The sequence below is a fragment of the Aquarana catesbeiana genome, linkage group LG07, assembly GCF_042186555.1.
Source record: "Aquarana catesbeiana isolate 2022-GZ linkage group LG07, ASM4218655v1, whole genome shotgun sequence".
In the NCBI taxonomy this organism is placed as follows: Eukaryota; Metazoa; Chordata; class Amphibia; order Anura; family Ranidae; genus Aquarana; species Aquarana catesbeiana.
In genome coordinates, this window is record NC_133330.1 from 291,780,380 (window position 1) to 291,919,757 (window position 139,378).

The 139,378-nt window shown below is 43.8% G+C and overlaps 2 protein-coding genes across 4 annotated transcripts; one reads left to right on the forward strand and one right to left on the reverse strand.

Annotated features, from left to right (window-relative positions):
• Positions 1-22,977: 22,977 nt before the first annotated feature.
• PRPF38A (pre-mRNA processing factor 38A) lies at positions 22,978-47,734 on the reverse strand. Its single transcript, XM_073593530.1, has 10 exons — positions 47,544-47,734; positions 43,420-43,579; positions 38,029-38,150; positions 32,278-32,363; positions 29,200-29,310; positions 28,940-29,049; positions 27,789-27,815; positions 26,711-26,811; positions 26,100-26,148; positions 22,978-23,162 (listed from the first exon to the last, which is right to left on the reverse strand). The coding sequence occupies exons 1-10, from the start codon at positions 47,671-47,673 to the stop codon at positions 23,120-23,122; spliced, it is 939 nt and encodes a 312-aa protein (XP_073449631.1). The 5' UTR covers positions 47,674-47,734; the 3' UTR covers positions 22,978-23,119.
• Positions 47,713-94,016, forward strand: ORC1 (origin recognition complex subunit 1). 3 transcript variants are annotated; one of them, XM_073593528.1, is made up of 18 exons: positions 47,713-47,871; positions 52,475-52,577; positions 52,706-52,827; positions 54,959-55,137; positions 59,863-60,238; positions 61,233-61,488; positions 61,581-61,700; positions 64,081-64,176; positions 68,605-68,827; positions 69,535-69,629; positions 72,944-73,045; positions 80,000-80,171; positions 80,303-80,410; positions 82,062-82,211; positions 85,318-85,437; positions 87,697-87,863; positions 91,201-91,288; positions 93,276-94,016. In XM_073593528.1, exons 2-18 carry the CDS (start codon positions 52,480-52,482, stop codon positions 93,468-93,470), a joined length of 2,667 nt encoding a protein of 888 aa, XP_073449629.1. In that variant the 5' UTR covers positions 47,713-47,871; positions 52,475-52,479; the 3' UTR covers positions 93,471-94,016. The 3 variants fall into 3 exon arrangements, with proteins under 3 accessions (XP_073449629.1, XP_073449628.1, XP_073449630.1); XM_073593527.1 differs by having other exon boundaries at positions 61,566-61,700; positions 93,276-94,015; XM_073593529.1 differs by lacking the exons at positions 47,713-47,871; positions 54,959-55,137 and having other exon boundaries at positions 52,552-52,577; positions 61,566-61,700.
• The last annotated feature ends 45,362 nt before the right edge of the window (positions 94,017-139,378 follow it).

Consider the following 139,378-nt stretch of genomic DNA (forward strand, 5'->3'; position numbering starts at 1 on the left):
CACATCGAACATTTGTTGTCGGAAATTCCGACCGTGTGTATGCGGCATTGTACTCCCTTAGGAATAAAGTTCACCAGATAGTGTTGCCATTTACTCTCGTGTCCTGCCAGTCTCGCTTTTTGATATTTTTTTTTTCTTTTTTTTCTTTTTTGTCACATCAGCGAGAAGGTTTGCCGTGGGAATACGTCTTTTCAAATAAATATTCAAAAACACTTCCCATTAATCATCACATCATTATGGCTTTAGATCTGTTTTCTTAATTAGGATATTTCATATCACAAAAAGAGAGAAAATAATAAGCCCCCCATCTATTTTTACTTTTTATTATACTTTTTCTTGCTCCCTATCCCTCCCACCCCCCCCCCCCCCCGAGACTGTACCTCCTCCCTCCCTGCGATTTTCTTTTAACTTCCCATCTAATTTTTCGTTTTCTCCCCTGGATCGGGATCCGCCTTCTCTGTTACTTAGGTTGTCCACATCTCAGCTGCTCTCATAGATTTTTTAAATTTTTCCCATACTCCCCATTTTCTCCTGTACGCCTCCATATTTACCCCTTCGCTGAACCTCAAGTACTCCAAATCCTGTATCTCATTTATTTTATTCATCCATTCCCTCATGGTTGGTCTTTCTTTTCTTTTCCAGTTTTTAGAAATTAGGCTTTTAGCTGCATCTATAAAATGGGGGAGAAGTGTTCCGAGGTAAGCTTTCGTAGGCATCTCGCTCAAATTAAATAGAAGAACCCTGGGATCCTTTGGGAGATCAAATGTTGTGATCTCTTTGGTATATTTTTTAATCTCCTCCCAGAAATCTCCCATCTCAGGACACGACCACCACATATGAGCCATCGTCCCTATTTCATTGCATCCCCTCCAACAAAGCCGCGATTTCTCCCCATCGATTTTGTGCATCCTATCCGGGGTCATGTACATTCTCGTCAAACATTTATAGTTTAACTCTAGTAATTTATAATTAATTGACGTGGTCAGGAGTCGTTTCAGTATCATATCTTTCTCTGTGTCTGTCAATGTTAGTCCTAGCTCCTTCTCCCATCTATCTATAAAAACCAAGCTGTCTGTCCTCCTCAACTCTACCAATATTTTGTATATACGGGAGAATCCACCTTTCTTGTCTGTTTCCATGCAGATTTTCTCTGAAGGGAGTAAGTTTTTTATTGTCCTAATTGGTTGCGGTAGGGATTCCACAAAATGTTTTAATTGACCATATCGCCATATTCTGTCTCCTCTATTTTTAAGCTCTTGAAATGAACAAATTTTACCCCTATCAACTACATCCTTCAATTGCACATTCTCACCATATTATTTTTTGTAATTTTACATTATTAATTTTGTTTTCAATTTCTACCCACTGTTTTCCTTTATTTTTAACCCAGTCTACCACTCTCGCAAGTGCAATGGCCTCGTAATTTTTACCAATGTCAGGTGCTCCCCACCCCCCCTTACTTTTAATATTTATTAATTGAGTATATTTTAAACGTGGTGTTTTCCCTTTCCAAATAAACCTTACTATCATTGAATGTAATCTTTTGAGATATGCGGGTGGGAGCGTGATTGGGAGCATTTGCATTTTGTATGTTATTTTTGGTAATAGAACCATTTTAAAAATATTGATTCTTCCCGCCCACGATACTTGCCCCTGCTGTATTCTATTTAATTCTGTTTTTACCTAATTTATGAGCGGCATATAATTCACTTGGTATAGTATTTCTACAGATGATGTGATTTTGATTCCTAGGTAGTTTAAAGCTTCCTTCTCCCACCTAAACGGGAAATGCTCTTGATATGATTGGTCTCTTGTCTTGTTGGGGTTTATGTCTAGTACTTCTGATTTGGTAGTATTTACTTTGAAGTTAGAGAGATTCCCATATTCTTCCATTGTGGCCAGGACATTCGGTAGGGAGAGTCTTGGATTTGTTATATAGAGGAGGATATCATCTGCATAGGCTGCAAGCTTATATTCAGTTCCACCTATATTTACCCCACTAATATTCGGGTTCTGTCTTAACCTGGTAAGGAGGGGCTCCAATGCCAACAAAAAGAGCATTGGGGACATTGGACACCCCTGTCTCGTTCCATTGTGCATATAAAAGGGATCGGACAAGGTCCCATTTATTTTGACTCTCGCTGATGGTTTTGTATAGAACGCCCTAATCCAACTACAGATCTTATCTCCATAACCCACTTCTTTGAGTGTCTCCATCATGAAGTCCCAGTCTACTCTGTCATACGCTTTTTCAGCGTCTAATGACAGTAGTAGTCCTGGGACTCCGCTGTTTTTGATTTCTTGCGTTATCAAGAGAGTTTTGATGCTATTGTCCTTTCCCTGTCTACCTGGTATCAATCCCACCTGATCGGGGTGGATAATATTATTAATTGTTTGCTTTAATCTCCCCGCTACTACTTTTGCGAATAATTTTGTGTCATTGTTTAAAAGGGATATGGGCCTAAAACTGGAGCATAATGTGTTGTCCTTTCCTTCCTTATGGATAATCGCTATATTGGCTGCCAACGCGTCTCTGCTCATTTCCCCTCTCTCTCCTATCCCATTCATGTACATACATAGTTTTGGTACTAAAATATCTTGATATTTCTTATAATATAATGCTGTCAGACCATCTGGGCCTGGGCTCTTTCCTGACTGGGTCTCCTTGATAGCCCTCCTTACCTCGGACTCTGTAATGGGGGCCTCTAAAGATGTTTTCTCTTCTTTTGAAATTTTAGCCATCTCAGTTTCCTTTAAGTATTTTCTAATTATTTCTAATTCTTGCTTTCTATCTTTATCCTTCTTTTTATTTATAGAATAAAGTTCCCCATAATATTCTTGAAAAATTTTTGCTATCTCGGCATCTTTATATCTGATTTCTCCTGATTTCGCCTTTATTTTCTCGATATATCTATTGCTCTTCTTTTTACTTAGTACCCTTGCCAGGAGTCGCCCAGGTCTGTTCCCAGTGATATATCTCTCTTTTTTAACAAAGTTGTACTTTCTGCGATTTTCTACCTCTATCTGCTGTCTCAAGGCCTCTCTGGCTCCATATAGTTTCCCCAGAATCCCTCCTTCCCCTGTTTCTTTGTGATTCCTTTCTAATTTTTTAACTGCCTCCTGTAGCTCCCGAATATTTTTTGTCTGGTTTCTTTCTTTCTCTACTCCCGCCTTTATTATTATCCCCCTAATATAGGCCTTATGGGCCTCCCAAACTATTGATTCCGCTGTTTCCTTTGAAGTGTTTACTCTAAAGTAGAATTCCAATTCGTCTTTAATTAACTTATCAATTTCCCTATCCTGTAGGAGGTCCTCATTTAATCTCCAATTATTTTGAAGGGGTCTTTGACTATTTTGTTTTATTTGTAATATCACCGGGGCATGATCTGAAAATGTTATAGGTCCTATGTTTATGTCTTTTACCTCCTCTATGTTCCTATGATCAAGAAAGAAATAGTCAAGTCTTGAATACGTCGCGTGAACGGGGGAGTAGTAGGTGTAGTCTTTTGTTTTTTGATGTTGCATCCTCCAGACATCAACTAGCTGGCAACCGTGTAACTTTTTCTTAAGCTTATTCAGCCACACTCCTCCAGTCCCCCGAGGACGCGACATACTATCCCTGCCCGGCTCTAGGCATAGGTTCATATCTCCTGCCACAATAACCTTCCCTCTCCTGAAACTCTCCAATTTCGACAGGACTCCAATTAGATATTTCCCTGGGTTGGTGTTTGGGCTGTAAATATTAACTAAGGTGTATTCCTCACCATTTAGTTTGCCCCTCAGAAACAAAAATCGGCCTTCGGGATCGGTTATTCCCTCCTCGATTTGGTAGCGCATTTCCCTTGCAAAACCAATCGCTACCCCTTTTGCACCCCTTATCGGGGAGTCACTGTAAATCCAGAATGGGAAATCCCTAGACATTATCTTCCTATTTCTCCCCAGGCATAGGTGTGTCTCCTGCAGGAAGACCACCTCCGCTTTATTGTATCTCAACTCGCTCATAATGTTAGCGCATTTTATGGGGGAGCTGAGACCCCTCACATTGTATGTTACTAGGTTTATTCCGGCCATTTGTTCTTCCTATCCCGATCCAACAACAAAAGACAGTGAGATTTGTACTGATCTCGCCCCTCCCTTTGCCCCCCACCCCATCCCCCCCCTGCCCCTCCCCCCCATCCTCCCCATCCCCATCCCTCCTTGGTTGTGGGGGTGTCAGGCCACCCAGTGGCCCTTTTTACCGTGGCCACACCATCTCCACCCAGCCCTACGGTTGTCCCCCCGAGGGTTGAGCTCAGCGTGGGCATCCTTGAATCCCCCAGCCCGCCCCAGGATCTACCAGACCCCCCCCCCCCCACCACTCCCTCCTGGGATCCACCCTCCCCAACGCCTCCCGCCCCCCCTCACCCCCCCCAGCCCGCGCCCCCCCCCGGCCCCCCAATCACGGTTTGAGCGGCTCCTTCATCCCTTCTAATTATTCTAGCACTTATTTAGGGCCTTCTCTTGTTATACACAGGTTTCCAGATTTGTGCTTCTTTTACAGTGTTCTGCCCTCCTACTTTCTCCCACCACCCCGGTATTTCTACAGGTGGAATGTCCAGCTTGCGGCAGAAATTATGGGTCTCTTCTGGGAACCTCAACGTCGCTGAACGCCCATCTTTTCGCCCAATCAGGCACGCTGGGTAACCCCAGGAATAATGCACCTCTCTAGCTTTGAGTTGTTCTAATAAAGGTCGGAGAATTATTTTCCTTGCCCGTGTCTCAGCTGCCAGGTCTGGGTATATTTGTAAATTAGAATCGCCATATTTGACTATTTGATTGTTTCTTAGGCTTGCCCTGATTTTCTCTTTATCTTGATAGTTGTGGAACCTCACTATCACATCTCGAGGTGCTTCCTTATTTATCTCAGCTGGTTTCCTAATTCTATGGACTCTGTCCAATTTAACCCTCTTATCAATTGGGTTGACAATATCTCCAAAGATTTGGTCCACTTTTTCCTGTAAATTTTCCCCCTCTCCCTGTGCCTCTGGGAGTCCTCTGATCCTCAGGTTTTTCCTTCGATTTCGATTTTCCTGATCTTCTAATCTGTATCTTAAGTCCCTCTGCTCACGTTGCAGCCCTTCCATCTGACTTCTCAGGTTCCCCATCTCAGTCCTCTGTCTTTCAGCTACTATCTCCACCTCTTCAACTCTTCTCAGTATGTGGCTCATATCTCCCCTTATTGCTTCTGTTTCAGCTTTAATAAAGGTTTCTAGTCTAGCAAACATCTCCGCTATTTCATTTTTTGTTGGCATTACTCCTTCCCGTTGGCTCTCCATTAGGGCCTCTTCTCTTGCTGCTAGGTTTAAACTGAGCGGTTCTGCTTCAGCCATCTGTCTCCTTGTATTGATTTTTGATGGGCGTTCAGGGGTTTTATTTTTTGAACCGGTTACCTTTCCTGGGCTGACATGAGTGTTATCCTGCACCATGTACTTCTTTATGGTGCCTGGGCTGGAACTAGTCCTGGCGGAGGCTCCTGTTGGGTTTGTTGTTATTCCCCCCCTACCTGCCTTTCCTCTCATTCTTTGCTATCTTTTACCTCCTATACTGTGTTCTTTTATTCTATATAGCCACAGTACCTGAGACCCTTTAGTACAGTCCCACTTTTAAGAGAGTTTCATCCTCCACCTTGAAGAAGGTCCAGGTAGTAGCATGTTAATCTATTGACGGCTGATTTGAACTGACTGCGTATCACTGGTTCAAATTTTAAGGACCATCTGCAGGTCTTATACCATTTATCTTAGGGTATTCCAACTTACTAAGGAGTCCTAAGTTTTAGGCCTCTTTTACCACTCCCTTTAATGATCTCTGGTAGCACCCTCAGTATCAGCGTTGGGTACAGGGGACTTCAAAAAGTACAATATAGACATCACCTTTATTTACCTTTTGGCTGATCCCATCTCTTGTATACCCTGAATCTTGTATATCCATGTATCTCAGATCCCCATATAGGCGCCCTCAGGCCAACAAGATAGAGCGACGTTGATGTTGATCATGCAGACAGTACAAGAAATGATACGTCCTCCGCTATATGGTTGTATCCCCTTCAACCAGGGGTCCAATTTCAAAGGCTTTATACTCCTACATAAAGTTTTATGCCGTATAGATTATGTGTTCTGAGTAAACCATTTAGAGAAAGGACTGGCGGGTTTGCACAGCTTCCTATCCGTGGATGGCCTACTTACAATTTATCTCCACCTCATATAAAGTGACCGTTAATGCATGGAGAGTTCAGAGGGCTCAGTACCCACACCACATTCACCTGCTAAATTGGATGGACCCGTCCCTTGCCCGTCAGATCCCAGAAACTATAACAAACCCGTCTTGAAGGGGAGAGAGCAAAATAATCTCCTCAGAGAGCTCCGCAGTTCCTCTCTATTTAAATTCACTTACTTTGGTATCATTTTAGTATCAGACAGTTCCCATATCTTCAGAAAGAGAGATTCACACTTTTAAAGATAGTTTTATGTACCTTGAAATGTCCTTGGGATATCCTGAGGTCCCCGGTAAGCTGAGTATGTTACTGTCTACACATAGTTGACCTTTTACTTTAAATTTTGTTTAGCCTTCACATTACAAGTTACAAGTTATGCTACAGCAGTGTTATGCCATATAAAGCACCTACCCTCTCATTGCCTTACAATCTAATGCACTTATCTGAGGGTTGGCAATCCCAGCTTCTCCAACGGTGTTTGTGGCTTCCAAGGGACCTGTTGATAGTATCCCTCCACACCCCTCGGCTGGCCGGCTCTCTCTTCAGGTGCCTTGACAGATCATGAGCTGATGCTGGGATTTCCCGGAGCTCCCTTTGTCAGCTGTTTCTCTCCACGGCTCCTCAGTTCATTTCTCCACCTGTCAGCCTGCTGTCCAGTGAAGGAGAGGCAACGAAGACGGACTGGAGGGGGGAGAGGGGGGGGGGGAACAGGGGAAGGGGAGGACGACAGCCGCGATCGTACCGGGACCCGAGTCCCGCGGCGTGTTCCCGGCGCGGGGAGCTAGTGGGCGGCCGCCCGGATCCAGGTGAAAGGCGCTGCTATCAGCGTCCCCGCATCTCCGCTAGCCACGAGGAGGGAGGAGGGAGGAGGGAGGGAGGAGAAGGTCCGGCATCCCGGCGCGATCTCTGAGGTCAGCCAAGCACCCACATCCGACTCCTCCCCTCTGTGTTCGTTTTTTGATATTGTTTTATCCAAGAGCCGATAGACACCTCCACACTGAAACCAGATTGTATCAATCTCCACATGTAAGGATAAAAACAGACATGGGCCTCCAATAGTTTTAAACACCTTAAGGTACACCAGTTTTAGACTGCTTGCATTGTCAGGGGATCTGATTTTGAACCTAGTTTAAATTTCTATTAATGGAGGGAAATTGCAAAATGTGTTTTCACTTATTATGGGGTACTTGGGATAATCAGGTGATACACACACATAATTTTTTTGTGCAACTTGTAGGCTAAATCAAAATAATATGACGGTTTTCCCCATTCATACTATACAGTGCAGACTGAGGAATCTCCTGCCGTAGCAATTGTATTCTGACAGCTGAAGCCACGCCCATCAGAATACCTGAACAGCAGCTGCATTTGATCAGATGCAGACACAGTTTGGCTGACACTTTTCTGCTCAGGTCCTGATGTCGGACAGTATGTGGCCAGCAGGGCCACCTCTGTAGCGTATTTCACCGGTTCTTCATTAACCAGCTTAAATCTATAAATTAAGGTTACTTGATAAGCCGTTGATGGTGCCTAAAACTAGAGTGTTGATGTTTTATGACTTATTACTTGTCATTGTGCATCTTATTATTGAAGTTAAACTTTTTTTTTATTTTGGTATACTAAGGGTTCAGGTTAGAAAGTGTGTTCAAAAAGACAGGAAGAGATGGAAAATCTCCCTGGTGGGGGGCGGGGACAGACAAATACCTGACAGATATTTTGACCCTTGCTTACTCTTTCTGAAACTAAAAAAAATTTTTTTTTCTAGAGTTGGGTTTTAATCTGACTAACAAGAAATGTGTTGGGGGAAAATAACCATCCACGGAATTAATAGTGTGTGTGTGTTTGTTTCCTTTTCATTTTTAGCAGGATGGAGATGGACAAGAGGTTCTAAAAATGCCAACAGAAGAGATTATCCGGAGGACACGGCTCCTGGACAGTGAAATAAAGGTAGGAGTCACACTTGCATAGGTTTTTTTTATTTTTTTTTTATTTTATGCTCATATTTTTCACCTTATAGGCATTTCGGTGGCCACCCCTCAGGTATCTCTCTCCCACACTGGTTTTTCCACTCTTATCCTTGGGTTATACCGCCTCAGCTGTAAGTTGTCTATGGGTTACGTATCCACAGCATCGTTGTTACTGATAATACTCCTGCTCTTTCTGCCTCTCAAGCCCCTCTATGTTCCAATTCCCCTTTTGTTAATTGGCCAGTTCCATCAATTTACCTCATGGTATGTTTATAGATTATTGCATCTGCTCCTGAAGATTGGAGGTATCCATGAAACGCGTCGAGCTATAGAGATGCCTAGAATACCAATTTTATCCAAGAGTGATATTCTACATGTTTATTATTCTGTTGTTTTTTTACTGGCCTTTACCAAGTTAATTTTATGAACTTATTAAAATACGTGAACATAGAATTTGGTGTCTGGTGGTCCCCCTCTCTTCTGACATCATGTTGTTAATGTCATGTACCATTCATGTTACCTACGTTACTTTTATTACTATATGATTGTTGTGTTTAATAAACCTTATAATCATGATACTGGTTCATGTGATGTTACTTTGTACATGCCATAACACTATGTGATTGGGTCATTTATCTTTGTATACCCACCAGCCATTCTCTGTTTTATGCTGTTCTATTCGGCCGCATGCTTCATATAAAGTCCCAAATTCCTTTTTCTTTATCAATCCATTAGGGATGGAGGCATTCTACGGCGTATGCCCTGGCCTCATATAAAGTCCCACATTTCCCCCCTCTTTTTTATAGGTTATTGTAGTCATTTAATACTTTTTATTACATTTATTTTTGTAAAAATACAAGCAGTATAAGTACCAGCATTCAACCTGCTTTCAGCCTCTGGCACTCCCTATTCTGCAGACCTCAGTTGTCAGCTAAAAGGTTCCTGTGTCTGTGTTTTCATCTGTGTATTTAAAACCTTCCCGCCCAGCCTATAACAGATTGATGGCCAGGCAGGACATTCCTCCTTTTGAGTGGAGGTTATATTTTGCTTTTGGGTTTAGCTATCCTTTGTCACTAGTAATATATTGAGGACACAATGTTGACATAGGTTTGGCGATCAGTAAAATTGCAACATCCATGTCTATGGTATGTAAAGGATACTTTAATAATCTCTTCTAGTCCACTGCCTCAGATTGGAAAATGGTTGTAGAATTCCCTTTTTTTTTTTTTTTTTAGCCACTTCAGTTACCTTGATCCAGAGACATCTTTCAGATTGATGGTCATATTTGTCTCTTGCCGAGTCACATCATTGTGGCCTTTCAGACTTTTCTCTTGATTTATGCATTCAGTATGTGTGTAATTGCAGTTATACAGAAGTGTATCATAAGGAAAAAAACAAAACAAAAAAAAACACCCACTATATACGTCCCGGCCAGCCGGCCACACAATCTCTTACTATTTAAATACATGGCTGTATTTTGTTGCTTTTTTAATCTAGTAATCCCCCCCCCCCCCCACCTCCCAGTGACCCACCCTACTTATTCCGATGCACACCTTATATCAAGCTATTGTTTTTTTTCCTTACTCTCTCTTGACTCCAGATCTCTAGGCTGTAGTACAGCATCTCTGCCCTGGTAAAAAGACAATTGCCCTCGGCACTAAAGTAACACTGGTAAGGGGCATGGCATTGCTTGGACCCATGGGTTCCATAGTTTCACGAACGTGTTGTGGTTACCCAACCGTGTGTAGAATGTCCTTTCACTCCATATTGAGGAGTTGACCGTTCCGACCCAAGCTTCCGGTTTTGGAGGTGTGCTTGATTGCCATGCTTGTGCTATTAGTTTTCTAGCTTGAAACAAGCATCTTGCTATTGCTACGGCTGTGCTCCTATCCCTCAGTCCACTACTGACGTAGCCCAGCACACAGATTTTAGGATCGGGCTCTAAGTCCACTCTAAACGTAGCATTTATTTTCTTTATAATCTCAGTCCAGTACCTGACTAATTTTGGGCATCTCCAGACCATGTGAATTAGGTCACCTGTTCCTCTACATCTAGGGCACTCATCGTTGGTTCTACGGCCGAACATAAACAGCTTTTTTGGTGTGTAGTAAGATCTGTGCAACAACATCAAGTGGGAGGCTTTTTGTGAGGGAGAGACCGACACCTCTGATCCCAACTCAAGAATCCTCTCCCACTGCTCGTCCGTTATCTCCCCCACATCGGCCGCCCATCTGCCCCTTCCCCCTGATAGACCTGCCTTCGTGTTTCCTCTCTTTGTTAGTTGGGTATATATCTCTGTAATTAAGCCCTTGGTGGTCTCTGATTTAGTTATTGTTTGTAGTAATGGGGTCCTACACCCTGTTGGGGTTTGTCTACTAAACTGCTTGCTCAGAGCGTGCCTGATCTGCAAGTGACTGTAGAATACCTGGTTTGGTATCCAGTACTGTAGAATTCCCTTTTTAATTATAATCTGGTCTCTGTTTCTCCAGGGTGTTAATAAGGAACCCTATCTTATTTTGGAGACCTTCCTACAGAATATGACTTGTGCTAAAGCAATGGAGGTGGTGAAAGGCCTACTGAGCAAAATAGAGATATTGGAGGACTGGATAAGCAGATTCAGGAAGTACGCTGGACCTTGTCTGCATTTCTTCAGCATTCATTGTTTCATTACTGCCTTAATTATCAACATATAACTTTTTCTTGCAGCTGGTAGTCTATTTGAAAACCTGGGCATCCAGCCCTAAAGGGATTCTCGTTTATGACCCTGCTGGCACAGGGAATACCCTGCAAGCAAGAGCATGTGCAGCACAAACCAAGGTAGGTGGTGGTTGAGTAGCACTAGAACACAGTAAGTTTGAGAGGCACAGGTTGTTGTGACACATTCCTTTGTCTTGTAGGCTTACATTCCCGAAGATTGCCGGGCCTCAGTTAGCTTAGATGTTTAAGCACCTTTGCTTTAGCCAAGGAGAAGGCATCGTCCACTATTTTCATTGATTTGTTGGATGCTTGTGGAACAAAAAGGTTAGTTTCTTGTTTAGCATGGATTCAAATAACAGACTGCTTTTCGAAGATGCACCACATAAATTAGGTAAGCTGGTGGGCTGCTAGGGTTAGGGGGATCCTGTGTGTGACCATGCTTGATATTATGCCATTAATATGGGTGTAACATGTAATGTGTTGTAAAATGTGAACCAGGCAATTGGAGATTTAGAAACTCAGTTTAGCAGTGGTTCTCAACCGGGGTTCCGCAGAACACGATGGATCCCGCAGTGATCTGACTGTCAGTCAGGCAGCTGACAGGAGGATCGCACAGACACAGGCAGGGAAGCGGCTGGCATCCTATTGGCTGTAGCGTGCTGTTCCCTGCAGGCCCCTCCTCCCCTCTTGCCCTTCCTGAGTACGTGACATCATCTGGGGTGGACAGGATAGGAGGAGGAGGGGCAGAGGGGGAACAGCGCGCCATTGGAGAAGATATGAAATGAGTTCTGAAGCCAGAAGAAGAGAGCCGGTACTGTGCCCAGCAACACACACACACACACTCTGTGCCCAACAGTCTGTCCCCTGTCATGCCCCCCACCCCATGTAATGTGCTCTGCCCCATGCCATGTTCCCTGTCCCATGTCATGTGCTCTGCCCCTTGTGATGTCCCCTGCCCCATGTAATGTCCCCTGAATGGATCAGCTCTGCAGGAAAAGAAAGCACAAGTTTCACATTAATTAGGGATGTTTTAATATTTATTCTTTTATTTAATGCTATTTCTACAACTAATTTTTGTTAACAGTTTGCTGATCATACCAATGTTCCGTGAGCTGTAGATGTGAACATTATTTTGGGGGGTTCCTCGAGATCTCAAACTTGTTGCCAGGGGTTCCTCTAAGGTAAAACAATTGAGAAACACTGCTCTAGAACTTTGTTTGGGTTTATACTGTGTTAGTCAGTGGAAAGTGCCTATAGTGCTGACAAATACAATTACCGCTTACATCGGAAGTGACTGTGCTGTGTATCTGTGCCTCCATGGTTGAAACTACGTGCCTTACTGCTGTAAATACTCTTTCTACTACCGTCTCTCCGGTAATAAACGTTGCCTGGTTTAGAATGTCAGTACGTGTGATTCCCTCTGTGAAAACGTTACTCTACCCCCGCTTACAGCCGGCCCATTAAGAAGGCGCAGGGCGATTCACACATGCGCAGTAAGAAACCTGCTGTGAAGCTGCAAGGCTTCACTGTTGGTTTACCTTACCCAAGATGGCGGCTCCAGCACTTGAGAGCCGATTCAAGAATTGAATATAAGGTGTAGTACTAAAGCTGGCCATACAGTAATTGAACTTCATAAAAATGTTTCACTCGTTTGATCTAACAGTTGGTGGGGTCAAACCGGCATTTGATTTTGACCTCGGTGATAGGAAAATTCGAAGCAACAGAATGAAAGATTTTTCTTGAAAAAAGTGGATTTTGAACAGCATATGGGGTTTTCATTCGGTAAAGTCCATTCATTCCAAAATGCAATCCTAAAAGCAAACAAAATTTTGACGTACTTTTGATTCAAGTACAGTCATCAAGTCCTAAGAATTTTCACAAGAATAATCATACAAATATTCATTAAAATTATCTATCAGTGTATGGTCAGCTTTACCTTATCCCTCGGTCTGGCAATCTCTAGCACCTGTTTTATTCTGCCTGAAGCAAGGGTAGATTCACATTTCTCTCCACACTTCACTAAATCGAGTATTACCAATTGCTTAATATCTTCTTCCTGTTCTAGGCTGTTCCCGACAATGGCTTTACCAAGGAGAAGATCAGAATCTTGGAGGGTTTCGGCTTACTGAAACACAACAGCTGCTACAGGAAGAACAGTCAGAGACTGGCAGTGTCACACTGCCACCAAGCCCCGAAGTCTCTATATCTTCCTTGAGAATCTGGCTTCCTTACCCTTGGACAAAAGTGGATGTTTCAAAGGTTGCTGCTCATTTACGCTCAGTTGGGCTCTCTGGGGTTTTTTTTTTTGTTTTTTTTTTTGGTACAGGTCCTGCTGTGTGTGTCACCATTTAGCTGCTGTTGTCATCTCATGGAGCAGAGAGAAGTGTGCCCCTTTTGGGAAAAAAAAAAAAAAAAAAACCCATAAGCTGACCTTGTTCACGTATTGGTGGTATACTATGCTCCTCAGCTACATACATTTTCTAGGTACGGGCTAAGAACATTCAGTGTTCAGCACACAAGCATTGATACCAAATGATTTACAAGCGCCAATGGAACTGCCTTGTGTTACCGATGTGGATGTTCACATTTGGAGTGGATACATAATGACTGATGTATACCAGCCTTCAGTATCTGTGCCAAGACATCAAAGAATAATAAGTAACTTAAAGCTCACACTCCTCTCATGCTACCCTATCGATGACTGTAGCCCTGCAGGCCCTGGATGGGTTCAGCACCGATTCCTAAGGCGTTTTAAAAAAAAAAAAATTCTAATTTCTATACTAAGCCGGAGCAAAAAAAAAAAAAAAAAATGTCCATAGCAAGTTGTTTTATTTTGTAATTTTTTTTTTAACAAGGATTTCTGGATATGTTGTTTTTTTTCTATTTTATTTAACCAATGCATTTTAGATTTGTTGTGATAACTTAATATAAAAATAGATTTTCGTATTTGGTCTCATTTTTCTTTGAAATTGGAGAAATGAATGCGGTCTCTGCTTTTACATACATATTTGGGTTATTTATCTATAATGCAAGTCTGATGCCGCAAAAACATTTAAAGCCAAACTCCTTCATACTGTCACTTTAAAATGGTTTGTTTGGACCAAGCTAGTCCAAATGAACGATTATCTACATGAACAGGTGCATCGGCTGTAAGCGCTGTATTGAGTGTATGTAGCCTCACCTATGTTATGTATACAGCACTGTGTTCTGGCAGCTGGACAGGGACTTCATATCCTGCTCTTAGAGAAAAATAGGGTTGGGATAAGCGCTGCTTAGCAGTTAACAGGGAGCTGTGTATTGTCTGCATGAGTAGGCTTCCTCTGATTGGCTGGAGTTGGAGTGCTGGGTGGATAAATCCTAAACGCCACCTCAGCCAATCAGAAAAACCCTTGACCCTTGTACTCTCTCATAAAAATACAATTCTTGATTTTTTTTTTTTTCTGGGAGTGGGAGCTGATGTTACGTAGGTTTAACACACATGGGTACATTGTATGGCATATGGCTTTACAGCCAAAAAATATGTTTATATCCGCAGAGCACGGGAGCCACATCTATCCTGTCAATCTGCATATAGAAATGTATTGCAGAATAGGCTGTACATGGGTATACGCACATAAATGCCGCTACTTGCGCTTACATGCATATGGATAGATTTTCGCAAGTGCAGCACAATGTAATACATTTCTATGGGAAGAATTACGTAGTAGATGTGGTTCCTGGGCGCTGAAAATACAGGCATAATTTACACTGTACACAGCCATATGTCTTACAATATGCCCATGTGCTGGAGCCCTAAGAAGAAAAGTGTTTCACTGGTATGCAGAATCTGATTTGTTTCTTTCCTACGGTGACAACTCTGTTTAGTATCTAGGGAGAAGCAGCATTGTCATCATAGGCTCCATTACTGATTTGGGCAACAATCACATCATCCTCTCCTCTACATTATGTAATGAGGAGGTCGATTGCAGGTGAAAAGGGAACCAAGAAATGTGACATTTTATGGAGTTTCAATTCAGCTTACAGTAAAGGTGTCTGAAGCATGCGTGACATTTTAAGAACATCTGATTTTTTTTTTTTTTTTAATATCGAACAATGTCCATTTCTTACCATAGTAAAAATTAAATTCAAAGGAGCAGGATGGAATTTTTTTTCTCAAATTAACAAATCACTAACAGTGTATGTGGTTTTCACTCGGCAAAGAGCATCCACCCCAAAATCAAATGCTAAAAGCAAACAAAATTTTGAAGTACTATTGAATGTACCGATCATTTTTGTACAAATATTTGTTAGAAAATCTACTAGGGAATACCCAGCTAAATTTACAAACTAGATATCTATCAGGATCAATAGGTATTTATCTGTATTCAGAAAAAAGAAAGCTAATACACCCACCACATCTTAAGCTGGATACACACTATAAAAAAGGGGGAGGAGAGAAAATAGGATTTTTTAAAACAGCTTACCTGTAAAATCCTTTTCTTTCGAAGGACATCACGGGACACAGAGCCACAGTAATTACTGATGGGTTATATAGGTATCACTGGTGATTGGACACTGGCACACCCTATCAGGAAGTTCAACCCCCTATATTATTAGATTGTAAGCTCTTCTGAGCAGGGCCCTCTTAATCCTATTGTATTGTATTATAACTGTATTGTCTCCCTTTTATATTGTAAAGCGCTGCGTAAACTGTTGGCGCTATATAAATCCTGAATAATAATAATAATATATAATCCCTCCCCCTTGCAGGGATACCTCAGTTTTGTAGCCAAGCAATATAGTGTATTAGAAGAGGGGCGGGACCTCTGTGTCCCGTGATGTCCTTCGAAAGAAAAGGATTTTACAGGTAAGCTGTTTTAAAAAATCCTATTATCTTTCTCGAACATCACGGGACACAGAGCCACAGTAATTACTGATGGGATGTCCCAGAGCAATGCTACCTGAGGGGGGGGGAACCACGACCAAGTAGGGTGAAATCAGACCTGAGGACCCTGTACCGCTGCCTGCAGCACACTACGCCCAAAGGCGATATCCTCATGCCTTCTCACATCCACCTGATAGAATCTGGTGAATGTATGAACTGAAGACCAGGTTGCGGCCTTGCAGATTTGAGCCATAGAGGCCCGGTGATGCACTGCCCAAGAAGCACCAATAGCCCTTGTGGAATGTGCCCTGATCTGAAACGGAGGAATCTTCTGTTTCAAACCGTAAGCTTGAATGATCAACTGTCGAATCCATTTAGAAATGGTAGCTTTTGACGCTGCCTGTCCTCTATTGGGACCCTCTGGCAGCACAAACAAAACATCCGTCTTGCGGATCTGAGTAGTTGCCCCTAGATAGGCCTTAACTGCTCTTACTACATCCAACGAATGTAGAGATCTCTCTTCCGGAGAACAGGGATCTGGAAAAAAGGAAGGTAGAACAAGGTCTTGGTTTAAATGAAAATCAGAAACCACCTTCGATAAAAAACTAGGATGAGGGCGTAGTACCACTCTATCCTTGTGTATAATCAAAGAAGGCTCCTTACAGGAAAGAGCTGCTAATTCTGATACTCTTCTAGCAGAAGAGATGGCCACCAGAAAAATTAATTTCCTTGTCAACAAGACCAAAGGAATCTGACTTATTGGTTCAAAAGGCCGTTTCTGTAACACAGCCAGGACCAAATTCAAGTCCCAGGGGTTTAGGGGCGATTTAACCGGAGGATTAAAACGCATCACCCCCTGCATAAAGTTTTGGACCAAAGAATGCGAAGCAAGTGGCCGCTGAAATAATACTGATAAAGCAGAAACCTGGCCCTTGATGGTACTCAAGGCCAGCTTCATCTCTAATCCCATCTGTAGAAAATCAAGGATTCTACCTATGACATATTTCCTGGGATGCCAACCTCTGGATTCACACCAGGTTATATAAGCCTTCCAGACTCTATGATAAATCATCCTGGAAGCTGGCTTCCTTGCATTAATCAAGGTAGATATGACAGGACCTGAGAGCCCACGACTCTTCAGAACGTGGGTCTCAATAGCCAAACCGTCAAATTTAGCGTTTGTAAGGCAGGATGGAACACTGGACCCTGAGATAACAGGTCTGGGCGTACCGGTAGGGTCCACGGGGAACCCACCGTCATCCTTACTATTTCTGCATACCAAGTCCTTCTGGGCCAAGCGGGGGCCACCAGAAGTACCGACTTCCTTTCCTGCCTGATCCTGCGAAGGAGTCGTGGTAGTAGCAGAATAGGCGGGAATGCGTAAATCAGTGAGAACCGATGCCACGGAATCACCAACGCATCCGTCCCACATGCAAGAGGATCTTTTGTCCTTGCAACAAATCTGTCTATCTTTTTGTTGAATCGGGATGCAAAGAGATCTACATCTGGAACCCCCCATCTTTGGCATATGGCCCAAAAGACGTCGAGATGCAGAGACCATTCCCCTGGAAGTAACTGCTGGCGACTTAGATAGTCCGCCTGCCAATTCTCTATTCCCGGGATGAAAACTGCCGATATGCATGGCACATGCATCTCTGCCCAGACTAAGATCTGGTTCACCTCTTTTTGAGCAGCTCGGCTCCGGGTGCCTCCCTGATGATTGACATAAGCCACTGCTGTGGCATTGTCGGACTGGATCCTGACCGGACAACCCTGTAGCCTGATAGTCCAGGCTTTTAGAGCTAGATGTATCGCCCGGATCGCCAGAATGTTGATGGGTAAGGTCCTCTCTGTCTTGGACCATACCCCTTGGACCGCAGCCTGTTCCAGAACTGCTCCCCAACCTGACAGACTGGCATCTGTTGTTACCACCGTCCAGGTAACCGGTAGAAAGGATTTCCCCTTCTGCAGGTTTTCGGGTATGAGCCACCAATTGAGGCTCTGACGCACCGCATGCGACAGGTGCATCGGAAAGTCTAATGCCTGAACCTTCTTGTTCCAGGTTGACAGAATACTGTGTTGCAGCATTCTTGAGTGAAACTGAGCATAGGGAACTGCTTCGAATGAAGACACCATCGTCCCTAGTAGCCTCATACAAAGGCGGACTGAGGGACCCTTCTTGGTCCTTACTGTCAGAATCAGCTCTCTCAAAGCAGTGATCTTTGCCTGGGGTAGAAATATTTTCTCCTGGCTTGCATCTATAATCAGACCTAAATACTCCAGTCTTCTTACTGGTTTTAGGAAAGACTTTTCTAAGTTGAGGATCCAACCCAGGTGTTCTAGATACCTGACCGTGGTCCTCAAGTTTCCATTCAAAGAGGCTACCAACCGGTCTATCAAGAGCAGGTCGTCTAGGTATGCTATGACAGCTATACCCTGAGCCCTTAATCTGGCCAGAGGAGGAGCCAAGATCTTTGTGAACACTCGAGGTGCAGTGGCTATCCCAAAAGGCAGAGCCACAAACTGGAAATGGCGCCCTCCTACCTCGAAGCGCAGAAACTTCTGATGAGCAGGAAAAATGGGCACATGCAGATATGCATCTCTGATGTCTATTGATGCCAGAAATTCTCCTCCCTGCAGGGTGGGAACTACTGTTCGAATTGATTCCATGCGGAAGGATTGAATCCTTAGGAATCGGTTCAGATCCCTTAAGTCCAAAATGGGCCTGACATCCCCATTTGGCTTTTGGACCGTAAAAAGGTTGGAATAGAAGCCCAATCCCTGGTCCTTTGCGGGAACTATCATGACCTCCTGCGACAAAAGTCACTCTAACGCTAGAAGGAGCGACTGCTTCTTCTCTGGGTCTCTGGGAACATTTGATCTGAGGAACCGAGGAGAAGGGAATTCCTGAAACTCCAGCTTGTACCCTATGGTTACCGTGGAGACTACCCATCTGTCCTGGAAGTCCTCATGCCAGAGCTCTGAGAACTGTCGCAGTCTTCCCCCCACTCGAGTGAGCGGGGGCGCCCCCTCATGCAGAGGTCTTAGTGTTTTGCCTAGTAGGCTTCTTTCCCCAGGACTTCTTTTGTCCCTGGGGTTGACTCTTGTCTCTGGACCCCGATGGAGGCGGCCGTCGAGACTGCCTGGAGGCTGAAGCCCCCGGCGCTGGGGAAAGAGTCCGTTTGAAAGAGGGACGCTTACTCTTCTTCTTGACAGGTAAGAGAGTGCTTTTCCCACAAGAGATTCTCTTGATATAGTTATCCAAGTCCTCTCCAAACAACCTTGCACCACGAAATGGAAACCCAGCCAGTAGCTTCTTATATGGTGCTTCGGCTGACCAATTTTTCAACCATAGGATTCTACGTACATGCACCAACCCCAGTGAAAGACGGGAGGTTTGCACGATAGAATCTCTAATGGCATCAACCACAAAGCATAAGGCCGCTGGAAGGTTAGCAAACCCCTGGGCCTGCTGTTCAGGTAATACTTTGATGACCTGCTTAACATGGTCTCTTAAGTATTGACAGACTCCAATCGCTGCTACTGCAGGTTGGGCCACTGATCCTGCTAAGGAGAAAACATCCTTCAATAGGGATTCCATCCTTTTATCTACAAGATCCCTGAGCATCTGAGCATTGTCTACAGGACAAGTCAGGCTATTATTTATGGAGGAAATGGCGGCATCAATAGCCGGTATTCCCAACATTTTAATAAACTTTTCTTCCATCGGATAAAGTGTTGAAAACTTTCCCGGCGGAAAAAAACGTTTGTCTGGGTGATCCCACTCAGAATAAATAAGCTTTTCAAGTAAAGTATGAACAGGAAAAGCATGTGCTGCTTGGAAAGGTTTCAGTGACCCCAAAGCAGAAGAGGATTCTTTAGCAGTTTCAGGTATGGGCAACTTAAATGTGGAGCGGACCAATCCAGTGAGGATCTGCACTAAGACTTTCTCCTCTTGGGAAGTCGCAGAGGGTCCCTCTCCACCTGAATCCTCCGAAGAGGAATCATCCATCCCATCCCGATCCTCTGAAAGGGATTCATCTCCTTTATCCCAGAGCTCCTCTGTCTGAGGGTCTTGGGGAACAGAGGAAAGCCTAGTGCGTTTTCTTCCACTGAGTGAAGACGTAATCACGGCCATTAATCTTTCCTCTAGACCATTAATGGTTGAGGAAAAAACCTCTTGTGTAATATATACAGGGGCTGAAGTGCCAGAAGCAGGTGTAGCCCCTGACCCCGATGGCTCTCCCTGGCCCATCTTTAGGGGGGGGAGGATGCTGCCGACAGGGGGCCCTCAGAACCTGAACGAGATCCCCTAGTGTTTCTGGTTCCTGGGGTGCTTGAACCTCTTCTACCCATAGTGCAAAGCAACAAGGTGTGAGGTATACAAATGAACACTGCCCGCTGAGCGATGTAGTCTGGCTAAAAGCCTTGCTACCCAATGCTCAGTCTGGTGTTACTTCAGTAAATGCTGCCTAGGAGAATGCCTGTGTCCCACCTTACATGCGACCGTCAGCTCTGTGTCTCTCAGAAGGCTGAGTGCACCTGTACAGAGTGCCTTTAATAGCCTGCAGCTGGCCTGAGTGGGAGTCTAAACACTCTGTGCTGACGTCCCGCCCCCCCCCCCCCTTCGAGTTTTGAAAAAAACGAGCGCTTCCCGCACTGCCGACTCTCCTGTCATGCTTCTGGAGAAAAGGCTGGGGATGGGGGGGGGGGGAGGAGGGAGACTGGTAACAAGATCTGCCTGAACGGCTATCTTCAGAGATGGTGGCCATTAGGCCGCAGAGCCCGGGTGGTATAACCACTTTCTAGACCCCTGTGGCCCCTCTCTAGCCTGGGGGGAACATTCAAACATGAGAAATCCCCCTTTCCACCTTACCTGCTTGCAGCCTGCTTTGAGATGCTGGGACATAATCAGCACTGAACACCTGAGACAGTCAGTCAGCATGTGTAGGTTTGTGCTCTTGGCAGCCCCCGGTGGTCACAATAGGCATAGCATGCATTTACCTTAAAGGAGAAAAGCCACTAGAACTCAAAAATTCTGTGGAATCTCCTCTTACCTTATCCAGACGCAGGGTGCTGTTTGCACAGACCCAATCTTCACCTCTCACGGTGGGCTCCGTTTGAAAAAACCGTCAGAGACTGGGGCCCCCATCAGTAGGGGGATCCAACAGTTCTGGGACCGTAAAGCACCTCGCCAGAAATTAGGAAGTTTAAAGCCATTTTCTGATCTGCGGGGTCCAGCTCTCTAAAAAGAGAAGCATTACGGGTAAAACCTCGTTTCTTCGGACACGAGGCCCAGGTACCATTCAATTTGGCCATGAAAAGACACTTTGAATGGATCCGGTTCGCCTGGCTTGCCCCAGTATAGGATCTTAGGGTACTCCCTTTGGAGCTCAGCACAGGACATCTTTACACGTCCATCACCTAAGACACTGGCGTAAAAACTGAGGTATCCCTGCAAGGGGGAGGGATTATATAGGGGGTTGAACTTCCTGATAGGGTGTGCCAGTGTCCAATCACCAGTGATACCTATATAACCCATCAGTAATTACTGTGGCTCTGTGTCCCGTGATGTTCGAGAAAGAAAGGAAATTGTATAGTGTGTATCCAGTTTAAGGACTGCCAAGCAAGCTGCAATATCTTACGTTACCTTACCTTTTTTTCTTAACTTTTTACTTCTTAAATTATTTTTTTATTCATTTTTAGCAAAAGACAAACCTATTACATAACAATCTAAAATCTCAACATACAAAAATACAAAACATTCACAAATCACAACAAACATGGTACACATCATTCCTAAGGTATAGAAATCACACAGTATTGCCATCTCCTATAAACAAACTTACAGTTCTAAAGTTCCCCCTTCCATATACTCAAACTTCTAAGAGGGGATGGGGGGAACAAAAAAAAACACACCCTCCCACTTATTCCAATCCTTTTAACCATGTCAGATTTGGGGGTGGATCAAGAGATGGTCACACAAAAGGCCCCCTCAACAGTTCCATCCTAATTCAGTGTACCTTCCCCCCGCTTCCTTCCTCAATTCTTTTTATCCCCCTCTTTAAACTCCACTCCCCCACCTACCATAACCCAATCCTTTTACCCCTGTGAGCCTAAAAAGTTAGTAATTCAATTTAATTATGGGGTGGGTCTAGGGAGGATTGCGCACAGGCCTCCACCATGATTCTGTGCACCCCCTCCCTCCCAAATCTGCCTGTCCCCTCTCTCTAAACTCCATTCCCCCCGTGCAGTGAAAAAGAGAAAAAAAAATAAAAATAAAGGGGGGGTGGGGGCCCCTCTACCAATACTTTAATCCATTATATAGCTTGAGTAAATCCCAGATTGTTTAAAACTCAAACCAACCGCCCCAAGTTCTATAGAATCTGTCTGGAGTCCTTTTGCAAAGATATTAGTTCTTCCATCAATCTAGTTTTATCCATTTCCCTGAACTAATCCTTTCTTTAACAGGATTTTCTTTCGTTTCCATTGTCTCGGAATTAGGGCTTTTGCTGCATTCAACAGAAACAGAACCACTGTTGCTCTATATTTTTTCTATGTCTCCCCCGTGGCGTGAAACAAAACACTGCCATGGGTCCTGCCTGATCTCAACACCACTAATCTTCTAAATCATTTTCAACACTTCTTTCCAAAATGGTTGAATCAGGGGACAATGCCACCATATATGGGCATGTGTTCCCTCAAGCTGGCACTCCCTCCAACACAACGTTGATACCTCTGTGTTGATCTTATGAAGTTTTGCTGGAACAAAATACCATTTAATTTATAATTCATTCATTTTATCCTCGCATCTATTGACATAGAGTGTATATAATCTATAACTTTACATTTCGTTTGCTCTGATATTGTTTGATTTAATTCAAGTTCCCAACTCTCCAAAAGGCATGGTGGCCCAGGGGGGAAATCAACATTCCATATATACTGGATATCCCATGTCCATTTATTCCCCCCTGGTCCATGAGTCTTTCCCATGGGCTAAACTCCCTGATAGAATGAAGGGGTTTTGGGAGGGCATGCACAAAGTGTTGGAGTTGCCTATATCTCCAAACATCCCAGGGTAAGACGCCATATCTCTCTCGTAATTCAGATATTGAACAGAGGGTATTCCTTGACTTTAGATACACTTTGTTCACCCAAAGAAATATTCCATTACTGCAATGATATTCCCACAACACAAGTAGTTTATTAGCTTTATTAAAAAATATCTTCTTCGGAAGCTGATGACTAAAGGAGGATGTCATGCGGTGCTTCAAGTAAATGAAAGGATTGTATGATTCTGTACAAAAATCCTGAATACCTAAACAAAACAACGGTCTCTGCTCATTCATTGCCACGTCTACTCTTTTTATGACTCTTCTTTGACCTAGAAAAAAAAAAAATAAAAAAATAAAAAAAATAAAAATATATGTCTTACACACAGCTGCTTTCTTATCAATCCTTTTGCTGCCAGAGCAGCAGTCACACAATATTATTAATTTTAGAGCACATATAGTGCCTTTCAAAAGTATTCATACCCCTTGAAAATTTTCCACATGTCATGTTACAATCAAAAAACAAATGTATTTTATTGGGATTTTTTTGTGATAGACCAACACAAAGTGGCACAGAATTGTGAAGTGGAAGGAAAATGATAAAATGGGTTTTCAAATTTTTTTACAAATAAATATGTGAAAAGTGTGGAGTGCGTTTGTATTCAGCCCCCCTGAGCCAATACTTTGTAGAACCACCTGTCACTGCAATTACAGCTGTAAAGGCCCCTTTCACACGGGGCTGTCTGTTTTGACAGACTCAGTTTCCTTAGCAGGGATCGCTCAGCCCGCTGAGCCGGCGGATGACAGGTCTGTCTCTGCACACTGTGCAGAGACAGACCTGTCAGATCTCCACTATGGGTGAATTGGATGAAAACGGATCCGCCTGTCCGTTTTCATCCGATACGATCGACAGATGGAAAATAGGGTTTCCATCCGCCTGAATTTAGCAGAGCGGATGTCAGCGAACATGTCACCGCTGACATGCATCGCTCCATAGAACTGTATGGAGCGTCCGTTCAGGTCCACCTAAAAAAAAAAACTGACAGGCGGAGCTCAACAGTCCACCAGTGTGAAAGGGGCCCAAGTCTTTTTAGGGATGTCTCTACAAGCTTTGCACATCTAGAGTGGCATTTTTGCCCATTCTTCTTTTCAAATTAGCTCAAGCTCTTTCAGATTGGATAGAGTGTCTGATAACAGAAATTTTCAAGTCTTGCCACAGAGTCTCAATTGGATTTAGGTCTGGACTTTGACTGGGCCATTCTAACACATGAATATGCTTTGATTTAAACCATTCCATTGTAGCTTTGGCTGTATGTTTAGGGTCGTTGTCCAGCTGGAAGGTGAATCTCCACCGCAGTCTCAAGTCTTTTGCAGACTCCAACAGGTTTTCTTCTAAGATTGCCTTGTATTTGGCTCCATCCATCTTCCCATCAACTCTGACCAGTTTCCCTGTCCCTGCTGAAAAAAAGCATCCCCGCAACATGATGTTACCACCACCATGTTTCACGGTGGGGATGGTGTGTTCAGGGTGATGTGCAGTGTTAGTTTTCCACCAAACAAAGCATTTTGCTTTTAGGCCAAAAAGTTCAATTTTGGTCTCATCTGACCAGAGCACCTTCTTCCACGTTTGCCGTGTCCCCCACATGACTTCTTGTAAACTGCAAATGGGACTTCTTACGGCTTTCTTCTAGCCACTCTTCCATAAAGGCCAGATTTGTGGAGTGCATGACTAATAGTTGTCCTGTGGACAGATTTTCCCACCTGAGCTGTGGATTTCTGCAGCTCCTCCAGAGTTACCATGGGCCTCTTGACAGCTTTTCTGATTAATGCTCTCCTTGCCTGGCCTGTTGGTTTAGGTGGACGGCCATGTCTTGGTAGGTTTACAGTTGTGCCATACTTTTTCCATTTGCGGATGATGGATTGAACAGTGCTCCATGAGATGTTCAAAGCTTGGGATTTTTAAATTTTTTTTTTTTTTTAATAGCCTAACCTTGCTTTAAACGTCTTCATAACTTTATCCCTGACCTGTCTGGTGTGTTCCTTAGCCTTCATGCTGTTTGTTCACTAATGTTTTCTAACAAACCTCTGAGGGCTTCAGAAAAGCTGAATTTATACTGATTACCATATTTATCGGCGTATAACACGCACTTTTTTCCCCTTAAAATCAGGGGAAAATTGTGCGTGCGTTATACGCCGATCCCCCGCTGATTATGAGCCTTTTGGCGGCTCTCGGCGGCTTTCACAGTCCCGCCGAGAGAGGCGGCGCCATTTTTAAATGCCAGATGTCTGCAAACGACACAGGGCAAGGCTGCAGAATACTGATGGACACGGACAAGGCTGCAATGGGGGACAACGCTACAGATGGACACTGATGAGGTTGCATTCCCTCCTAAACTTGGGGTGCGTGTTATACACCGATAAATACGGTAAATTACACACAGGTAGACTCTATTTACTAATTAGGTGATTTCTGAAGGCAATTGGTTCCACTAGATTTTAGTTAGGGGTATCAGGGGGCTGAATACAAATACATGCTACTCTTTTCAAATATTTAAAAAAAAAAAAAATTTTAAAGGATTTATCATTTTCCTTCAACTTCACAATAATGTGCCACTTTGTGTTGGCCTATCACATAAAATACATTTACGTTTTTGGTGTAACATGACAAAATGTGGAAAATTTCAAGGGGTATGAATACTTTTTCAAGGCACTGTAAATGCAATAAATTACCCAATTTCTTGGTATAATATACAAGGTGAGGTAGCACCGAGTGAATAGATACCCAACATGCCAAAGCTTAAATTTGCATGCGCCTGTGAAATGGCGACAAACTTCAGTACCCTATAAATTTTCATAAGCGAATCTTAAAAGCCCCCTATAGGTCATCAGTTTTGAGTTACGGAGGTGGTCTGGTGCCCGAATTATTGCTCACTCCGACAATGTGTATCGCAATTAATGTTTTCATATGTAGGCGCCCCCAAAACGTGTTTGTGGGGGGAGGCCACACAAGTTTTTTTTGGGTGGGGGTTTTATGTGTTTGTGTGTAAATTTGTTTTTTTTTTGTACAAATTTAAATTCTTCTTCTTCTTCAGTTACGGGGGGTGTGTGCAAGTAATCCGGCACCTGCAAAGGCGTTGGACTGCTTCCATCTGACAGCCAGAAGTCAGCTATACACACACTGCTGTCAGGTCAGTATGACATACGGACCTGGCAGTGACAGGATTAAACAATATTGATGAGATATAGCGGTTAACATCAAGAGCAATCACCTCTCTGGCGACTTAGAATGGCTCCTGTGTCGGTGACTTCTGTGGTGACCTGTTGATATAAATGTTAATTAGCAGTATATATTATCAAATACAATGAAGCAATGCAGAACCCAACAAGAATGTGTCAAGTGATGGCATGCACAACAGCCAACTATAAACCAACTCGGACATCAGTACACTGAAATCGGATTGATTGCTATAGGTTTCTACACCACCCCACTGATCTTTGCAAGCTTATGGAGTTACTATACTACAATAGAGAGCTATGCTGTCACTAATGTTTTCCAATTGTTCCTAAGCTGCAAGGTAAAAGTGTACGGTAAATCAACAAATGAGCATCAAACATTTATTTTCTGTGAACTTTAATAACTGCTGTGTTTATCTGATTGCATTACAGATAAGTTTCTTAGCACTACCATCACATTATATAATCAAGGTCTTCTTTTTAAGACTATATTACTGGTTCTTTTTAGGTCACTGTAAAGACAATAAAAAAAAGTAGCTAAGGTGCTCTCTCTCCATTGCTCAGTTTCTTTCCCCTTACCCTCCTCCTGCAATAAGTGTGGGCTTGACTGAAGTCTTTTATTGTGCCATAGAGAAAAAAAATTTACCTGGAGATTTCGATTTGGATCTGTGACGTCGTTCTCTTGATCTGCTCCGGTGTCTCCTGGGACTTTTGCTCCTATGTCTTTCCCGGCGTGGAGGAGATGGACTGTGGGTAGAAAGCAAAAAAGTCTATAGAAATTCCTATCAGAAGAATAAATAAAATTGGACCACCTTGTAGCCGTTTTTGCCATCGGATTTTTCTTTAAAATGACATAGTGGTGCTTTGGCCAAATATTAATAGAACCCTTAACTCAGTTGTTTTGAGTTTTGTTTTAGCCCAACAATGAACATGCTACAGGATGAAAGAGATGGGGAGGCTCCCTGGAAAATACATAAAAATAAGCTTTACCAGAAGGAGAAAGGACTTCTGGGTAACATGTATAGGCAGTCCCGGGGTTACAAGTTCTGTAGGTGTGTTCTCAAGTTGAATTTGTATGCAAGTTGGAACAGGTACATTTTTTAGGTGGAACTCCAGCCCAAAAAATAATTTTTCCTTTTTTTTTTGGATGGCATAGGGAAGGGTTAACACCCCTGTAAAATTGGTTTTGCTGCCTGTCACTTTCTGTCCCTGTGACAATTGGATTTAGAAAAATTTTAGGGTTGTTGTGGAAACAAGGATTGTTGATAAAGCATCAGTGGAGACACCTCCCCCCCCCCCCCCATGATAATTCTTACAGGAACGAATTTCCCTTCTTGGGGTAGATTTCCTCTCACTCCCTGTGTCGCCCTCCATTTGTAAGTATGATTCGTATGTAAATTGGATGTATGTAATTCGGGGACTGCATGTACATGCTACTGGCTTACCTTTCCCTGGGAGCACTGGCTGAAGTCTCATATGTGTACTCCAGTGAAATCACTCCTAAGAACTGCACATTAGAGGTCAAAAAACATGACTGTCTACTTGTAGGCACTGTGCTTCAGCAGAGAATATGTGATGCTTTGAATATTCATTAAGCAAGTCTTACCTGCCAAACACCCCAACCCAAATGCCCTATTTCTGGAAACATCTCCTATAATTTACAAATGTGTCACCTTGCTTTCGAATGAGCTAGAGAACATAGTACATTTTTTTCAGATACTCACCTCCTTCTCTTGGGTGAGCGGCTACGCCTGAAACAAAAAAAATAAAAATAAATAGTTCAGTGAGGAACCTCACCAAAACATTAAATGTGAATATGGGTGCATTGGACAAGCACTTATTGCAATATTTAAAATTGCTAAGGGAAGTTCAACGAACATTGCATGCAACACAGTCCACAACATTTCACAGTGTTACAATATAGGCAAAATTCTGTGAATGACTGAAGCAGATTTTCAATAAACTAAAACTAAACCAGAATTTGTATATAAAGAATTCCAGGTATGCAACTTTTTTTCTTACATCATTACACTGGTCCACCTGGATATGCATATACCATACCTATGAGATCCCTCTAGAAGCCAGAAATCACTATAGTAGACATTGCTACTCAAGTGATAATTTGCAGTGCACATCCTGGGATCTCTGATGTAACACAGGTCAGTGACCAGACCTGAACCCAGTAGCTCTCCCCCAACTTGTGCCTGTATGCCCCATGTTGGCATGGTGTCCACTGTAACATTTGCAGTGGCAGAGCAGTGAAGGACTGGCTGTAAGAGGGATTACTTTGACGCAGTTGGCCAGCTTAAACATGCATTGCAATTTATGTGAACTAAAAATCCCTGTGTTTTTCATTGCATAGTTTGCTGAAAAGGGTGTATAGCAGTGTGCAGAGGGTCCATCCGGAATTTGTAGTGTTAATATGTGGTCACACCCCTTTAGCACCCGATAGTTTAAATACACGTACAAGCTATTGGGATTTGAGCACAGGTATATCTGGTCTCCTGGTATGCAAGGGTGCCTGGGAACTCCTGCGTCTACAGCCTCATTGATGTGTATACATAGTGTGAGATCACAGGCACTGCTGCCTCTAACTGCTAGGATCAGGAGATTCTGTGATGTCACTATTGTGCAGCTCACTGCTCTCCTGGCTCACAAGAGTAAAGCCAAGCCCTGCCTCCACCAAGATGGCCGCTTTTACACAGAAACAGTGCAGATCAAAGCATGGCAAGTTAGTAATGGGTAAATAATCAGCGCCAGAGAGACTACAGACAAACCTGGTGACTATTCCTTTGCCCTCGGTCTGCTCTTTTTTTGGCATAGCTTTCAGAGTACCGTTCCTCTTTAAACGCCCCCTCTGCTATGGTTATCCTACCTTCTAGGTGAGCGGCTGCGGCTCCTCCGGTAGCGAGGTGAAGGGGATCTACGTGGTCGGTCCAGATCCCGGTAACTTCGTCTGTGATGATCTGGAGAGGGAGCTCTGCCCTGTGGCACATAATAAATACATGTCAATACAAGCTGGTAGAATTTATACCTGGAGAATGATATGCACAAAAAGAATGGATGGATTCTAACACTGCAGATATATTATATGATGTATGTAAAATGTATTGCTGTATTAGACCACAAATTAACCTTATCATCATCGTCATCATCTTCTTCACTAGATTCCACATCATCCATGTCTTCTTCCAAAGCGCTGACACGAGGGTCTAACTGTTCAGTCTCTTCAAGCACATAGCGTTTCTGGCATTCATAAAATAACAAAAAGTATAAATTAGGGAGGAGGTTTGCAGACAGTTCTCACTTAAAAGGTACACCAATTACATAAAATTAAAGAAACCAGTTTTTGTTAGTCAAGCCAGCACTCACTAGAATGCATGCAAACAAATCGCTACAAGCATCCCAAAGGCTTCAGTCACAACCAATTAAGTGAATTTTTTCTTTGCAGGTAGGTATCTTCGACATACGTTACTATTCATCCCCATGGAAGGAATACTTTGATGGAAACTGTACCAAAGATGCAGCAAACAGGTTTTATTCTAAAAGGAAATCTCCAGGAAAGTGTAAAAAAAAAAAAAAAAAAAAAAAAAAAATTCTCCTCGCAGTGGGGCTCCCCCTTATGCAGGGGGTTAATTATATGTTTTGTCTGGCCATACAGGAATCAGTTTCTTTTTGTTCAACCAGCAGGAAAAAAACCACCACACACACACACACACACACACACACACACACACACAAATGTAAGGTGGACGGGGGAATCCTTCCTGCTATGTCTTTGTATTTTGACAGCAGGGATACTTCCCCACCATCAAAAGTACAATGATCAGCCCTGCGGCACTGATCGATCAGAAAAATACCAGCAGTGGTCACACATAGATCAAAATGCAGCCAGTTCCTGTTGAAATGGCCAAATTTTGATCCATGAATGGCCAGCTTTAGTCTAAGGGCAGAGGATTAAGGTAAATACTTACCTTCATCAACATTTGCGTTTGCCACACTTGGAATCCCTGTGCCAGGAATCAACTGATTACTGCTACTGGGATTGACAGCTACAGGCAGATAGCAATCGAAGCATAAGAAAATTTTTCACCACTCAGGTAGGTCTGAACTCAGGTGTACAATTAGTGTAGGTCCTTCAGAGGTGGAGAGTCCCAGGTGCTGGCTAAATGCAAGGTAGAGCAGAAATTTGGACGAGAAGATCTGGATGCCGCACACCGGATTGAATTACAAAAACGCCTTTATTGTAAAAGCTGGATCATAAAAAGTACAGGACAATCTGGCAGGATGTACAGGCTCAGCTGACGCGTTTTGCACTCATGAGTGCTATGAGTAAGCACTCATCATGAGTGCGAAACGCGTCAGCTGAGCCTGTACATCCTGCCAGATTGTCCTGTACTTTTTATGATCCAGCTTTTACAATAAAGGCGTTTTTGTAATTCAATCCGGTGTGCGGCATCCAGATCTTCTCGTCCAAATTTCTGCTCTACAGGCAGATAGCAGCAGCCAAGCCCGTACAAAGAAATGACAGGCTGTCAGCGTCCACAGCTATGCGTGCCTGTTTGCAAAGCCAGCAATTACCTGTGGAGATGGCTGATGGACGCACATATATTACGTCCAGCCATCGTCACTGCACGTATCCGCTGGCTATGTGAACAGGCATGGATAGATGTGGTTACCAACAGCCTATCATTGCAGTGTACAGGTCCTGTCCCTGTATTGCACGCAAAGACACCGAGGCTCTGCCCAAAGATGGGAGCTTCCGGAGGAGTATACTGGAGCGAGGAAACATAAGTGAAAGAGCCACTTGTGAAACACCCTAGACGAGACAAGCAATTAACCCCCTACCCCCCCCTGAAAAAGAGAGGGGCTTATTGCAAGGGTGGAATTCTTAAGTTTCCTGGAGCTGGGCTTTAATGCACCACACCAAAGAGGTATGAATGTACTCCGCGGCATGAGGCAAATTATATTTTATCCCTTTTTTGATTGGGCTCTTGTATGTAATACGACAGAGGCGTCATTTTTAACTTGTAAAAATGTTTGACTTTGGATAGTAAAACACTTTTTTTTCTGTCAGTAAATACCTTATACAGCCCACTTCCTGTTTCTTATCTGGTCATTAGCCTAGGCTTATGACATCATGCACAGCTCTCTCCAACTCTTGTGAGTTTGCCAGGAAGGGAGGGAGTGAGTCATAAAAGGGCCAATGAGAGCTGTAGAACTGGAGGTGTGTCTGTGTAAATCCGGGAAGTGAACAGGCAGCAGCTTAAGCCGCCCACAGTTAAAATAGCTGCAGCCAGACTTAGTGGAGGGAGATTTCTGCAGCACGTTTGGCAAGTACAGAATCACAGTATATAAAAAATATGCAAAGCGATTGGAGGAAAGTTTCAGAATGGCAAAGAGGTTTTTAATACAAATTATGTGAGCAGACTGTAGTTCCTCTTTAAGTCAGTCCTCCCTGCAACCATTTATCAGTGCAAAACCAAGAGCTGGCAGTGACAACTCGGTCTTCACACTGGGAATGCATTCCCAGCACAAATGTCAGAATAAGGCCCACCTCTGTGATGCTGCATATATGTGCGATACAAGCATCAACGGATTCATTTTTATAGATCTGATTCTTATGAAGTGAGAAATTATTACATGTGATTCAATACAGTACTCAGTTATGATAGAAATGTAACTCAAACAGTTTGTTGTTAAAAGCAGAACTCCAGGCAAACCGCTTTATATAGAGGTGAAATCACTCTGCTCTCTCCTTCGCAATACTTCACAAGTATTAGGTTTTTGGAAAATTACCCAGAATACTGTTCTTCTGGTCTGGCAGTGTTTTCAGGACAGTCCCTGCGCACATGTCCGACAGTTTTTTTTGGATAGTATAGGGAAGGGTTAACACCCCTGTAACATTCGTTTTCCTGTCTGTATTCCTGTTCAGAAGATTTCGTCTCACTTTCTGTCCCAATTGGATTTTTAAAATTTTGGGTTGTTGGTGATAAAGCTTCAGTGGAGACACCTTTTTCCCCATGATAACTCTTACAGGAGTGAATTTCCCTTCCAAGGGATAGTTTTCCTCTCACTTCCTGTTGTCTCCTTCCGTTTGCAAGTAGGAGTCGTATGTAAGTTGGATGTGTGCAACTCAGGGACTGCCTGTACACGGTTTCATCCAAAGAGACAGCTGGGGCTCATGACAGATGCGAAAAAGCAAAATCTTACCTGTAACCGAGGTAATATGACGTCACACACTCGTTCAGTATGGAGAAGCTGGTCTATGAATTCATCTACATGCATCAATTCAAATTCTAAACAGAGACAAAGATTACATTAATTTATGAATTATTAAAAAAAAAAAAAAGTTTCACAAGGCAGTGCTCAGATTACATGCACAGGGCTCTATATACAGTTGTGCTCATAAGTTTACATACCCTGGCAGAATTTATGATTTCTTGGCCATTTTTCAGAGAATATGAATGACAACAAACTTTTTTCACTCATGGTTAGTGTTTGGTTGAAGCCATTTATTATCAACTGTGTTTACTCTTTTTAAAATCATAATGGCAACAGAAACTACCCAAATGATCCTGATCAAAAGTTTACATACCCCAGTTCTTAATACATTGTAATGCCCCCTTTAACATCAATGACAGCTTGAAGTCTTTTGTGGTATTTGTGGATGAGGCTCTTTATCTTCTCAGATGGTAAAGCTGCCCATTCCTCTTGGCAAAAAGCCTCCAGTTCCTGTAAATCCTTGGGCTGTCTTGCATGAACTGCACGTTTGAGATCTCCCCAGAGTGGCTCAATGATATTGAGGTCAGGAGACTGAGATGGCCACTCCAGAACCTTCACTTTATTCTGCTGTAGCCAATGACAGGTCAACTTGGCCTTGTGTTTTGGATCATTGTCATGTTTGAATGTCCAAGTACCTCCCATGCGCAGCTTCCTGGCTGATGAATTTAAATGTTCCTCCAGTATTTTTTGATAACATACTGCATTCATCTTGCCATCAATTTTGACCAAATTTCCTGTGCCTTTGTAGCTCACACATCCCCAAAACATCAGCGATCCACCTCCATGTTTAACAGTAGGAATGGTGTACCTTTCATCATAGGCCTTGATGACTCCTCTCCAAATGTAGCGTTTATGGTTGTGGCCAAAAAGCTCAATATTGGTCTCATCACTCCAAATGACTTTGTGCCAGAAGGTTTGAGGCTTGTCTCTGTGCTGTTTGGTGTATTGTAAGCAGGATACTTTGTGGCATTTGCGTAGTAATGGCTTTCTTCTGGTGACTCGACCATGCAGCCCATCTTTCTTCAAGTGCCTCCTTATTGTGCATCTTGAAACAGCCACACCACATGTTTTCAGAGTCCTGTATTTCACCTGAAGTTATTTGTGGGCTTTTCTTTGCATGCTGAACAATTTTCCTGCCAGTTGTGGCAGAAATTTTCGTTGGTCTAACGTACTGTGGTTTGGTTTCAACAGAACCCCTCATTTCCCACTTCTTGATTAGAGTTTGAACACTGCTAATTGGCATTCTCAATTCTTTGGATATATTTTTATATCCCTTTCCTGTTTTACACAGTTCAACTACCTTTTCCCACAGATCCTTTGACAATTCTTTTGCTTTCCCCACGACTCAGAATCCAGAAACGTCAGAGCAGCACTGGATGAAAGATGCAAGGGTCTGTCAGGAGTCCAGAAATTCATTGACTTTTTATACACATACACACACACTAATTGCAAGCAAACAGATAACAGGCGAGGATGGTTACCTTTAATAGCCATTCAAACTGCTTTGTGTCAGCTTGTGTGCAAATTATCAGGCCAAAATCACCAGGGTATGTAAACTTTTGATCAGGGTCATTTGGATAGTTTGTTGCCATTATGATTTTAAAAGAGTAAGCACAGTTGATTGATAATAAATGGATTCAGCTAAACACTAACCATGAAAAGAAAATGTTTGTGTTATCATTCAGATTCTCTGAAAAATGGCCAAGAAATCATAAATTCTGCCAGGGTACGTTTACCCTTTGAGCACAACTGTAGACACTGGTCTTAATGCAGTAGTCAAGGTACCAGAATGAAACAAATTAGGGCAACTGCTTTAATCGTTTTAACACTAGCAAAGTGTAAGCAAAGAGTTAATTCGATCTGGTGAGTGCAGTATATGTTGATTGGCACATGACGGAGTGAAGCATATTGTATATTGTTACAATTTAGTTATGCATGTGGAAGATATGGAACATAGTTTTGTTGTGGGACTTTAGTGGACATTTATGTTGATTTTGCATAAGTGTGAGCGCTTTTCTTTTGTTTTTTTTACTACCTTCAACCTCTACCTGCCACTGTGATGCATATATGCTGCAGAGCAGGTGAACATTCATGTTTGTGGAGGTCCAGGGTTGTGTGATGAGAGCACGCACACTGTGTGCTCCCACCACACTGACCAGTCTGCCAGCGCAAACATTGTCTGTTTGCGATTGTAAGCCAGCAGGATGGGCTAGCAATCTTAGAGCCACATGATTGGGAGGGAAAGAGTTAAGGAGGATGAGGCTGACTCTAGACGAGCCTGCTCTGTGCATTGCTATACATGTCCTATAGTTGACTACTCCGTTTAGAATCACACTTATTGGAGGTGCGATGACTCAGCAGAGTCGTTTCGACATGTACAGTGCATCCGGAAAGTATTCACATCACTTCTTCCACATTTTGTTATGTTAGAGCCATATTCTAAAATGGATTCAATTCATTATTTTCCTCGAAATCCTACAAAAAAAACCCCATAACGACAATGTGAAAGAAGCTTGTTTGAAATCTTTGCAAATGTATTAAATATAAAACAATCCCATGTACATAAGTATTCACAGCCTTTGTCATGACACTTAAAATTGAGCTCAGGTGCGTCCTGTTTCCACCGATCATCCATGAGATCTCTCTACATTTGGAAAAGGCACACACCTGAATATATAAGGTCCCACAGTTAACAGTGCATGTCAAAGCACAAACCAAGCCATGAAGTCCAAGGAATTGTCTGTAGACCTTCGAGGCAGGATTGTATCGAGGCACAGAAAAACATCTGCAACATTGAAGGTCCCAATGAGCACAGTGGCTTTTATCATCTGTAAATAGAAGAAGTTTGGAACTACTAGGAATCTTCCTAGAGGGGGCCTCCCAGCCAAACTATGCGATCGTGGGAGAAGGGCCTTAGCCAGGGAGGTGACCAAGAACCCGATGGTCACTCTGATAGAGCTCCAGCATTTCTCTGTGGAGAGAGGAGAACCTTCCAGAAGAACAACCATCTCTGCAGCACTTCACCAATCAGGCCTGTATGGTAGAGTGGCCAAATGCCAAAAAGAGTATGTACACCGCTCAGACGAATGAATGATCAGCAATCCAGTGTGGGTGCCGGCCCCAACTCGCCATCGTAGAGTCACAGATATAGGAGAAGATTCATCCGCACACCACCATGGAGCTTGGATGAAGCAAGATCCTTTATTTACACGTCAAGCATCAAACCTGATGCAATTGTTCACTACACGCTGTGTTCTTGTGAAACGCGTCTACCAGTTGTATCTTGTTTGATGTTTGTCATGTAAATAAAGGATCTTGCTTCGTTCAAGCTCCGTGGTGGTGTGCGGATGATTCTTCTATATGGTAGAGTGACCAGGAAAAGCACCTGAAAGACAAAATTATCTGGTCTGATGAAACAAAGATTGAACTCTTTGACCTGACTGGCAAGCTTCATGTCTGGAGGAAACCAGGCACCGCTCATCACCTGGCCAATACCATCCCTACAGTGAAGCATGATAGTGGCAACATCATGCTGTGGGGATGTTTTTCAGCGGCAGGAACTGAGAGACTAGTCAGGATCGAGGGAAAGATGAATGCAGCAATGTACAGAGACATCTTTAAAGAAAACCTGCTCTAGAGCGCAAAGGTTAATCTTCAAACAGTAGAACGTCCCTAAGCACACAGCCAAGATAACAAAGGAGTGGCTACAGGACAACTCTGTGAATGTCCTTGAGTAGCCCAGCCAGAGTCCAGACTTGAACCAGATTGAACATCTCTGGAGCGATCTGAAAATGGCTGTGCACTGACATTCCGACACTCCCCCTCCAACCTGATGGAGATTGAGAGGTCCTACAAAGAAGAATGGGAGAAACTGCCCAAAAATAGGTGTGCCAAGCTTGTAGCATCATACTCAAAAAAAAAAATTTGAGGTTGTAATTGGTGCCAAAAGGTGTTTCCACAAAGTATTGAGCAAAGGCTGAGAATACTTATGTACAATTTTTTTTTTTTTGTTTTTTTTTTTTTTAATGAATTTGCAAATATCTCAAACAAAACTTATTTCACATTGTCATTATGGGGTACTGTTTGTAGAATTTCGAGAAAAATACTGAATTTAATCAATTTTGGACTAAGGCTGTAACATAACAAAATGTGGAAAAAGCGAAGTGCTGTGAATACTTTCTGGATCCTTTGTATTTGCAAATAAAAGACGCAGGCTGAGGAGGAAGAATCACTACAGAGGCTCTAGATGGTAAGGTGTGATATAGGCATGACAATGGAAAACCCTCTGCCCTGCAACCCACTCAGTGGTGGCACTGGAAGTGGCAGAATCACCCCAATTTTACTTTGGAGCCACTAATACAGCCCATCTATATCTCAGTCTCTGTTACCCAGAGGGGGACTAAGAGTTTGCAATGGATATCAAGAATGGAGGATGCAGTGCATTGGTGTAAATATAAGGCAGGCTGAGGATGGGTTAGATGGTTGAAGATTAAATAAAACATTTTTGCCTTCTCTGAAAACCTACTCTTTGCACTAAACTGAGTGAAGGCACCCAGTGCTGCTCTCTCAGTGGGTGGGTCTATGACACCCTGCACTTTATGTATGTCCCCTATCTTCCTGGTTAAATGACGCTGGGTAAAAAAGAATGTCTGTGGAGAAAACTGCCAGAGATGCAGTGAGCATTGCAAGGAGAGCTGCAAATTTCACCTATGCCCTGAGGATTTTGTGAATAAAGGAAAAAAATAAAAATAAAATAACCCAGATTTAGGCTTTAAAGACATAATCATAGTGGGTGCAAAAATGTATCAAAAACAAAACAAACATTTATTAAATGTTTGCATTGGAACCTGTAGAGCAACCATGATCAGTATGTTGCGGCTGCAATGCATGGTTCCTGCAGACTCTTCCACCAGTTCCAAGTTTGTACAGAGTTATGTACCTACCATTATGGATTTGTAGAAAGTTAATGGACTACAAGTGCAGTGACACCACTGCACTTGTGCAGTATTGAAATCTATGATTTCCTGTTACAGTGACTTATGAGACTTGTAGTCTTTTGCATTCACAGATCCATCTGAATGGATCTGTGAATGGAGAATACAGCTGGGTGTGGCTAATTTAAATTCAAATGAAGAATACAGGGAAAAAACCCGGAGGTTCAGGTGAGGAGTAGGAGGGTGGGAGTTTGGGAATATGACCACCCTAAATAAAAGGGGAAAAAAAAGTTATCTAAGCCTCTCTTTGTACATCTCCCTTTAAGAGTGAGACTTCTACACTGGAAGCAGTCTAAAAGTCTACACATCATTTTAAGGCCTGCCTACTAACAGATGCCCATATCAGTCTGCAGCAGCAGGGAGCTTACATGAAACTATAAAAAAATGCCTTTAGTTTTTGCCTAAACTCACCGAGAAGTCCCATTTGTCATAAGAAGTTATGTTAGAAGTTTCATAAAGGCTTTCCTTGCTACAGCCAATCATTACTGCTGTACAAGACTGCAGACACGCTCCGTGCTTCTGCTCCAAAAGAAAAAAAAAACATGCAAATTTGCCCAGAGAAAAATTTGCACGCTTGCATTAAGATTTTTTTTGGATCCGCTCATCAACTTCTTGATGCTGTGAAGAAATTTGCAGCAACTGCTGCAGGTGTGAACATACTCGGAGTCCATCCTACACAAATTACCTCCATCCCTGTTTTGAACTTTGATTTTCCGATAATCGTTATAGAGGGGCTCAAGATATTTGTAGCAGTCAGTCGCAGTCCCCGTCAGTCGCATGTACAGAGCACCCAGTGCACGGACATACCTGCCAAGAAGAATGGAAAGAGTACATAAAATGTATGAATGTAGGCTTAATCAATAAGGCAATGTAAAGCTCAGCAACCGGTCAGTGTACTGTGTCCACACAGTAAACAAGGACCGTTTTTTCACTAGGGATTTCTTCACATTGTCTATTTTCTTTTCAATAAAATTATATGTACATATAACACGATGAGCCAATTTTGTTTTAGACTTTCCATATAACACTTCAGTACACCAGTTTATTTTTACATTTTTTATGTTAAAAAGGTGTGCAACAGATACAATAAAATGCTAACTTCACATAACATTAAGGCTCGGTCCACATCTATGTAGTTTGCGATTGGTGCATTTTGTGTTTTTTTGTACTTGCGATTTTACCGTGATTTGCATTTTTTATGTTATTTTTTTTTTTTTGGCCAATTTGTTGTTGGCCAGAAAAAAAGGATTAGGATCTCCTAAAATCCTTAACCCTTTCTAGATAAGAGAGCAGGCATCTCCTTACATCCAAGCAATGGAATCTCTTTTCCCCCTCATTTTTAGGGTTGTGTGAGGAGGACCAGACGGCAGCTTTAGAAATTTCTTCCCATGAAGCCCCGGCTCTGTCTGCCCATGACGTGGCCATGGATCGCGTTGAATGAGCCCCAATTCTAGAAGGAGGGGTGCGACCTGACGCTTTGTATGCCTCACAAATAGCTCCCCTAATCCACCTAGCAATAGAACTTTTCGATGCTTTGGAACCCTTCTTGGGGCCACTGAACAATACCAACAGTTGGGAGGAACTACTAAAACTACTGGACTTTTCTAGATAAAAGCAGAAGACATCTCTTCGCATCTGAAAGACTAAACCTTTCCTCCTCCGCATTCTTGGGAGAGGTGCAGAAACTAGGAAGGACTACCTCCTGGGACCTATGAAAGTTGGAAGAAACTTTGGGTAAATAGAAAGGATCAGGCCTAATCACTACCCTGTCCTCTAGAATCCTCAGGAAGGGGTCTTTACAGGAAAGAGACTCTAGATCAGAAATCCTTCTCCCTGACGTAATAGCTAAAAGGAAGGAAATCTTCAAATAAATTTCAGGGAAGCCTCATGCAAAGGCTCCAACGGAGCCCTTGTTAGCGCATTTAACACTAACGACAGATCCCAGGGATGAATAAGTTTGATGACCTTGGGAGCATATCTAGATATGGCTGAAATGAACCTCCTGACTAAAGGATCCTCCGCTATTCTTCACTCAGTAAACAAAGATAGGGCAGCAATCTGAACCCTAAGGGTGCTGACAGAGAGTCCCTTTTCCACTCCCCCCTGCAAAAAAAACAATATATAGGGAGTGGAAAAAAAAAATCTAAACCGGTATTCCTTTGCCAGGAAATAAACTTTTTCCAAACTTTCCCATAGATTCTTCTCGTGACTAACTTACAGCTGTCCAGGATAGTTTGAATAACCTTCTCTGAATGCCCCCTCAACTGTAGGATGCACCGCTCAGCCTCCAGGCTGTCAAATGGAAGGTCTGAGGGTTTGGATGCAACACTAAGTAGCCAGGGAGGATACACAGAGAGGGCCTTCAGAGAGGAAAACCAACTTCTCCTGGGCCACCGGGGGGGGGGGGCAATCAGAACAACTTCTGCACGGTCCTGAATAATTTTCTGAACTACTAGCAGGTAGGAGGGGAAAAGGAGGGAAGGCGTAGGCCAGAGTGAAATCCCACGGGTAGGAGAGCATGCGTCCACAAGGACCCCGTCTCTCTCTCCAGTGAGAACGCCATCAGTTTTCTGTTGAGACTGGAGGCGAAAAGGTCCACTGTGGGACCCCATCTTAGCACAATTTCCCGGAACGTGCCTTGATGTAGTTCCCAACTGCTGGAACTGGTGCTCACCCTGCTCAAATAGTCTTCCAGCACATTCTCTGACCCCCTGATGTGGACCGCCCTGACTGAAGTGACATTAGTCTCTGCCCAGTACAGAATCTGCTGTGTTAGAAGCGACTTTGAACGAGAGCCCCCTTGCTTGTTTAGGTACGCCACAGTTGTGGCATGGTCTGAGAAAATGAATAGGTCTCTTGAATAGACCCTCCTTTCCAGAGACACAAGGGCTTTACCCACAGCTAGAAGTTCTCTGAAATTTGAGGAGCGGCCTGCCTTCCCTGGCAACCAGGCTCCCTGGGCCTGCCAGTCCTGTGAGTGAGCACCCCAGCCCCACAGACTAGTGCCCGTGATAATTTTTACCAGGTAATGTTGTGCCCAATCCTTCCCTCCCTGCAGATGTTCTCGCTGCTCCCACCAGGAGAGATCGAGAAAATCCTCTCTTGGCAGTTGCACCAGCCGATCTAGAGAATTCTTCCTGCGATCCCAATGGAGTAAAAGAAATGCCTGAAGGGGTCTGGAGTGTAATTGGGACCAAGGCACCCCTGGAATAGCTGCAGTCATCAGCCCTAGGAACTGCATGATCCGCCGAAGGGAGGTCTGAGGGAGCAACTTGAAGGCCTGCACGGACAGAATAAATTTTCAAAATCTTCTCCTCGGGAAGAAAAATCTTTTGGACAACAGAGTCTATTAGATAACCCAGGAAAAGTATGTTCTGGGAGGACACCCAGGTGGATGCTACCGCCAGACCTAAAGAAAAATCTGAAGCATCCCAGGCCTTACGTAACAATGAGTCGTCCTTTCTATCCATTTGATCCTTGAGGACCCCAGAGTCTTCAAAAGAAAGATCTGACCTCTTGGACACCTGCGACATAGGGGCATCTAATCTAGGGCACTTAAAAAAACCTCCTCGAACTCAGACTGAGAAGGAAACCTTTTTTTCAGGTTCTCTCCACTCAGAAAGAATCAGGTCTTTAAGTGACTGGTGTACTGGAAAGGCTCTCGATTTCCGCCCCTGTACACATTTTATCCTGTACAGATTGGGTTTGCTGTGGCATCTCAATCTGCTCCGAGGTATATATTGACTTTAGTAGTTCGTCAATATCTTCAACTGAAAAAATATACTTAGATGAGCTACCCATATCCTCCTCTGATGCAGATTCCTCATCAGATGAAGAAACTGGATTCTCACCTTCTTCCAGATCGGAAGTATTGCGAGAACGGGACACTAACAGAGGAAGGGACCTAGCCGAGGCTGAAGGCTCTTGAGCTATGGGCCTAGACGAGGAAAACCCTAGACCAGTCACCCTGTCATTAAGGGACCGAAAGGAGTCCACTACCTCCTACATAGAAGACATTAACTGCCTAAAAGAGGAAGTCTCTGAACTAGCTTTGGATGGGATACAATCCTCACAAAATAGTCTTTTATAACTATCAGAAAGCCTGGCCCTACAGTTCCCAAATTTCTTCTTCACCGGTTTGGCCTATAAAAAAGCAGAAACAAGAACTATAAAAGAAAAAGCTCCATACAAAAAAAACCCTGCAGTAGAAGTAACTATCCACAGACAAGGGTTTACCTTGGGGGCAGTATGGGACCCGGATGCTGCCGCTGGTTCAATCCGAGCAGGCGCTCCATCCTCAGACCTGTCCTCAAGCTCCATGAAGCAAGTGGAGATCGGCCATAGAGACAAACTACTGCTGTACCGCTAAATGCGCCTGTCCGGTGTTCAGCAAACTGTTCCCCAAGCAGCATTTTCTCAGTGTATCCACGCCGTGCTCCTGAAGAAAAAAACGGCGCCCGGAAGTGCGTCATGTGACTTCTGGCGCCATCTTGCCTCATCACCGGAAGTCCTCTGACGCCATCTTGGTACACCGCGGTGAAGCACGAGGAGGACACAGATCCACACAGCCAGAGCTGGGGAAAAAAATGGAAGGGGGTTGCCACCACTTACACCACCAGGTAGGCAAGAAACCCTCAAAAAAAAAGGGAACCCTTCTGGTAGAAGTACAGACTATCACCCAGGACTTGGCCACAACTAGTCCTGGATGATATACAAGGGAAGGGCGGTCCACCAACCACAGTTACAAGACCTAAGAAAACAAAAAACGTGTCGGCGCTCCTGGAGGGTCTGGAAACACAAAACAACTGAGGGTCAGAGGAAAGGGAGGGGCCTTTTGAATTGCATCTGATTTGTGTTTCCTGTGGAGGGCGGAGCCAATCATCTCAAGTAGCTGTCCTGGAAGATGAGGGGGGAAAATAATATATTGCAGTATTCCAGTCCTTAGATGTAGTGGCTGCATAGTTTTCTCTTTTCATTATTTTTCCCTTTATTTTCACCTTGTGATTCTGCAAACACGCTTACGGTCTTTTTGTGGCTACAGTCTTTCCTGAGTTGGAGGCAGCCACGGATGTCAGACAAGTTGTATCTTCAAATAGTTGTGCCTTTGTTCATCTACATTACATGGAAAATTTACTAGATCATTTTTGCTTTCCTTTCAGCTGACAGTAAGTGACAAGGAAACGTCACTACTGGCCAGATCAAGAGGTATATTCTTGTACTTGCTGAAAATGTTCTTAGCATCAATAAAAGGAAAAGCAATGCAGCCACCACATCTTATGTGTAAGCTGCAATGTTACATTTTTGTTTTGGGTTTAGATATCCTTTAACCACTTGCCGACCGCCCCACAGCATATTTGCTACTACAGGGCAGGCGCGCTGTGCAGAAACACACACACACACACACACACACACACACACACACGATTCTGCACAACCAGGTAGGGGGGGGTCACTAGTTCCCACAAAGTGTCAAAACTATTCGTTAGTTTCTGATTGTCCACTGCAAAAATCACAGCCCTGCTAGAAGTGGTTAATCGCCGCCATTACTAGCATAAAAAAAAAAAAAAATTTACATAATTTTAGTATATATGCCATAGTTGTAGACACTTTTGCGCAAACCAATCAAGCGGGCACTTTTTAACAAACAAACAAAAAAAAAAGTAAAAAAAGTTCAACGCTTTCAAAGCGCTTTTCAGGTAATGGGCAGGGCGTTTTGGAAGCACTAAATACAGCGCTCCCAACCTGCCCCAAAGATGCTGCTTGCAGGACTTTTCGAAATGTCCCGCAAGCGCACTGCCCCAGTGTGAAAAGTCACACTGCAATGAATGGGAGGCGATTTTCAGAGGTTATTTCTAGCGTTAAAACGACTGAAAATGGTCTCAGTGTGAAAGTAGTCTTACTAACCACCTAAAATGAAGTCCCGCCATGACACAAATCAATGTTTTAGGAAACCAATGTGCGAGAATAATCCCTGCAGTGATGTGCTTATCTATGTATTTTGCTTGCCAAATGCAGACTATGATGCATAATTTTCAGGTAAAACAAATTTGCAAGGTTTAGGAAAAAAACAACTCACTTGAAATCTTCGTTCTTTATAAACTCCACAATGATATCTTTCTCTGGCTGAATCTGCAGCATTTTCAGTGTCAGACACAGAAATGGAGTGGGTTTGATGTTGCCTCCAAAAACTCCTCCAATAAACTTCAACTCCATGGCCTTATCGACCACCAGCTCCGCTGCAAGGAAATAACATGAAAGTCAAATCTGCATTCTTAAAGCAGAACGTCACTTTCCACCCTCCCCCACAGCTTTTTTTTGCTTTCTATATCCCCTTTACCCTTTATGTTGGGTTGTACTGAATTCAGGAAATCACCTAACCAGCAGATCCAGCTACAGCAGTGGTTCTCAACTCCTATTCTCAGGACCCACTAACAGGCCAGATTTTAAGTATTACCTTGGAGAGATGCAGACTAGAATACTGCAATCACTGAGCAGCAAATTATATCACCTGTGATGTATTTCAGTTATTTTGCAAACCTGGCCTGTTAGTGGGTCCTGAGGACAGGAGTTGAGAACCACTGTCCTACAGTGAACCGCTGCTCAGGTGCAACAACTCAGGTCCTGCGCTGTGATGTCAAGAGCCTGGCTGCCTCATCCGGATCAGGCTGCAAGCCCCAGGCTACTCTATCTCATGCAGCCTCCTGGGATATGAGATGGGGATAACAAAGGAGGCTTTAAAAGGGGAGTCTCGGCAAGAATGGAGGCTGGCGGATGGGACGTTCAAAAATTATTTTAAAAAAAAGGGTAAACAATAAAAAGGTTTTTAGGATTTCAATTGTGAAGGAGGAGGTGGGGGTGGAATTTGAATGTGCAACTAGAACTCCAGGTTAAACCTAAGTAATCTTAAAAATGCTCCCTCCCAACATCTATGACGACTAACCTGTGTAAGAAAAATGTATATGCTGACTTATTCTCAGCCTGCTCTGGTCCGAGGACGTGATTCTCTGCGTCAACCAGTGGTTGCAGGGGAGAGTAGAAGGCACTCCCTACTCTCCTCGGCAGTTGCGCCTGGCTGACATAGGGGATCCAGGCTGAAAATAGGTATGTATATACATCGTTCTTACACAGGTTAGTCGTCATAGGTGTAAGGAAGGGGAGGGAACATTTTTAGGATTAACTAGGTTTATCCCAGAATTCTACTTTAAGAGTGACTAATGAAGGGGCTGTCCCGTTTCCCATCATTCCTACATGGGGGTTATTTACAAAAGGCAAATCCACTTTGTGCATTAGGAAGTGCAGTCGCTGTAGATCTGAAGGGGACATGCAAGGAAAATAAAAAACTGCATTTTAGCTTGTACATGATTGGATGATAAAATCATCAGAGCTTCCCCTCATTTCAGATATACCCCTCAGATTTACAGTGACTGCACTTTCAAGTGCACTTTCAGTGCACAGTGAATTTGTCTTTCGTAAATAACCTCCATTGTTTCAAGCTGTGATCCAGTTTGGAGGCTATACAACAGACAGCTTCAGCGTCTCCTTTCAGTAGCAGTGTTCCCTTTTTCTGCAGCAAGTCAGCTGGGCTTGCGGATCCCTTCATTCATTCATCCATGGCTAGGACTTTTCTCCCACTATGACATGCTTCTAACTCTCCTTCACTTGTGTGTTCATATATTTATGTTTTTATTAGTCTATAGAATAAAGTGACATTCTGCACTATGTGGGCTGCTCTGCACCCCTCTCTCCTTTCATTTCTTTCTACTTTGAAAGTGAAGGTCTTCTTAAATGCCATTCGTATTTACATAGTATTACTTAGAGTAGGGTTGCACTGATATCGATACTAGTATCGGTGCTGATACCAACATTTTCACCAGTATCGGTACTCGTGAAAATGATCCGAAGCCTAATCCGACACCTGTTATATTGGACCAGGCATCCTCAGCGTAGCGGGGGGGGCAGCCTCACAGGTGATTGGTGCAGCAGTGGGGGGGGGGTAGTTACAAGCATCAATTCTTCCCGTATAGCCTTTCAATAAAGCAGCTGACAGCCGATTCTCCCCCCCCCCCCCCACAGCTGTCAAATGCTTTACTGAAAGGCTATATGGGGGGGGGGGGGTCTGTGCTTGTAAATTCCCCCCACCGCCGCACAGATTACCCCTGACTGTCCCCCTGCACCCCCCCCCCCACGGGTCCTCCTCACCAAAGCAGACCCCCCCCCTTAACACAGCTAAATAAATAAAATAGGTTAAAGTGTGTGTGTGTGTGTGTGTGTGTGTGTGTGTGTGTGTGTGTGTGTGTGTGTGTGTATATATATATATATATACACACACACATACATACATATACACACACACACACACACACACACACACACACACACACACACACACTCCATTCAAAAGTGCGGCAACCAGATTGCATGGTACCATGTGATCTGGTGCAGGCAAACGCACTGTGTTAGCGACATGCATTTGGGGCATCAATAAATTTAAGGTTGGTGGTGTAGCTGGGGGCGATGTTGTGGATGGCCTTGTTTGATTTTTATACGGTGGGGTAGGGGAAGCCAGTGGAGGGATTGGCAGAGAGGGGCAGCAATCACGGATCAGTTAGTGAGGTGTATAAGATGTTTTAATATTTTGCCTGAATCTAGAAAACATTGTCTCCCCTCCCTATTTTTTCAGGCTTTCCATTTTCTAAAATGGATGCAAAGCATTCCCTGGCTGCACAAGGTGGAAAGTGTGATGTCCCCACCCTCACCTCTCCACCTCATCCAATCAGGGGAACATTCTGCAAAGCAGAACGGCCTCCTGTGTTCAGTATGCAACAGGCTGGCCGCTCAGCCTAGTTAGCAGGAGATCATTGGAGTAGTGAAGTCTACTGTAATGATTTCCAACTTCCAGGGGCATAGGCCTGGTATGGTATATACATAGTTCCAAGCTGGACCAATGTACTATGTATAAAATATCCATACCTGGAGGAGTTCTCCTTTAACCACTTGCCGACCTGCCACTGTATATATACGGCGGCAGGTCGGCTCGATTGGCGCAAAGCGCCGTACCCGTACGATGGTCCATGCATGTGGCACCATGGGCGTGAGCGTCCGCTACGGCAACCTGCTATCGAGTTACACAGCGGCAAAGTGGAGATCTGCCTATGTAAACAAGGCGATCCCCGTTCTGACAAGAGACAGCATGGAGATCTGCCGTCCATAGTGATCAGGAACAGCGATCTCTGTGGTGTTCCAGTCAGCTCATCCCCCACACAGATAGAACACACATAGGGAACAGTTAACCCCTTGCTCACCCCCCTAGTGTTAACCCCTTCCCTGCCAGTGTCATTCATACAGTAATCAGTGCATTTTATTTAGCACCGATCACTGCAATAATGTCACTAGTCCCCAAAAAGTGTCACTTGGGGACAGATTTGTCCGCCTCAATGTCGCAGATCACCGCCATTACCAGTAAAAACATTTTAGGTGCGATAATTTTTGCACAAACCAATCAAAACCAATGTGCTTATTGCAATATTTTTTAACAAAAATATGTAGAAGATTATATATTGGCCAAAACTGATGAATAAAATTATATATATATATATATAATATTTTTATTATTTTTTTTTGGATACGTATTATAGCAGAAAGTAAAAAAAAAAAAAAAAAGTGTCGGTCTATTTTTGTTTATAGCGCAAAAAATAGAAACCACGGAGTTGATCAAATACCACCAAAATAAAGCTCTATTTTTTGGGGGGGTTGGGAGGACATTAACTTTGTTTGTGTGCAACATCGCACGACCGCGCAATTGTTAGCTAAAGCGACGCAGTGCCAAATCGCAAAAAATGGCCTGGTCATTAAGGGGGGAAAACCTTCCGGGGCTGAAGTGGTTAATAGACAATACAACACATGACGGAGGCCCAAAAAGAAAACCACAAAGAGGAAAAAGTAAAAATCACCATAGAGAATAAAGGATCTGCATTTCCTGGCTGTATTGTAATCCATGGAGTCACCGAGCGGGAACAACATGCAGACCTGGAGACTCTGCTTGCCTACAACCCTCTTCCAGGTCAGGGACTCCGAGCATAGCACAGCCGCTGGATCACTATACCGGCCAGGCAAGTTCTATGTTCAGCACAGGACCAGCAATGGCTGCTTCCCCCCATATGGCCCCCTCTACAGATATGATGATGTGTCCCTTCTACTCACCAGTGAGGCCGAAGCACTCCTCCTTCCAGTACTTGGACTCATAGATCCGGGTCCTAATGATTTTCTCCACCAGGTACTGCGGGTTTGTGCCATGGACACTGTGAGCGTCTTTCACCGTCCGGTTCGCCATCTTCTACGGAGCCAGCTTCCGGCGCCGGGCGCGTGACGTCATCGAGCGGCGCCGGCGCAGGCGCCTAACGTCATCGAGCAGCGTTGACGTCGCTTCCGCACGTGACGTTCGCTTTAGTGGCGGGAAAATCCATCATGCAGTGAAGCTGACCTGGCAGAGGAGGCGGAGAAGGAGATCGCTGGGGGAAGAGCGGATCAGGTGAGATTGGCAGGGCCTGTATATGGAGAGACGTGCTGTGTATTAAGGAACACAAGTCCCAGCATGCATTGGGTTCAGAGTTTGGGCTCTGCTCCATTAAGGAAGAGGTTTGCTGGAGCCATACTTGCCCAGGGTCCCTGATTTGCACAATACCAAGTCAATATTTGTTTCGAACAATTGCAAATATGTACACACACACACACTCTACAGGGGCGGACTGATAACTCATGGGGCCCCAGGCAATCAGAGATTATGGGGCCCCCAGGCAATCAGAGATTATGGGGCCCCCAGGCAATCAGAGATTATGGGGCCACCCAGTATACAATCACACAGTATACACAGACAGATGTAAAAAAAACACAGATTTATACATACTGTCCCTGGTTATCCTGAGGCTGGCAACCCTGATGGGGCCCCCTAGTGGCCCGGGGCAGTTTCCCGAGTAGCTCGATGGTCAGTCCGCCTGTGTGTGTGTGTGTGTGTGTGTGTGTGTGTGTGTGTGTGTGTGTATATATATATATCTATCTTTCATGCAAACCTGTAAAGTCTCACCCCCTGTCCTACATGTGTTTTCCGAAACCCAGCCTCACAATGTGGTGGTGACATTGGACCAGCATGACAGCCAGGCAGGTAGCATTGTCAGGGGAGGACAACAATGGCTGCCCTCATATGCCCTCCCATCTTTAGATGGTGTACTCCTTCTACTTACCACTGAGGCTGGGACACCCTGGTACTTGGAAATGTGTGTGTGCGCAGTGGCGGCTGGTGCTGGATCATTTTGGGGGGATGCAGGGGGCCCCCTCCAGGTCCACACTCGCCCTACTGCGGGGCTCCCCTGGACTGTCCCACGCTGCAGCTTTTGTCTTCACCCGGTCTTTTTTCTGGGTTCTGAATGGCCAAGAAGCCGGAAGCAGATTCGATGGCATCACAGGATGGAAGGACTCGGGGGGAGGGGGGGTGCAGTGCCCTGCTCCCAGAGGACAATATAAAACTGGTCAATTGGGGCCTCAGGATGTGGTCATGTGACGGACCTAGTAGAAACTAGGGGGTCGACCAACATCATTGTTTTTCAGGGCCGATAGCAATTTTTTTTTTTTTTCAGCTGCCTTTCAGGCCGATAGCAGGTTCCGTTATTCTGTACATGTAAAATTGTATTTTCATACTGCCCCTTTAAAAAAAAAAAAAAAAAGTATCACTTTTATTGCTGTCACAAGGAATGTAAACATCCATTGTGACAGTAATAGGCAGTGACGGGTACTCTTTATGGAGGGCTGTAAAAGAATGAAGAGAGGGCGCAACAACCTTGCGCATTACCCAAGTGATATTTATTAAAATCAAAAAGAAGGAAACATCCTCACAAACAGGTGGATAGTAAAAGCATATCAAAGTCCACAGTGTGACCTATTCGCTATTAAGGATGAGCTCCAGCGTGTTCGCACACTCCACACGCAGAGCCCGGCGGGAAGTCGGCGCTGCGCTAATCACAGGCAGTGAGACATTTCCCGATCTCTGCAGCCGCACATCGGAAAAATGTCTCACTGCCTGTGATTAGCGCAGCGCCGTGTCAACTTCCTGGCGGGCTCTGCGTGTGGAGTGTGCGAACACGCCGGAGCTCATCCTTATTCGCTATACTAATGTGGCAATGCAGTATCACAGATGGGCTCCGAGGAAGAGGGGACCCCCCCCCCTCGAAACACATTAGCCACCTGGAAGGTCTTCTGGTGTGTCGAATGCACTCCTGGTGACCTTGTTGCTTTTTGTCCATTGTGGACTCTGATATGCTTTTACTATCCACTTGTTTGTGAGTGTATTTCCTTTTTGATTTGAATAAATATCACTTGGGTAATGCACAAGGTTGGTGCGCCCTCTCTTCATTCTTTTACAGTGTTCCCATTGGTTATCCCCTGACCCTTGGAGGGCAGCAAGGCCTTTGCATGTACTGGGAGCCATAGGAATTCCAGGCTTCTTCCACCGCCATCGCACTACTGTTGAGCGAAGGAGATTTTGTTTGACTGTGACTCTAAATGGAGGGATCAGGGGTCTTTAAGACCCCAAACTCCTCCTCTGCACTTGAGAATTTTCAAAGCTCCAAGATCTGCGTTTTTGAATACTTTGCTTGTGGACAGGCCTTTACTGGTTGTGTGTGTGTATATTTTTTATTTTTGCATATTAGTACTGAATGCAAAACTTTTTTCCAGTTTGGATAGTCAGGGTTATAATCCCTGTTAGTTTTTGCCATCTGTTTCCCATTGGGGAGATTTCTCTTCACTTCCTGTCCCATAGCCACAACAGGATGTGGGAGGAAATCCCTCTCAAGTAAGGGATTCCCTGATTGTCTCCAGAACTAATGTGCCCGTTGGAAGACATGTGTCAGTTTGTCCCTCTAATTGCACTTGTTCAGAATAGCTTGCAGTCTTCCTAAATCTGCGCCAAAGAGGGCAAGAGATGTTTTTTAAAATTAATTTTAGGTATGTTGGGTGAATAGGAACCTATAACATGGTGGGTTCCCAAATCTCACTGCTAAAGTGGAAATACACCTTTTAAAAGAACCTCTTACCTTTGCCTAACCTGATTAGTCTGGATCAACCTTTCTTAACCTTTTTTACCACAGACGAACCCCTAAAATAATTTTGAGGTCTTGGGGAACCCATGCAAAAACCAACTTATTGTAGTCCAATGGAAAAACATTACATTGGTGGTCAATAGGAATGCTCCATCCCTTACAGTGGTGGCCAGGGTGCCACCCTTACAGGCAGCTTAAAGTGGTTGTAAACCCTTACAGATCACTTTTACCTACAGGTAAGCCTAGATTAAGGCTTACCTGTAGGTGCAAGAAATATCTTTCTAAACCTACACGGTTTAGGACATATTTGCAAAAGACAGGCACTGATGTCTACGGCTCATGCGCTGTAGACAACGGTGCACTGAGCGTGCCGTTTCTAACAGCAATCATGCCCTTAGTGGCTCGCGGGAGTGCCATCATCGCGGCTCTGGCCAATCACAGCGCCAGAGCCGCGATACCCGCAAGGAAGATGGATGCTTCGTGGAAGAGGGGACAGCGGTGACATCACAGGCTCCTGTGTCAGGTAAGTGACACCTAATGGGCTATTATGCAATGCATAGTGGCTTTGCCAGTTGGCATTGACCCTTGAACTATGCAGGCACCATCAAAAGAGAGGTCAATTGACCACAACCCACGGAAAGTGGGCACCATCAAATTAGAGGTCAATCTGGTTTGGCCGCATCTGGAGTATTCCGTCCAGTTCTTGTCGCCAATCCTCAGAAGGGGTATGCTGGAGAAAGTCCAAAGAAAGGCAACTAAATTAATATGGGGACTGTAGGACCTCAATTATGAGGAAGGACTACAAGCGCTATATTTATTCCCCCTGGAGAAGAGACGCTTGAGAGAAAATATGATAGTGATATACAAATATCTCAATGGGGATCCCAGCATAAGTATGAAACTTTTAATCCTAGGGAGTGTAAGAGAGCACGGGGCCACACAATGAGACTGGAACAGAAGCATTTTAACCTTAAAGGGGTTGTAAAGGTATACATTTTTTCACCTTAATGCATTCTATGCATTAAGGTGAAAAAACTTTTGACAATACCGCCGCCCCCAGCTCCCCTGTTTTACGAAACTCAGCCGCTCGCTCCCGATCTCCATTTAGCCACTCAGCCTGGTCGCTGATTGGCTATAGTGGATGGATTGAAAGCAGCGCAGCCATTGGCTCGCGCTGCTGTCAATCACATCCAATGACGCGGCGCACCGGGGGGCGGGGCCAAGTGATACAGCGAGCGGCTATAGCCGCCGGCTGTATCACGGGAGCGCGCCCGCAATAACTAACCACCATGCGAGGGAGCTCTCATTAAGGTGGTTAGTGCTTGCGGGGAGGAGCTGAAACAGCCACCGAGGGACCCCAGAAGACCAGGTTCGGGGCCACTCTGTGCAGAACGAGCTGCACAGTGAAGGTAAGTATAACATGTTTGTTATTTAAAAAAAAAAAAAATTACCTTTACAACCCCCTGCATTGGGGGTTTTCACTGTCAGGGTGGTAAGGATGTGGAACTCTCTTCCACAATTAGTGGTGTCAGCAGGAAGAATGGATATTTTTTAAAAGACTCTTGGATGTGCATCTTAACGTAAACAATTTAAGGGGCAATGGGGAATGCCTTTTCTACCCACACACCTACACAGGTTGAATTGGATGGACTGTTGTCTTTATTCAACCTTGCCAACTATGTTACTTTGTAATCAGCCAGAACCCCTGGTAACCTCTGGAGGAACGCTGTTTGAGAATGGATGGTGGTGATTTCTAGCAGGCCACTATGGGGCTGCTCTTCAGACTTTAAGATTTTTATGTCCTAAAACAGCTGAGTGTGTCCATTTTAAGGTGGTGTGTAGTTGTTGTTTCTGTTGAGATGGTAGATGCTTTTTCACAAAACATAAACAAAAAAAACATTGAACCCTTTTTAGTTACAGCCACTTAGCATTAAAATGTAGGTAGCGGCCTGATCCACTGACAAGGCCAGTAGCTAGCTGGATAAAATGTGTTTAATACGCTTCTACTCTTTTGTATAACTCTGATTTTCATCGGTACAGAAATCATGACAAAGTACTTTACCAGAGTTAAAAGGCGACGTGTGTACAGCTGGCATGGGAGACCGGTGATAAAGGACAGGAAACAGTTACACTTGCAATATGGGTAAATGTTTTTCATTTTTATTACATAATTTCTCTCCATGTATGGTGCATTTTTAGTGAAGTTCTGTGACTAAATACACGGTCTTAAGTTTAGCCAAGTGACACCCTAAACCTGACATTTCATTTTAGGGGACTTGTTATGAAATCGAATGAAAGTGAAGCTACTATTGTACCCGGGGACTTTGTACTGATTGAGGGTGATGATGAAGAGAGACCATTTGTAGCAATGTTAAAAGAACTTTATGACGACGGTAAGGAAATCTGCTTACAAGCTGTTGCCACACTCACTCTGGGCATGACTTCTGTCTTTCAGGGGGTTCTGAAAAGCCTAAAGGAAAGGTGTTAGCAGAAGGTTATCTTTAGTTTTTGGATGAGGGGTATTGATGAGACCCTGTCAGATTTTTAATGTTGTCTGTGATTTCATTAAGTCCTATATGGTCATTGGGACAAGAGACTGAATAGCATATCATGAATCGTACGATTGCTTAAAAAGGGGAACTTTTTTTGGTTAAGTTTAGACATGCGGAAACCCTTGCTGCCCTTTTGAAGAGCAACCCACAGTGGACCGCTTTTCAGAGGCATTTGACAGACAGCAAGTAATTTGTTGCCTTTTAAATAACTGTTTTTACCACGGTAAAGGCTGCTATTGGTGCATTTTAAAAAGACTGAGCAGATGTAACCTGCATTAAAAATTACAGCTGGAATTCTACTTGACTACTATTGGTTTAGCACATACAGTGTATATCAGTGCCCCCCCCCCCCCCCCCCCCCCCCCCCCCATTTGGAGAGTGATTATTGCTAGCAGCTATGCCACTAGCAATAATTGCATGTAAAATCTGACAGGCAAGTTAATCTATCAACTTAAGTACATTCAGCCTGCCCATGCATGGTTCTATGTCCGACTTTTGTCTTTGTTCCAGCTGAGAACTAGACTGCTCTTAGTTCTGACACTGCAATATCACTGACATCTACAGGCTCCAAATACTTGGGAACCATTCAGCATGGTTCCTTATGAGATTATCATTACAGCCAGTCAGGGTAATTGCATGATAACCACATGAAGGCTGGCAATGTTTACATAACCTCTGTAGCCTGTAGATGACACTGCAGTCTTCTCTGTGCACAGCAAGTACATTTTTGAGAATCATTATAGTGAGCTTAAAATAAGAGTATAAGACCTAATTTTGTGTATAACGACCAAAAATTAATTTCATTTTTTGTCTATTTTCGACTGATTAGAATTTTTTAAATATTGTATATAAATCCAAAATCAAATGTAATATATTCCAGCTTACCAGTCTTTTTAGATGTACAATAAAACTCCAATGTATTGAAACCTCTTACTCCAGTGCTCAACCGCAGGTTTATTGTACAGCACATGTTCACTTTAAAATCACAACTGTTGTTGCTTAAAGCAGATCTAAGCCTAGAAACAAACATTACGTATATTACACCCTATCAATCTTTAGGTGTGGTGGTTGCATTTGTTTCCCTCTTCCCTTAAATTGTACCTTGTGATCCTGCCAGTAACACACTTTGTCATAGGGTGCCATCTTATATCTCTATGGAGGAGAAGCATTGTCACTCTAGGCAGATTTCAGCTTAGTGCACAGGTAGTTACATGAGCTTAAGATTTCTGGCAGGATCAGTGGATGTTTTTTGTATGTGCAGGAAAATATACTGTAGTACCCTATGTTGCTGCATTCCTTTTCTTTTTTCATTCTAAGGCCTGCTTGCTAAGTTGCACTATATTACAGTTTAACTCTTGAGTGTATATGTACTTTAAAGAGTGTTCCAAATGAATGTCTTTTTATGTCTTTGTAAAAATTAGATGGGCTGAATAACTGTAGAGCTATTGTCAAGTTGCATACTGAAGCTGCTTAATTTGAACTTATGCATCTTAGTCTGGGTATCTTGGCTTCAATATTCTCCTCATAAAAGGGTTAAGGTGAGCGTGCCAAAGTGACTATAGAGTGGAGGAGAGGGCTATATGCAGAGCCAAGCTTGCACTAAAGCAGTGCAAAATAAAAGCATGCTCGTTGCTATTGGGGAATTTCAGACTCAGATAAATGAAGAATATTTTGGCCTTGTAGCATCAACATCTATATAATAATAATAAATAATAATATTATTATTAAAAACATAAGACTCGAGTTGAGGATCTTCGCTTTTGATAGGATCCTAGGTATCAACATGCCATTTACCTCTTACCTGTAAATATACGGTATGCATTTGGAGAGTGTGATGTATTAACTATGCAAAAGTTATTTGACCCATTTGATAAAGGCCCGCTTAGGTGTTAATGCACTTTTCTCCCCCCCCCCCCCCCACAAAGCATCACACTTTTTTTACCTGCAGCTGTTTTTCTTTTTCCCACCGCAGGTACAGAAAAACATGCCAGCAAACATGCCACTGTACAGTGGTTTTTACGCTATGAAGAGGTGCCCTATAAGAAGAGGAAATTGCTAGGCAGGGAGCCCCACCCTCAGGAAATTTTTCTCTATGACTCCAGTACATGTGACAATGACATTGACGCAGAGACCATAATTGGAACTGTTTTGGTAAGTACAGGGAGTGGAAAATCAGAAGCCTTAATGCCCAACTCCGGACACTGAGATTTTCCAGTTATTAGATGTGTAATCTTTACCTTTTACCACCTTCTTACACATTGTCCAATTGGTTTACACTACTGTTAAAGAATTTTTCTCTTGCGTTCATTGATGGACGCAGCTGCTGCTTCTTTATCCATGACCAAACAGGACCTGCTCCTTCAACGAGTGATTGTTCCCGTGCCCAAGTCAGATAAGTCCAGGTGATTTTACTCCAACCTGTTCACAGTTCCCAAGACAGATGGTGTTTGCCCGATTCTGGACCTCAAGGACTGAATGCCTTTGTGTGGTTTCAAAATTGAGTCCATTCTCTCAGTGGTGGCCTCCCTTCACCAGGGGGACTTTCTGATATCTATAGACCTCAAGGATGCTTACCTGCACATTTCAACCTGTGAATAACATCAGCGTTTCCTACGCTTTTCTATCGAGGATGCGCATTACCAATTTGGAGCGCTACCTTTCGGCCTGGTTTCCGCTCCCCGGGTGTTTCCCAAGGTCCTGGGCCCCAGTCCTGGCCTTGCTGAGACGAGGTATCGCTGTGATCGACTATCTATCTGGACAACTTGCTTCTGCGTGCGGAGACCCGCTTGTCCTTGCGCAACATAGTGTAGATCGCCATGCGTTCCCTACAGGAATTTGGGTGGATCCAGAACCTCAGGAGGTTCCATGTTTACTAGGGATAGACAGATTATTGCGTGCCGATAGCATTTTTTCGAAACATCTGTATCGGTCACAAACTAGACCGATATTTGGTCTCTGCAGGCCACGGCCATCTTTTTGGGACCCAGAAACCTGCATACAGTGCGCATGGGCACGCGGGACACGCACACCACATCACCTCTGCGCACTGGGCCTAAGCCTTCCTCTCCTTCTCCTCGACACTCGGGCGGACATGCCAGCCACCCACCCACAGTAAGGTGCCAGGCCACTGAGGCCAGCCAGCAGCCACCCACCGCAAGGTGACTGCCGGGTGCCAGCCAGCCCACCCACATCAGGGTGCCAGCCAGCCACAGCAGGGTGCCAGGCCAGCAAGCCCACCCACAGAAGGGTGCCTGCCATTTTTAACCTTACTCTTTCAAATTCCAATGCAGATGGATGCAGAGAGCAAAAAATAAAGGTGTGGTCTCCAGGAAAAGTATGTGAGCATGGGATCAACAACTGCAAAAAACTAAAATACGTCAAATCTTTGGGCCCATCTAAGAGTTCATCATGTTGAATTATATAATGAAGCACAGAGAAAACAAACTGAATCGCAAAGTGAAATGCCAAAATCCCACCAAACAACAGTAAAAGATATGTTTGTTTCAGAAAAAAGCTAAGTGGCTAAATTCAAATGGAAGGTCCCAACAGCTGGACAAAGCAATCACAGAGATGATGGTTACGAATAACCAGCCATTTACAATGGTGTCTGACTGGATTTCAGTGGTTGATGTCCATAGCTGAGCCAAGGTACCCACTGAAGAGTGAAAATTATTATCGAACCAAAATGCTGGGAAAGATTCACCAAAAGGTAGTTGAGAAAGTAAAGGCTATGCTGCAAGCAGAGCATGCTGGCAACTCACTCTCATTCACGACTGACTGCTGGTCAGGAACAACAGAGTCACTAATGAGTCTTACATGCCACTTCATTGACAGTGGATGGATAAAAAGGCAATTGGTGTTCAATACAAAGGTGATGCAAGGATCCCACACTGGGGAGTACATTAAAGAAATGTTTCTAGGCGTGCTTCAGGACTGGGGAATAAACAAAAATCCAGTGATGCTTGTGCTGCGTGACAAAGGCGCAAACACGGTGAAAGGAATGAGACTTGCTGAAGTCCGACCTCAGCTGCATGGCACACACCCTGCAACTTGTGGTAAATGATGGTCTGTCAAGCCAGAGAGCTTTGATAGATATAATTGGCATGCTAAAGTGATACGCAGGCCATTTCCACCATTTAGTCCTTGCCAAGCAGCGACTGAGGTGCATTCAGGCAGACCTTGGCCTACCCAAAAAACAGCCTACTTCAGGCTTTTCCAACATGTTGGAATTCAACACTTCACATGCTGCAAAGAATGCTGGAACAGAAGAGAGCTCTGAGCATCTATTCAGGCGAACATGGAGGATATAGTTGTCCTACTGCTGATCAGTGGAACATTATAGCCAATATTATTTAGAACTTCCTCCCCATAGAGGAAGTGACACTGGAGGTAAGTAATTACGACTCATCTGTGTCATCTGTCATCCCATGTGTGAGAGTGCTGAAGATGCTTCTTCCAAGAGAACGAAGGACCCAACACACAACATTAAAACATTCAGGCAGGTCATGAGGAACAGCCTCACCAAACGCTTTGAGAAGCATGAAGAGAATAAAATTGTTGAGCTGGCATGTCTTTTGGATCCTCGATACAAGAAGCATGCTTTCTCTTCTGATGATGTATTGGCCAAGGCAAAACAATGGCTGACAGAAGATCAACACGAGCTGCTGGAGGTTCCTGCAGAAAGGTCAAGTTTGGAAGAGCAGGTTACTAATCTGGAAGAGCAGGATGCTGCAACAAACAGACAAACGTCAAAAAAAGACAACGAGCAGAAGAGAATCTTCATCATGGTCGAATTGATGCCATGTTCAGTGTGTTATTGGGGCATCATGGGGAGGATTCTTCTGAATGTGCATCAATAATCAGCCTGAATGACAGAAGTGGTGATCCTCTTGAGTGGTGGAAAAGAGGCACGCTACAAAAGACTTGCCTCTCATGCTAGAAGATGCCTCTCTGCTCCTCCTTCAGCTGTACTAAGTGAGCGTGTTTTCAGTGAAGTGGCAGCCATTTATGAAAAAAACAGAACCCGTTTAACAGGTGAACATGCTGAAATGTTATGCTTTTTGCACTATAATATTGTTGTTCTTAACTGGGAGTATAGTATAAAAAGCGTAGTGTCAGTGTGTCCTATCCACTGTCTAGCTTTTTGCACTGCAGTAGTGATTTAAATTTAATCAGTGCAATGCACTAGTAACAGTTATACTTTTTGTATGTTTTGGGAAGCCATTTAAGAAGTTGTTTTCAAGCGTTTTATTTCCCCAGTTGTTTACTTTTAGACCTTGTTTGTCACACCGTGGTGCACTGCAGACAGATGTCAGTTTTGAAATCTGTGTTTTTTCTCCCATCAGTTTTCATGTGAAGAACAGGCCCTTAATGTTTTTAGTTTTAATTACCATGTTAATTGTATACCAGATTTGTGCATAAAATTGTGTTATTTTTGAAAAGTTTAAATGTACAAAATATCAGCAGAGGAGGTGGCAGAAATATCGGCATTGGCACCTGGGAAAAGAAAAAAACGATAATGGTTGATCCCTATTGTTGACCTCATGCAAGCACTTGGAGTATCTGGAACTGATCCTTGATTCAGAGCAGACCAAGGTGTTCTTCCAGTCGGACAAATTAACTCTGGTCAGCAGTCCGGCAGCTCTTGGCTTGAAGCGACCCTCCTTGCGTGCGTTTTGTATTTATTTTTTTTCCCCCATGCAGGTTTTGTGCCTGATGGTGGCTACCTTTTTTTTTTGAAGTGGTTCCGTATGCCCAGTTCCATACAAGAACACTGCAGAAGGAAATCTTATCCAAAAGGATCAAATGGAGTGTCTAAACATATGGACTTATCTGGCAAGGAACCCTTGAGTCCCAGAACTTAATTCTTGCCTAAGGTAGTTTCCAACTTTCACCTTAGTTGGGACCTTAAACTTCCGTACCTCTGTCCAGTTCAAAAAGGACATTTCCTTCCATTGTCTGGGTGTGCTCCTGGCTGCAGATAAGTTTTCGAGCAACGTAATTCCTTTTTTTTTTTTTTTTTTTAATATCAGGAAGACCGATTTCCTTTTGTCTACCTTAGTAAAGACAGAGGGCTTTTCAACATCGAGCATCTGTTTATTATCTCTGCAAGGTGACTACCTGGTATGATGTTCAGCAAGGCAGACTTTGTGGCTTTATCTGATACTGGCTTAGGACGCATTTTTTTGGAAAAAATACACTTCAATGAATAAAAAAAAAAAAAGAAACCGTAAAGTTAGCCCAATTTTTTTTTTTTGTTTTTTTTGTTTTAATGTGAAAGATGATGTTACGCCGCAAGAATCGTGAGAGAATCGTGATCTATCTTCTAAGCAAAAAAACATGATTCTCATTTTAGCCAGAATCGTGCAGCTCTATTCCTCAGTGGACGAGAAAGAAAATAGAATTTCTTCGCTCACGGTAAAAATCCTGCACATGGAGATCACTGAGGGACACAAGGGCCACGTCTGTTCTATGATCCTGCTCTCAATACTGCCTTGCTACAAAACCGAGGTCATTATCCTTGGATGACCTACAGGTGTGGGGGGTGTGTGGTGTTTGTGGGTGTTTTTTTTTTTTTGTTTTGTTTTTTTGCTAGTGTCCAATGCTTCTCTAGGTTAAAGACTTCTTGTATCCCTCAACAGACATTTTACGGTAAGTTCAAAAATTCTATTTTTATTGCACCTTCTTAGTGAGCACTCTCTGGCTCGTTTTTACTCCAGCAACAGCCAAGATCATCACAAGATGCAGTGATCCACCTCTGTCTTGCTGTGGCTGGCTGTCTAGAATGTTATATTTTTAGCGTAGTGTTACATTTAATTTTCACTTAACTTTTTTTTGTTATCACTGTGGTAATCTTTCTTTGCTATTCCTTTCTAGATATCACAGTTAAAGCCTGATGATCCTTTCCCTGAACCCCAAAAATCTGAAAATGTCTTGTTTCTGAAGCTGTCATGGAATGGAAAATCTTTTAAACCTCTATCTGCCAGTGTTACTAAAGCAAAAGAAGGGATTGCTGTTCGCAATGGTTCTCTACTTATTAAATCTCTGCCGACGCCTAACTTTTACCCCATGGAAGGAGACACTGCGGAGAGCAGACTAACCACCCGCAGCGCCACAAAGTCACAGAAAAAAGACACTGAGGTAGAATCCCGCCATTCAGCATCCAAGAGCTCCCATTCCAAGGACAGAGGGGCACAGAGACTACCCAATGGAACCAGCACCCCTGGAGCCAGGAAGAAGCTGGAACTGAACAGTAGGTCCTTAAAGTCCTACTGATCTAATCTGTTGCATTGCATGCTTTTGTGCTTTGATAAAACTGAGGTTATGTTTATAAAGAGAGCTTGTACCAACACCAGCCAAAGAGTGTGTTTTGCTGCACTGCAGGGTTGCAGATATTTATCCAACTGTGAGCTCTCCTGTCCATAATTCCCTGATGTTTTCCTGTCTTGTTGGGAGTTTGAAATGTCCCTGGCCACCTTTTATGTGTTAAAGCACCTCCTGTTGCATTCTCCAAAATGAATCCTGATTCTAGCTGGTGGAATAGGAACTATTCAAAGTGAGATCACAGCTGCATGAACCCAAAAAACATAGATCTCACAAGTATGGTCTTAAGAGATTTTAAGATCCATCCTCTTAGAGGAGCTCCAGTGTGTGTGTGTGTGTGTGTGTGTGTGTGTGTGTGTGTGTGTGTGTGTGTGTGTGTGTGTGTGTGTGTGTTAAAAAAAAAAAGTAAGTTTTAATATACGAACACTTGCCTGTCCAGGAATCCTGTGATGTCATCATCCTGAGCTGATTCGTCAGTTGGCTTTTGGTGAAGGTGCCAGCATTGTAAGTAAGGGAAACCGTCAGTGAAGACTTCAGGCTTCACAGCTGGTTTACGCATGCGCGAGTCATGCTGCGCTTTCTAAATGGTTCTGCTGTCTTCTGGGACTTGTGTGTCCCAGAAGGCAGTGGGGGGGGGAGGAGGGGCTGTAAATATCATAGATCACCAATCGTAACCATGTACATGCTCAACAACCCCCTCCCCTCCAAATGTGCGAACAAACGGCACTTTCCTTTTGGGTGGAGTTCCGCTATAACTATCCTGCAGCAATTAATGAAATACAGGTTTGCGGTTACTTCAGCCCTTTAAAAAACACTATGGCATACAGTCCCTTTTTATTGGTTTTAAAGGTTGATAATTTTTTTTTGTTTTTTGTTTGTTTTTTTTTTTAATACATTTTTATTTATTTTTTTTTTATTTTTAGGTCCACCTAAATCTCAGAAGACAATTAATAGAGACACCTTCCTGGAGGATGAATTTAAACCTCTGGAAGCAGCTGCTCCTAAACGCAAAGTGGCTTTTTCTGGCCTCCCTGATTCCCCTCCAAAGAAATTTGTCGATGAAGAGGACATCTCTTCGTGCTTCATCCCTCTACCTCCTAAAGATTTACAAAAGCTTAACCTGAGATTGACCCCTCTAAGGCGTACTGCCCTAGAAGAGCAAAAATCTGATAAAACCCCGTAAGTGGACCCATAATCTGTAGCTATCAACCTTTATTTCTGTTTTTCATGTTTAACACCTTAATTGTCATTGCCAGTTTATCTTTTTCTAGCGTTGAAATGAACAGTGGACGAAAGCGTATTGACAAGTCTGAAAATTCAGCGGTATCCAAGTCCAAAACGCCACAAAAACTGAATAATACACCAAAGAGAAGCACAAGTAGTTCCAGGAGGTACTGAAATGTAATATTTATAGCCGCAAAACTTAAAGCATATGTGAAGGTGGGGAAAAAAAATTGTCCTTTTACATGCAAGTACATAATACCTCCTGTTCTGCCAGCAGTGCACTTGGAACTAAAACTCTGTTATGGGCTTTCTACACAGCATTTATGTGCACTGAGTGGTGTCAGCCCTGCCCAGATTAGTTTACAAAGCTACTCGACCACTCCCACTTTTGGATCTCTACAGTATGAAGGCTAATCTTTCTGTAGTCTATGATAAGAATTCGGAGGCTCTTTGAGATAAAACAAGAACTGTGCAGAGGATACACGACGGCTCAAATTTTTTGACAAAATTAACTTTGCGCACTTATCTAATATAACAAAATGCGTTCAATGGTATGCTTAACGGACTAAAAGTGAGAAGTTTGTTTTAGGTTTACATATACTTTAAGGCCAGATTCACTTTGTTATTGTGCAACCCACACATGTTAAAGCACATTGCATTAAGGCAGCCCATTTGGTTTTGGCAAAAAAGTGCAGCAAAAGCTAACCATTTGTTGGGGGGGGGGGGGGGGGGGGTTGCGTAGTGAACAGTGATGTGTTGTCATGCATTACAGCATAGGCGTGTTGCTTTAGTGTGTTGAGGTGTGCCGTTCTAGTGAATGACATCGCAGCCCACTAATGTACATTACCACAAAACAGGATTGTGTGCACCCAGCCTTGGTTTATTAGACTAGAAATTCACCTAAAATGCACCCTTGCCTTGAAATTCTTACTGAATTAACTCCCCTGTCCCCTTTGAAGATTGACACCTTCCTATACTTCACTGTTTCTATTATTCCTACCAACTCTCCAATTATATGCAGAAAATTACTTTCTGAACTTTTGTTTTTGCTTATTCCCAGGCAAGCCCCACAGGCACCGTGCTATGGGTCAGGAGAAGTGTTAATGTCTGGAAATGCCATGTTTCTTGTCTGCAGCAATATGGGGTAGTTTTTGGTAGGGTTCTCAGGGTTACAATTGTTTTAATATGACTGTTTTTTTTGCCACCAGTTTTTCACCCTGGATTCCAAAATCTAAACTGTGGAAGTTAAGAGTTTTTGTATTCAAATTGTACCCATGAAGGTGTAGGAAGCAGCAGGAAAATGCCTTATACATTTAAGCTGCGTACACACACACACACACACACACACACACACACACACACACACACACACACACACACACACACACACAGAACACAACAGCTCAGCGGGGGAGATCGCTGAACTAACCTTGTATGGTTAGTACAGCGGCTCCGACCAGAGCTGACAGGTTTTTTTTTTTTTTTCATTCAACCCACGGGTTGAACGAACAAAAAAAAAAAACTGTCAGCTCTGGTCGGAGCCGCTGTACTAACCATGCAAGGTTAGTTCAGCGATCTCCCCCGCTGAGCTGTTGTGTTCTGACAGGGGGAGGGCCCCCCGCCAGAATATTCCAATCAGCTTTCTCTGCCATTGGCTGAGAGCGCTGATCGGGAGTCTGTTGGATGCTGGTTTTCCAGCATGCATGTCCGACAGAAGCCAGCCTCTGTTGGCTAGACCGACATACACACAGGCAGAATGTCGGACGTTTTTTGAACCAGCAAATGTCTCCTGACATTCTTCCCGTGTGTATGAGGCTTTAACGTTTGCATGCAGGACTTTTATAAATGACACAGGAGATGCCAGATATTTGAGCAGACAGAATCTGGAACAGTTCTGCATGGCACCCAATAAGCTTTTATCCTAGCTTATTCAGTTAACATTTGAAAATTAAACCTAGAAGCTGCCATGTACATTTTGCTCAAATAATTCCTCTCCTAGTGTTTTGGGGCTCGTATGGACACGTGCTGTATGCAGAAACTTTGGACTGCATTGGGTGCCTCTTTTAAAACACTCATGGCTGCAGAATAAAGCTGGGCCAGACACTGTTTATTTATTTTTTTTATTCAGCCAGCGGGCTGAAAGAAAAAAAAAATTGATTACATCCACACTATCAAGGTGGATGGAGGAATCCCCATCCCACTTAGGACATTGTATTCTGACAGGGGCTCCTGCTGCTGTCAGAATACAGCGGTCAGTGGGGGCAGCCGTTGGTCGATAAGCAAGGGACATTCTGGATAAAACTATCAACTTTTTGTTGAGCAGGGACAGCCTAAAGCCTCGTATACACGATCCAATTGTTGGCAGGGGATCGTCTGTTGACAGACTTGTCCTAAAATTTGACCGTTAGTACGCTCCTTTGGACAATTGTTGTCCAACTTTCTGCTAACAAATGTTGGATGACAAGCTAGTTGATTTTTGGCGGACAACGGTTGGTTGTCAGATATTCTGATGGTCAGTACACAAATCCTTTATTTTCTCTCTCTCAGGCCATCAGAAGAAATAAATGGCGAGGAACCACAGACACCCCGATCGAGAAGGAAATCTGCACAGGTGTCTGCTACCCGGATTCGCAAACAGATAAAGTAATGTGTATATGTATTAATATGTAATCAGATTTGCCAAATTGTGTTTAACCTGAATTTAATAGTCTTAAAACTATTTCAGGCATAGAGACATTCTGTTGGCTCGAGTCTCTAGATTTTTTTTTTTTTTTTTTTCCATACATCCCAGGGCATAGGGTACTTCATATTCATAAATCCTTGGTTATGCTGCCACCTTCAGCTGTACAGCGACCCAAAAAAAATGGAATTCCCCATCCAGGCATACCAGCTTCCTGCTCAGCTAAGTCTCAGATTTTAGGCAGTGTCCTTAGGTGATGTGTGTGCCTACAGATGTCTCTCTGGTAGTGATGTCCCACCCAGGGTCTTTTTAGGCTCATGATTCTACCACCCACTAGATGCGTTTCTTGGAGTATACAGATGTGGGGGGTATATTTTTTCAGGTATTCAAAGACCAAGGAACGTTTGATCACATTGTTGAGACCCCATACATTCCAGGATAGGACTTTTGAGGGGGGAGGGATAACTAGCGGGGAAGTCTTTGTGGCTAAGACCCGGAGAGATCAGCACACCTGCTGACCCTAGGTCAGCAGAGATCCACAGCCTACATAATAGGTAGACAAGCAGAACACAGGATACCAACATTTGCACTTTATATTCACTGTCACATGACTGTCTGAAATTAAAGAAACCAGAACAAAAAGAAAACAAAACACATAGAAAAAAACACCCATCCCAACCCTCCCCACACCCTGATAAACATATCTCAGAGTGTTTTGAGTACCCAAACCTACCCCACCAAAACACTTATGCAGCTAAACTGTAGGAAGGTCTCCTATGGTGCCAGTGCATAACAGACAGCACACCAAGGATATCGTTCCTAACGGCGGGAGCCGGACACTCCGCAGTTACTTTTCCTGGAGGCAATACGTGGTTAAAGAATCACATTATAGAGAACATATCTACATGCGTTGACTAGCACCTTACACTTAGACTAATCTAAGGGCTCAAGCTTAGTTACATTGATAACTGAGGTAACTGAATAAAAGTGATAAAACCAAGAGAGAACGAAACAGATCCATAACTAGGGACCCGATTATAGGGGGGAGATCCCCCCCCCGTCCCTTAATTCCTCCCTCCTCCGGAACCACTCGATCACAGGTTAAACAGAGCAAGTCCCGGCCGGGAGATCCCAGCCGGGCAGGGGCATAGTGCAGTCCCAAGGAACAGCCAGGGGTGCAGAGATATTGTCATCCTCACTCCCCTGCATCCATCCAGCAAGGCTAGGGCATGAACACCCCCTGAGTTCTTCTAGGAACTGGAATCGGGTGCATAGTTCCACCAAACGGGAGAATCAGAGCAGGAAGCATCCGGAGGAGCAACATTTAGCGGTCACACCAGCCACATTTCTTGTAGCTGACAAACTCACGCCGGGCACATATGGGCACAATATAGCAGCATGGTACACATGGCCAGCAGTGTAATGTATAGCCCTGGGTTTCTGGACCAATTACTCTGCAAGAAGCTCTTCCAGCTTCTGTGCCTCTCGGAGGATCAGGTCGCGATCCCTGAAGTTTAGTAGCCGAAATATAATTGTTCTCGGCGGAGCCCCAGGCGGGCTTTTGACGGCCGGCATCCGATGCGCTCTCTTCACCGCAAAGTGAGGGGAGAATGGAGCCTGTGGAAGTAGCGTGTGCAGGAGCCGTTCCGTGTAGGCAGCCAGGTCGTAGCCTTCAGGCTGACCAGGCGGAGCTTATTCCTCCGGTTCCTATTCTCCTGGTCCTCCGCACAAGACTCCATGGCCTTCATCTTAAGTTGCAGTGTGCAGAGGGAGGTGTCATGCTCACAGACCGTGTCCTCGGTATCCCCGACTCTCCTCTCTGCTTCCAACAGTCTGTCACGAAATTTGTCCATGTCCCTTCTAATCCCATCTGCATCTGCTCAATTTTTGCCGTGAGTGTAGTTTGGCAGCCCGTGATGGCTTGCATGAGTGCATTGAATTGCTCAGTCCCCAGGGGAGATGGATCCAGCTGCTCAGTTTGGGACACAATGTTGGCTATTGTAGGCGCACGTGGACCCCGAGGTAGCGGAGTGGTTTTAGGAGCCGGGTTCCGCTTATGTTGCGATCCGGAGTTCCCCCTTCTCATGCCCGGTACCAGCCAGCACTATTTAAGCAGGTTAATGTTGCGATAATGCTCATAGAACCAGATAAATAAGGCCTTCCAGGTGTGGAGCTCCAGGCACCCACGTCCTTAGGTCGCCATCTTGACCACGCCCCCCACAGATGTCTCTCTGAAGATTTCCTTTTGCAATGGGCCTACAGATGTCTCTAAAGATTTCTTTTTTTGGGGGGGCTTTAGTTTTCTATTTATGGCCTATTGTGAACACCCCTGCTGGGGAAGGAAATGGCTTAATCCAGGTTGGTTGCCTACACTCATATTTTAGTGTTAGGACCACAGATATCAGGGTGCCGTGACGAGGCTCTGTGGCTTACGCATGCGTTTGCAAATGCGTGCGGACTAAACCCCTGTTTTTAACGCATACTGTTAGACAGGTTAATTTGGTTGTCTGCGAGCTGGTGGTAAGTAGGCTTGGAATTTTTTCCTGGGCATTCCCCAGGCCTTGTTTATATCTGTTTGTAGCCCTCCAATGCCGCTTACTGCGATAGCCAGCTATAAATGAGGGTGGTGGCAAGTTTTTTGAGATCACCTTGGTGTGTGTATATTGGTCCAGCAACGCACCAGCACCTTTGCAGCCATTGTGCTATTTGCTGGGTGTCTGGTGTGCCCTGTACCTTTAAGAAGGGATGGGCTGCCCTTCAGTCCACCTGCCCTCATTTATCCATCAGAATGCATGTGCCTCCACTGTGGGGACACTCATATTTTAGTGTTAGGACCACAGATATCAGGGTGCCGTGACGAGGCTCTGGGGCTTACGCATGCGTTTGCAAATGCGTGCGGACTAAACCCCTGTTTTTAACGCATACTGTTAGACAGGTTAATTTGGTTGTCTGCGAGCTGGTGGTAAGTAGGCTTGGAATTTTTTCCTGGGCATTCCCCAGGCCTTGTTTATATCTGGTTGCCTACAGCCCTGGTCCAGGAGCAATTGTACCTGGTTTACAGAGCAACACACCACAGTAGTAGTGTTCAAAAGGGGTTAATCAGACGCATGCTCGACTACATCATTGCACGTGGGAGCCGATTTGTCTGTTCCTCTGAGATTGAAACGTGTGATCAGCAACTCCAGACTACACCAGAACACAGTTCCAGCAATAGTCCAGCTACCTGCCAGGGCAGCCCCTGCACAGCTACAGCATGTCTACAGTGCAGCAGCACCAGCATAAGTATTAGAACACTTTTATGGTGGGTGACTTGCCACTTTGATGTCTGGCCTGAGCCAACATGCCTCTCAGCTGGGAGACTGCTCTCATTTCGGATCGAACAGGCCTTCTTTCCCTCTGCAAGTTATGGCATTACACAGTCAGAAATGTGGACGAGAGAAGGATGTTTGGGAGGATGCCTGCCCAGTAATTCCCATTCCTTGAAAAAAACTTTTGTTCAAGGTGTCAAACAGATTTCTCTGCCTGTGCGGACTTAACTTGGTCTTGTCATGCAGACTTCTACTTTTGAAACTTTCCAAGAGCTTTCCTTGTCACTCCTTATGTACAAGGTTTTGTTTTTTTGGTTGTCGTTACTACACCAGGATAAGGTGATATTGAGGCCCTGGTCCTCCCCTCATTCTAAGGGGAAGGAGCTCCACTCCTTGGATGTTCTAGCTGTTAAAATTATCTGCTACCGCTTCATTTCAACAGTCTGGCTCTGTTTGTTCTGCCTGAGCGTCTTCCATAAGGGTCAGGCTGCATCTGCATTCACTATTTCTGGGTTGATTAGTCGGCTTGTTTCTCTGGCCTTAGTGGCATCAAGGGCAAGGTTCCTCCTGTTCCGGTCAAGGCTTATTCTACCAGCAGTGTCATTGCTTTGTGGGCAATTCAGCATCAAGGTTCTAAAGTTTGTAAAGCTGCCCTCTGGTCTTCTCTTCACAAGTTTACCAAATTTTACCTTGTAGATATGCATGTCTCAGATGAGACATCCTGCAGTCGACATTGTAGTGGGGTTTTTTTTTTTTGTTTTGTTATCAGTTTTATGTTTGTCTGGTTGCTAGGTTGCCTACCCCTCATTTTCAGTTCTTTGGGACATTCCAAGAAGTCATAAACAATAAACATGAAGTACCTTGTGTCCTGTGATGTACGATTTAAGAAATAAGGTTTTTTGATATACTGGTATTTTAGGTACACCGATGCTAGTAGGAGCCAGATGCCTTTTTTCGGAAGATAGTTTTTTTTTTTTTCCTGGGTGCATGGGAAATTTAGAATGAAGGTGCAGGGTACTACTGACAAGCCTACATAGTAATATCTGTGTGGTTTTTTTTGTTTTTGTTTTTTTTTCCCCCCAGATTCCTGACCGAGAACGTCTTTGATGAAATGGATGAAAGTGATAATGATTTTGTTCCCCTCAAGGATTCGGCTCTGACCAGCAGCAGTGAGGATGAAAATGATAATGGAGAACAAGAAAGTGAAGAAGAGGAAGAGTCTACCAAGAGAACTACTAGAAAAAGAGTAACTCCTCAGACCCCATCTTCTTCTCGGAAGACCTCAGTACAAACACCAAATAAAACTGTAAGTTCCAAGTATTTTGTAAATTTTAGAGAGCTAGTCCACCCAAATGTGGCAGGTAGAACTGGGTGGACTGAGTTGCCTTTATACATTCCTAAGACGACTAAATATATTCACGTTATCACTCATGGCAAGGCATGTATTGGACACTGTGTGACCCCGGAACAAGAAGTTGCCTGTTCCTTTAGCAAATAGGGACAAGCTAGGTGAATGAATGCACACTAAAACCTGCGGTCATAACATTTGAGCCCATCATTACTAGGTTAGGCAAACAAATGACACAGGGAATAGAGCTACACCAATGCCTAGTTAAAAACAAAAACATTTGAAAGTGTACCATGCCTTTTTAAGAGAGACCTGTCGTTTGAAAAAGGCAAATGTAGATACTGAAATTGAGGAGTTAATATAATTCTGCTAAGAAGGTCCTCTTCTAGAAGCCTTCCTACTAAAGGAAATCTTTACTAATAAGGGATGCTATTGCTGAACTATTTCTACAAATAGGCAGTCAAGCGCTAATCTTCTAATGTAATTCCTGTCTGCATACTGTCTCAGTCAATGATTCGGAAAGTACTGATACAATTAAATCAGCATGACAGCCAGACAACTAGTATTTTCAGTAATAGCCTACATATTTAAATACAGGTTTTTAGTAATACTTCTGCCTTAATCACTGTAAACATTTCATGTGTCTTTGTGTGAAATCCTCACAGCCACGCTCCAAAAGCCATGCTGCAACTCCCAAAATCCCAGAGCGGAATCAGCCGATCCAAAAGCCTGCCAATGTTCTGGAGGAAGCCCGCATCAGGTGAGATTAATTTGTAGAGTTTATTTCTGAATTAGTTTAGTTGTAGGTTTTTCCAGAAAGTATAACTCCCATCTACGGGGAGATGCTATCATAGAGACTTGTGAAACTTTCCTTTAGTTGTAACATTTTTTTTTAGTACCTGCCCTCTCACTGCTTCCCCTGTGACCGTGAGTAGGATTTCTTTTTCTCTTGTACCCACTGTCGCATTCAAAGTCAGCAATCTGTGAATTAAGTAACAAGGCAGACAGCTTGTAGTTCTCAGTGGACTGCGAGAAAAACCTCAGAGGTGCAAGCAGAAAGCTGGAGGATGTGTGTGCAGGTGCCTGACATTGCACCTGCTTTCAACTGCTCGCAGCTGCAATGTTTTGCAGGCTCCTGTAGGAAAAAAATATACCGTATATACTCAAGTATAAGCTGAGTTTTTCAGCACATATTTTTGTGCTGAAAATGCCCCCCTCGGCTTATACTCGAGTCAAGCACTTTTCTGCAGCAGAGAATGACATTTTCCGAACCAACTTTGGGGCCCCGTATCTCGGGGCCACTTGGTGCTAGGAACCCCAGTTTGGTGTGCAAACCCAGGGGACCTAGCACTACAACATATCCAATGCTGTGGTTCCTAGCACCAAGTGTCCCCGAGATACGGGGCCCCAAAGTCGGTTCAGAAAATGTCATTCTCTGCTGCAGAAAAGTGCTTGACATTTTCCGAACCATCTTTGGGGCCCCGTATCTCGGTGCCACTTGGTGCTAGGAACCCCAGCTTTGGATATATTGTAGTGGTAAGTGTCCTTCGCGCTATCAGTGATGAATCATTAAATGTGAAAAGATAGTGTTGGATAATTGCAGCTAAATCTATAGTGTTCACAACAACACAAAAGAAACTAAAATGGAAAAAGGTGATTTCGCACAATAACCTAACACTGAGGAATTATCCTCTGAATACTGTGCAATTTATCTTTGTCTTTATTGCTTAGATTGCACTGTATTCAGAGGATAATTCCTCAGTATTAGGTTATTGCGCAAAATCACCTTTTTCCAATTTGGATATATTGTAGTGCTAGTTCCCCTGGGTTTGCTCACCAAATTTGGGGTTCCTAGCACCAAGTGGCCCCGAAATACGGGGCCCCAAAGTCGGTCAACTGTGTCCATCTGCAGTAATGTCATTTCGGGACCCTTTGGGTCCAGAGACCCCAAATTTTGGCTGCAGCTAGGGGGCATCTAGGAACCCTTAACTACAGAGTTTAAAGTTTGGGGGACCTATGGCTGCAAATGGGCATTGTTGACCCTCTTTTCCACTTACAGTAGCTGCGCATTTCTCACCCTAGGTTTATACGCGAGTCAATACGTTTTCCTAGTTTTTTGTGGTTAAATTAGGTGCCTTGGCTTATACTCGAGTATATACCGTGTGCACTTTTTTTTTATCTGGAAATAAAATATATGTGCATTTTAATATTTTTTCCTGAAAGGTGAATTTAGCCTTTTAATCTGTACTTACGGCAGTGCATTGCCTTCACCAACAGAGTCCATTTCAGAGAAGGGGGGTCAGGTGTAGCACAGCAATCTTCTCTTCTGTGCATGTTTATAAGCCACCAGACATGTTTTAATGATGTGTTAGCAGAGTATTGGCTGCCACTAAACTAACCAATCCATTCTGCTACAGCAAACCATTACCTAGAAATTTTTATAATTTTGCCTGAACTTAAAATTTAACCACTTGCTTACTAGGCCAATTCTGACATTTCTCTCCTACGTGTAAAAATAACCAACTTTTTTTTCTAGAAAATTACTTGGAACCCCCAAACATATTTTTTTAGCAGAGACCCTAGAGCAGTGGTTCTCAACTCCTGTCCTCAGGACCCACCAACAGGCCAGATTTGCAAGATAATTGAAATACATCACAGGTGATCTAATTTGCTGCTCAGTGATTGCAGTATTCTGGTCTGTATCTCTCCAAGGTAATACATAAAATCTGGCCTGTTAGTGGGTCCTGAGGACAGGAGTTGAGAACCACTGCCCTAGAGAATAAAATGACGGTCGTTGCAACTTTTTATCTTGCATGGCATTTGCGCAGCAATTTTTCAAACGCGTTTATTTCTTTTTTGGAAAAAAAGTTTCATGCATTAAAAAAAACAAAACCGTAAAGTTGGCCCAATTTTTTTTGCATGATGTGAAAGGTGATGTTAAGCCGAGTAAATAGATACCTAACATGTCAGGCTTCAAAATTGCACACACTGGTGGAATGGCGATGCTTTAAAAATTTTTTTACAGGTTACATATTTTGAGTTAGGAGGTCCAGTGCTAGCATTATTGCTCTCGTTTTAACATACCTCACGTGTGGTTTGAACGTCGTTTACATATGTGGGCACAACTTGCGAATGCTTGAGCGAGCACAGGGGCGCTTTAAATTTTTACTTTTTTTTTTTTTCTAGTTTGAACTGCAGGTTGAACAAACAAAAAAAAACTTGGCTTCCATCCGAGCCGCTGTATTAACCATGTGGGAGTTGGTCAGATGCTGGGCCCTTTTGCATGTATAGCTATGTAAAACATTAAAAATAAGTGCCTGTACTGTTTTTAACACCTTGGCTTCGGCTCCCCCCGGCCCTTTAAAGCTTTAGAATGCTGGGGTGGTGCTTATGGCTATGTGACCGCTGTAATTGGCTGTCCCGGCAGTCACATCAACTAAAAACTCCTGATCACAAGCAGCAATCGGTAGGTTTACATTAGCTGCCGGGAGCGCGCTCTTGGCACAGCTCTATTGGCGCTATTACACGTAAATATGCGACCACTCAGCACCCGGCCACCAAGAGGCCACATTTGCGTGCGCTTGGCGCCAAAAGGTTAAAATCCAGTAGTACACTGTCTCACCCTGCTCTGCACATGCTCAGTAGTTCTCTATTTTTTTGCATTTTGCCAAAAATCTGAGCCGCTAGAGGCAAATCTGCTGACAGTCTAAAGATTTATTGCTGCTTAGGGGCTCTGGGCTTCAGCAAAATGGCCATCAACAATGCTGGAGGCAATTTTACAGCACACACTAATTTTTGTAGCATAATTACTAATGTGGAATGTATGTTCCCTGTAAAAGGGTGTTCTCTTTTTTTTTTTTTTTTTTTTTTTTTATCAAGTTGTTATGGGTAAAGTTCTGCTTTAATTAGAGAACTAGAATAGCTGTAGTGACAAATCTACAAAGCTCTACATTTAATGCAAAAGAAAAGACGTTTTCTAGTTTTGGCACTTTTACATTGTCTGAAAACATATTTGTATAAGCTAAATGTTTGGAACTAATTATCACTTTAACTTTATTCCGGTCCTGTTTACAGGCTCCATGTCTCTGCCGTACCAGAATCTCTGCCTTGCAGGGAACAGGAGTACCAGGATGTGTACAATTTCGTGGAAAGTAAACTGCTGGATGGAACTGGTGGGTAAGTAAAACTTTTTAGAGGTGGTAGTGCATTGCTTTTATTATTGCGTTTAGAGGGATTAACTAACCTATATTGGAATTAAAGCAAACCGGTGCATTCTTTTAGAATGTAAAGGTAGTTGTAGTGGCCTCTAAACGCTGAGCTTAAAATATGCCTCTAAACGTCCTAATGTGCATGGACACATAAGATAACCTTTAGCTGCTTCTACAGGCAGTGTTTTTTAAGCCCAGTGTGCTTGGACCCTTATAGATTAATATTAAAGTCAGTAGAGAATCAATCATGCCATTTAACCACCTCAATACAGGGCACTTTCACCCCCTTCCTTCCCACACCAATTTTCAGCTTTCCGTACTTTTGCACCTTCAATGACAATCCGACGCTCATGCTACACTGTACCCAAATGAAATTTTTATCATTTTGTTAACACGAATAGAGCTTTCTTTTGGTGGTATTTATTCACCACTTTGTGATCTAAGCGAAAAAAAAGAGTGAAAATTTTGCAAAAAAGCAATATTTTCACTATTATCAAAAGTGTATGATAGGTTTATGTGAAAGTTAGAGTCTACAAGCTATGCTACATATTATTGAAAATTGATCAAACCTGATGTACTGACCACCTATCTCATTTCTTGGTGCCCTAAAATGTCAGGACAACCGTACAGATACCTCCCAAATGACCCCTTTTTGTAAAGATGACAGTCCAAGGTAATGGGGATAGACCAATAGCGTTTTTCCTGTGCCGTTACAATACTGTTATTTCGGCCACTTCTCCTGCCGATAGCTGATATTTTGTACTTTGAAAAAATATTTTCTTTTTACACTGTCATTTTTACTCGAACTCGAGATTTTACTCGAGACTCGAACGAAGCATCGGCTTTGTTCGGGTCTTCGGCCAGCCGGCGGACGTGCCAGCTGGTTGCTTGGGCCTACCGGTGGGACGGGAAAGCCCGGGCGGAGGGAGGGGGGTGGGGACGTCCCCTCCCGCTGCTTGTAATAACAGCCGAGCGGCTGCTGAGCCGCATCGGTTGTTCTTACAATTAAGCCGACCGTCCGCTCTAAAGAATGGTACAGGTCACCCCAGTAAAACCCCTTGAAGTAATATCGGTCAGTTTTTGTTTTTTACCAATACTTAAAAAATATGATTATCGGCCACACCAATAATCGTTCGATCCCTACAAGGTATTTAGTAAGAGGCATAGTGAGTTTTTTGAAGTTACAATTTTTTGCCTACAATAGTTTGGAAAATGAAAAATTTGTATTTTGTTTTTTTAACACAAAATTTAACAAGTTATTTCTCACACATAGCATAGATAAACTTGCAATTACTCCCCAAAATACAATCTGCTACTCCTCCTAAGATACCACATGCATGGGACTTTTCCACAGCCTGGCCACATAGAGAGGCCCAACATGCAGGGAGCACCATCAGGTGTTCTAGGAGCATGAGTTACACATTTAGATTCCTGAGTACCTATCACATTTTTGAAGGCCCTGGAGCACCAGGAAAATAGAAACGCGCACAAAATTACCCCATTTTGAAAAGAAATCACCCCAAAGTATATTCTATGAGGCATAATGAGTCTTTCGAACATGTCATTATTTTTCCCCAATTTTTTGGAAAATGTGGAAAGAAAATTAAACTTATTTTCTCTTCACAAAGTTGTCAATTTATAAGATATTTCTCAAACACAGCATGTATCTAGCAAAAATGACACCCCAAAATATACTCTGCTACTCCTGAGTATGATGATACTACATGTGAGACATTTACACAGCCTGGCCACATACAGAGGCCCAATATCCAAGTAGCATCGTCAGGCGTTCTAAAGGCATAAATTACACATTTAATTTCCTGAGTACCTATCACATTTTTGAAAAATGGAGCCCTGGAGCACCACGACAATGGAATTGGATGTGGCAGATGATCTGGGACAGATGTGCGCCATATGATCTGGGACAGATGTGTGACAGGTGTTTTTCACTGTGTTGGGGACACTAGCTGTTAGGGGTGCAACGGATCGTCACTGATCCGTGATCCAAATGGTTCAACCTGTTTGGATCGGCACACACGCGATCCGTGGAGCGCTCCGCTGCCTCAGCCTTAGGAAAGGCCGCGGCTTCGGCCCAGCTCCTGAGCGGCGGCCATCTTGGTACACCTTTCGGCGGCGGTGTATTGTCATATTCCGCTCCCTATCATAGAATGCTCCGGAAGTGACGTTCCGTCACCGCCATCTTGCTACACCCCACACTCGTCCACAGTAAAGATACACTAAGAAGGGGGAAAGTGGACATGTTGTTACACCCACCGGAGTTTTGCATTTTACACGTATTTATAACAGTAAAGTCCGTTTATATAGTGAAATACAGGCCTTTGAACTCCGTCAGACTGCTTAGATGTTGATTTTTAAAAGCAGCGAACTTCTGTCAGATTAGCAAACCTGTGAGATGAGCAGGGTTGCCGCTGCTTTTAAAATTCAAGATCTAAGTAGTCAGAGGGAGTTGTAAGTACTGTATTTCACTATATAAACTGACTTTACTGTTATACATGTAAAATGCAAAACTCCGGTGGGTGTAACATGTCCGCTTTCCCCCTTCTTAGTGTATCCATACTGTGTAGCAAGATGGCGGCGACGGAACGTCACTTCCGTAGCAAACTGCGATGCACAGTGCGAAATTTCTGGCCGCCACGTTACTTCCGGAGCATTCTATGATGGGGAGCGGAATATGACAATACAGCGGCAGTGAGCTGCGTGCTGACGTCATCACCCCTTAACTCAACCCCTCAACTCGTGGATCTGATCTGGCTAACTTCTATTCTGTAAGGTATGTATACAGCTGGGAGTCTGTGGATATTACAGCAGTGGGCGAGATTGTGGATATTACAGTGGGGATTGTTTATTTGTCTTGTGTGTTTTTTTTTTCCTGATCCGAAAATGATCTGATCCGAGGTAAGATCCAAACCAAACCGTGAGTTTTTTGATCCGTTGCACCCCTACTAGCTGTGAATCAGCGTGTAAAAAGCTGTAAAAAACAGCACGCACTAATCCCCCAGCTTGCAGCACAGATCCACTGACATGCTCTGTGTGAGAAGCAGGGCCCATTGCCTGGCATCGGCTGTGTTTACATTACGGCTGTGATTGGACACAGCCTTCATGTGATCAAAAGGACAAATCACAGAGCCCTCTTGCCGAGAGATGTTGGCTCGTCTCTGGGGGACACAGGCGCTTCGGGATCGCGCCGCTGCATGGGCACGCTCATTGTAAATTCACCAGGCTTTGTTTACATCACATGATGGCTGTGATTGGACACAGCCATCATGTGATCAGGAGGGCAAATCACAGAGCCCTCCTGTCGATCTAAGATGCGGCGTGTCTGGGGCAACTGCGCGATCCCGCTCCTTGTGAAGGACATTCAGGAACATCCACTCAGGAGTAAGCGCCCACCTGACCGTTTATGTGCAGTGGCTGGATGGGAAATAGTTAAAAAAAAAAAAAAAAAAACTTCCAGCCCGGTTGTAAAGAAGAATATTACTTGAAAGGTGTAGTCATACATAGACAAGTGTTACACTGTGTCCACCTTTCAGTTACACTGTACTTACCTGCCAGCACATCTTATAGTACATCTTGCAGTACACTAAGGAAAACATTTGTTGTATCATGGGTACAGGCCTTATTTTTTAGTTCAGGCCTCTATTTTGAGCAACGGCCATGTGACTCCTAATTTTTAAAGGGAATTCCTTGGGGAATCACCCCCAGGTCACCAGAAATGATATCCCTATTGGAAGATATCCCCTCTATAGGCAGTCCCTGGGTTTCAAATAAGGTTTGTTCTTAAGTTGAATTTGTATGCAAGTTGGAGCAGGTACATTTTATAAGTGTAACTCCACGCAAAAAAAATAAATCATTTTTTGGTTAGCATAGGGAAGGGTTATCACCCCTGTAACGTTTGTTTTGCTGTTTGTGCCCCTGTTCAAAAGATTTCACCTCACTTTTCTGTCCCAATGACAATTTGAATTTTGAAAATTTTGGGTTGTTGTGGAAACAAAGATTGGTGATAAAGCTTTAGTGGAGACACCTTTTTCCCATAATAACTCTTACAGGAGTGAATTAACCTCCCTAGGGGTAGATTTCCTCTCACTCCCTGTTGTCTCCCTCCATTTGTAAGTAGGGGTTGTATGTAAATCCACATGTTTCTAACTCAGGGACCAGCTGTATTACTTTTCAGGGGACAACCCGAATTTGGGGATTTTCTTTTTTACTTTCAATGATAATGGTAAACAGGACAAATAGAGAGTGAATCTCTGTAATGGGGTCACAGACAGCAATAAAAACTGACAGATGTTCTAATCCCTCTGCACTCTATCCAAAAAAATAAAGTTATACTTTAATTGTGTTTTTTTGAATGGTAATGTGTCAATACATGCAAGTACTTGATGCAGAAGCTGATCCTTTCCCTTTGAACATCCTGTGTTTGGGTCCTGACACCAAGCCTTACAAAACCTCCCTTTGGACACTATCTTTGGAGGGTGGTGCAGGTTACAGACAGATGCTGTAGTCCTTGACTCTTTGCATGCAATTGTATAGAACAGTTATGCTCTGTATACTGTTTCTACACCAGGTCTTTAATCGCCATAGTGGGAGGGAGCATTATGTAATCTCTAGTTCTGGTTCAATCATTTTTATGTAATTGAAAAGATGGTACAACTGCAAATACGCCCTCGCAGGGGCAAATAAAGGTTACATAGAGTATTCACACTAGTGTAGGTGAAAACATGCTCAAAACATCACAAGATACTAGACATGGAGTCCGCCATTGGATCTGTTCAACACTATGTAGACACAAAATGGGGCAGAGTATACCGGGTCCATTAAAGGGATGGTGAACCCGCGCAGTGGACATAAAGACTTAATTGGTAAAGTTTGGAACTGCTGCCTCCCAACAGGCAGTCACCCTAAAATGGGGACAGCTGAGATATATTAGAAATGATAGAAGGGTTTGGCGCTGTTCCTATATAGTTTCCTACCTCCATATAGGTTACTAGATTAAAATAAATTCTTAGGTGCACCATGCATATATCAAATATTAAATACAAATTAACAATATGAATTCCCAAGTATACCGTGCATGTGTCAATTAAATATTCTGTTGCAATATTGTGCAATCATAGGTGATACATAGACATAACTTAAATGCTTACATAGTAATATTGCTAGGGAGGGAAGAAAGGGGGGGGAGGGGGGGGGGGGAGGAGGAAAGGGGGGGGGGGGAAGGGAGAAGGGAGTGAGATAGGGAGGTGGGGAGGGGTGTAGGAAATCTGTTCCTAAGGAAAATTACAATAACAAAATAAAGTGCAAATGTGCTGGTGCAATCCAAAAGGCAACAGTGACAAGATAAAAGTGCAAACGTGCTTCAAAATTCTTTAGTAAGTCTCTTGTGTCATATTCTTGTGCTGTGGTGATAATCCTTCACTTATAATATCTCTTTGCTCTAAAAGTGCAGCCACTCACCAGATCACTTCACCCCTGCGGGGGGTAGTAGGCAGTTACAGTTTTATCGCCACTGTACAGCGATCGCTTGCTTCCCAAACATCACCTCCTGTACCAGCGCTGAAGGATATTAATGACGGTTTTGACGTTTTTACCATTTCGCTTGATTTTTACCGTAAAAGTGTGAGTACCCTTTCATTTTGTGTAATAAAACTTTTTTAAAGCAATTTTACGCTATGGGCACTCCCTCTCTTTTTATATATGATATACCACGATCCTGAGCCCGCCAGCGATCGCTGTACAGTGGCGATAAAACTGTAACTGCCTACTACCCCCGCAGGGGTGAAGTGATCTGGTGAGTGGCTGCACTTTTAGAGCAAAGAGATATTATAAGTGAAGGATTATCACCACAGCACAAGAATATGACACAAGAGACTTACTAAAGAATTTTGAAGCACGTTTGCACTTTTATCTTGTCACTGTTGCCTTTTGGATTGCACCAGCACATTTGCACTTTATTTTGTTATTGTAATTTTCCTTAGGAACAGATTTCCTACACCCCTCCCCACCTCCCTATCTCACTCCCTTCTCCCTTCCCCCCCCCCCCCTTTCCTCCTCCCCCCCCCCCCCTCCCCCCCCTTTCTTCCCTCCCTAGCAATATTACTATGTAAGCATTTAAGTTATGTCTATGTATCACCTATGATTGCACAATATTGCAACAGAATATTTAATTGACACATGCACGGTATACTTGGGAATTCATATTGTTAATTTGTATTTAATATTTGATATATGCATGGTGCACCTAAGAATTTATTTTAATCTAGTAACCTATATGGAGGTAGGAAACTATATAGGAACAGCGCCAAACCCTTCTATCATTTCTAATATACCGGGTCCATGTTTCCCTAGGGAGGAGGGACTTGAAGGGCCATCAGTTCAGTAGGGTGAAAGTAACCGGTGGTAGCAGGTAAAGAGAAGAAAAGTAAGAGGAGAAATCATGAGTTGTCCCCATAGACTGAGGGACAGGTCAAACTGCATATTAAGGTGGCCTTAGGCCAGTGTTTCTCCATTCCAGTCATCAAGGCACCCCCAACAGTTCATATTTTCAGGATTTCCCTCAGATAAAACGGCTGTGGTAATTATTGAGGCAGTGAAACTGATCAAATCACCTGTGCAAAATGGAAAGCCTGAAAACATGACCTGTTGGAGCGCCTTGAGGACTGGAGTGGAGAAACTCTGCCCTAGGCTGAGGGTGAGTAAAGAAGGAAAGGTAAGAATCTCCAGTTTTTACCAAACTGTTGTAACATGGGGAACAACTGGTCTTTATCTTATAAAAGATAAAAAGGAGATTACAAACAAAAGGTACACATTGTTACATAGTTAAGGTTGGATGTGCCTAGCACTAGACTCTTTAAAAGGCTAGGTAAAGTAGAATGAGATCACATTTCCTGTGTGTACTTGTTAGGTGCATGTACATATCTGGCGTTCCTGGCACTGGGAAAACTGCAACCGTGCACGAGGTGATCCGGAGTCTGCAGCGGGCTGCAGATGAAGATGAGCTGCCGTCTTTCCAGTACATTGAGATCAATGGCATGAAGCTGACAGACCCTCATCAGGCTTATGTGCAAATCCTGAAGGTGAGAGCCTTGCGGCACTGCAGAGGCCAAATCCACACAGCTGTTATCTATTGTGTAAAACTATTTAGCATGCAGATTTTTTTTTTTTTTGCTCTGGTGTTTGATATTCATGTTATCAATATTTCGTTCAGCTCTTAACTGGCCAGAAAGCAACTGCAGACCACGCTGCTGCTCTGCTTGAGAAGAGATTCAGCACACCTGCCTCCAAAAGGGAGACCACTGTATTGCTGGTGGATGAGGTAATGGCAATGCATCTGAATAAAAATTTACTATGTGTAGCCTTTGGGCCAGTGGTGGTCTTCCGATGCTTTTTATGTTGTGGTTAGAAGGGAAAAAAATGATCCATGTTACTAGTCGCATAGCTGCAGACTTTAGTGATTATTGGAGCTCTAATACAATATTTTGTCACAGAATTGCAGTTTCATTCATAAATCACCTTTATCATACCACTTATATCAGATAAAAACCTTGACTTGGGCAAGCTAGATTGCCTTGGGTCTTCTTTCTGAAGATATATAAAATATAACTATTTTGCCAAAAGTATTGGGACGCCTGCCTTTACACGCACATGAACTTTAATGGCATCCCAGTCTTAGTCCATAGGATTTAATATTGAGTTGGCCCACCCTTTGCAACTATAATGCCCCGTACACACGGTCGGATTTTCCGAGGGAAAATGTCCAATCGGAGCGTGTTGTCGGAAATTCCGACCGTGTGTGGGCTCCATCGGACATTTTCCATTTTCCGACACACAAAGTTGGAGAGCAGGAGATAAAATTTTCCGACAACAAAATCCGTTGTCGGAATTTCCGATCGTGTGTACACAAATCCGACGGACAAAGTGCCACGCATGCTCAGAATAAATAAAGAGATGAAAGCTATTGGCCACTGCCCCGTTTATAGTCCTGACGTACGTGTTTTACGTCACCGCGTTCAGAACGATCGGATTTTCTGACAACTTTGTGTGACCGTGTGTATGCAAGACAAGTTTGAGCCAACATCCATCGGAAAAAATCCTAGGATTTTGTTGTCGGAATGTCCGAACAAAGTCCGACCGTGTGTACGCCCTATAACAGCTTCAACTCTTTTGGGAAGGCTGTCTACAAGGTTTAGCAGTGTGCCTATGGGAATGTTTGACCATTCTTCCAGAAGTCCATTTTTAAGGGCAGGCACTGATGTGGATGAGGAGGCCTGGCTCACAGTCTCCGCTCTAATTCATCCCAAAGGTGTTCCATTGGTTTGAGGTCAGGACTCTGTGCAGGCCACCTCAAACTCACTTATCCGTGTCTTTATGGAACTTGCTTTGTGCACCAATCCAATTGATCTGTTTGGTTCACAGAGGAGAACGCAGTCTGAGTGATTGTGCCAGTTACGGGAAGGCTCATCTGCAGCCAAGGAGAAATTCTAGCTTTCTCTCCTTGTACTCCCAGCCGACATTAGAGGTTAAAGATCTGTGCCAGAGACCTATACTGCACAAATTAGTGACACATTTTTGATGAAAATTAGTCTGCCTGTCAATTGACAAAATCTATGCGATTTTTGTGTGTATTTGTGACCCCTATGCCTGTAAACCTTGACTGCAAACTAAGACAGATTTGTACAGGTCTGTGACAGAATTGCCTTTGCAGATGACAGATATTCATCAATATAAGACACATTTTTTATTCAAAACAAAGGCGCCATTAACCAGTCAGTTTCAGTTTTTACTCTTTTGCAGTGTTACTTTAGAGCAGCTAAGGGGGAATTTATGAATGAGGCTGCCTGTGTATAATAAATCTGACTCCATTCTTTCTCAGATTTGCCTCGCTACTTCAGTTTTGCATTGTCCATCTGTGCAACACAATTGATAAATAGTTCCCTAATGTGTTTTAATATTTTTTTCTTTTCTAGTTGGACCTTCTTTGGACCAGAAAGCAGAATGTTATGTACAGTTTGTTTGACTGGCCCACACGGAAACAAGCAAAACTGATTGTACTGGCCATTGCAAACACCATGGATCTGCCAGAGAGGATAATGATGAATCGGGTAGCCAGCAGGCTGGTAAGAGATGCTTTATTTCTTTGTAGCTGGTGCATTATTAAACCTGATGTTCATGGAAGGCTTTTACTGTCACCTTCTTTAGAAGGAAAACTTTAGATCTCAAAAAATGACCTTACCAAAATATCAGTGATATGACTTGTGTCAATTAGGCTTTTGTTGCCTTCAGGCAGGTTTGGTATCTCTATACAGGTCTATAGGAATGCAAAACCTGCTGTTTTGAAGCAGTCAACTGCAGGCCAAATGCACCGACTATAAATTCTGAATGATCTCTGAAGTGTCTCACGCTGATGCCATTGACACAAACCCAAAGCTTGTTGACACCGGCCCTTAAAGAGGTTGTAAATGCAAAAGAAAAAAAAAACCCTGTAAGACAAAGGCATAGTGAGCTAGTATGCATCGCATACTAGCTCATTATGAAATACTTGCCTTAGAACGAAGCCTACCAGTGGCGCCCGCACACCGCTGAGACGGCTGACTTCTTTCTCTAGTTGTCTGTCCAGGACAGCACTAGAGAGATAGGCTTCACCTCCGGAGGCAGGAAACACAGAATTCAAATCTGTAAAGGGCGGCTTCCGTCCCTCTTCCCCAGTCTTTGTGTTTCCTCCACCGGAGGAGGAGGCTGGATGGGAGCTCTCCTTCCCCTGAGCCTAGGTAGGGCTTTCTAAGGAAGAGGGGGAAGGAGAGCTGCAACTACTTGTGATGGGTTGGCAGGCATCGAAGTCCCCGGGTCAGGCTGCGGAGAGCTTATACCGGCGTCCTCCAGGATAGACGGGGGGGGCTGGCGTTCCCCACACAGGGCTCATGGCGGTCTGCTGGCTGGATACTATGGTGTCCCGGCGTATGTCCAGCGGGGGGGGGGGCCTAGGCCTCGAGTTCCGGCATGTGGAATGCAGGAGGACAACGGGGACTTCTGGCACACCAGTTCTGGTGCGAGCGTGGACCCCGGATCCATGGCGGTCTTGTTAAAAAAAAAACGCCAGGCACAGCAAGCGAACGGTCCTGTTCCACAGCAGCAGCACGATGCTCCAGGAGGACAACATGGATCTAGCTGAACCAGGTGGCAGAGGTGCCAGCCCAGCTCAGGTAGGTGGACACTGGGGTGATTTTGGCCTGCGGGGGGGGGGATTGCGATTAGATGGACTCAATGCTAGCACCCATAAAGCCCCGGGGAAATGTTTTTTTTTTTTTTTTGCCCACAAAGACAAGGGTCGTCACAGGGGCAGACCCCTAAAGGGTCAACCTCTGCGAAATGGTGGGGAAGGGGGGAGCAGTAAGGTGTCCTGTGTTCCTCTAAGAAAACCACCAAATTCCAGTGACTTAGTTCCCATGGGAGGGAGATTGGGGCAGTTCCTCCCACAGTGGTTAAAGACTACCCCAAATGCATTTATACTGAGGATAATCCAGGAAGGCTATCGAATCCAGTTCAAGGGCACTCCGCCCGCAAGGACGTTCGTAACCACGCCTCCCGGAGATCCTCAGAAGACAGGCTTGTTGTCACAAATTGGCGACTTGATAGACCAGTGGGTTCTTATTCCTGTGCCACAACGAATAATAAACCACGGTTTCTACCCTCATGTCTTCATAGTAAGGAAACTCGGGGAAATTCTACCTAATACTGAACTTGAAGTCACTGAACAAATGGGTGACCTACAAGAAACATCTTTACGGTGAAATCAATTCTTCTCCCGCATTGCTTGGCGGCTTCCCTCGATCTGAGGGACGTAATTTACAGTTCCCGATCCATGAAGACTCTCAAAAATTTTTGAGGGTGGCAATCAAGTGGGGAAAGCAGGTCCGACATTTTCAATTCAGGGCCCTACCATTCGGCCTGTCCTCATCGCCCAGGATTTTTATGAAAATCCTGGCGGAGGCACTGGCCCCCCTGAGACTGAAAGGAATATCGGTCATCCCATACTTAGACGACCTTTTATTTTTTTTGCACCCTCCGCGCTTCAATTACAAGGAGATCTGTGGGTGGCCATTTCCTTTCTGGAAAAGCTGGGGTGGTTAATAAACAGGGAGAAGTCGAACCTAACCCTGACACAGGCCTTACAGTACTTGGGGTTCTTGGTGAACTCAGCGATGCAGAAGATCTATCTCAGAGGAGAAAGTAGAAAAGGTGAAGGCGTCGGCAGCCTTTTTTTCAGAACAATCTGGCAATTCCCATCCATTCAGCCATGTCGGCTCTGGGTCTCCTGGCAGCAACAATCCCTGCAGTACCATGGGCGAGGTCCCATTTCAGGTGTCTCAAGGCCAATATCCTGAACAGCTGTGACGGAGCGCAGGAATCGCTGGACGCGACCTTCCGCCTATCTCCAAAGACCAAGAGGTCTCTGTGGTGGTGGAGGGACGAAGAGAACCTTGTGCAGGGTCTATTGTGGTCTCTTCCGGTGTTTGTACGCATCACCACGGACGCCTGGGGCTGGGGGGCCCACAGGGGCTCGAGTAGCCCAAGGGTGCTGCGAGAAAACAGTCCCAAAGATCAGCCAACTGGAGGGAGTTGCAAGCAATCCAGAGCTGTCCTTAAAATGGGTCATGCTCAAAACGGTCTTTTTAGTGGCCAGATCCACAGCCAGACGCATTAGTGAGCTGCAGGCACTTTCCATTAAGGAGCCTTTTCCTGTAAATTTTTGAAGACAGACTGGTATTGCGTACAGACCCAGGGTTTTTGCCTAAAGTCGTGTCAAAATTCCACAGGACTCAGGAAATTGTTTAGACAATCCAATGCTGTATTTATTTTGCATTCGGGGAAAAAAATTCCAAGCTTCGAAAGGCACAATCGCAAGGTGGATTAAACAAGCTATTGTGGATGCTTACAAGATTTTAAAGGAATGTCGTCTCCCCCCACTTCCAAGTGCACTTGCAGTACAAAGTGAATTTACCTTTAGCAAATAAACCCCCAGTGTTTCATGTTCTTGTTGATAAAATGTACATCGTCTTGTCATTCTGTATTAGACTGGAGCACGTTCGCATTATTTTTACTGAAGAATCATCTTCTTTTGCTAATAACAAAGAACATAGCATGAGCTATTTATATAAAACATGTCTTAATAGTTTAAATCTTATTCTGCTTATTTTCTATCATTTTGCTTCTCTCATCTAACAGGGCCTCACAAGAATGTCATTCCAGCCTTACACTCATAAACAGCTGCAACAGATAATCACCTCTCGCCTGAACCATGTCAAGGCATTTGATGATGATGCCATTCAGCTTGTTGCTAGAAAGGTAAAAACCTAAAGAACGTCTCCTCTATGCAATGTTTGCATTCAAACTGCAAACAGTTTTTTGATGCAAGAATCATTTATGAGGCTGGGTGCAGCAAAAGCACCTGTGTGTGGTATTCTTCCTTAATTTGTCATAGCTGAGCAGACCTCAGTAACAGACCTGTTAACCATAGGAGCTTTTCCTCTTCTTCATTTGCTGACAGTAATGGTGGACTGATGAAATGAAAGCAAATACTACATTGCTGTCAACTTACAATTTTAAAGCCCCAGTTGGCATGACAGCAAATTTATTATGGGTGTTTGATTTTGACGCTTACTACCATTTTATTAGACTCAAATTCTTCCTTTTTTTTTTTTTTTTTTTTTAAGGGAGTAGTTCCAAGTCGTGTTATTTACTTTGCATGTACAAGTAAATACAGGTGTATGGACTGAAACATTATACCATATAGTAATCTTATATATTTGTATATATTTTATACATGTATTCGAGGTGTGCGCATAAGTTAAATCTTGCAAGATTTGGCATCTTGTCAGATGCTTATGAAGTGATTTTGATAAACCTGTAGGTAGAGCAACCCTCTCTGGTAAAATTGAGTTAATCTAAATCTAGAATTAGTCTGTTTAAAGTCAAAACTTTTAAAGTACCATTTACTGTGAGCTGGGAAAGTCATTGATCCAAATGACATTCGTTGTATATAATTGTGTTGCCAGCTGTGATTGGTCACAGTGATTACATTGTACAGATGGGGCCATTAGCAGCCCATTTGTACCATGTGATTAGCTGTGGCCAATCACAACAATACACTGTCTACACACTGTCATTCAGTAAAAATGATTTGCGTTATATTTTTTATTTATTTCAGGTACTTGTATAGTGCCGTCAATTTACGCAGCACTTTACATTGTACTTTCACATCAGTCCCTGCCCTCAAGGAGCTTACAACCTAAGGTCCCTAACACACATTCATACATATACTAGGGCCAATTTTTAGACAGGATACAATTTAAATTAATTAAAAAAATCAATCCTGATCAACTCCCCAGAGTAGTGGTACAGTGTTACTATGGTAACTGCATTGATCTGGTCACGTAGAAATTTTTTTTATATAAATGTTTTTTAATCTTATACTGTCACCGGGCCCTGGTCACCACCACACTAGTTTAATGATGACGCTGTACTGCACTGGTGACGTATGCAAAAAATAAAAGTGAAAGCTTTTTTTTTTTCATTTTCCCAAAAATTGTGAAAAAAAATTACAACTTCAAAAAAACCTGCCATGCCTCTACTGTTTACTTTCCGAAAAGGTAATTTGGGGGATATTTTGTACCGTACTGATGTTTTTGGGTCTCAAGAAAGGCTGTCAGTACATCAGGATTTATATATATATTCATAGTTTGTGGTCTCTTAACTTTCCTACAGACTAAATCTTATACACTGAAGGGTTATTTTCACCAAAGAAATGTAGCAGAACACATTTTGTCCTGAATTTTTATAAAGGTTATTTATTTTTATAATTTTATAACCTAAACAAAAATGTATTTGGCCAAAAAAAAAACGGTGATTAAATACAACCAAAAGAGAGCTCTGTTTGTGTGAAAATTTTTATAATTTCATATGGGTACATTGTTGCATGACTGCACAATTGTCATTTCAAGTATGACAGCGCTGAAAATTAGCCTGGGCAAGAAGGGGTAAAAGTGCACGGCATTGAAGTGGTTAAACAAGCTGCTTGCAGGCTTCTCTAATCTTCAGCACTATTTGAAGTCTAATAATTGCTTGTTTAAAATGAAACCAGCACTACATCCCAAAACTGGAGCTGAAAAGTGGATTTAAAACTTCAGCAAAGCTGCTTAAAGAAAAGCTCTGCAAATCTTGCAGAAAGCTTAACAGACGCTTTCTATTCACACTACTTATACAGGCACCTGCTCGCTTTGGGAAACTTTCCAATTGCTTCCTGTTGTGCATCCAAAAGAAAGTAAGAAGAAACCCTACCAACTGTATACATGGCAAAAAAACCCAAAAACTTTAAACATCCTCTTCTCTATCCAAAAGAGAATAATTGCCTTTTAGATGTACTTTGATTTAACCACTTAATACAACGTGAACAAGCATTGTTGGATTTAGCAGTTCTAGGGCAGGCATTATATGTGGCCTAAAATATGCTATAGAGCTAAATTAGTGTAACTGAAGACTTTACCAGCAATGTAATGCAAGTATGTGGTACTAAACACGTATGCCCACTTTGTTGTGTTTCTGCAGGTGGCTGCGTTGTCTGGTGATGCACGTCGCTGTTTAGACATCTGTCGCAGGGCAACAGAGATCTGTGAGTTCTCTAGCAAAAAAGTTGAACCATCCTTGGTAAAAATGCCACATGTCATCTCGGCCTTGGATGAAATGTTCTCTTCCCCTTACATCATAGCAGTCCGGTATGTACCACTGTAAAATGAAACCGAGCCCTATGCACCCACGGGCTGCATGTGGAAGCACTTGGTGACCCCTGCTGTTTCATTCTGCTTTATAATGGAGTACAAAAGGCAATATGAACAAGTGCCCATTGTTTCTGTGTATATGTATTTTTTTTTTTTTTTTTTTATATTCATAAGCCTTCAGGAAAACATGAAATGGGTTGTCAGGTTCAAAGTCCAGTCATAAGTAATGGAAACTAGGATCGTTTTTCCAGCATCTGTAGAAAAATATTCAATATGAAGAATTTGGTGAGGCTAAGACCAAATGAAGCAATTCAGTTAGCATTTGTAGCGCTATACAAATTCTTCATTCATTCAGGAAAAATTGATATGGTCCTCAATGGGTAGGAAACCAAAAGGGTCTACCTTTATGATGCTTTTGGTGGTGTGGTAATCGTGGATACCGTTTTAAGCTAAAGTTCCATGCATTTTTTTTCACTCTCTCGTTTCCCACCCCCTCTGCATTCGTGATCAGTTTGTGACACCTATTTTCAACACTTTTTATTTATTTTTATTTTTTTGTAGCAATGTACAGTGCCTTGAAAAAGTATTCATACCCCTATGAAATTTTCCACTTTTTGTCATGTTACAACCAAGAACATAAATGGATTTTATTGGAATTTTATGTGATAGACCAACACAAAGTGGCACATATTGTGAAGTGGAAGGAAAATGATAAATGGTTTTCAACTTTTTACATATTTATTGGTAAAAAAAAAAAAAAGTGTGGCGTGCATTTGTATTCAGCCTCCTTTACTCTGATACCCCTAACTAAAATCTAGTGGAACCAACTGCCTTCAGAAGTCACCTAATTGGTAAATGGAGTCCACCTGTGTATAATCTCAGTATAAATACAGCTGTTCTGTGAAGCCCTCAGAGGTTTGTTAGAGAACCTTAGTGAACAAACAGCATCATGAAGGCCAAGGGACACACCTGACAGGTCAGGGATAAAGTTGTGGGGAAGTTTAAAGCCGGGTTAGGTTATAAAAAAAAAAAATATCCCAAGCTTTGAACTTCTCAGAGCACTGTTCAAGCCATCATCCGAAAATGGAAAGAATATGGCACAACTGCAAACTTACCAAGACATGGCCGTCCACCTAAACTGACAGGCCAGGCAAGGAGACCATTAATCAGAGAAGCAGCCATTTGTAACTCTGGAGGAGCTGCAGAGATCCACAGCTCAGGTGGGGGAATTTGTCTACAGGACAGCTATTAGTCGTGCACTTCACAAATCTGGCCTTTTATGGAAGAGTGGCAAGAAGAAAGACTTTTTTTTTTTTTAACCACTTGCCGCCCGCCCACCGTCAAATGACGGCTGGGCGGTGCAGCTCTTGTTTTGGGTGGACGTCATATGACGGCCTCCCAGAACGACCGCTCGTGTTGCTAGGACATGGCGAGACCCCGATCTGTGTAAAGTGCCGCGGCTCTTTAACCATGTGATCAGCTGTGTCCAATCACAGCCGGCCACATGTAAACACGGAGATGCCGGTAAACGGAGCTCCTCGCTTCACACTGACAGTGTGAGGAGAGCCGATCAGCGGCATCTCCTCACAAAGGACAGCTAGGGATGTAATCTGGGCACTGATCATCAGTGCCCTGATTATAATTAAGTGCCCACCACTGCCAGCAATCTATGCCCACAAGTGATGCCAGTCAGTGCCACCCATCAGTGCAGCCTATTAGTCCTGCCTCATCAGCGCCCATCAGTGAAGGAGAAAAATTACTTTATTTACAAAATTTACTGACCGAAACTAAAACTTTTTTTTTTTTTTTCTTCAACATTTTTGGTCTTTATTTTTAGGAAAAAATAAAAAACCCAGGAGTGATTAAATACCACCAAAAGAAAGTTCTATTTGTGTGAAGAAAATGATAACAATTTCACATGGTTACAATGTAGCATGACCACGTAATTGACATTCAAAGTGTGACTGACAGCGCTGAAAAATGGCCTGGGCACGAAGGGGATGTAAGTGCCCTGTATTGAGGTGGTTAAAGAAAGCCATAAGAAGTCCCATTTGCAGTTTGCTTGAAGCCATGTGGGGGACACAACAAACATGTGGAAGAAGGTTCTTTGGTCAGATGAGACCATAATTGAACTTTTTGTCTTTAAAAAAGCAAATCGCTATGTGTGGCAGAAAACTAACACTGCCCTCACCCTGAACACACCATCCCCACTGTGAAACATGGTGGTGGCAGCATCATGTTGTGGGGATGCTTTTCTTCAGCAGGGACAGGGAAACTGGTCAGAGTTGATGGGAAGATGGATGGAGGCAAATACAGGGTAATCTTCGAAGAAAACCTGTTAGTCTGCAAAAGACTTGAGACTGGGGCAGAGGTTCACCTTCCAGCAGGGCAACGACCCTAAACATACAGCCAGAGCTACAATGAAATGGTTTAGATCAAAGTATATTCATGTGTTAGAATGACCCAGTCATAGTCTAGACCTAAATCCAATTGAGAATCTGTTTCAAGACTTAAATTGCTGTTCACAGATGCTCTCCATCCAATCTGACAGAGCTTGAGCTATTTTACAAAGAAGAATGGGCAGAAATGTCCCCCTCTAGATGTGCAAAGCTGGTAGAGATATCCCCAAAAAGTTTTGCAGCTGTAATTGCAGTGAAAGGAGGTTCTACAAAGTATTGACTCAGGGGGGCTGAATACAAATGTACACCACACTTTTCACATATTTGTTAAAAAATTAAAAACCATTTATCATTTTCCTTCCAATTAACAATTATGTGCCACTTTGTGTTGCTCTATAGCATAAAATACATTTACACTTTTGATTGTAACATGACAAAATGTGGAAAATTTCGAGGGGTATGAATACTTTTTTAGTCATAGCGGTGAAAAAATATAACCTGGGGATTAGTGTGTGTGTGTGTGTGTGTGTGTGTGTGTGTGTGTGTGTGTGTGTGTGTGTGTGTGTTCTGCTGCATTTGATGCTAGCAACCATTAGAGCGCTTATATTTGCACATGCTCTCCCACTGTTCAGATATGCTGTCAAAGCTTAAAAAAGAAACAGGTTCTTCATGTTATGGAGGAACGCATGACTACCCCAATTATAGCGATTGTCTGTGCAGGAAATCACCAGGGCTTGAGCACTATCACATGGGGAGCATGCCATGCATGTATTTTGACTGTGAAAATCTAAGCTTTCACCAGAGTTTTGAATTTCAGCTGTGAATGGGGGCAGCAAGACAGAATTAGAAGTCTGATAGTAGAAATAAACCTGTTTGTGCTGGGCATAAGATACAAACGTATTGTATATTTTAACTTGTGAACTGTTCCTCCTTAGGAGCTCTTCTGTATTGGAGCAATGTTTTCTCAGAGCCGTCATTGCAGAGTTTAGAAGATCTGGTCTTGAAGAAGCCACATTTCAGCAGGTGTGTTTTTGTAATGTTTATTTTGTGTTTTTTTTTTTTTTTTATATATTTAACCACTTAAGGACCGCCCACCGCATATATACTGCGGCAGGTTGGCCCTATTGTGCGAAACGACGTACCCGTATGTCGTTTCGTGCACAAGATACTGTGGCTGCGCACGCACTGACTGCACAGCGGTGGAGCCGATGCACGGGTCCAGTGGCTGCGATGTCCGCCGGCCACTTGTGATCGCTCCTCCAGAGAACACAGCAGATCCCTGTTCTGACAGGGGAGTACAGTGTGATCGTCTGTTCCTAGTGATCAGGAACAGCGATCTCTCTGTACTCCCAGTCAGTCCACTCCCCCCACAGTTAGAACACACCTCCCTAGGACACACTTAAGTAGCAGAATACATATTGTAATATATAATAGATAGATATAGATATAGATATAGATATAGATATAGATATATATATATATATATATATATATATATATATATATATATATATATATATATATATATATATATACAACAAATAGAGATATAGATATATATCTATATCTCTATTTGTTGTGTGTTTATATATATATATATATATATATATATATATATATATATATATATATATATATTAGCAGAAAGTAAAAAATATTGTGCGTTTTTTGTTTTTCAAAAATTGTCGCTTTTTTTGTTTATAGCGCACAAAATAAAAAGCAGAGGTGGTCAAACACCACTAAAAGAAAGCTCTATTTGTGGGGAAAAAAGGACATAAAAGGATATATTTGTGGGGAAAAAAGGGAAGCTCTGTGTAAGGAACCAAGCTTTCCTTAAGTATTCATCGGAAAAATTAAACATGCCCAAATATAGCCAGCGCATATTGTGTTCCTCCAGATGGAACATCTCAATGCGGTTCTCGGGGACAAAACGTAATGTTTAATTTTCATAATTAATGTATCTTAAAGCATATCTAACACAACCCCAACAGCGTGTTTTTGTTTTTTGATCTTTCAAGGAAGGATTAGAATGCCTATTTGTGCCCAAACAAGATAGATCCACCTGTTGTGTGAAATGATGCTCATTGTCACTGGGAGACAAAGTGATGGGAAAGATAAGATTTTATAGTTGTCATCTGAGCAGGAACAGAAAATTCCAATTGTCACCAGAAAAAGAATAGAGGTGAAATCTTGTCATGTTCAAGTGACAGCTGTCTGAGGAGAGTGCCATCACTTTATATTTCCTCCTGTTGTGGCCCCTGAACTGAAAGTTCAGGGAACTCTCAATGTGATACATGTGGAAAAAGGTGTTATTTATCCCCCTGCTCTATCCCAAACTAAAAAAAATGAACTTTCCATGTACGTTAAGGCCACAATGACTAAAAGGTCCAAGTGACCATCGGAGCATGTAAATATGTCATGCTTTGGCATTAATTGAAGGCATACAGTCCCCATTGCTGCCTTTTAAAAGAGAAAAAAAAGCTGATTTGGATACTTCTTGCTGTTCCCCCACAGACTCACACAGTCACTGATCTTGTGAGGTGTGGTGAGCGCCGAGTTGGGCTTTAAACCCTCCAAAAATGTGCATCTTAAAATTCCAAAAAAGTGTGTAGCAAAAAAGTGTTACTTAACTGAACACGTCATACATTTCAGGTCATTGAATAAGTCCAGGGAATCTTCATGACAGCATGTAACCAGCGTAAATCTGATTAAAATGTAGCTACTGTGGCTTGAACACCCCCCTCTAATTCATTTAGCCATTTTATATTTAGCCATTTTTATATTTTAGCCATTCCTGGTTCCATGCAGTAACCTTATGGGGGCAATGAACATGTTAGACATCATTTAGAAAAGGAATCACATTTCATCTTTTATAGAAATGTCCCAGCTTCAGCCTTACAGTTTCAGGTTTTGCTAACTTTTCTTTATGACATTCAAATTGCTAATGCTAATTTTATTTTCTTTCATCCATTGTTTAAGCTAATGTGACACACACTGTTTTTGTATGTAGGTATACCACCAGCATATTGCACTGTGTAGGATCGAAGGACTGCAGCCCCCTACTATGTCAGAGACCATGGCGGTGTGTCTAAGACTAGGAGCCTCACGTCTCCTCCTGGTAGAGTCCAGCAGGAATGACTTGCACCTAAGAGTGAGGATCAACGTCAGTCAGGATGACATTATGTACGCCCTCAAGGATGACTGATCGCTTCTACATTTTGTCTAGCTAAAGTTTCTCTGAGTGGTTGTAGATAAAATGTACATCATGTGGTAATAATGTTATTGTATATAATGTTTTAAAAAGGTTTTAACTCTAGTTGTACCCTAATTAATTTATAATAAAGATTTGTATAAGTTTTAAATGGTGGCTATATTTCATGCTGTGCACAATTGCTTGAGTAAATGGTGGTGTTCATATGTTGGATGTCAGACAGCTCGTTTGCTTACAGGAATAAAACCCTCGCTGTGTCTAGTACCTCTCGGCTCCTAAAGTTGAAGTCAACCCTAACTGAATAATAATTTACTAAAGCAATGTGGGTTATGAAATGTTTAATTCCAGCAATTCGGCCGCTTGTAAAAAATGAAGGCATACTATGAGTGCAAGGTGCAGGACATCTAGACTTCTCTATTATTTAAGTTTGTAGATGAAATGTGCAGCTGCATCAACGCACTGATGAGGCGACACTAATATGCAGCAATGATAGGTGGCACTGACTTAAATTATTGATGGGCACAGACTGGCCTCACTGATGGGCACTGTTGGGGCTGCACTGATAATCGGGGCACTGATTATCTGTACAGGTCTCCCCTGTGAAGAGATGCCGCTGATCAGCGCTCCTCTCCTCACACTCAGTGTGAGGAGAGCCGATTACTGGCACTTCTGTGTTTACATGTGATCAGCTGTGATTGGACACAGCTGATCACATGGGTAAAGAGCTGCGTTTGACTAACGAGATCAGGGTCACGCCGTGTCCCAAGGACACGGCTCGCCCACGATCGGCATGTGAATGTGGGGAGGCTGGGTGATTTCAAATGACCTCAGCCCAAAACAAGAGCGGATCCCGCTTGCCGTCATTTTATCTATCCGGCGGGTTGGGAGGCGGTTAAAGCGGAGACATATAACTCAAGGAAAAAAGTAATCTGGGAGGCATAAAAGTTATGTCCCAGATGACTTTTCCTATTTTTAGAATAGCTAAACACAGGAGTGCCAATGTGAATGAGGTATTGTAGCCAGCACTGAGTCCCACCCCCTCTCCATTCTGCAGTGCTGTGTTTTTCTCACCTTTTCACAGGGTCTTTTCACAGTAGGGCTCTGTGCTTGGGCGCATTTGGAAAATCTACACGCAACATTGTCCTACACTAAGAAGCTTTTGTAATGAGCATTTCCAAGCAAGAACATCTTCACACATTACACTAGGAAGTGGACACTTGGCTATGCAAGGACCATGGTGAGTGTAGGAGATTTTCAGACTTTCCTAGGCACTGCCTTTGTTGTGAACAAGCACAAGTTACCCGTGTGAAACCGGTCCACCAATGTTCCTCTTAATGTCCTTTGGCACTTTGACAATAAAGTAACTATTCTACAGAAGGTCTTCCTTCCATGGTGTGCGACCAATTTTTCTTTTTTCTTCAATTACTGCTTTGGTGTAAACAGTCTGTAACAGATGGGGAGGCAGAGGGGCTTCACAGGAGAGCTGCATATTCCTCTGGCAGCTTTGGAGGAGGAGAGGCAGGCGTTGCATGAGATCTGTGTGCACTGCCGGTCACGCCCCCTCTCTTCCTGCACTGTTAGTCGGAACTCCATCACTGTTCATTATCAGTTTGCAGTGGCCGGAGGAGGCGGGGCCAGCTATGTGACAACACTGCTCAGCAACCCTTGCACAGATTTCAACATGGACAAGGGCTATGAGAACTGGGTTTCCTGAAGGGATTTTGAAAAGCTTTTTTTAAATCTGCTAATCAGCAGCCTTCATTTACTTTGGTGAAGGTCCTTGTTCTGGCACTTCCTGTTATAGGTTGACAGCAATCTGTCCCTGTACTTTTGCGCTGTTACCAGGTGTGATGTATGGGAAATTGCTCAAGTGTACAGTAGGTGCTTCCCAGTGAGTCAAGTCTACACCAGAAGTAATTTTTTAGGTATTGTTGGCCCACCTTTATTGACAAGAAAGAAAGTTGCATAACAAATGGTTGCCCTTGCAGAGGCTTCCACCATCACTTCAAAATACAAAAGAAAAATGTCCTTGAAGCCCAATGCTCTTCGAAACCTCTGGACTCCAAAACCCAGAGAAAACCAAGAAACCAGTTTTCTCCACTCAGGACCATTACGCTGGAGACCATCACTCTGCATCTGTGAGAACCTTGTGTTGTCTTCGTTCCCAAACTGGGCTTCCAATAGTGACTACAAATGCCCTTTTATGTCGCACATTGTTGTCACTATTCAGGAGTCCGCTCTTAGAAATGACACTTGCTCTTTGAATTTTACTTTGTTTTACCAAATGAGCTTCGACTTTGTGGATGATAAAACTTATAGGAACTGTTCCTGTTATAGCTGATAACATTACCATTGCAACCTTTAAAGTGGTAGTAAAGTTATTTTTAACATGTACCTATAGATAAGTCTTTAAGTTTTACCCGTAGGCAATGGCGACCCTGGGGGGGGGCCAGAGGGGGCCCTGACCCCCCCCCAACATTATGCTGTGCCCCACCATGTGCCCCCCCCCCCCCCCCCCAAAAAAAAAAATTTTTTTTTTTTTACAAAAAATCAATGTCTAAGAGGGAGAGAGTCCCCAGTCAGCTCCTGCGGGTGATTCCTCCCCCCTCCCCTGCTCGCTGACACTGCATAATGCAAGCGTTCACACAACCCCGGCCGCCTGATCTGCTCCTTCACCTGCATCCTCATTGGCAGGGAGAAGAGCGAGTTGCAGGAAGGACTCCACCAGGACTTTCAGTTACTGAAAAAACAGACTGATTTCTCCCGTCCTCAGGACAGGAGGACCAGCCTGTAAATTCCAAGAGATGCCAGACCAGAGCTGTCAATAGCAGGGGCAGGACAGCAAGAGGAGGCTGGGGAACCCCACAGTGGCAGAACACCAGGGCCCGGAGGCAAGACAACCTTTGCAACCCTGATAGTTCTCCCACTGCTTTGGATCCTTATATTTTCTTGATATGCTGGTGACATATATCTCTTGTTTTCTGCCACCCTGGGGGACCCCAATACAGTAGGAAGGGAGCTCACTGCAGAACATGTGAAAGGGCCCGTTGTGGGGTCATAGTAAAGGGCCCCAGGATATATATACTGTGTGTCTATTTATATATATATATATATATATATATATATATATATGCATTTTATAGTTGCCCCCCTACTTTTGTCCCTGTCCCCCCATGTGCCCCCCCTAAATTTGAAAGCTGGAGACGCCACTACCCGTAGGTACAGTCTGCAGGGCTCAAAATTTAAAGTCCTGAGCTACTAGTCAGGCCTCAAGGGTTACTTGCCACCAGTTGCCCCACCCTGCCCCTAAACACACCCTCATAAATTATCCAATGAAATGACACTTAAATGTTTTATACAGAAATTAAATTATAAAAATAAATATTCACAACAACTTTATCCGTGCTCATCAGTGCGGCTTCACTGGTGTCCATCAATGCAGCCTGCCTGTGTCAGGGAACAGAAGCGAGGAAGAGGATTGCCAGCCGGATGATTAGAGCACCAAGGAACATCACTGGAACAGCTTTCATTTCAATTGCTGTGTTCTTGCCGTCACCTACAGCTCCGTCCCCTGGCTGGGTAACCTTGATACACGTCACAGGCAGGATTGGACGGGTGATTTGTCTATCAAAGTCCCGGGACCAGGGGGCAGGGAACACACAGCAACTGAAATGAAACCCGCTAGTGATGTTCCCCATGCTCTGATCATCCGGCCAGCTCTCTCCTCTCCGCGATCGCTGGGAGAAGGACTCCCATTCAATCCCGCAAGAAAAGAGCTCAATTCTTCCCCCTTTTTTTTTTTTTTTTTTTGCTGCTGTAAGTTTTGCCATTCTGTTTGAAGACAAGGAGGCTGTTAGGCTGGTAATAGATGGTGCAAATTTCTTTCCTGCAACTCAAGCTTGCACGATTTCCCCATCAACACAGACAGTGCTAAGAGGGGAATCCCTTCTGCTGAGCAATTTTCTGTTACCAGTGGGGGAAGCCCTCTATGCTGGGAGAAGACTGATTATCGTCAGCAGCTGCTTGCAATAATCGCAAGCGAATCTAGCAGGTTGGTTGTACCCAAGTTGATCGATGAACTTGGTACATTCAGCCTGCCCATTAATGGTTCAAATCTTGGTCGGTTCTTGCTGAACCCTGTATGGCCCTTAGTATTAGAAAAGGGGAGGAGGTTGGGAGCTTCAAAGCATGATCTATAGACGTCATTGCAGGGCTGGACTTATAAACTTGTTTGATAGGTGACTTGTATGAGAATCAGAATGTGCCTCTTACCTCTTTAACCTTACTCGCTCTAGGTAGAGCGGTAGGTAGCTGAATACTTACATAGTTAGCCTTAGATACCTTGACATATGAAATCAAACCCATATGTACTTTTTAATTGATTGTTATTGTCAGTAACATCTTAACTTTTTTTTGAAGATGTGAAAAACATCCCCACAGCATGATGCTGCCACCACCATGTTTCACTGTGGGCATGGCGTTCTTTGATGATGTGTGTTGGGTTTGCGCCAGACCTAGTTTTCTTTGATGGCCAAAAAGTTTAATTTTAGTCTCATCAGACCAGAACACCTTCTCCCAGGGGGTTATCTGAGACGGAGATGAGCTAGGACAGCCGCCGGGGGAACCAAGAAAACGCCATTCGGGGCCACTCTGCAAAACAAGCTGTACGGTGGCGGTAAGTATGATATGTTTGTTATTTTTAAAAAAATAAAAATCGAAACTTTAGTGTCACTTTCATTGAACAAGCTGAAGTTAGAAGCTGATTGGTGCAGCTGTGCATGGGAGCCAGATTTTGTGTGCTCCAGTTTTAGTAAACCAACCCCTATGTGCGTTATGTTTCCTTTTCCCCCCCTCCACCATATTGATCAGAACTTAGTGGTGACTGTGTCTGCACATAATGCTTCCCATCTATGACTAGTAGGATCACAGGTCCCCAACCCAGAAGTTATGGCTCCCCCAGAATTCTGCTCCCCACCTTTATTCTTGTTGATCTCTCCTCGCTTTCTCCCCACCCCCATTCATACCATCTGCAGTGTCTTCCATTAATCCCTACAGATCACAGGCTCACCACTGTAATAGATAAAACAACACCCTCCCTCGTGTCACCATCGGTCATGTAGGAATAAATGAAATGTCGTTTGAATTAAAAAAAAAAAAAAAGCATGTTTTGTGAGGTAACAAGGTGAGGCACCGCCTCCACAATGGCCACCAGCCCCCATTAAAATATGACTTATTTTAGCGTGCTGCTGGTGTGAATGAGCCCTAAATGTAGTTCAGCCGCCCCCTTCCTCATCCTCCGCCCCTTTTTATGGCAGATTGAAGGTGACAACCCTGGTGGGATGTGATGAAAACACATACAGGATCTTCTGGGGTAGAAATCTAAACTCCAGGTAGGTAAAGACACAGATTACTGCCCCTCTAATTCTTTTCCTCCTTTTATTTTAACCCAGTAACTCAGCTGGTAGTTTTTAATGAACTGCCACGACGCTTTGAGCGCCATGGTAGTTCATTTATTTTTCCGGTCAGCATTTATTGGCTTCCTCATACGAGCTACAAGCAGGTCTATACACTAACAGGTCTGCAGGAGACCTGCATGGCACCAGCGACTTGCTGATCTCTGGTGCAGTGCTTTACAGGTCCCTGCAACAAAAAAAATACATTTTTTTTGTGAAAAGGTGAACTTATTCTTTGAAGAGTGGAACTAAAGGCAAAGATGCCTTAGTTGCAAAGGTCGCGATTGCACCAGTATCTTCTCACCAACTTTTTTGCAGGGCCAGTCTGCGCCCATCTTGATTGGCCAGTGCAGGAAGACATCACTCCCGTGAATGCGCAGGAGTGCAGTCATCCCGGAACACAGACAGTGTGCCAAAATGTAGACTGAGCTGAGCATGTGCAGCTCGGTGTACATTCTACAGGGGATTGAGAACAGGCAGGTAAGTATTTTATTCCAGAAAACATTGCAGGGACGTATGTAGAGGAAGAGGCATTTCGACTTACCTGTCAATTCCATATATTGGAACACAGTACAGGACAGACACAAAATGGAATCATTTACTAAACGCAAATAGAATGTGCCTTTTCCAAGTGCTGTTGCTCCACAGTTTTGTAAATGAGATGATGCTTCATTTTGTAAAGAATACCAAAACGCATGCAAAAAAAAATAAAGCATTTGTGATTGGATGATGGAAGACAGCAGAACTTCCCCTCATTTACTAAGCTCTAATGACAGCAACTGCACTTGCAAAGTGCACAGTCTATTTGCCTTTAGTATATCAACCCCAAAGTATTCATAGACTCTGGGTTATAGGCATGTAGTCAGGTGGTTGGACACTGGCAAAGCTTTGCTGGGCATGTCCCCCCCGAGCACATTCCTATAATGCCACCCCACACTGAGTTTTTTTTTTTTAGCAAGTGATGCAGGGGAACCAAGGAATAGAAGTGAGCGTTGCCTGCGTTTTGTTCTCTAACATATGGAATTTACAGGTATGTCAAAATTCTTCTTATCTTAATCAGAGTACAGGACACAGGCCCAGTATCCATAGACCTTGGGATGTCACCAACCACTGAATTTCGACCATCAAGAACGCGGTGATGTACAACACTACAACGAGCCGAGAAAATTAAGTTCAATGCTTCCGAGCATGCGTGGTTTTTTGCGCGTTGGAATTGCATACAGAAGATCGCATTTTCGGATAGGAACTTTTTCCGACAGAAAAATAGAGAACCTGCTCTCAATCTTTTGCTGGCTGGAATTCCGCCAGCAAAAGTCCAATGGAGCATACACACAGTTGCATTTTTCCGACCAAAAGCTCACATCTGTCTTTTTCTGGCAGCATTTCCGATACAGGTGAGTCAAAATTCTTCTGATCTTAATCAGAGTACAGGACATAGGCCCAGTATCCATAGACCTTGGGATGTCACCAACCAATGAATAGAGGGGTTGGCAACAACAAAGCAAACAGAACTGTGCCCGCAGACCAAACAAAACAATTAAGAGTCAAGAGTGTAGCTGAAAAGAACCCAGAGGCTGCATACACAGAGGCCTGGACTTCTACCCGGAATAACCAGGAGAAAGCATGACCCGGGGATAAGGTGGCAGCCTTACAAAGTTTCCAACAGATGCTTGATGTCAAAAACTCCAACTGATCTGGTGGAGTGAATATATATATATAGGGGTATTGGTTAGAAAGGCCAAAAACTGTCCCTTAAGACAGCGGTCCCCAACCTTTTTGGCACCAGGGACCAGTTTTGTGGGCAGTCAATTTTTCCAAGGAACAGAGGTGGGGGTGCTGGAGGGGTTTAAAGCAGTCCCACAGTGTCCTCCGTTCCCCTTCCCATGACAGCTCCCCCTTGACAGTGCAGTCCCCATTACATTAATGTAAAGGGACACTGTAAAGTAAAGGGGCACTGAGGATTTACATTACAGTGCCCCTAGCAATCACAGCGCCCCCCCCATCACAGTGCCCCTTGCAGTAATGCCCCCCCACCACCTTTCCTCACTCACTGCCTCAGTCAATACCATTCCTCAGGTCATGCCCTTGACATGTTTCGCCCCACCCACCGGGGCTTAATCATAGAGGTCACCCCTGTAATTAAGCCCCGGTGGGTGGGGTGAAACATGTCAAAGGGCATGACCTGAGGAGCGGCATTAACTGAGGCTTTCACATGTACACATCTATATTAGGATAAGGTGAGCAGTGGTTTTAAGTTTAAATGTTCATTGCTCATTGGATGAGTTTTTACATGGTCATCCCTACTATCCTGAGTGCTACTGGAGCTCTACGCCTCAGCCTGGAGCGGCACCACCAAGTACTTATGGCCTTATTATTTTTTTTTTGTTTTTTTTTTTTATCAGGTTATGAGTAAAGTTCCACTTTACATATGTGAAACTGCAGCTCACAGCATGGGGACAGATGCGTCCCTGTTCACAGATTCAGGTCCAAATTTTTGCCTGAATTGGACCAAAAAAGACACACAGGACCCTTCTTCAATGCGGACCATGGCCGCCCCAGAGCTGAGAGTCGGCACCATTGAGGACCGGTCACACACCCCTGTCATGCGTATTGGATGCGGAAAAATCCGCATTCCAATTCGCATATGTGCAAACCCAGCCTAAAAGGTGCTACTATGTCAGGACATGTGTATATAGATTTTGCATACATAAACTGAAATCATATAATAAATGTGGGTTTGGGCACTGTGGTTTTACATATCAGATTCTACATAGCAGTGAAACACTTTTCGTCTTAGGTCTCCGGCACATGGGCGTATTGTAAGACGTATGGCTGTGTACAGTGTAAATTATGCCTGTATTTTCAGTGCCCAGGAACCACATAATTCTGCCCATAGAAATTTATTACAGAATGTGCTGCACTTGCGAAAATCTATCCATATGCATGGAAGCGCAAGTAGCAGCATTTACGTGCGTATACCCATGTACAGCCTATTCTGCAATACATTTCTGTATGCAGATTGACATGACAGATGTGGCTCCTGTGCTCCGCGGATACAAACATATTTTTTGGCTGTAAATCCATATGCCATACAATGTACCCATGTGTGTTAAACCTTAGTATTAAAGTGGTAGTAAATTGTCACACCACCTATACCTACAGGTAAGCCTATAATAAAGGGCCAGCATACAGTGCTGGACCTTCAGAGGCGTGCCATGAGTGATCTCATCGCCGCAAACCTGGAAGAAAGACATGGTGAAAATGGAAGCCCTCTCAGCAGTGATAGTGCGGCGCTGGAGGGTTTTGTTTTAAGGCAAGCCCCTCATGTGCTAATATGTAAGGCATACTCGCATATTATGACATTGCCTTGCAGGGATTTTTTTTTTCTCCAACTGTGGTTTACTACCACTTTAAAGCCCAACTCCAGCTTTCTGTCACTTTAAGATAGTTCATTTGGATCAAGCTGGTCCAAACAAACTAATAATGTCACTAACAACTGCGCCTGCTGTGAGCACTTTATAAAAACTGTATGTAGCATCAGCGCTCACTCCTGGAAAAAAAAAAAAAAATCAATTATGAGCGAGTACAAGGGTCAAGGGTTTTTCTGATTGGCCAAGGTGGCGTTTAGGATTTATCCACCCAGCACTCCAACTCATCAGAGGAAGCCTACTCATGCAGATAATACAAAGCTTCCTGTTAATTGCTAAGCAGCGCTTATCCCAACCCTATTTTTCTCTAAGAGCGGGATATGAAGTCCCTGTCCAGCAGCCAGAACACAGTGCTGTATACATAATATAGGTGAGGCTACATACAGTAAATGCAGAGCTTACAGCCGGCGCACCTGTTCATGTAGGTCATCATTGATTTGGATCAGCTTGGTCCAAACAAACTATTTTAAAAGGGACAGTATGATGGAGTTTGGCTTTCATTTTTTTTTTGCAGCATCAGACTTGCATTATAGATAAATAACCCAAAAATATGCATGTAAAAGCAGAGACCGCATTCATTCCAGTTCTCCAATCTCAAAGAAATTGAGACCAAATACGAAAATCTATTTTTATATTAAGTTATCACAACAAATATAAAATACATTGGTTAAATAAATAGAAAAAAAACAACACATATCCAGAAATCCTTGTTAAAAAAAATAATAATAACAAAATAAACAACTCGCTGCGGACAGTTTTTTTTTTTTTGCTCCGGCTTAGTATAAAAATTAGAATTTTTTTAAAACGCCTTAGGAATCAGTGCTGAACCCATCCAGGGCCTGCAGGGCTACAGACATTGATAGGGTAACATGAGAGGAGTGTGAGTTTTGAGTTACTTATTATTCTTTGATGCCTTGGCACAGATACTGAAGGTTGGTATACATCAGTCATTATGTATCCACTCCAAATGAACATCCACATCGGTAACACAAGGCAGTTCTATTGGAGCTTGTAAATCATTTGGTATCGATGCTTGTGTGCTGAACACTGAATGTTCTTAGCCCATACCTAGGAAATATATGTAGCTGAGGAGCATAGTATACCACCGATACGTGAACAAGGTCAGCTTATGGGGTTTTTCCAAAAAGGGGGACACTTCTCTCTGCTCCATGAGCAGACAACAGCAGCTAAATGGTGACACAGCAGAACGTGTACCAAAAAACCCCCCACAGAACCCAACTGAGCGTAAATGATCAGCAACATTTGAAACGTCCATTTTTGTCCAAGGGTAAGGAAGCCAGATTCTCAAGGAAGATATAGAGACTCCTTATTAGTAATAGTGGGGCAGAAGGTACACCATCCAGCACCTCTTATATGTCCTCTTGTCCCTCACTCTCAGTGGCAGGCATGTGCTTCCCTCTCCAGCCAGTATCTGGTAAGGAGACCCGACGTTCGGGGCTTGGTGGCAGTGTGACGCTGCCAGTCTCTGACTGCTCTTCCTGTAGCAGCTGTTGTGTTTCAGTCAGGTCAAGTGAGGCAGTGCTGGCTTGTAAAGACACAGTATCCGTCTTGATGCACACGCAGTCCCGAAGGATGCTGGCTCGGGATGGCTTCACCTGCTGGAGCTCATCCCATTCGCTTTCATCTCCAGACAGTAAGCCAAAACCCTCCAAAAATTCTGATCTTCTCCTTGGTAAAGCCGTTGTCGGGAACAGCCTAGAACAGGAAGAACATATTAAGCAATTGGTAATACTCGATTTAGTGAAGTGTGGAGAGAAATGTGAAAGCTGAACTCTGGGAATGAGACAAATCTACCCTTGCAGTGCCCCCCGCAAGTTAAATGCTTGTAGACATCATTGGTGTCAGGGGGAGGAATCGTGCCCCATCATTGGTGTCAGGGGGAGGAATCGTGCCCCATCATTGGTGTCAGGGGGAGGAATCGTGCCCCAACATTGGTGTCAGGGGGAGGAATCGTGCCCCAACATTGGTGTCAGGGGGAGGAATCGTGCCCCAACATTGGTGTCAGGGGGAGGAATCGTGCCCCAACATTGGTGTCAGGGGGAGGAATCGTGCCCCATCATTGGCGTCAGGGGGAGGAATCGTGCCCAATCACTGGGAGGAATAATACCTTTTATCAGTGAAGAAAAGTGCCCCAAGAGCCGGATGAAGGCAAACAAAGGCCCAAATCCAGCCTGCAGTCCGCAGTTTACAGACCCCTGGCCTAGAGTGCAGGGATAACATGCAATACTTACCCTATTGCTGGGTCTGCCAGGCTTCCTCCATCCATAAGACTGGTCAAGCAGTGTCGCCTCTCTAAGGCATTTTGGGCCAAAGTCACATACTGTCCTCCTCCATGTACAATATAGGCTTAATAGCTCTGCACTGTATGCAATGATGCCAAGGAACTGCCCATAGCCTGGAGCTTCAGGCAGAATAAGACAGGTGCTAGAGATTGCCAGATCGAGGGATAAAAAGGTAAAGCTGACCATACACTGATAGATAATTTTACTGAATATTTGTATGAATATTCTTGTGAAAATTCTTAGGACTTGACGACTGTACTTGAATCAAAAAAGTACGTCAAAATTTTGTTTTCTTTTAGGATTGCATTTTGGAATGAATGGACTTTACCCAATGAAAACCCCATACGCTGTTCGAAATCCACTTTTTTAGAGAAAAATCTTCCATACTGTTCCTTCGAATTTTCCTATCACCGAGGTCAAAATCAAATGCCGATTTGACCCCACCAACGGTTAGGGGATCAAACAAGTGAAACATTTTTATGAAATTCAATTAGTGTATGGCCAGCTTTAGTACTAAACCTTACCCATGCACCCCATTTAAAAACGGAGCCCCAGGGCCCCCCCACCAAAAAAATTAAAAGTCAGCAGCTACAAATACTGTAGCTGCTGACTTTTACTATTAGGGAACTTACCTGTCCAGGGATCCCGTGGTGTCCTCATCCAAGCCAATTCTTGAATCGGCTCTCAAGTGCTGGAGCTGCCATCTTGGGTAAGGGAAACCAACAGTGAAGCCTTGCAGCTTCACAGCGGATTTCCTAATGCGCATGTGCGAATCGCCCTGTGCCTTCTTAATGGGCCGGCTGTAAGCGGGGTAGAGTGTAGCGTTTTCACAGAGGGAATCACACGTACTGACATTCTAAACCAGGCAACGTTTATTACCGGATAGACGGTAGTAGAAAGAGTATTTACAGCAGTAAGGCACGTAGTTTCACTCCAAGCATGGAGGCACAGATACACAGCACAGTCACTTCTGATGTAAGCGGTAATTGTATTCGTCAGCACTATAGGCACTTTCCACTGACTGACACAGTATAAACCCAAACACAAAGTTCTAGAGTTTCTAAATCTCCAAATGTCTGGTTCACATTTTACACCATATTACATGTTACACCCATATTAATGGCACAATATCAAGCATGGTCCCACACAGGATCCCCCTAATCCTAGCAGCCCACCAGCTTTCCCAATTTATGTGGTGCACCTTCGAAAAGCAGTCTGTTATTTGAATCCATGCTAAACAAGAAACTAACCTTTTTGTTCCACAAGCATCCAACAAATCAATGAAAATAGTGGACGGTGCCTTCTCCTTGGCTAAAGCAAAGGTGCCCCCACAAGCTTGGCTCCATCTCTGATAAACATCTCAGCTAACTGAGGCCCGGCAATCTTCAGGAATGTAGCCTACAAGACAAAGGAATGTGTCACAACAACCTGTGCCTCTCAAACTTACTGTGTCCTAGTGCTACTCAACCACCACCTACCTTGGTTTGTGCTGCACATGCTCGTGCTTGCAGGGTATTCCCTGTGCCAGGAGGGTCATAAACGAGCATCCCTTTAGGGCTGGATGCCCAGGTTTTCAAATAGACTACCAGCTGCAAGAAAATGTTATATGTTGATAATTAAGACAGAAATGAAACAACGAATGCTGAGGAAATGCAGACAAGGTCCAGCGTACTTCCTGAATCTGCTTATCCAGTCCTCCAATATCTCTATTTTGCTCAGTAGGCCTTTCGCCACCTCCATTGCTTTAACACGAGAGTCACATTCTTTAGGAAGGGTCTCCAAAATAAGATAGGGTTCCTTATTAACAGCCTGGAGAAACAGAGACCAGATTATAACTAAAAGGGAATTCTACAACCATTTTCCAATCTGAGGCAGTGGACTAGAAGAGATTATTAAAGTATCCTTTACATACCATAGACATGATTGTTGCAATTTTACTGATCGCCAAACCTATGTCAACATTGTGTCCTCAATATATTACTAGTGACAAAGGATAGCTAAACCCAAAAGCAAAATATAACCTCCACTCAAAAGGAGGAATGTCCTGCCTGGCCATCAATCTGTTATAGGCCGGGCGGGAAGGTGTTAAATACACAGATGAAAACACAGACACAGGAACCTTTTAGCTGACAACTGAGGTCTGCAGAATAGGCAGTGCCAGAGGCTGAAAGCAGGTTGAATGCTGGTACTTATACTGCTTGTATTTTTATAAAAATACATTTAATAAAAAGTATTAAATGACTACAATAATCTGGATGGAGCAGCTGCTGGGACCACTGCCTCCTAGGACCATGGGAGGGAGTGACGTCCTGTTCTTTTGGGATGCATATGCACAATGTGTACTATCTCCTGTAGGAGCTGCTGAGCTCATCATAGGAGATGGGGAGAGTTCACACTGCGCATGTGTGGCCCGAATACAAAAAACAGCACTACCAGACCCATATAAGAGTGCATAGTGTGGGTTTTTTTTTTTGTAAAGCTGAACTTACACTTATACTACTTTGATTTTGGACACTACAGTCAAGTGTTAGAGATGAGATTTTCCTGCCATCCAGGAATCCATTACAGAGGTTTACCCCACTGTCCCAGCACCAATGTTAGGCTGATCAATGGTGGTGTGCCCCGGGATAGTGGAAGGAAATCTGGTGTTTACAACCACTTTAAACTATACCCTACTCTATCAAAAAAAAAAAAAAAAAAAAAAAAAAGGTAGAAGGGCTTACGGTATACTAAAGAAAAAAAATAAAAATACAATACATGTATCCTTACATCGACTTTACTGTAAAGTCGATGTAAGGATACATGTATTGTATTTTTATTTTTAGGCACCATCAATGGCTTATCAAGTAACCTTAATATATGGATTTAAGCTGGCTAATGAAGAACCGGGTGAAATACGCTACAGAGTTGGCCCTGCTGGCCACATACTGCCTGACATCAGGACCTGGGCAGAAAAGTGTCAGCCAAATTGCATCTGATCAAATGCAGCTGCTGTTCGGGTATTCTGATGGGCGTGGCTTCAGCTGTCAGAATACAATTGCTACGGCAGTAGATTTCTCAGTCTGCACTGTATAACATGAAGGGGGAAAGCTGTAATATTATTTTAATTTAGCCTACAAGTTGCACAAAAAAAATTATGTGTGTGTATCACCTGATTATCCCAAGTACCCCATAATAAGTGAAACACATTTTGCAAGTTCCCTCCATTAATAAAAATTTAAACTAGGTTCAAAATCAGATCCCCTGGCAATGCAAGTCTAAAACTGGTGTACCTTAAGGTGTTTCAAACTATTGGAGGCCCTGTCTCTGTTTTTATCCTTACATGTGGAGATTGATACAATCTAGTTGCAGTTTGGAGGTGTCTATCGGCTCTTGGATAAAACAATATCAAAAAGCGAGACTGGCCGGACACGAGAGTGAATGGCAACACTATCTGGTGAACTTTATTCCTAAGGGAGTATAATGCCGCGAACACGCGGTCGGAATTTCCGACAACAAATGTTTGATGTGAGCTTGTTGTCGGAAATTCCGACCGTGTGTAGATTCCATCGGACATTTACACACACACACACACACACACACACACACACACAAATATCTTACAAAAGTAAGTACACCCCTCACATTAATAAATATTTTATTATATCTTTTCATGTGACAACACTGAAGAAATGACACTTTGCTATAATGTAAAGTAATGAGTGTACAGCTTGTATAACAGTGTAAAATTGCTGTCCCCTCAAAATAACTCAACACACAGCCATTAAGGTCTATACCGCTGCCAACAAAAGCGAGTACACCCCTAAGTGAAAGGGCAGGTTCTACTCAGAACAGGCCTCGCCATGGTCAACCAAAGAAGTTGAGTGCACGTGCTCAACGTCATATCCAGAGGTTGTCTTTGGGAAATAGATGTATGAGTGCTGCCAGCATTGCTGCAGAGGTTGAAGGGGTGGGGGGTCAGCCTGTCAGTGCTCAGACCATATGCCACACACTGCATCAAATTGCTCTGCATGGCTGTCGTCCCAGAAGAAAGCCTCTTCTAAAGATGATGCACAAGAAAGCCTGCAAACAGTTTGCTGAAGACAAGCAGACTAAGGACATGGATTACTGGAACCATGTCCTGTGGTCTGATGAGACCAAGATAAACTTATTTGGTTCAGATGGTGTTTGGCGGCAACCAGGTGAGGAGTACAAAGACAAGTGTGTCTTGCCAACAGTCAAGCATGGTGGTGGGAGTGTCATTGTCTGGGGCTGCATGAGTGCTGCTGGCACTGGGGAGCTACAGTTCACTGAGGGAACCATGAATGCCAACATGTACTGTGACATACTGAAGCAGAGCATGATCCCCTCCCTACAGAGGCTGGGCTGCAGGGCAGTATTCCAACATGATAACGACCCCAAACACACCTCCAAGATGACCACTGCCTTGATAAAGAAGCTGAGGGTAAAGGTGATGGACTGGCCAAGCCTGTCTACAGTCCTAAACCCTATTAAACATCTGTGGGGCATCCTCAAATGGAAGGTGGAGGAGTGCAAGGTCTCTAACATCCACCAGCTCCATGATGTCATCATGAAGGAGTGGAAGAGGACTCCAGCGGCAACCTGTGAAGCTCTGGTGAACTTCATGCCCAAGAGGGCTAAGGCAATGCTGGAAAATAATGGTGGCCACACAAGATATTGACACTTTGGGCCCAATTTGGACATTTTCACTTAGGGGTGTACTCACTTTTGTTGAAAGTGGTTTTGGCATTAATGGCTGTGTGTTGAGTTATTTTGAGGGGACAGCAAATTTACACTGTTATACAAACTGTACACTAACTACTTTACATTGTAGCAAAGTGTCATTTCTTCAGTGTTGTCACATGAAAAGATATAATAAAATATTTAGAAAAATGTAGAGGGGTGTACTCACATTTCACCTAATTTTATGTAGGTGACCTTTTTTGCTAGTTTACAATGTCAGGTAAATTTTGGCAGGCTTGTACCATTACAGCAGGCCGGTTTGTTCATTTGGGATTTGAGTGGCAGGTAGTTGTATGCGAGTCTCGGCCAATCATTAATTTGTTGGACAAGGTCCAAGGGGTCCTGTGTCGAGCGCGGAGAAGCCAGCCTGGTTCCCGGAGGGGAGAGGTTCCCCCTCCGGGGAGTCAACGGGGCTCCTACCTTACGAGGAGGGAGGGAGAAAGGAGAAAAAGGGAACAAAGAATCATTGCGGAAGAAGTAGCAACAAAACGGAAGGAAACTGGGCGATCAATTGTTTATGAGTGGTACATGGACTACTGATCACGTGAGTGAAAGCCTAAGGGAAGGGTACTGCCAGAGGCTGAGGGATGTTGGTACGCAAGTCAGTGAGACAGGCTGTGATGGCCTGTGACTTTGGGTTCAGCAATGTCCCGGGATTCCAATCAGTCAAGCGGGAGGAGTTATTCAGAGTGACTTTTCTTTAGCTCAACTTGGAAGTACCATGCAGATGGGAAGTGGTGGTAAAAGGGTAGCGGTAAAGCTGCAAGCACACATATAGAGATACAGACTGTTCTTGAAAAGTTCTGCAGTTGAAGAAGTTATTTAGAGTGACTCTTTATCAATTATTCTCTATCAAATCTACTTACATCTTCCCTGATTGAAGAAATCACACAAAGTGATTTCCTATTATCCGCAAATGATTCTAGTTCTTCCATAAGAGACCGTGAAAAGATGATAATGCAACAAAAGGGCATCTCAGCCTAGCATAGCATAGTCCTTCTCCTATCCCAGTTCAGCAACTGCAAGCAAGAAAAAAAAAAAAAAAAAAAAAAAAAGCATTATGGACTGTGTTTTTGAATCTATGGGCTGCGATGGGTTGGGTGGTAAACGTGAATTATGGATATAACAATTATTTAGTCGCTCCTTCAGGGGCGTGTATATGTATATATATATATATATATATATATATATATATATATATACACACACACACACACACACACACACACACACACACGTTTTTGGATTGTATTAGATTTCACCAATTTTGTTTGATTATTGTATTTAAAGTAGCAGCACAAAATATTATTTATGTACTCAGGAGCGCAGTGCTCAGACATTTTATTTTAATATTTAACCAAAACCTTGAGTAATAGATGGTGTTTCCGTGCCTTAAAATGAACTTTAGTGTCATTTTTTGTAAAAAAATAAAAATAATTGCGTTTGAAAAACAATTGTGCAAATATTATGGGACATAAATTGGAAATACCATTATTTTACTTCCCAGGGTCTCTGCTTTAAGAAAATATATCATGTCTGGGAATTTTCTGTTATCTTCAGTCATTACCTTAAATTAATTTGAAAACAGGAGTGTAAAAACACACTGTGTCTGGCAATGAAAGGGTTAAACTGGCCAAGTTCAGATTTTTATAAATTGATGATAATATTACAGTGTGTAAGTCCATAGAATTATATTTGGGGGAGGAATTATTGTAAAATAAAGTCTGATCTTTAATATAAATGGGCTAAAAAGGGTGAATTTCTAAGCGTGCGATTAGCCACCTCAGGTCAGCAGAAAGGAGTAAACAACCTCACACCAGGCATCACACCAAAGCGGCAGTTGGTGGCAGTTGGTGGCTAGCTGAGAGGACACAGACACTGGGAGCTCCTGGATATCTGTCATATTTCAGCGATATTTCACCTTTTCTGCTATCAACAACCTGAAAAATGGATCAGGACTTCAACTGGGGATCAGTGGACCCTCTTTTACTTCTGCAGTACGCCTCTTCGGACTCCACTGGGAAGGAGAGAGAGAAGGACATCATGGCGGCTGTGAAGCCTCTCCAGGGAGGAAAGGCTGAGAAGACTGAGGCGCTTGAACAGCTTCTGGACATGGCTACAACCTTCTCCATGGCGCCCATCTATCATTATCCAGTGAGGTTCCCAAAGACATCTGGGAAGAAGAAGACTGGAGATGGATCAGCCATCAAAGTGAAGAGGAGGGATATCACCATCAGCGCCACATCTCAGGAACCTTCCACCAGCAACCTGAGGCACTCCTCCCAACAGAGCGAAAGAGCTATTAATAAGGGCAAAAGAGCTATAAATACAGAGCTGGTGCCTGAGGAGCTCATTTTGGCTGTGAACAACCTCCAGGGAGGAGAGGCCAAGAAGAGTGAGGCCATTGGACAGCCTATGGACATCTCCACTACCCAGGAGCCTTTCACCAGCACCCAGAGACGCTCTTCCCGAGCGAGCAAAGGGGCTAAATACAAAGAGCTGGTGTCTGAAGGTCTCCTGGAGGTCTTGAAAGAGCGCAAAAGACCAGCGCAGGGCAAGCCAAAGGGTCAAGGGGCCAAAAGACCCAAGGCTGAATGAGGTAAGTGAGAGAAGGTAAGTATGGCTTTTCCCAAATTTAAAGCCCATCCCTCTCACCCGCCCCAAACTGATCGCTGGCTTAGAAAACCACCTAAAATGTCTATTTATTTACCCAAAGCCACGATCAGTGCAGTCCCAAGGGTTCTCCCCCCTTCTATTTACATCCAGGGGGGTCCTTGCAGGAATGCTTCTCCTTTTCCTCCCCCAAAAAAAAAAAAAAAAAAAAAAAAAAAAATTTGATTAGATAAGATATGATATATATTATTTAGAATGTGTGTGTTCCCGACTTCCTATTTGAACTCCCAAACCTCTCACTCCCGTCCCCATCTCAAAAAAAAAAAAAAAAAAAAAAAAAATTAGATAAGATAGATATGGTATAGATAAGATATAGATTATATAGTATGTGTGTGTTCCTGACTTCCTCTACCAACTCCCAAACCTCTCCTTTTCCTCACTCTGCTCCAAAAAAAAAAAAAAAAAAAAAAAATTTTTATATAGATAAGATATATATTGTATAGATAAGATAGTAGTGTGGGTGTGTGTGTGTGTATATAAAATGTATGTATGTATGTGCGTGCGTGTGTATATATATTGATAGACATTATATAGACTGTGTGTTTCTGACTCCTTGTGACATCCTCTAACTCCCAAACCTCTCCTTTCTCCCTCACTTCTGTAAATCTGAAAAGAGCAGTGACTGTTCGTTGCAGCCGTATACACTGCTCTATGCACACTACATACCCCATATCCCACAGCCCCCAGCCCTTCTGAGGAGACAGAAAGAAAGGGAGTCTATGTTCTTACATACAGGGGGACCATGAAGAAATAATGTAGTCACCCTCCAACAGGAAGTCACATCACAGCAGCATAGAAATAAAATAAGAATTAGGAGGAAGCTGAGAGAAATAATAAAGTGGAGTTCCACCCATTTAAAAGTCAGCACCTACAAAAAGTGTAGCTGCTGACTTTTAATAATCAGACACTCACCAGTCCCATGGTCCAGCGATGCAGGCGCAAGAAGCCCCGCTCCTCTCTCCCTCCTCTCCACGGCGCTGGCTATGTTGCTGTGGGCGCAGAGCTGTGGCTTCACAGCCGGGTGCGCTGTGATTGGCCGTGCAATCATCTGGGACCCGTGACATGTCCCAGATAAATTGCAGGGAGGGAAGAGGGGGGAGAGGTGATCATCCTTCTGGCGCTGCGACGCCAGGGAGGAAGTGGAAGCTGGTTGCCCATAAAAACAGGGTACCCACTCCTCCCTCAAAAAAAATGACATGCCAAATGTGGCATGTCAGGGGATCATCTACACTTAAAGCGGAAGTTCCATTTTTGGGTGGAACTCCGCTTTAAGTACTTTTTGGGGTAAACAATACATACTTGAATAGAATAAATGTTTTTCAATCTCGGATGTTTCTCAGCCATTTCGGGGCTCCAAATTAACCCTTCGAAAACTACAGCATTGAATGTCACCCTCCACGCTGACATTGTAGAATGCCTACAAAACGCATTTTCGGTTTCGGTTCGATTCGGTTCAATACTCAATACAATACAATAATCTCCTTTCATTCTGACGTCCATCTATTCATATGGAAAGACCCGCTCTGAGCAGACATATCAGCGTGCCCGGAGTCCTCTGCCTCATTCCAGCTATTTATGCTTCCTTGAATGACCGCCCGTCATCAGCTCCTCTTTCCTATAGGTTCCAATGGGAGCGGGATCTCCAGTCTCCCATAGCTCTGGAGGACTGGAAAACAGTTGCTAAATGCTCTTTCAATACAAACACACTTCAGGCTATGTACAAGGTCCACCTGAGGTGGTACTGGGTCCCTGCTTGAGTCACTCATGCCTATCTCAGGTGTAGCCAAAGATGCTTTGGAAATTGTGGCCAATGGGGGACGTCCTGCACATCTGGTGGTCCTGCCTAAGACTGGTGGGGTTCTGGTTTAGGGTTTTCGGCCTTCTCCAGACCATTCTACCGGATAGTCCGTAAAGGTGCCAAGCTGGCCTTACTGCACTGTCCATACCCAGCTTATATGAAGCTGGCTACCTACCTCTTTATATAGATAAGTGGATCATAGCTTAGGCCTGGAAGACCCCACGCATGCCTACCAGGGGTTGAAGACAAGCATGACCGTTTTGATGCACAATGAGCAAATGTCCAGTATCCTGAAATATTATTATTATATAAAAGATATTATATTTTATCCTGAAAGATCCCCACTCCAAATTTCTTAAAGCGGAGTTCCACCCAAAAGTGGCACTTACGCTCATTTGTCTCCTCTCCCCCTCCGGTGCAACAATCTCGATCCAGCAATGTTGCACAAGAGTTTTAGCTGTCTGGGACTCACTCCTCCTTGGCTGAGGCATCAGCGGGTGCCATTGGCTCCTACTTCTGTCAAAGTCAGTGAGCCAATGAGGAGAGAGGGGGCAGGGCTGATCCGCGGCTCCATATCTGAATAGATTGCACAGAGCTGCAGCTCGGCTATCCCCATAGCAAGCTGCTTGCTGTGGGGGCACTTGGCAGGAGGGAGGGGCCAGAAGCCGCGGCGAGGGAACCCGAGAAGAGGAGGATCTGGGCTGCTCTGTATAAAATCACTGCACAGAGCAGGTGAGTATGACATGTTTGTTTTTTTTTTGTTTTTTTGTTTAAAAGTAAGACTTTAATGTCACTTTAACCACTTCCCACCCAGCCTATAGCAGAATGACGGTCGGGCGGTGGTTGAGTTATCCTGACTGGACGTCCTATGACGTCAGGCAGGATGAGTCTCGGGGGCGCTCAGTGTGGCGATCGATGGTGTGGTGTGTCACTCTGACACACTGCAACTCCAAACAGGGTAAAGAGCCTCTGACGTAGGCTCTTTACCACGTGATCAGCTGTGACCAATCACAGCTGATCACAGCGTGTAACCAGGAAAGTGACTGTAAACGGCTTGCCTCGTTTCACGTTGACAGAAGATCCAATCAGCGGCTCTCCTGTCAGAGGGGGGTCTGAGCTGATAATCAGCGCTTTGATTATCAGCTCAGCTCCCATCAGAGGTGTCACCACAGCTGCCAGTCAGTGCCTCATCATCAGTGCCCATCAATTCTACATATTAGTGTCTCATCAGTGTCTGTCAGTGAAGGAGAAAACAACATTTTATAACAACGAAGAAAATTTTTTTTTTTCTCCAAAAATTTTGGTCTTTTTTAGTTTGTTTAGCAAAAAAAAAAAAAAAAAAAAAAAAAACCCAGCTGTGATCAAAAGAAAGCTCTATTCGTGGGAAGAAAATGATAAAAATTTTGTTTGGGTACATTGTTGCATGACCACGCAATTGTCATTCAAAGTGCGACAGCGCTGAAAGCTTAAAATTGGTCTGGGCAGAAAGGGTGGGGGGGGGTTTAGTGCCCGGTATTGAATTGGTTAAGGAACCCTTAATATTGACACATGTTTTGAACCTGCTAAAAAAAAAAAAAAAAAAAAGTACAGCTCTCACCTCATTGACAATGGAGACCAAACAGGGGAGAGATTTGTTCACTTTGGTTTTCTTTTAATTTTATCTTTTATTGCTTGTGAATTGTGTGCGACTCACGAAACCTCGCTCTTCATGATCTGAAATGCAGTAAAATCATTCATTACTTGGATCTCTCAATAAAATAAATCATCTGTATAATACAGTGATGGCGAACCTTGGCACCCCAGATGTTTTGCAACTACATTTCCCATGATGCTCCACTACACTGCAGAGTGCCAGAGCATCATGGGAGATGTAGTTCCAAAACATCTGGGGTGCCAAGGTTCGCCATCACTGGTATAATAGAAGAGCCCCCATTTCTGTGTTGAGGGATAAAAACTAAAACTCAATTAAAACCTGTTTGTCTTTTCATTTATGATTTCATTCATAAAAAAGTCATTGTCTAGCTCCCTGGAGCCCAGTTTGCAGCCCACTGGTACTGGTTGTGCACCCCTAAGACCCCAGCAGTCCTTGGGGGTCCAGTCTCTGACCATCTCCCATAGCACATGCCCGCTGTCTCTGACCATCTGCCGCAGCATGCCCGCAGTCTCTGACCATCTCCCGCAGCATGCCCGCAGTCTCTGACCATCTCCCGCAGCATGCCCGCAGTCTCTGACCATCTCCCGCAGCATGCCCGCAGTCTCTGACCATCTCCCGCAGCATGCCCGCAGTCTCTGACCATCTCCCGCAGCATGCCCGCAGTCTCTGACCATCTCCCGCAGCATGCCCGCAGTCTCTGACCATCTCCCGCAGCATGCCCGCAGTCTCTGACCATCTCCCGCAGCATGCCCGCAGTCTCTGACCATCTCCCGCAGCATGCCCGCAGTCTCTGACCATCTCCCGCAGCATGCCCGCAGTCTCTGACCATCTCCCGCAGCATGCCCGCAGTCTCTGACCATCTCCCGCAGCATGCCCGCAGTCTCTGACCATCTCCCGCAGCAAGCCCGCAGTCTCTGACCATCTCCCGCAGCAAGCCCGCAGTCTCTGACCATCTCCCGCAGCAAGCCCGCAGTCTCTGACCATCTCCCGCAGCAAGCCCGCAGTCTCTGACCATCTCCCGCAGCAAGCCCGCAGTCTCTGACCATCTCCCGCAGCAAGCCCGCAGTCTCTGACCATCTCCCGCAGCAAGCCCGCAGTCTCTGACCATCTCCCGCAGCAAGCCCGCAGTCTCTGACCATCTCCCGCAGCAAGCCCGCAGTCTCTGACCATCTCCCGCAGCAAGCCCGCAGTCTCTGACCATCTCCCGCAGCAAGCCCGCAGTCTCTGAGCAGTAACCAACGTATCGCCTGCATACCTCAAATGCTCCATGGTAAGTGAACATTTTCTTCCAGACAATCCGATCCCCTCAGCTTGATGTGATATCAATCTGACCATCTGTACATCTTCCAAACACTATGCATGGTGAAGGGCCACCTGACTATATAAAAATGTAATCGATTTTTAGGTAGGCCACAACACTAAATAAAGGTTGGTATGATGCTCACTCAAAGCATTTGTTACCCCAACACTTCCTATTCCTGATATGTGCCTGCTGTACAATGTACTTGTATGAGAAAGTATCCTGTTCTCTCTGTATTGCTTCCTTTGTGTGAATCCCTGGTGTTCCTGCCAGTCCCTCTGCTTTCCCATTAAAAACTGACCACAGGTAGGTAGGCCACAACACTTTTATTCCTATTACAAGAGATGTTTACATTCCTTGTAATAGAAAAAAAAATGGCAGGCCCTCTTTATGGAGAGATCTGGGGTCAAAAGGACCCCAAATCTTCCTTTACCTTTAAAAGCAAAAAAAATTATCAAAAAATGTTTTGACCATTTGCTTTATATAATTAAAAAAAAAAGTTTTCTTCCACCCGGGACTTGGTGGTCGAGTACCATTGGCATTGCTCTGTAGTGTTCCCCTTCACCCCCTGATATATAAAAGGTTGACAGGAGTCTAAAGTAGGGGTTGAGGAGCTGGCCCAGCACAGAGAATAACATTAGATCCTAGGAGGGGCAAAGGATATGAGGTGTAAGGGGGCCGTGTTAGGGAACTGACTCTTCCTGGAGTAGTATGTGCAGCACAGCGGCTCAGTGGTTAGCACATCTGCCTTGCAGCACTGGGGTCCGTAGTTCACATCCCGGTTCCCCCCCCCGCACTCCACAGACAGGCTTGTTGGTTAATTGTCCCCGGTATGAGATTCTACAGAGAGTGTACAAGATGGCGGCCTCCCCTCCAACCTGATGATCGCTCTGAGCCGCAAGCAGAGAAGATCTGTAGAGAGATCCATTCACACCAAGAAGAGTCACCCAGCAAGTTCAACGTCACATCACAAGAGAAGACAAATAGATTCATGGAAAGGAAAAACTGAAAATAAAACTTATAAAATCCTGGAAGTGTCTGAGCTTTTCTCTGCCATGTGATCAGGTGGTGACAGAGTCTCTTTATGTTCTGTATACAGTGTGGGGGGGGGTTAGAAGTTGTATGGGGGAGGTAATGCTATCTGGGGCCCCATTGAGATTTCCCCTCCCTTCCGTCATTGGAGTTTTCCCTAATGTCAGAGCATGAGCGGGGGTCACTAGCACAGGAAGTGAGTGCAAACTTCCCCAATGGGGGCCTGATCTGACTCCTCCACACTCCATACATTACAGTGGAGGAGAGGTTGGGGTCAGAGATCATACAATGGGAACTCTGTGATTCCTATCAGTCTGCAGGATTCTTCCTCCTGTGTGTAGAAGAAGCCGGTGTGAGCCCTGAACCTGGGAGAGGACCTGGGGACAACCTGTCATCCATGGGGAACTAATAGTCCCAGCACACCCTGGCTGCTGCTTGTAGTCCCCCCATGGCCATGCAGCCTTCCTAAGTCCCGGGCAGGACAGTGTCCCCTCTCCCCATCCCCATCCTCCACCGCCTCCTCTCACCTCCACACCAAACAGACCGCATCTTTTCTCCTGTGTATAGGCAGGCTGCGCGCTCCATTTCAATACCGGAAACAACAGAATAGTACAACACACCAACTTCCTGTGTGCTCTGAAAACTCTTCCCCCCTCCTTGTTGAAAGGAAGCTGAAGTTCAACATACCATGTGACCAGGAGCGAATGGCTCTGTTCCCAGAGTACCATGTGACCAGGGGGTGTGGTGTTGGTTTTCTAAAACGCCATCTTGAGTGCTGGCGAGGAGCAATAGATTCCAATTATCTGTGTGTGGCAGTAAGGGCAGAGAGGAGGAGGGGCTGCTGGTTCAGATGACAGATGTCCTCCTAACTGCACTCCGTGGATTCACACCAATAAGAATAATCATTCTACATAGAAGTTTCACATGACTCTATGGGCAACTCTAGCACCTCTGTGTAAAGTGCAAGGCTCAGTTCACACTAGTGCGGTGACAGACATCACATGTGATTCACACCGCATTGCTGTGCAGATCACATGCAATGTCTGTGCAATGCAATGTCAGCCATACAAACCGTATGATTGAACTCACATTGCATTCGCACCAAAATGGTTCAGGGCACTTTTTTTGGTCCGCACTGGAATCGGATCACATGGGTGTTCACACCTATGCAATCCGATTCCTGCACCATTTCACAGTTCGCACTGCTCTGCAAACCGATCTGGGGGTGTCATTAACTTTACATTACCACCTCTTGTGGTTTGCAGATCTCAGTGTGAACCACTGTGCGATTCAGGTGTGATGCGGGAACCCGCACTGGATTCACAGGGTTCCCGCATCTCACCAGTGGGAACCGAGACTAAAACATTTTTGAGTTTATTTACTAAAGCTGGAGAGTGCAAAATCAGGCTCAATTCTGCATAATAACCAATCAGCTTCCAGGTTTTATGCTCAAAGCTTGATTGAACAAGCTGAAGTTAGAAGCTGATTGGCTCCCATGCACAGCTGCACCAGATTTTGTGTGCTCCAGTTTGTGTAAATCAACCCCTATGTGTGTTATGTTTCCTTTCTCCCCCCCGCCATATTGATTAGAACTTAGTGGTGACCATGTCTGCACATAATGCTTCCCATCTATGACTAGTAGGATCACAGGTCCCCAACCCAGAAGTTATGGCACCCCCAGAATTCTGCTCCCCACCTTTATTCTTGTTGATCTCTCCTCGCTTTCTCCCCACCCCCATTCATACCATCTGCAGTGTCTTCCATTAATCTCTACAGATCACAAGCTCACCACTGTAACAGATAAAACAACACCCTGCCTCGTGTCACCACCAGTCACGTAGGAATATATGAAATGTCATTTGAATTTAAAAAAAAAAGGAAAACCATGTTTTGTGAGGTAACAAGGTGAGGCACCACCTCCACGATGGCCACCAGCCCCCATGAAAATATGACTTGTTTTAGCGTGCTGCTGGTGTGAAGGAGCCCTAAATGTAGTTCAGCCACCCCCTTCCTCACCCTCAGCCCCTTTTTATGGCAGATTGAAGGTGACAACCCTGGTGGAATGTGATGAAAACACATACAGGATCTTCTGGGGTAGAAATCTGAACTCCAGGTAGGTAAAGACACAGATTACTGCCCCTCTTTATTCTTTGTTTCCTCCTTTATTTTAACCCAGTAACTCAGCTCATAGTTTCCAATGAACTACCACGGCGATGTGAGTGTCATGGTAGTTCATTTATTTTTGCGGTCAGCATTTATCTGCTTCCTCATATGAGGTACAAGCAAGTCTATACACTGACAGGTCTGCAGGAGACCTGCATGGCACCAGCGACTTGCTGATCTCTGGTGCAGTGCTTTACAGGTCCCTGCAACAAAAAATAATAAATGCACATTTTTTTTATCTGCAAAAAAATGTGCATTTATTATTTTTTGTGAAAAGGTGAACTTATCCTTTAAGAGTGGAACTAAAGGCAAAGATGCCTTAGTTCCAAATGTCTGGCACCTGCAAAGGTCTTGATGGCACCAGTATCTTAGTATCTTCTTTTTTGCAGGGCCAGTCTTCGGCCGTCTTGATTGGCCAGTGCAGGAAGACGTCACTCCCGTGAAAGCGCAGGAGTGCAGTCATCCCAGAACACAGACAGTGTGCCAAAATGTAGACTGAGCTGAGCATGTGCAGCTCGGTATACATTCTACAGGGGATTGAGTACAGGCAGGTAAGTATTTTATTCCAGAAAACATTGCAGGGACGTATGTAGAGGAAGAGGCATTTCGACTTACCTGTCAATTCCATATATTGGAACACAGTACAGGACAGACACAAAACTGAATCATTTACTAAACGCAAATAGAATGTGCCTTTTGCAAGTGCTGTTGCTCACACAGTTAGAAAAGAAGACCCAGACTCCAAAGTTATATCCTTGGCAGCTCATCAGGATATGTTTTTCAGATGCCTCACAGACCCTCGTATGAGATAAAACATACAAGGAAAATGATCCAGACTTTTAATACCCCAAATCGGTTTGTGTCTTAAGTCTTTGTAAAAAAAAATGAATTTAGATTCATGTAGGACTAGATTTTTTCACTAAACTTGTACTCTCTCCCTATTTACATTTGGTAATTTTTCATACAAGCTCGGTGTGCCACATGAAGGATACTATGGGGTGATTAACTATAAAACTGGAGCGTGCAAAATCTGGTGCATCTCTGCAAAGAAACCAATCAGCTTCCAGATATTATTGAACAAGCTGAAGTTAGAAACTGATTGTCGTATTTTGATGCTTAAAAAAATGTTTAGATATTCACCGATTTAGTAAGAAATTTATACATTTTTTGTAAACATTTTTGTATTCTCTATTGTGAAAACTTTAATAAGAACATTGAAACAGAAGCCGATTCTCTACCATACAGAGCTGGTCCAGATTTTGCACTCTCCAGTTTTAACCACTTGACGACCACCTCACGCTGATATACGTCAGCAGAATGGCACGGGCAGGCAAAATCACGTACCTGGTACATGATTGCCTTCCCGCGGGCGGGGGGTCCGATCGGACCCCCCCCCCCAGTGCCAGAGGCGGTCGTCATTTGTTCCTGGGCGATGAGAGGTGAGGGGGAGGCCATCCATTGTTGGCCACCCCCTCCCGATCGCTCCCGGCGAATGGAAATGCTTCATCTCCCTCTGTAATGTAAACAGAGGGAGAGGAAGTGATGTCATCCCTCCTCGAGCCGGTCTTTTCGATCCGGCGCCGAGGAGAGAAGACATCAAGTAAGTCTGCACAACACTACACTAACAGTAGAACACACCAGGCACACTTGTCACCCCCCGATCACCCCCCTGTACCCCCTGTCACACTGACACCAATAGCAGTTTATTTTTTTTTTGCATTAGTGTCAGTTTGTGACAGTTATAAGTGTTAGGGCAGTTAGGTTAGCCCCCTTTAGGTCTGGGGTACCCCCCTTTGGGTCTAGGGTACCCCCCTAACCCCCCCCTAATAAAGGTTAACCCCTTGATCACCCCCCGTCGCCAGTGTCGCTAAGCGATCATTTTTCTGATCGCTGTATTAGTGACACAGGTGACGCTAGTTAGGGAGGTAAGTATATAGGTTCGCTGTCAGTGTTTTATAGCGACAGGGACCCCCATATACTACCTACTAAAGGTTTTAACCCCCTGATTGCCCCCTAGTTAACCCTTTCACCAGCGATCACCGTATAAGTGTTACGGGTGACGCTGGTTAGTTAGTTTGTTTTTTGTAGTTTATTATAGTTTTAGGGCACCCGCCGTTTATTACCTTATAAAGGTTTAACCCCCTAATTGTCCGGCGGTGATATAAGTTACGTTTTTAGGATCAGATAAGGTCTGCATCGCTCCAGGCAGCGTCAGATTAGCACCAGTACCGCTAACACCCACGCACGCAGCATACACCTCCCTTAGTGCTATAGTATCTGAACAGATCGATATCTGATCCGATCAGATCTATACTAGCATCCCCAGCAGTTTAGGGTTCCCAAAAACGCAGTGTTAGCGGGATCAGCCCAGATACCTGCTAGCACCTGCGTTTTGCCCCTCGCCCAGCCCACCCAAGTGCAGTATCGATCGATCACTGACACTTACAAAACACTAAGCACACAATTGCAGCGTTCGCAGAGTCAGGCCTGATCCTTGCGATCGCTAACAGTTTTTTGGTAGCGTTTTGATACAGTCGCTAACAGTCAGGAGCTTGTTTGCTTGTGAGTCTCACTAGTGTACCCCTAAATTTAGAGCCCAAAATGTCAAATCGAAGGTACACTAGTGAAGAGGCCTACACGTTTCTGAGCATGACAGATAGTGAAGAGGAAGTCACTCATCTGTCAGATTCAGGCTCAGAATACGATCCTGTAGAGGACAGCGGCTCCATGACAGATAGCTCTGATGACGGAGTTGTGGTCCCTGCTAAGGTCAGGCGTACCAGACCCCAAACTTCTTCTTCTGTCCTTGAAGTGCAAGAACCGCAGGTCCCTCGTATGGAGCAGAGAATACTAGTGCCGCTATTCCTTCTGGTGAACTGGCAAGCACCAGCGGCCTAGTACACCCTGGTCGTATATCCAGCACTGCAGTATCATGTGGTGACGTGGCGAGTCCCATAAGTGCAGTTCAAGCTGGTGAGGTGGCAAGCACTAGTAGTGTCCCCCTGCCACCAAGAAGACAAAGACAGGCCCGTCGTGCCCATAGTGCCCTTCCTGCTGCATTTGCCAATCCGAATTGGGAACCCACCACTTCTGCAGCACCCGTACTTCCCCCATTCACTGGCCAACCCATAATTCAGGTGGAAACAGTTGATTTTACGCCACTGGATTTTTATTCGCTGTTTTTCACCGAAGATCTCTATAGATCTATTGTGGACCAAAGCAATTTATACGCTGGTCAACACATCGCCGCTAATCCCCAGTCCTCCCTTGCCAGAGATTGGAGACCAAGTACGGTCTCCAAATTTAAGCTCTTTCTGGGCCTTTCCCTCAACATGGGCTTGAATAAAAAGAGTAAGTTGCGGTCATATTGGTCCACTGACCCAATTTACCATGTGCCCGTGTTCTCTGCCTCCATGGCCAGGGCACGATATGAGCAGATTTTGCGGTTCATGCACTTCAACGACAATGAACTCTGTCGTCCTCGTGGAGACCCTGAATACGATCGGCTCTACAAAATTCGGCCCCTCGTAAACCACTTCAACCAACATTTTGCAGGCTTGTTTACTCCCCATCAAGTTGTCTGCGTTGATGAGTCCCTGATTACATTTTCTGGCCACTTGTCATTCAAACAGTACCTTCCCAGCAAGCTTGCCAGATACGGGGTCAAAATGTATAAGCTCTGTGACAGGGCCACAGGCTATACATGTAGATTTATGGTTTACGAGGGCAAAGATAGTCACGTAGAGCCGACAAACTGCCCTGACTACATAGGAAGCGCTGGCAAGATAGTGTGGGACTTGGTATCACCCTTATTCAGAAAGGGGTACCACTTGTACGTGGACAATTATTACACGAGCGTGCCACTTTTTAGTCACCTTTTTGATCAACAGATTGGAGCATGTGGCACCGTGCGATCTAATCGCCGGGGCTTTCCCCAGCGGCTTGTAGATTCCCATCTTAGGCTGGGGGAGAGAGCCTGCTTGCAGTGTAATAACTTGCTGGCTATGAAGTGGAGGGACAATAAGAATGTTTTCGTTCTTACCTCCCTTCATGCAGACACGGCGGTCCAAATTCCTACGGCGACTGGTGTTGTGGAGAAACCGCTCTGTGTCCACGAATATAACCAAAATATGGGAGGGGTGGACCTCAACGACCAGTTGTTGGCGCCGTACCTAGTTGCCCGTAAGGCCAGACGCTGGTACAAAAAAGTGTCTGTTTATTTATTTCAATTGGCTTTGCTGAACGCTCATGTGCTATACAGAGCTTCAGGACGGACTGGATCCTTCCTTAAATTCCAGGAAGAGATCGTCAGAGCCCTTCTGTTTCCAGATGGTGCTCCACCTCACCTTCCCCAACCAAATGCGCTAAGCCGGCTGCATGAGAGGCATTTTCAATATGTCCTCCCGAGTACCCCTACCCAACGAGCCCCCCAAAAAAGATGTCGTGTCTGTAGCAAGCGCGGATTTAGGCGTGACACCCGGTATTATTGTCCCTCCTGTCCTGACAATCCTGGTCTTTGCATGGGTGAATGTTTTGAACGCTACCATACACTAGTGGAGTATTAGCGTAGGGTACAGCACTGCACAGACTAGGACACACTTTCACAGGGTCTCCCAAGATGCCATCGCATTTTGAGAGACCCAAACCTGGTACCAGTTAAAAAAGTTAAAGTTACAGAAAAAAGTGTAAAAAAACAAAACAAAAAAAAGTAAAAAAAAAAAAAACACAAAAAAATATAAAATAAAAAAAACAAAAATAGTTGTTGTTTTATTGTTCTCTCTCTATTCTCGCTCTATTGTTCTGCTCTTTTTTATTGTATTCTATACTGCAATGTTTTATTGTTATGTTTTTATCATGTTTGCTTTATAGGTATGCAATTTTTTTATACTTTGTTTTTTTATTGTTAACCGCTTATTTGTTTTCAGGTACGCCATTCAGCTGCAGAGCGGCTTTATTTATCTTGACAGCAACAGCGTTTGCTCCCACGATACATAAAGCCGTGACTCCAGCGCTGTCGGAGGTGATTTCACCACCACAGTTACATACTTCAGCATATATGCCGAAGCGTGGGGGCAGCAGTGGGTGGAGGAGCAATTTGCTCCTGCCTTTTGCGGGAGGATGCCCCCATGCTTCGGCATATATATATTTTAGGTAGGCACAGGTTGCATTAAATGTTTTATTTTTTACTATGTTTTTTTTGTATTTGCTTTGCAGGTATGGTAAGTATTACTGTTATACTGTAATGTTACTTTGTTTCTTTGTTAACCATCATTTGCTTAGCAGGTATGCCATTCAGTTGCAGCGCGGATTTATTTATCATGACAGCAACAGCGTTTGCTCCCACGATACATAAAGCCGTGACTCCAGCGCTGTCGGAGGTGATTTCACCACCACAGTTACATACCTCAGCATATATGCCGAAGCGTGGGGGCAGCAGTGGGTGGAGGAGCGATTTGCTCCTGCCTTTTGCGGGAGGATGCCCCCATGCTTCGGCATATATAAACGGCGCATGTATGCCCATCATTAGAAGTGGGTGGATGAAGGGAGGTATTCTAATGGTGGGCATACCCACCGATCAATATCTTTTTTTCCTTCAGCCCACAGGCTGCATGAAAAAAAGTTTACAATATATGCCCAACAAGGACCAGCAACATCCTGGTATGTTGCTGGACTTTGAGTGGTTATACCAGAATGATGCCTGCAGGTTTAGGTATCATCTTGGTATCATTCTTTTCAGCCAGCGGTCGGCTTTCATGTAAAAGCAATCCTAGCGGCTAATTAGCCTCTAGACTGCTTTTACAAGCAGTGGGAGGGAATGCCCCCCCTCCCCACCGTCTTCCATGTTTTTCTCTGGCTCTCCTGTCCCAACAGGGAACCTGAAAATGCAGCCGGTGATTCAGCCAGCTGACCATAGAGCTGATCAGAGACCAGAATGGCTCCAAACATCTCTTTGGCCTAAGAAACCGGAAGCTTCGAGCATTTCATGACTTAGATTTCGCCGGATGTAAACAGCGCCATTGGGAAACTGGGAAAGCATTTTATCACACCGATCTTGGTGTGGTCAGATGCTTTGAGGGCAGAGGAGAGATCTAGGGTCTAATAGACCCCAATTTTTTCAAAAAAGAGTACCTGTCACTACCTATTGCTGTCATAGGGGATATTTACATTCCCTGAGATAACAATAAAAATGATTTAAAAAAAATAAAAATGAAAGGAACAGTTTAAAAATAAGATAAAAAAGCAAAAAAAAAATAAGGAAAAAAAAACGGAAAAAAAAAAACACCCCTGTTCCCCCCTGCTCTCGTTCAAAGGCGAACGCAACACAAGTTGCGGGAAAAAAGACAAATTTTTTTTTTTTTTTGCACAAAGTTGTCACTAAATGATATATTGCTCAAACATGCCATGGGAATATGTGAAATTACACCCCAAAATAAATTCTGTTGCTTCTCCTGAGTACGGGGATACCACATGTGTGAGACTTTTTGGGAGCCTAGCCGCGTACGGGACCCCGAAAACCAAGCACCGCCTTCAGGCTTTCTAAGGGCGTACAATTTTGATTTCACTCTTCACTGCCTATCACAGTTTCGGAGGCCATGGAATGCCCTGATGGCACAACCCCCCCCCCCCCCCCCAAATGACCTCATTTTGGAAAATAGACACCCAAAGCTATTTGCTGAGAGGTATAGTGAGTATTTTGAAGACCTCACTTTTGTCACAAACTTTTGAAAATTGAAAAAAGGAAAAAAAATACATTTTTCTTGCCTTTCTTCATTTTCAAAAACAAATGAGAGCTGCAAAATACTCACCATGCCTCTCAGGAAATAGCTTGGGGTGTCTACTTTCCAAAATGGGGTCATTTTGGGGGGTTTTGTGCTATCTTGGCATTTTATGGCCTTCGAAACTGTGATAAGTAGTGAGGAGTGAAATCAAAAATTTACGCCCTTAGAAATCCTGAAGGCGGTGATTGGATTTCGGGGCCCCGTATGAAGCTAGGCTCCCAAAAAGTGCCACACATGTGGTATCCCCGTACTCAGGAGAAGCAGCAGAATGTATTTTGGGGTGTAATTCCACATATGCCCATGGCAGGTTTGAGCAATATATCATTTAGTGACAACTTTGTGCAAAAAAAAAAAAATGTCACTTTCCTGCAACTTGTGTCAAAAAATAAAATATTCCATGGACTCAACATGCCTCTCAGCAAATAGCTTGGGGTGTCTACTTTCCAAAATGGGGTCATTTGGGGGGGGGGTTTTGCCATCTTGGCATTTTATGGCCTTCAAAACTGTGATAGGTAGTGAGGAGTGAAATAAAAAATTTATGCCCTTAAAAATCCTGAAGGCGGTGCTTGGTTTTCGGGGGCCTGTACGCGGCTAGGCTCCCAAAAAGTCCTAAACGTGTGGTATCCCCGTACTCAGGAGAAGCAGCTGAATGTATTTTGGGGTGTAATTCCACATATGCCCATGGCATGTGTGAGCAATATATCATTTAGTGACAACTTTTTGTAAATATTTTTTTTTTTGTCATTATTTAATCACTTGGGACAAAAAAAATAAATATTCAATGGGTTCAACATGCCTCTCAGCAATTTCCTTGGGGTGTCTACTTTCCAAAATGGGGTCATTTGGGGGGGTTTTGTACTGCCCTGCCATTTTAGCACCTCAAGAAATGACATAGGCAGTCATAAACTAAAAGCTGTGTAAATTCCAGAAAATGTACCCTAGTTTGTAGACGCTATAACTTTTGCGCAAACCAATAAATATACGCTTATTGACATTTTTTTTTACCAAAGACATGTGGCCGAATACATTTTGGCCTAAATGTATGACTAAAATTGAGTTTATTGGATTTTTTTTATAACAAAAATTAGAAAATATCATTTTTTTTCCAAATTTTCGGTCTTTTTCCGTTTATAGCGCAAAAAATAAAAACGGCAGAGGTGATAAAATACCATCAAAAGAAAGCTCTATTTGTGGGAAGAAAAGGACGCAAATTTCGTTTGGGTACAGCATTGCATGACCACGCAATTAGCAGTTAAAGCGACACAGTGCCAAATTGTAAAAAGTGCTCTGGTCAGGAAGGGGGTAAATCCTTCCGGGGCTGAAGTGGTTAATATGCTTGAACCATGGAAAGGCCAATGGAGGAATAAATAGAAAATTGAACATTCACAAGGCCTTTAGACAATTGTGCATAAACTAATTTCATAGGGCAGTAGATTCAATGGCCTATCGTGCATAGATTTTTCGCAAAAAAATAAACTGGTGTGGTACCTTTCATGGCAAGAAATTTACCACACCTGGCACATCCGAAAAACATTTTTACACTTAGCTGATCCTAGCTTAACCCATTACCTAACCCAGTACTTGAACCTGTTGATCTTAAAAGTGTCCATACACAGATAAAAATCTATTGATTCCTCCCCCCATCAATGCTAAATAGCCTTGATGGATGAATCTCCTGCGATTGTATACCCAATACAGTTGGTTGGCTGCAGTCGCTGATCATCTGACTTTGAGATTCGTCAAACTGGGTGGTGTCAGCAGAGTGACTTGTTGCTTGAATTTCATCCAATTCCCAGGAATTGGGCAAAATTTGAGCCATGTATGACCAGATTAACCCCTAAATTTAAAGTGACTCAATCAGTTTTGTAACAAAAGCCAACAGGAGGTCCCATGCGATAGAAGAGGTATTGTTTTCACCATTTTGGTGGCCTGTGTCTTCTACCACTCTCCTATTCTAGTGCCGTAACCACCCTAAGACCTTTCATCATCTAACACCTCCAAAAGAGTGCGATACCCAAGTTTCCATCCACACGCTGGTGCCTTCCTCCAACCCTTACAACACAGCCGAGTCCTGTAGTGATGTAGGGGGTTGGAGGAACCACAGCAGCCAACAGGGAATATACTATATGGAACACCCAGAAGTGTTGGATGGGTGCAGCACCCACAGAGTGGCTTTTCTTTGGAGAGTATAGTAGAAAGCTCCTAAGAAAATTGCTGTTTGTTTTTCACCCCTGATGAAAATCAACAAAAAAAGTGCCAGATTAAGTGGATTAAGATTCCATAATCATTTACTGCAAATACAATTAAAACATCAAGAATATGAAAGGCAGCCAATGCATTTCAGGGGCTGAAACAAGATAAACTAAACTCTCATGGACTTCCAAGATGACTGTCGCTCTATGTAGATTTTATTTGATTTATCAGGAAAGGTCACAGTCCTTTTTGGGGGACCCAACTTTGTGGCAGAGTTGGGGAAGTTCAGAAAACAAACCTAAGCAATGCTCCATGACAGAAGAATATAAGATCCACATTCACCTTTACGTGTTTTGAAGCCCCTGAAAGAGTCACTTTAAGCTATGCTATTTGTTGTCTACAAAGAACCAGAAACCTGTGCGTTACAAGTGTTGTGCAGCCTTCTGCACCATGCATCAGCTATGAGAGGCTATGAGAGACTGACTGCAGTAAATGGTAAGTCAGCCATGTTTTCTGGATAGAAACTTCATACACAAGGGCTTGTTGCATCTGAAAAATATACCCAAAACGGGAGAAATGGAGGACACATATTTCAAAAGCAATAGGAGTGGAACTTAAAGGGCAGTCACTTAAATGCAGCAACAACCAATACCTGCAGGTGGGGAGAGGACTGGAGAACAGGAAAGGAGAGAGACTGTCAGAAGGGACAGAGTGCTGCAGTGGATGAGACAGTGTGACAAGAATCGGTCAGATGACAACACTCGAAAGATGCCAGAAAAGTCAGTGAGTCAGTGGTTTCAAACAAAGCAATACACATAGCATGGTGCAAAGCGCAACAGTGCGCAGTAATCCACAGCAACACATTCTCTCATTACTTCACACATGCTGAACGGCTGACATCAGGACAAAGGTAAATATACACATCTACTTCATCTATGCACCTGCCTAGCCTTTGCACTTGCATCAGAGGCTTTAATGGCATATTCACCTTTACCAGTAAACTGACTATGCAAGTAAGGGGCTCTTATAGATAAAAACAAACTGTGCAGCTCTGACTGAAGTTGGAGAATGGCCTTGCTATAGGTGTCGGCCATTTCCGTACATCCAGGGGCTGCAAAACCCTCAGAGACAGATTAATGTGGTCATGCCTCATTGCTAGGCCATTGCTAAGACACTCCCAGCCATTTCCTACACCAGTGATGGCGAACCTTGGCAGCCCAGATGTTTTGAAACTACATTTCCCATAATGCCCTTGCACTCTGTAGTGTAGTTAAGCATCATGGGAAATGTAGTTCCAAAACATCTGGGGTGCCAAGGTTCGCCATCACTGTCCTACACCAACACAGGAGTAAGCTCTCAAACCCCTGCACATGTATGGTCCAATATCCCCTCCTTTGCGGAGTACAGAACTACTGTGACAGGGGAGAGGGGGTGCATGTGAGGGGTCTGAATCAGCTAGGAGTGTCTTAGCAAGGTCATAGCAACAAGGCGGGGGGATGCCACATCTGAGTGTTTTTCGTTCAGGCTTCAGGTCTATACCAATAGCAAGGGCATTATTTAACATTGCGTTGGTCAAGGCTGCAGTTTGTTTTTATCTACAGATGCAAATAACCAAACCCTCCAGTGCTCAGACAGTGATATATCTGAAGGGGTCACAATGCAGCCTTCCTCAGACTGGGGAATCTCAAAAGTAACTTGAAAAACACACAGGAGGGCGCAAGTGCCTAGTGCATTACCACCACCACTTTTTATTGAGTATGTTTTTTTGCATATGGTGGTAATGCACTTGGTGTTTGCGCCTTCCTGTGTGCATTATCTACAGATGCTCCTTACCTGCATAGGCAGTTTTGTAGTGAAAAAAGGAGAACTAACCCTTTAATATGCATTTGTTGTGCCAGATAAAAGGGAACTCAAGACAAACAATCAGTGTACATTCTTGGCATGCCTTGATGCCAGGATGAACTCCCTACATGAATGTGAGTTGTGTCCTTCCAGCCAGCCAATCAAGATGGCTGAAGACCCCGAACTTCTTAGAAATCAGAGGAAAGGTCTGCGCTGTTCAGCAACTGTAACATTATTACTCCATGAGGAGAGATTATTATTGGTTTTAACAGATCTGTGAGGTCGCCATTTCTCAGAGTTCATTAGAGTTTTAGCAGATTGTTAAACCCTGACAAAGGATGGAGGTGTGGCCCCCGATACATGTTTTTATTTGACTTCATTCCTAACTATTAAAATTATTTTGGACTCTTCCATCTGTTTACTAGTATTTTACTATCATAATTGCTTAAATCTGTCTTTATCATCTTCCTACAAAACCCTGCACAGCAGAAATTAAAGGTAGGTTGTGCACTCTGAGCCAATCCGGCTTTATTAAATTTTACAATGCTGTCAAGCTTGTTTTCAGGCACTGGAAGCTGGGGGCAAGAGGGGGCGTGGATACAGTTTACAATCACAGAAGGAATTTAAATGCTTAGTTCGCCTTTACTGAAAAACTGTAAAGGTGAACTAACACTGTACACCCTGCCAACCCCCACCCCAAGCTATTCCTGAGCTGTCAGCGCTCCTGCAGCCGGTCCATTGGTCCATGGATTTAAAATTCCTGCTCTTTTCCCGCTTTGTGCGGCACTTCTGGGATGGACCTGAACTATTCACTGCAACAGTGGTGAGCAATCAGAATCAATCTGGTCTGCCCAGAAGTGCTGCACAGAGTAGAGGGAGAAGAAAAGGATTTCAAATGCTGGGACTGTTGGAGTGGCTGAGGGAGCCCTGACCACTCAAAACTGTCAAAGGTAAGTGTGGCGGGGATCGGAGAGGTGGGGAGCATGTATGGCAGGGGTAGGCAACCTCGGCCCTCCAGCTGTGGTGAAACTACAAATCCCATCATGCCTCTGCCTCTAGGAGTCATGCCTGTGATTGCCAGGGTTTTGCAATGTCTCATGGGACTTGTAGTTTCACCACAGCTGGAGGGACGAGGTTGCCTACCCCTGATGTATGGTGTTAGTTCACCTTTACATTTTTATTGTAATGGTGAAATAACACTTTAAGTAGCATGATGATGCTCACTCCTTGTCATATGTGTATGCTACTGACACCCGGAAGCTTCAAATACAGCAAACATCAACTGGAAATCACCTATACCGTGTAAATGCAGCAAATAATTGTGGCTGGTTAGGGAAACCAATCAGAACCGGTTCTTTTAAACCAGAGAATTAGGATACTGGATTGGTTGCTCTGTGCAGTAATAACACATGTATTCTGTCCTTTAATATTTTCAACTAGGAACAGCAAATGTATGAAAAAAAATTTAAAAAGTCAGCAGCTACAAATACTATAGCTGCTGACTTGTAATATAAGGACCAGGATCCAACGATGTCAGCACCCGAACCGATTCTTCAACCGGCTTCAGGTCCAGGTGCCGGCATCTTAAGTAAGAAAAGCCAGCAGTAAAGCCTTGCGACTTCACAGCCGGTCAATCCTCAGGCCCAGGCCAATGAAATCTGGCCTGGTCCTGGTGATCAGTCCTGACGAATGAGATCCTTCCCCTGTCTGTAAAACTGTAAACACTGACAGAGGAAGTGATGTCATCTCTCTTCGTGTCTGTCTTTTCCATTCCAGACCGAGAGGAAAGAGCATTTAACAGTGAGTTGCACAACACTACACTGATAGCAGGTCACGAAGGCACACAAATCACCCCCCGATCACCCCCCCAGTTAACCCCTTCACCGCCTGTCACTATGTCACCCAGTACAGCAATCAGATTTGTTTTGATCGCTGTATTGGTGTCATTAGTGACAACAATTAGTGTTAGGGTAATTAGTCTTAGGCCCAGATAGATCTAGGGACCCCCCTAACACCCCCCCAATAAAGGTTTAACCCCTTGATCACGCCCTGTCACCTGTGATCACAGTATAAGTGTCACGGGTGATGCAGTTTAGCTTGTTTATTTTTTATAGCGCCAGGGCACCCACCGTATTTTACCCAATAAAGGTTTAACCCCCTGATCACCTGGCGGATAATCAAAGTTAGGTTTTATCATCAGATAGTGTATGCGTCACCCCAGGCAGCATCAGATTAGTGCCAGTAGCGCTAACTCCCACTCACGCACCATACACCTCCCTTAGTAGTATAGTGTATGAACGGATCGATATCTGATCTGATCAGATCTATACTAGCGTCCCCAGCAGTTTAGGGTTCCCAAAAACGCAGTGTTAGCGGGATCAGCCCAGATACCTGCTAGCACCTGCGTTTAGCCCCTCCGCCCGGCCCAGCCCACCCAAGTGCAGCATCAATCGATCACTGTCACTTACAAAACACATAACTGCAGCGTTCACAGAGTCAGGCCTGATCCCTGCGAACGCTAACAGTTTTTTTTGCAGCGTTTGAAGCAGTAGCTGACAGTCAGGTGCTTTTTTACCTGTGAGTCTCACTACTGTACCAGTAAATTTAGAGAGCAAAATGTCAAATCGAAGGTACAGTAGTGAAGAGGCCTACACGTTTCTGAGCATGAAGAGGAAGTCACTCATCTGTCAGATTCAGGCTCAGAATACGAACCTGTAGACAGCAGCGGCACCCTGACAGATAGCTCTGACGACGGAGTTGTGGTCCCTGCCAAGGTCAGGCGTACCAGACCCTGTTCTTCTGCTGTCGTTGAGGTGCAAGAACCGCAGGTCCCTCGTATGGAGCAGAGAGCCAGTACATCCTGGTCGTACATCCAGCACTGCAGTAACGCTTGGTGACGTGGCGAGTCCCATAAGTGCAGTTCAAGCTGGTGAAGTGGCAAGCATGAGTAGTGTCCCACTGCCACCAAGAAGAAGACAAACGCAGGCCCTTCAAGCCCATAGTGCCCTTCCTGCTGCATTCACCAATCCTAATTGGAAGCCCACCACTTCTGCAGCACCCGTACTTCCCCCATTCACTGGCCAACCTGGAATTCAGGTGGAAACAGTTTATTTTACATCACTTGATTTTTATTCGCTGTTTTTCACCGAAGATCTCTATAGATCTATTGTGGACCAAAGCATTTGTATGCTGGTCAATTCATCGCCGCTAATCCCCAGCTGACCCTTGCCAGAGATTGGAGACCTATTACAGTCTCCGAATTTAAGACCTTCCTGGGCCTATCCCTCCTCATGGGCGTAACTAAAAAGAGTGAGTTGAGGTCATATTGGTCCACCCAATTCACCATACGCCCTTGTTCTCTGCCTCCATGACCAGGACACAATACGAGCAGACCTTGCGGTTCATACACTTCAATAACACTCTGTCGTCCTCGTGGTGACCCTGGATTTGATCGGCTCCACAAAATTCGGCCCGTTCGTAAACTACTTGAACCTACGTTTTGCAGCCTTGTTTACTCCCGATCAAGTTGTCTGCGTTGATGAGTCCCTGATTAAGTTTTCTGGCCGCTTGTCTATCAAACAGTATCTTCCCAGCAAGCGTGCCAGATATGGAGTCAAGATGTATAAGCTCTGTGACAGGGCAACAGGCTATACATATAGTTCTATGGTTTACGAGGGAAAAGATAGTCACGTAGAGCCGGGGAACTGCCCAGACTACATAGGAAGTGTGCTGGTAAGATAGTGTGGGACTTGGGGTCACCCTTATTCGGAAAGGGGTACCACTTTTACGTGGATAATTACTACATGAGCGTGCCACTTTTTAGTCACCTTTTTGATTATGGAATCGGCGCATGTGGCCCCTGTGTAATCTAATCGCCCGGGCTTCCCCCAACGGCTTGTAGAATTCTGACTTAGACGGGGGGAGAGAGCCTGCTTGAAGTGCAATAATTTGTTAGCAGTGAAGTGGAGGGATTCATGGAATGTTTTCGATCTGTCCTCGCTTCATGAAGACACGGCAGTCCAAATTCCTACGGCGACTGGTATTGTGGAGAAACCCCTCTGTGTCCACGAATACAACCTCAATTTGGGAGGGATGGACCTCAACGACCAGTTGTTGGCGCCATACCTAATTGCCCGTAAGGCCAGACACTGGTACAAAAAAGTGTCTGTTTATTTCAATTGGCTTTGCTGAATGCTTTTGTGCTATACAAACCTTCAGGACAGACTGGATCCTTCCTTAAATTCCAGGAAGAGATCGTCAGAGCCCTTCTGTTTCCAGACGGTGCTCTTGCCCAACTTCCCAATGCAAATGCAGTGAGCCGGCAGTATGGGAGGCATTTTCCTTATGTCCTCCCTGGTACCCCTACCCAAAGAACACCCCAAAGAAGATGTCGTGTCTGCAGCAAATGCAGATTTAGGCGTGACACCCGCTATTATTGTCCCTCCTGTCCTGACTAGGGTTACCACCTGTTCGGGATTCACCCGGACAGTTCGGGTTTGGAATCATGTGTACAGGTTTCAGACCACCTGAAACCCGGACACATTATTTAGACCAGACTATGGCTTCACAGCAGGGTTGCTGGCTGCAGCTGTGTAAACCGAGAGTGTGTGTTACACTCTCTTTCACACTGCCCAAAGCCAGCACTAACCATCCCCCCCACAGACGGGAGAGGAGAGAGGGCTCGATCTGCTCCTCTTCCACCCGCCCCTACCCCTCTGTGTCTGCCCAAACTCCAATCCCCGGTGCTGTGGCACAGAAAAGGAAAGTTGGGGCGGAAATTTGAAGTCCAGTAGCCTCAGATACATCTGGATGAGAGGTGCTGACTGCCAAAGGGGTGAGTGAGCTCACCATCCATCCCTGTCTGTGACTGAAGTCTCACCCCTTCTCTCTCCTGTCTTTGAGTGAGTACACTAAGGTAAATCAGGGTTCTCAGAGCACCCCTACATCAGAGTTCCCCTTTACACCAGAAGCCACAGTGTTCCCCCTTACATCAGAGTAATTTCCGTACATCAGAGTTCTCAGTGTTCCCCCTTAAATCAGGGTTCTCAGAGGATCTCTTATGTTAGCGTCCCCAGAGTTCTCCCTTACATCAGAGTCTTCAGAGTCCCCACCTTACAGTGTAAGGGAACTCTGCGAGTTCAGATGTAAAAGGGGAACTCTGTGGACTCTGATGTAAAGGAGGACTCTTCTGATTAATTTCATATGATTAGAAATGTTATTTAACTGCAAAATATATGTATAGTTTATACTGTATAAAAAAAAAATTGCTGTGCACCGCTAAAGTGTTCGGGTTTGACTTGAAGAAAAGGTGGCAACCCTAGTCCTGACCAATCTGGTCTCTGCATTGGTGAATGTTTCAAACGCTACCACACACTAGTTTTGCACAGTATTAGCGTAGGGTACAGCACCACACAGTCCTAGGCACACTAACACAGGGTCTCGGGGTCTCGAAAGATGTGATAGCCATCACATTTTGAGAGACCCTAATCTGCAACGTTCAGTTTACAGTTTTTTACCGTTTTTATAAAAGTGAAAAAAGTGGGGAAAAAAACCCCACACAAAAACACAAAAAAATATAAAATAAAAAATCCAAAAATAGTTGTGGTTGTATTTTTCTTCTCTCTCTCTATTGTTCTCTCACTTATGTTCGCTCTCTACTGTCCGCTCTGCTGTTCGCTCACTATTGTTCTATATCTATCGTTCACTCTCTGTTTTATTATGTTTTATTGTATTTTTTTGCAGGTATGGTATGTTATACTGTAGTGTTTGTTTTATTGTTAACCATCATTTGCTTAGCAGGTACGCCATTCAGCTGCAGCACAGGTTTATTTATCTTGGCAGCAATAGCGTTTGCTCCCACAATACATAAAGCCGTGACTCCAGCGCTGTCGGAGGTGATTTCATCACCACAGTTAAAAAAAAAGAGCATATAAGCTGAAGCATGGGGGCAGGGGTGGAGGAGCGATTTGCTTCGGCATATATTTTTTTAGGCACAGATTGCAATGTTTTATTTTTACTATGTTTTATCGTATTTGCTTTGCAGGTATGGTAAGTCTTACTGTTATACTATAATGTTACTTTGTTTTATTGTTAACCATCATTTGCTTAGCAGGTACGCCATTCAGCTGCAGCACCATACCTCCCAACTGTCCCTGATTTCGAGGGACTGTCCCTGATTTGGAGCAATGTCCCTCTGTCCCTCATTCCTCCTCATTTGTCCCTCATTTTGGTCTGATCTATATAGTTGTATATAAAATGCACTTTTTATCTTTCAAAAAGTGTTTCCCAGTGCTAAACTTTTCATCCAATTTCTAAATTGCTGCATTTGTACATTTTAAAAGCCAATCTAAAGGAATAGTAGTGGTGAAAAAAAGCCCTTGTGGATTTAATTAAACTTGTTTTTGGGGTTAATTCTCCTTTAAGGGGGTGTGGCAGGGGGTGTGTCCTATGCCTACATACATTTGCTAGTAGGTGTCCCTCATTCCCATCTCAAAATGTTGGGAAGTATGCAGCACGGGTTTATTTATCTTGACAGCAACATCGTTTTCTCCCACGATACGTAAAGCCGTGACTCCAGTGATATCAGAGGTGATTTCACCACCACAGTTAAAAAAAAAATGGTGCATGTATGCCTATCATTAGAAGTGGGTGGATGAAGGGCGGTATTCTAATGGTGGGCATACCCACCCATCAATCTCTTTTTTTCGTTCAGCCCATAGGCTGCATGAAAAAAAGATTACAATGTATGCCCAAGGACTAGCAACGTACTGGTATGTTGCTGGATTTTGAGTGGTTATATGATGAAGAATGATGCCTGCAGGTTTATTTATCATCTTGGTATCATTCTTTTCAATCAGTGGTCAGCTTTCATATAAAAGCAATCCTAGCGGCTAATTAGCCTCTAGACTGCTTTTATAAGCAGTGGGAGGGAACGTCCCCCCCCCCCCACCATCTTTCATGGTTTTCTCTGGCTCTCCTGTCCCAACAGGGAACCTGAGAATGCAGCCGGTGGTTCAGCCAGCTGACCATAGAGCTGATCAGAGACCAGAATGGCTACAATCATCTCTATGGCCTAAGAAACCGGAAGCTACGAGCATTTTGTGACTTTGGTTTCTCTGGATATAAACAGCGCCATTGGGAAATTGGCAAAGCATTTTATCACATCTTGGTGTTGTCTGATGCTTTGAGGGCAGAGGAGAGATCTAGGGTCTTTTCAAAAAAGAGTACCTGTCACTACCTATTGCTATCATAAGGGATATTTACATTCCCTGAGATAACAATAAAAAGGATAAAAAAAAAAATAAATAAATGAAAGGAACAGTTTAAAAATATAATAAAAAAGCAAAATAATAATTAAAAAAAAAAAAAAAAAAGCACCCCTGTCCCCCCGTGCTCACGTGCAAAGGCGAACGCAAGCGTCGGTCTGGTGTCATATGTAAACAGCAATTGCACCATGCATGTGAGGTATCACCGCGAAGGTCAGATCGAGGGCAGTCATTTTTGCAGTAGACCTCCTCTGTAGATCTAAAATGGTAACCTGTAAAGGCTTTTAAAGGCTTTTAAAAATGTATGTAGTTTGTCACCGCTGCACGTTTGTGCGCAATTTTAAAGCATGTCGTGTTTGATAACCATATACTCGGCATAAGAGAATCTTTTTTATTTCATCAAACATTTGGGCAATATAGTGTGTTTTAGTGCATTAAAATAAAAAAAAGTGTGTTTTTAAAAAAAAAATTGCGTTTGAAAAATTGCTGCGCAAACACTGTGTGAGAATTCCCCCTGAGGAAGATACGTCATCCCGGTATCGATGCGCATTGGGGAGGGGCCAGGACAGTACAGCAGGCAGTCTATCTGTCTAGGAGGAAGCACATACCATTCCAATACCGGCCGGTATTTTTTACACTTTACATTGGTGGTGGTGCACTGGCGCACCTGGCATATGTGAGTACCCCATTTGGGGAGTGTATTTATTTGTTTAATAAAACTTTTTAAACAATATCACACCAAAATACCTGCCCCTACATATAGGAAGTCACAGATATCACACTTCTTGGAGGCGGCCAAGAACCTGATTCTTAAATACTGGAGAACTTCCAGACCACAATCATTAGAAGAATGAATATTGCAAGCTAATAATGGAAGGGAGCAACATTCCTAAAGCCCATCATTAGGCGAAACATGAAGCCCCATTGTTGAAGTCTGTAGGAGTAAAAATAACCCCCATGATTGGTGCCTGTGGGATAAAATCAGCCCCTATACTTGTTTTGAGTGGGAGTACAAGAAGCACCATCATTGGTGACAGTGGGATAAAATAATTCCTACTGTTAATATAAGTGGGAGTAAAATCATTCTCATCTCTGATATAAATTAGATAAAATAATTCCCATCGCTGATATAAATGGGATAAAATAATAGCCATAATGTATATAATTGGTATAAAATAATTCCCATCATTTATATAATTGGTATTAAAAAAATCCCCATTGTTGATGTAAGTGGATCAAATAATTCCCATCGCTGATATACGGTAAGTGGGATCAA

What these genes read in the sequence shown, in the direction of transcription:
- PRPF38A (XM_073593530.1), bottom strand. Translation starts at nt 47,673, where the DNA reads ATGGCGAACCGGACGGTGAAAGACGCTCACAGTGTCCATGGCACAAAC. An exon ending in CGCAGCCGCTCACCTAGAAG is followed by an intron (nt 27,816 to 28,939) that starts GTAGGATAACCA and finishes TTTTTGTTTCAG; the next exon opens with GCGTAGCCGCTCACCCAAGA. An exon ending in CGCTCACCCAAGAGAAGGAG is followed by an intron (nt 26,812 to 27,788) that starts GTGAGTATCTGA and finishes TTCTACCCACAG; the next exon opens with TCCATCTCCTCCACGCCGGG.
- ORC1 (XM_073593527.1), top strand. Translation starts at nt 52,480, where the DNA reads ATGACAAAGTACTTTACCAGAGTTAAAAGGCGACGTGTGTACAGCTGG. An exon ending in CCATAATTGGAACTGTTTTG is followed by an intron (nt 55,138 to 59,862) that starts GTAAGTACAGGG and finishes ATTCCTTTCTAG; the next exon opens with ATATCACAGTTAAAGCCTGA. An exon ending in CTGCTGGATGGAACTGGTGG is followed by an intron (nt 73,046 to 79,999) that starts GTAAGTAAAACT and finishes TGTACTTGTTAG; the next exon opens with GTGCATGTACATATCTGGCG.